The 144,179-nt window shown below is 47.6% G+C and overlaps 1 protein-coding gene across 1 annotated transcript; it reads right to left on the bottom strand.

Moving 5' to 3' along the window:
* Positions 1–54,850: 54,850 nt before the first annotated feature.
* LOC139229222 (death domain-containing protein 1-like) lies at positions 54,851–110,247 on the bottom strand. Its single transcript, XM_070860885.1, is given in 7 exon segments — positions 54,851–55,184; positions 85,226–85,390; positions 85,604–85,846; positions 92,233–92,344; positions 93,090–93,424; positions 104,651–104,764; positions 110,135–110,247. Coding segments are annotated over 7 exon segments (1,416 nt in total).
* Between the last annotated feature and the right edge of the window lie 33,932 nt (positions 110,248–144,179).

Raw genomic sequence — 144,179 nt, forward strand, 5'->3', positions numbered from 1 at the left:
TTTACTATCGAGCAGACCTGTAACCCAACCACCCTCAAACTACGAGAACCTAGCGATGTCTTAGAAGATGGCGTACATATGCCCAAAACACCTATATGATGAGATTTTACGATCAGCAGAATGAGGTGCGACAGTAGATGGGAACCTTGATCCCAGAGTGGAGACCCCGGGGCTCAGGAACCGGCACATCACATCACCAATTTCTGCATAAAAACCGGGTATACGTTGGCCTAGAATTATGTCTGTGAAAAATTTAGGCCAAATGGGGGATTGAAGGGTTGATAGGGTTAGTACGAAATTGCTGTGCTTGAGAAAGTCGACCCAGCATGTACTGAATGACAGGATGAGATAAGCAATTGTGAAAAGGTCACAAGACGCTGAGCAACATGGAAACCAACTTCCAGCTAGAAGGATGAGGTCAACCGCACATCAGACACTGGCCGAAGATAAGGAAGTGTGCCGAACAACAAACTGTAAAACTGCTGTATGGGGACTTTTGAAATGTCAGATGATCGGGACATGTGGAAGTAGTGACATGTGACCTCTGCATTTACGACTTTAAATATGCTGTATGTGTAACACCAAGTTGAGTTTGTGGCTGGTTGAGAAACCTACACAAAGCTCCCCTGGTACTTGTATTAATAAACTGTATGTGTTCTCTGCTCTCTAATTTTGGTCTCGGAGTCGATTTATTTCTGGCTCGGGGCTTTACCCCAACACTGACAGATTAGTAAAAGGGGAGGTACAACGAGACCTGGGTGTCATGGTACATCAGTCATTGAAGGTAGGCATGCAGGTACAGCAGGCAGTAAAGAAGGCAAATGGCATGTTGGCCTTCATAGCGAGGGGATTTGAGTATAGGAGCAGGGAGATCTTACTACAGTTGTAAAGGGCCTTGGTGAGGCCACACCTTGAGTATTGTGTGCAGTTTTGGTTTCCTAATCTGAGGGAGGACATTCTTGCTATTGAGGGAGTGCAGCGAAGTTTCACCAGACTGATTCCTGGGATGACAGGACTGACATATGAAGAAAGACTGGATCGACTAGGCTTATATTCATTGGAATTTAGAAGAATGAGAGGGGATCTCATAGAAACATGTAAAATTCTGATGGGATTGGACAGGAAGAATGTTTCCGATGTTGGGGAAGTCCAGAATCAGTGGTCACAGTCTAAGGATAAGGGGTAAACCATTTAGGACTGAGATGAGGAAAAACTTCTTCACTCAGAGAATTGTGAACCTGTGAAATTCTCTACCACAGAAAGTTGTTGAGGCCAGTTCGTTAGCTATAGTCAAAAGGGAGTTAGATGTTTCCCTTATGGCTAAAGGGATCAAGGGGTATGGAGAGAAAGCAGGAATGGGGTACTGAAGTTACATAATCAGCCATGATCATAATGAATGCTGGTGCAGACTCGAAGGGCCGAATGGCCTACTCCTGCACCTACTTTCTATGTTTCTATGTTTCTGTGAAGGGATCATATCACCAGTCAAATTTAATAAATAGGCCAGCCTCATTGTGCCATCACTTTTCAGCACAGAAACAGTCAGAATCCATGGGGAATACAAGGCTACGATCAACAGGGTTTCGAAACAAGATCAGTACTCGTTACCCAAGGCTGATGACTTGTTTGCAACGCTAGCCGGAGGGAAGTCGTTCACAAAACTGGACTTGACATCGGCCTATATGATGCAGGAGTTAGTCGAGACATCGAAGAAGCTTACGTGCATTAACACGTTTATTTATCACAGGTGCCCGTTTGGAATTCGCTCGGCTGCAGCAATATTCCAGAGGAATATAGAAAATCCTGATCGCCGATCGTGACTCCAAGGATCATCTGAACAACCTGGAAGAGGTTCTACTGCGTTTGGACAGAGTGGGACTCAGACTTAAGTGCTCGAAGTACATCTTCATGACACCGGAGGTTGAATTCCTCAGGAGGAAAATCACCGTTGATGGCATCAGACCTACTGACGTAAAAACCAAAGCCATCAAGAATGCACCCAAGTCACAGAACATGATGGAGCTGCATTCGTTCCTGGGTCTACTCAACTACTTTGGTAACTTCCTACCAAAATTGAGTACCTTACTTGAACCACTGCACATGCTATTGAGAAAAGGCAACAACTGCGTGTGAGACGCATTGCAAGACAGAGCTTTCGAAAAAGCCATCAATCTGCTTTGCTTGAACAAGCTGCTGGTACAGTATGACCAATGTAAACATTTAGTTTTGGCCTGTGACGCATCGTCATATGGAATTGGTTGCATGTTACAACAAGCCAATGAGTCGGGGAAACTTCAAGCCATCGTGTATGCTCCAAAAGTTTGTCTAAAGCTGAAAGAGCCTACAGTATGGTAGAAAAAGAAGCTTTAGCGTGTATATACAATGTTAAAAAGATGCATCAATGCTGTTTGGTCTGAGGTTCGAATTAGAGCCGCTCATTTCGATGTTTTCCAAGAGTAAAGGTATCAATACCAACACTTCAACCGGTATCCAAAGGTGGGCGCTGACATTATCTTCCGATGAAAGACCTGGCACAGACAATTGTGCCGATGCTTTGAGCCAGTTGCTGCTGCCCACACCAGAGGTGGAAATGCCACAACCGGCAGATTTAATGTTAATCATGGATGTCTTTGAGAGTGAAGGTACCCTTGTCACGGCTCAACAAGTTAAGACCTGAACTAGCCAGGTCCCGATATTATCAGTGGTAAAGGGTTGCATCCTCAAAGGGGATTGGTCTGCCATAACCAAGCAAATGTGGGAGGAGGCCAAACCGTACATTCATCCATTTGCTCCCAGCAAAGAGATTCAAGGTGTTCGGCGCCTTCCTGGATTCTTCTCCTCTACTTTGAGCAGTCTTAGGCCAGGGATTCCCAGGAGCCAATGGGGATGTTGCACTTTTTCAAGGAGGCTTTGAGGGTGTCCTTGAAGCATTTTCTCTGCCCACTTGGGTCTCGCTTTCTGTGTCGGAGCTCTGAGTAGAGCGCTTGTTTTGGGAGTCTAGTATTGGGCATGCGGACGATGTGGCCCGTCCATCGGAGCTGATCGAGCATGGGCAATGCTTCGATGCTAGCCTGAACGAGAACACTGACTTTGGTGCGTCTATCCTGGCAATGGATTTGTAGGATCTTGTGGATCTAACCCTCCTCCTTACCTTCAGGCCACTTCTGGTGAGGCAAGTGGCCCGACATTTGCAACCTTCAATGTGCAAGCTGCCTGTGGAAGTGCAACATGCGCCGGAAACGTGCCTGTAAAATATTAATGAAGCCTTTGGACTAATTTGGAGCCAGTCTCCGATTTCCCCATTGGGGTGTGCGCGACCTGTGCTTGAAAACCAGCTTAAATGAATTTATACCTCAATATGTTTTAATTAGATATGAAAAATGCACCCTGATCTAGATAAAATAACACAACTATCTTTGATACAGAAAGCAAATGCACTTTATGTTCTAAAAAACATTTGGGTTGATTTTCCGATCCAGCCTTCCCAGTGAGAAGCAGTGCTTGGAGGGAGTGCTAACCAGGAAATTATGAGTCCACATCGATCAATTTTCCATTGATCCATTTAAATGGATGGAAAATCAGGATTTGCGGGCCCACGGTTTTACAAACAATCCTTACAATGAATGCTGTTCATTACCAGGAGCCTCCCATTGGCAAATCAGCTACACAGTGTAATATAATTGCGAGACTTTGCCAGGAAAGTAATCAAGAATGAAATAATACTTTGCAACTGACTGTGCTCCGCCGACTAATAAAGAGTGGTCGAATTGGGAAAAGTTGTTCCATTCCCCAAATACTAATATCCCTCATCTGGATGAGCACACTGACCTGAGAAAGAGAAGAGAATGGCACAACAGCGGAGAGAGTGGGCTCGAAGAAATTCGGACACAGAAGCCGGAATTTAAATGGGAGGGGGGTCGGGAATGGGAGGGCTGGAAAGCAGTCGGGAAACCCGGAAGAATGTGTTTCCCACAGGCCCTATCGAATTTAACAACAGGGCTTGATTTGCATTTCAGACGTCTCTTTCCAGTCTGCAGTCAGCCAGATGGACAAGCTGGCTGGTTGTGGGTGAGTAAGCCTGCGGCACTAAGCCGCAGAGAGGAAGGAGCAAGAGATCGGGTGGAAGGCGGAAGAGAGAGGAGGATCGGGGCAGCGGGGGGTGGCGGGGGTAGAGAAGCGGATCAGACCGTAGAAGGATCAGGATGGGGGGGGGGGTGAGAGGATTGGGAAGGGGGGCGGGGGGGGGAAGCATCTTAGCCAACCGGAAGAGGATCAGCATAACGGGGGAGACATCAGGACCAGCCAGAGAACGATCAGTGGTGGGGCAGGGGGGAAAGCTTCAGAGCTAGCCAGAGGAGAATCGTGAGCAGGGGGAAGCATTGGGGCCGGCTGGAGGAGCATTGGTGGGGGAGCAGGGAGGAGAGGATCGGTGCTGGAGGAGCATCGGGGCTAGAGAGGGGAGTCCGTGAACACGATCGGATGGCTCGTGGGGAGGAATCAGAGATCTTATGGGGGTCTTCGATTGTAGGTGGTGGGTGAGGTAGGGACACTGAATCCAGGGACTTAACTCCGGGATCCAGCAGTCCTCGCCTTACTTTGGATGTCAGGTTCCCCAAGGCCTGTGAAATCCAACCAGCCAGAGTTAAATTTGTAATGTTGGTTAAATCTGAGGCAAGCCAACCTCATTATAATATTTAATAAGCGATCCGCTCATGGGAGGGGTTTGGCTGTAGGCCCCCTGTCCCGCCTCCATTAAAACCGGGACTGGGCGGATTGGGGTCAGGATTCAATTGTTTAACACTTTAATCTCCCACCCAATCCCAAACATCCGATTTTTGGGTTTAAAATTCCCCACACAGGCACCGTTTTACAACAGTGACTCATGGCCTTGGCTGAGAAAATCCTGGAAAACTTTCATTTGAATATTCTGCCACCCTGTGTCAGCTTTGAAGTATTACACATGAGCAACACATTATTATTGGCATGGAATTCCCGGCCTCCACGAGTCTGTACGGAGTGTGTATGGACCCGGAAGACATGGGAAAAGCTGGTTTTCAGCGCATGCGCATTGTCAAGCTCTCGGGAGCGAGGACATTTGCAAGGGCACAATTGCGATATTTATCTCTATCTTGCCCAGCAAATGTCCTCAAAACTCTTGTGCCTGATAAAAGCAGGCGCATAGCGTATTTTTACAGGCATAAGTGTTTCAAAACATTAAAAAAACATTAAATTAAAAAAACACATTTTATTGTTAAACACCCTGCCCGCTAAGGCGTAAGTTTATTTTTAACCCTAATTACAAAACTTTTTTAAAAATCGGAAAAATAATTTTTTTAATCGAAGACATTTATTAACTTTAATTTCAATTCATTTAAATTATGTGAGGTGTGTTTTTTAATTTTTATTACGGAGTTCTCATTGCTATTAATGAGAAGGCTGTGGAATACAGTATCTGATTGGCTGAGCAGTCACACGTCTCTGCACCTTCTGCATGGAAACCTGGAGGACGGGAGCACAGTCTGCAGCGCGGGAAGAGAAGACCTCCCCACCGGTATCCCTCGCTCCTCCGGGACCACCAGGTAATTTCGTAAAAATTCTCTGGTCGGACGCGTTCGTCCAAAAGAAGCCTCCGACCGGAATTTCAGGGCCAATTATGTTAAATGTCTCAAGTATTTCATGATGGTATCATTGGATTGCATAACTCCCCTCTTGCCATCAAAATTAATTGTCAAAGTAGTTTGAAATTTTCAATGTATTAGAATTTGACAACCCTAATTAAAAGTAAGACAGATTGCCCAATGTTTACATTTGGTTCATGTCAATCAACACTGAGTAGACGCACTGCAAAGGATCAGAAAAACATGATATTATCTTGAATAGTACCAGAAGGTCTGATTCAATGCTGACAACCTTTTTTCAGCCAGTAACGACCATTTAGGAAGCTAATTTTGCTTTCCCAAACCTCGAATGGGCTGATTTGCATGATTTAGGAATTTTGTCCTGCTGAGAATGTATACTTGATTAAATGTTATGGTAACCCAGATTTAAGAAGGATTCTAAGTTTTCTAAAATCAGAAGTGGCTGCTAACTTAAACTTTCAGCTTGGCTGTTACTCTAAAGTGTGGCAGAGCAAGTGCGAGAAAGCACCTCTGACCCCAGACAAATTTCTGGAGTTACTGTCATTTAAATAGCTTTTGGCAGGCTCTCTGGGCTCTTCCCAAGGCCTCCTTTTGGAACTGCCAGAGGTTGCCCGCAGCTGGCCTGGCCACCTACTAATGTAATGTGGGTGGTGACCTCTTGGCTGAGTACAAAGTGGCAAAATGTTTTGGATTTTTTTAAAAAGAAAATTGCCTTAGCCTATGTAATCAATTGCCCTCTGATCAACTAAGCAGCTTGCCGGCCAATTAATTTTTAGCTCTTCCCTCCCTCCTGTGCCACCCATAGCAATGCTAAACAACAGGAATGCCCAGCCTTGCTGAGGCACAAATGATGAGAAACATGTCAGTGATGTTTTTCCATCATTTATGTGTATATATAACACACCCGTATTTGGGCAAATGCTTTATGATACACTCATAACAAAGGATGAAACTGAGTTCTGTGAACAATGAGCAAGTGTGACCTTAGCTCCTTTAATAAGACTCCAGAGTGCAGGTACCTCGTGGGTGGCCCGCTTATATACTGTGCTCCCAAGGGATGCTGGATCCTTTGGGACTCCAACAGGTAGGCCCTCTGGTGGTAGTGTGATACAGGTTGCAAAGGTTAGATACATAACATCACTCCCTTGTAAAGTTAATAGTACACTTATTTACAAGGTGAAACGATCTGGGGCTTTTCGCTCCCTTGTCAATCGTCTCGGTACAAATGTGAGTGTGGGTGAGTTGGTTGGTTCTTCACTTGGCTGCTGGGCAGCCGGCCTTGCCGGGTTGCTGGGGATGGTGAGTTCGGCTTCGTGGTCAACCATGATGTCAGTTGCTACTTGTGTGCGTGTTGGAGGGTCAAAGTTGCTGGTGTTTTCTTCGGGTTGTTCGTAACTGTTGGTGAACCGCAATTTGATTTGGTCCAAATGCTTTCTGCACGTTAGTCCATAGGCCAATTTGACCTGAAACAACCTACTCCCCTCTTTGGCTATGACCATGCCAGCGAGCCATTTGGGACCATGTCTATAATTGAGAACAAACACAGGGTCATTGACCTCAATATCGCGTGACAAATTTGCGCGGTCATGGTACACACTTTGTTGATGCTGCCTGCCCTCGACATGATCATGGAGATCAGGGTGGACAAGAGAGAGCCTTATTTTGAGTGCCCTTTTCATGAGCAGCTCGGCTGGGGGAACCTCGGTGAGTGAGTGGGGTCTGCTGCGGTAACTGAGCAGCACTCGGGACGGTCGGGTCTGCAGGGAGCCTTCTGACATGCATTTCAAGCTTTGCTTGATGATCTGAACTGTCCGTTCTGCCTGGCCGTTGGATGCGGGCTTGAACGGGGCAGATGTGACGTGCTTGATCCCATGAATTCAGCACTGGTGAAACATGGCCCATTGTCACTGACTAGGACATTGGGCAGGCCATGTGTGGCAAACTGGCTTGTAGGCTTTCGATGGTGGCCGTGGACGTGCTCACAGACATTATTGCACATTTAATCCATTTTGAGTAAGCATCCACGACAACCAAGAACATTTTGCCTAGAAATGGGCCCACATAGTTGACGTGGATCCTCGACCACGGTTTGGAGGTCCACGACCACAAACTTAACGGTGCCTCTCTAGGTGCATTGCTCAGCTGAGAGCAAGTGTTGCACTGGCGCACGCATGAATCTAAATCGGATTCGATGCCGAGCCACCACACATGGGATCTGGGTAAGGCTTTCATCATTACGATGCCTGGGTGGGTGTTGTGCAGTTCACAAATGAACGTATCTCTGCCTTTCTTGGGCAAGACCACGCGATTACCCCACAACAAACAGTTCGCCTGCAGGGATATTTTGTCTTTGCGTCTGTGGAACGGCTTAATCGCCTCCTGCATCTCCGCTGGGATGCTGGACCAGCTCCCATGGCGGACACAGTTTTTTTACCAAGGACAGTAAAGGATCCTGGCTGGTCCAGGTCCTGATCTGGCGGGCCATAACGGGTGACTTTTCGTTTTCAAATGCATCCATCACCATGAGCAAGTCGGCAGGCTGTGCCATTTCCACCCTGGTGGGCAATGGTAGCCGACTGAGAGCATCGACGCAGTTCTCTGTGCCTGGTCTGTGGCAGATTATATAGTTGTATGTCGCCAGCATGAGCGCCCATCTTTGGATGCGGGCAGAGGCATTGGTGTTAATCCCTTTGCTCTCAGAGAACAGTGATATGAGCGGCTTGTGGTCAGTTTCAAGCTCAAACTTGAGGCCAAACAAGTACTGGTGCATTTTTTTTACACCGTAAAATCACGCCAGAGCCTCTTTTTTAGTTAAGGAGTCCCAGGAACGACCGCAGCTCCATCACATTCTGTGGTCTCAGCGCGTTCTTGATGGCCTTCGTCTTGGCATTGGTGGATCTGATGCCGTATGCTGCGATTCTTCTTCCCAAGAACTCGACCTCCAGCGCCAGGAAAACACACTTCGAGCGTTTCAACCTGAGTCCCACGTGATCCAACCGACTAAGAACCTCTTCCAGATTCTTCAAGTGCTCAATGGTGTCCCGACCTGTGACCAGTATGTCGTCCTGGAAAACCACGATGTGAGGAATCGACTTTAACAGGCTCTCCATGTTCCATTGGAAGATTGCCACGGCCGACCGAACCCGAACGGACATCTGTTATGGATGAACAGACCTTTGTGCGTGTTGATGCAGGTGAAGCCTTTCGAAGACTCCTCCAGCTCCTGCGTCATGTAGGCTGAGATCTGATCCAACTTGGTGAATGTCTTCCCTCCACCCAGGGTCGCAAAGAGGTCATCTGCCTTGGGTAGCGGGTACTGGTTCTGCAACGAGAAACGGTTATTCGTTACTTTATAGTCCCCACAAATTCTGAACGTGCCGTCCTCTTTAAGTACCGGGACAATCGGACTGGCCCACTCGTTGAATTCCACCGGCATGATGATGCCTTCTCGCTGCAGCCTGTCCAGCTCAATTCCCACTTTCTCACGCATTATATATGGTACCGCTCATGCCTTGTGGTGGATGGGTCGGGTACTGGGAACCAAACGGATCTGTACTTTCGCCCCCGAGAAGCTTCCAATGCCTGGCTCGAACAACGATGGAAATCTGCTCAGATCCTGGGCACATGAGGCGTCATCGACAGATGAAAGCGCTCGGATGTCGTCCCAGTTCTAGTGGATTTTTCCCAGCCAGTTTTTGCCAGTGTGGGGCCATCCGCTGGCACGATCCACAGCGGGAGTTTGTGTACTGCTCCATCATAGGAGACTTTGACTTCTGCACTGCCAATTACAGGGATTAGTTCCTTGGTGCAAATCCGTAGTTTGCTGTGAATGGGGCTGAGCTTGGGCCTATGTGTCTTGTTGCACCACAACCTGTCAAAGACCTTTTTACGCATTATGGACTGACTCGCACCAGTATCCAGTTCCATAGATACTGGAATTCCATTCAGTTCAACATTATTGGTGGACATTTCGTGGTGAATGTGTGTACCCCATACACCTCTGCCTCCTCGGTATCAGTCTCCAATTCAGCCTGATCCACAGTGGATTGATCTTCCTCTGCAACATGATGGTTTGCAGGGTTTGCAACTCGCCTGCACATTTGCTGGAGGTGTCTCATTGTTCTGCAACCGTTGCATGCGTAGTGCTTGAAGCAGCATTGATGGGGCCTATGATCACCTCCACAATGCCAACAAGGTGGTAACTGCCTCACATTAACAATTGATGGCAGACTCCGGGTCATCTGAGGTCGTGCAGCAGCAACGTATGTGCATTCTGCCATGTATATTCCTGCTCAAAAGCGACGTTACTTTGTGTACAATACTGGCCAAAACCTCTTTACTCTGCAAAATCTGCTTGGTGTTGTCGCTGGTGGACTTAAATGCCTGGGCTATCGTTATGGCTTTACTTAGATTTGGAGTTTCAACAGTCAACAGTTTGCGAAGGATTACCTCATGGCCAATGCCCAGTACAAAAAAGTCTCTTAGCATTTGTTCTAGGAATCCCTCAAATTCGCAATGTCCTGCAAGGCATCTCAGTTCGGCGACATAGCTCGCCACTTCCTGGCCCTCTGACCGTTGACACGTGTAGAACCGATATCTCGCCATCAAAACGCTTTCCTTAGGATTTAGATGCTCCCAGACCAGCGTGCACAATTCTTCATAGGATTTAGTTGTTGGTTTTATCGGAGCTAGAAGATTCTTCATGAGGCCATAGGTTGTTGTCCCACTGACAGTAAAGATCGTCATTCGTTTGACAGTGTTTTCATCCCCTTCCAGCTCTTTGGCCACAAAGTATTGGTCGAGTCTCTCCACGAAGGCCTCCCAGTCGTTCCCGTCTGAGAACTTTTCCAGGATACCAACTGTTCTTTGCATTTTCACGCGGTTGTTCGTTACCTCATCGCCAATTGATACACTCATAATAAAGGATGAAACTGAGTACTGTGTACAATGAGTAAGTGTGACCTTAGCTCCTTTAATACGACTCTGAGTGCAGGTACCTCATGGGTGGCCTGCTAATATACAGTGCTCCCAAGGCGATGCTGGGATCCCTTGGGACTCCAACAGGTAGGCCCTCTGGTGGTAGTGTGATACAGGTTACAAGGAGTTAAATACATAACACTTTATATACCCAACATCACTTCAAGGTGAAAATGCCAGAAGTGGCAGGAGTTTGCATGGAGCTGCCAGAGTGGCTCCCAAAGAATTTTCACCCCCCATTCCGCTTGAGTTATGCCTGGGAGCTGACATAACACAAGCAGAAATCTAGGCTGCTTTATCTTGATCCAGATGGTATGGACAATAAATGCCAGACCGGTGATGACCGGTTCAGCCTTGATCTAAATGAATGGCAGAACAAGCTCAAGGAGCTGAACAGCTTACTCATGTTCCTATATTCCTATGATCACCTCCCGAGACTAAAGAAAAAGAAAGATAGGATTTGGGATCTGCATCTTAAGTTATTTTGAGCTGGAAAGAGGGTAGGTGAGCAAAGTCCTACACCAATTAAAGATTAAAGGGTACTGAAGTTGAATGTTCAGCCATGAACTCATTGAATGGCGGTGCAGGCTAGAAGGGCCGAATGGCCTACTCCTGCACCTATTTTCTATGTTTCTATGTTTCTACAATAGGACTAATGTTCCAATTTTATGCTTCAGGAGTGGAATGTCTCACACTGGGAGCAGATATTGAAAAATTGGGCAATAATTAGTTACATTTAACTCCCTGGATTATTAAATTTTTGGTGTGGAGGGCAAAATTCTTCCATCTTTAAATGATTTGTTCACTTCAGATTTGTACAGGAATCTATAGCAAAATGCTAAAGACAGGAATTCTTTTCGAGTTCCTATTGTGCTCCATGATCTACATGAGGAAAAGGAGATGATGGCGGTACAGCAAATGTAGGTGCAAAGGTAGCTGAGGTGTTATATCTGTGCCTGTCACTGCCTCAGGACATGTAACCACAGAGCCATACTCTCACTACTGCCGATGTCAAAGGAGACGGGTCTTTGTCTCATCTACCTCACAGAGAGGATATCATTGAACTTTGCCATCTGCTGCAGGCTGATCTGTAGACAAATCCTAGTAGATAGAGGGCATTTCGCATTGCTGTGAAGGTTCCCACAGCATTCGGCTTTTATGCTACAGCATCCTTCCAAACTACCGCCACAGCAGCCATTTACAGCATTTCTCCAGGGTTTCTGCAGAAGTAAGACCAGGATGGCAAAGTTTGCTGGGGGCCACACATTCACCCACTTTCACTGTGGAAAGCAAATGTCATCTGGACAAGGCACAGAGGCGCGGTGCCCCAAAGGAGATCAGGAAGGTCGATGGTTCATCAATCAACTGTCATCTAAAGGAAGGCCCAATAGGATACAAAACTCTTGCTCATGTAGTTAAGGGATGCCACAGGCTAGTGCTTGCTGTTCATTCACAACCACCTCCACCTTCTCCTCCTCACTTGTGACTTCTGCTTCACCCATTTCTCCTGTTAGTTTGTTAAAAAGCATTTGCTTGGCTAGAACTGGAAAGGCATTCATTTTAAACTGTAGACTAAATTCAATAAAGACAGAGTTCAATAGAGGAAAATGTAATTGTTTTTCCTCATCTTTGATGTTTTCCAGAATTGATTTTACAACTCCTGCTGCACTGTGTAGATAATCAAAATACTCCAATTACATGAGGGCACATTTATTAATTTGACACAGTCCAGGCACCAGTAATAGAACAGATAGCTCAATGCTCAATGCTCAATAGTTAATGCTCAAAGCTGAAACAGAGCATGAGGCAGAATCTAATCAGCTTACATTATTCCTTTTTATATTTCTTCATAGTATGAATATATTTGTCTTAAATAATGTAGTTGATCAGTTTTCTTTCTTTAAATTTTGTTTGCTGTATAGTTGGATATAAAAAATTGCCATGATTTCTTTAAAAAAAGACTTGCATTTATATAGCGCCTTTCATGACCGCTGGATGCCCCAAATCGCTTTACAGCCAATGAAGTACTTTTTGAAGTGTAGTCACTGTTGTAATGAAGGAATTTACAATTTAAAAAATATAACAAAAGCATAATTGAGCTGCTTCAGCAAAGAGTTGTTTTACTTTCAGTATGGCAGAAGAGCATTACCTTCCTACAACTTCAGTAATGAACTGGAATTGAACCATTACATATCACTGCCTGAGCGTCCACAAGGCAATTATCCAGTCACAGGACAAAGACCTGACTTTTACAATTTTGAATATTTATTAGTTGTGGAAATAGGTTAATACAGTTGATAAAATTGGGAATTTGGTGCATTTTATGATATTTCTAAATATTTACAAAATTCTTATATGTCTGATTGAAATTTATGGGTGTAAAATAGGAACAGGGCATACCAATTTAGCAGTAGGACGGCCTGCGCCTAATCTGCGCAGGTGTTGGAAGACACCTAAAACAGGTATTCGGCCTCTTAAATATGCAAAGTATGGACTGAGTGCGTGTTCAAGGACCCCATTCAGCAATTAGCCACCAATCAGTGGAGCATGCATTGAACTCAGAGTGAGAAACACAGCTAATTGCAGAATTCAGCAAACAGTCAGCATTTAATCAATCTCTTTATGACTGCAGGCAAAGAAATCCCACCATAGAAAGGACAGCTTGTAAATTGGAGGGAGCTCAGCAGATTGCAAGCCCTTGACACATCTTGAGGAATTGACCCTGAGCATAGTGGGCTGGTATTCTATGATCCCCACTGGATCAGGATAAGCAGGTGGTATGCTATCCTTTGCTCCTGACTATAAAACTCTTACACATCCTTCATCTCCCGAAGGAAAAGTGGAATTTCCAGAAGAATGCCTATGCTTTTGCAATGGTGATGTTGCCTACTTCAGGCAAATTATCTTGAGCGATAGGAGAAAAAGACTTAAATTCAAACCAAAATAAAGATCCAATCTAAACCAACAATGAGACAACACTAGTGCAAAGCAAAGCAAGCAAAAAACACACGAAAAATAACTTCCAGAAATCACAGTAAAACATCAGCTTTAAGAGTATTTTCATTGGCTGTGGGCCTATGGAAGTGTGTCTTGCTCCATCTATTGGGCTCAATTTTCCCCCGTGATCTGTGCCATTTTTTTTGGCCTAAATTAAAATATCCAAGTTTCCCCAAAGATTGTGCACCAGTTAGTTACGATTTTTTTTAGGTTAGTTTTTTTTTGCATCAAACCTAATGTTTGCGCCAGTTTTTCACATTTATGCAAGTTTGGCCAACTTATATTTCTCCTAGGATGGCGTATGTGACCACTCCCAAAAAACCTTCTGGGCACTTAAGAAAAAGCAGCGCACATTAAAAAATCAGCACAGAAAGGCGCATTGTTTTTATGCAAAGTTTTGGAGGGAGTCAAGAACACATTAAATATGCATTGTGAAGCTTAATTTTTTTCAAACTTAAAACAGAGAAAATGGAAGCCTAATGCAATTCTTTAATTTTGGATTATTTTCAAAGTGCCATGCCACCACCAAACGTCTCCTCACCGGGCTTGAGGGTCGGAGCGTCGGCTGGCAGACTCACTCTCTCGCCCGGACACAGGGGCTCAGGGCTCGGCTTCAAAAGAAGCCGGTGGGTAGGGGTGTGCGGAAGCCAAACGGAAGACATGAGAAGCCTTACGCTATGCAGCAGCATCAAAAGAAGCCGGGGGGGGCTGGTGTTTGCCGAGCCCGTGTCCGGGCATGGGAACGTGGGGTCGTACTTTGGAAAAAAATCTAAAACTAAAAAATTGCATTAGACTTCATTGTCCCAAATGTCCTCATTTGAAAGCCGAGCTTCCTGTTCTAAGCAAGCCTATTGCGTATGCGCAGACCTGGGGGTAGTCCATACTAGGGCACTGACCTTCGGGAAGGAGACAACAAAGAAGCTTGTCCAGCTGTTTTGAGCTTCTTGCAAAGGTACAATTTAACTATGGGGCAATACTGACATTGCCATACCTCATGCAAGCCTTCTACATGATGGTGCTATGGAGGGGACGATTGATTTGACGTCATCGCATGAGGAACCTCAGAGCACGTAGGATGATATGCAGGAGGCCTTAACCATGTAAGGAATATGCAGACTGTTTCAGAAGGCTGCGTTTCCGCAAAGAATAGTAACCGAGATCTGTGAGTTAAGCAAAAGCAGACCTGCAACGTAGAAGCGTCAGGAGGACTGCTTTGTCAGTTGTACTTTCATTCTATTCATCTGAATCATTGCAGGCCACAACTGGGGATGTGTGTGCCATTTCTCAACGTGCAACACATATCTGCATTCAGCAGGTGACTGCTGCACTTTATGCCCGGAGGAATGACTACATAAAGTTCCCCATGACCAGCCAGGCAATGTGTGAAAGGGTTGTGGTCTTCTCCAGGATTGCCAGCTGCATTGATTGTATCTACATTGCCTTGCGAGCACCTTTGGAGGATTCCGAGATGTACGGGAAAAGAAAAGGTTTCCACTCCGTGAATATGCAGCTCGTCTGTGATGACATGCATCACATAATGTCATTTGATGCGAGATACCCTGGGAGCACCCATGATGCATTCATCCTATGCGACAGCGTTATATCTGCCATGTTTCAGCAGCAACCAACAGGGCAAAGCTGGCTGCTGGGAGACAAAGGGTACGGCCTTGCCACCTGGCTCATGACGCCCCCCATGTGTAACCCGGATGAATACAACATGTCACACATTGCGACGCGCAACATAATAGAGGCCCATTGGCATATTGAAACATCGTTTCCAATGCCTGGACCATTCCGGAAGCTACTTGCAATACTCCCCTGAGATTGTTGGTCAGTTCACTGTTGTGTGCTACATGCTGCACAACTTAGCCATCATGAGGCAGCAGCAGCTGGTAGTAGAAGACCCGCCTGAGGTGAGAGTGGCTGATGATGAGGGGGAACATGCAGATGATGAGGAGGAAGAGGAGGAGGAGCAGAAGGATGAGGCAGCCATGCAACTACCTGAACCTGGAGCATGACGGCGGAGGAGAGCGGGCCGTCATGCCCCTTTAACAATTGCTCGAGCTTTGCGCCAGCAGCTCATCCATAAACACTTTGCTGCCTGAAGGCTGAGCTGCAACTATTCCAAATGGACCATGTTTACTATTAGGACCTGTTCCGTAATGTTGTGTTGTGTTAATAGAACAAATAATGAAAATGATTCTTCTTTAGTTCAAAAAGTTATGTTAATAATGGAGCAAATAATAGAAATGATTTAGTTATAATTCAAAATATATTTTATTCAAAAGTTTAACATTTCTTTGTAATTAATTTAACTTTACTAAAAATATTCTTGTATCAAATTTTAAAGTTTTCAGTTAAGATCAATTACAAACTTTAAGATTACTTACAAACGTTTAAACTTGTAAATTTACATAACTTATAAAAAACTTTTAATTTGAGAACAGTTACAACAGTAACAACAATAATATCAACAACAACAGCAGCAAGCAAAGGTTGCACCCATCTCTCCTCCACCTTATTCTAAGACTGCCCGCTGTGTTTGTTCTTGATGACTCCACCCCTGCCCGCAGGCGGTGGCGCAGTGTTTCCCGGGTACCAAGCTTATTCTTTTGAACGTCTCGGGTAATGCGCACTTCTTGATGGGTGGGAGCAGGGGTGCAGGTGGTAATGTGGAAGGCCCGGCTTGGGCCTTTTCAGAGGCTGGTCTGGGGATTGGAGTGGGAGTGGCAGTAATTTTGTCAATTGGCACGGGGTTTGGGTGTGTTCCCTTATTACAGCAGCTAACTCCGACATTCCCTCCTTCATGTGCCCTGACAGTGTATCAGCTACCAGTGACATTCACTCCCTCATGTTCGCCAACAGTGTCTCAACTACCTGCGACATTCCCTCCCTCATGTTCACCAACAATGTATCAGCTACCTGCGACATTCCCCCCCTCATGTGCTCAGATAGTGTTCCCATTTCTCGTGAGAGTGTTGTTACTTTTTCCGACAATCCCGATACCTCATCACCCACCCCACTAACGGTATCTAAACATGATCGTGTAAGGTCAATGCTCTCCACACATTGCCATCATCTGAATCACATGTTAGATCCTGCACCTCAGGAGAGCACTGTCGAGCTCTCCTTCCCCTTCTCACCCTGCGTGTGGCTCACTGCATCCCACTGGGACCTGCAGCCTCGGACGGTGGGGCCCCGAGTGTGCCTCACTGCATCCCACTGGGACGCACAGCCTCAGAATGAGAGAAACCAAGGACTGTTCCAACACTCGTACCACTCAGGAAAGGGCCTGACACCTCAATGGGCAGAACATGCACATCTTCCAGAGTGAGTGCAGCAGTGGGGGCTTCAAGCATCACCTCCCCCTGCCTCTCCTCCTCACCCCCATGCTCTTGATCTGGAAGGTGGGATTGGAAGATGTTCTCCTCTTCAGGCTTGTCCGCGTCTGAATCATCTTCTGCATTAGCTTCAGCCAGGGTTGGCCTCAAGTTCTGCAAAATATAACAGAACAGACAAATGGTTACCAGCAGAGAAGGGGGCAGGGTGGGTGGCATGAGTAGGCTCACACAATGCAGGCAGCAGGCTGATTTGAAGGACCACGATAAATGATAGCACATTGCATCAACCAAAGCGTAGATGACAGGGACATCCCCATGAACCGAAGCATGCTTATCATTTAGCAAAGCCAGACTGTGGAATTTGAAGGATTTACCCTCTCCCTCAAGTGTGGGCCCAGCTTGTGCAGTAGTGATTGCTTTTCTCAAGGCAGGACCCATCAAAGCAGCGACCCTGTCTTCCAAGGGTGTCAGTGGGTGCAGATTTGTTAGGGCCTCCTCCTGTTCGAGTTCTTTTGCTTTTGTTGTGTGTCACTTTCCTCTGCAAAGAAGAAAATATAACTTTTTAGAGAGGGTGTAATTCTGCTTGGTGGGACATACAGTTGATTAAATGCAGGAAGAATGTTCCCGATGTTGGGGAAGTCCAGAACCAGGGGTCACAGTCTAAGGATAAGGAGTAAACCATTTAGGACCGAGATGAGGAGAAACTTCTTCACTCAGAGAATTGTGAACCTGTGGAATTCTCTACCACAGAAAGTTGTTGAGGCCAGTTCATTAAATATCTTCAAAAGGGAGATAGATGTGACCCTTACGGCCAAAGGGATCAAGTGGTATGGAAAGAAAGCAGGAATGGGTTACTGAAGTTGTATGATCAGCCATGATCATATTGAATGGTGGTGCAGGCTCAAAGGGCTGAATGGCCTACTCCTGCTCCTATTTTCTATGTTTCTATGGTCACATTTACAATTGCAATTCCATTGAATAAATGAAAATATTACTTACACTAACTACTTGACCAAGGCCTGCCACTTCTTTTTGCACTGGCCTCCAAACCTCGGGGTGGTCACTATTGCACAGTAATCTTCTGCAATTTGGTTCCAGCGTTTCTTCATTTCTTTTGGTGAAACTTTTATGTGATCTCTGCTGGTGTCCAGCTCATGCCATCTGGCCTCAATTACAGTAACAAGTGCTGTGAGAAATTCTTAGTCCGTGAGCTGCATTGCATCTTGTATTGGAGCTCCCATTTTTCCAATGAGAATTAAAGTTCTTACACACAACTGACTCTTTAAAAATGGCTGAATGCAGACCGGGAGCTGTACTGGGCATGCTCGCCCATAGCAGTCACGTCAAAAATGTCCTTATTTTTTCGCACATGTGCAGAAGGGGTGACCATCATTTTTTCGGTGCAGACATTAGGCTCCACCCCCCCTGAAGCTAAAGGACAGGCTGCGCAGCGCCAATGCCAAAAAAATAGAACAGGGAAACTTGCTAGTTATTTTTTTGGAGTAGTCCGGGCCAAAAAAAACACGTAACTCTTGCAATATGCCAAAAAATGGCATTGGGGAAAACTGAGCCCATTAAGAGGGCATCCTACTCGTGCGATGCATCGACATTCCAGGGACACCAATGGTATGGTTCAAATGAATAAAATTAAGACTCAAATGAGCCTTGCTCCATTGTACACGGCAAGTCTTGTGCCAATCAAAAATCCAGTGGGAAATCGATCATTTAAGATACAAATTAGACACAATGGGGCCGATTTTAACCCATCAGGTGGTCACAGGGCGAGCGATCCTGTTGCCTTCCTGTCTGTCCTGATATTAACCTGTTCTTTTTAGCAAGTGAGCAGGAGGCAGCCAGGTCCTGCTTTAAATATGCAGATCAAACTACGTTGACATCATCAGGCTCCGACTGCAATCTTAACCCGAAGCCTCGTGGCTTCCCTGTCAAGCCAAACCTTTTCGAAAGATTCGCCAGAGCCAGAATGTATTTTAATTTCTATTTTGTTTCCTTGTGGGTCAGGAGTAGGACTGTCCCTGCAGGCTCCACAAGGAAACCTGGGTGCGGGCAGGAGTGAGTCTTGCATCATTTAAATGAGATCCAGCCGTTAAAATCATCCGAGCTTCATTTTGATGACTTCTTATGGTTGCAAGACTCACCTTTGCCTCCCCATGGGGACCATTCCCACTCGGGTTAAAATCACGGTTTTTATCCCCGGTTTTCCACTCCCTCTATGCATCACTGTGCACAGGAACAGAATGTCAGGCTCCTCACCACTGACAACATTTGTTTTTTGCATTTACAGGCAACTCTCGATTATCCATACACGGATCCAACGGAAAACCATTGTAACGGGATTTAAAATTCTGTTGCTAACAAGTGAAAAAACAGCTCCAAATAATTTGGAAAAATCGCCGTCCAAACAATGTGCTCATTTGTATTTGCTTATTCTCTGTCTCAAACACACACACTCTCTCTTTCTCACCGTAAAAATCACCCTCCTCTGCCCTTGCTTTACTGGTGTGTGCACGGCCGCCGCTGACATTGGGAACGGGGGCAGGGCCAGCACGGGTTCCAGGCACAGAACCTGTACATGCATGCTGGTAATGTCCATCTTTTGTTACTGTTTGTAGCTGATTGTATTCGTTCATTCAAGTTTTAACTTATAAATGTAAACTTGCCCTAACGATTGTATTTATTCATTAAAGTTTTAACTTTAAAATGTAGACTCGCCCTAACGGAAAAATCGTTTACCCGGAATAGCCCAATTCCCAAGAGACCCGGATAATCGAGAGTTGCCTGTAATTAAAATTGCATTCAGAGAGGATTGTTCTTCAGATTTAATTAAACATTCCCGAAGTTTCTTTAGGGGTTTCATCTTAGTGTAAGTAACATGCCACGTGGTATGCTTTTTTAAGTATAGTTCATACTTGATGGTTCTGGACCCTGTAATACATTCTCATTAAATACTGTTGGGACTATTTAGAGTGCTTATATTCCTGAGTTTCCCGTTCTTTCGGTGTCTACCTCTTTGTTACTGAATGCCATCATTTATAATCTTCATGTCGGTTCTGCAGACCCACCCCTCATGTTGTAAACTCCTCAGTCTTCATATGAATCTCAAAGACGGTAGCCTCCCTGTTACTGTTAGGTCCTGCATCTCTAATTCAAGCATTGCCACAGCAAGTTCACACAGCGAATGGAAGTTACATGGAACTGTGAAGACTCTCATACAGTTACATCCACTAAAGTATGTAAGGCACTTGGGACACACTGATAGAAGGGCTCTAACTCAGACGTTCTCTAATCCCACAGGACAAGCTTGACCACAATCGCAGGGAGCAGATGCGGACTGCAGGAGGGGACTCTGACCTGCAGGTCCTGACTCCATTCGAGGAACGCGTCTCGGTCCTGATGGGCGTTCAAGTTGGTGCCATGGCGGTGGGTGAGACTGACCCCCTGGGGACAGTGATGGTATGTTGAGTTCCTTTGTAGCATCCGGCAGGACACTTAGGCCTGAGACGACTATCCTTCAGCTCTTTCCATGAGACTGGCATTCTACAATGCGTTTGCCGCTTCTAGTCCCCTCCCCTGCAGGTAACCACTCTTTTCTGGCTTTGTGCTTTCAGATGATGACTCAGACCGCCAGGACCTGCACGTCAGCCTTCCATTGCGGGTGATGGTGGAGAGGACGAGGAGGTGGAGGACACCTCTCTGAATGTGACAGAGAATCCAGCGTCTTCCTAGAGCGGGGCCAGCAGATTTTTGTCGGAAGGCGTGGTCGGAGAGATGGAGGTGCGTGATGCTCCAGGACCCAGTGGCCTGCAACAATGCCACTGGGGAGGGGAGATCAGGGGGCCAGCTCCCCGGTGGGTGAATGCATGCCTGAGTGATGCTCCGTAGCACTCTGACGATCAGGCCGACTTAGAGGATCTCACCGGACAGTCATTACAGATGCACGGCAATCCGCTGGGTATTTTGTTAAGAGTGCCCGAGAGCATCGATGCATTTGCTTTCTGTATGGTGGAAGCTGCCTCAACTATTGCATTTGTATCTCATCGAGCCAATCCTTGATAGATACCAACAGATGTTGGATGCTTCAAGTGACCATGGGGTCCCAGGCATGAGCTATGGCTGACATGGCAGTAGCCATTGAGCACCAGGCCAACGCTATGGTAGGCCTGCAGACTGTCATGTCATCAATGCGTGGTGGCATCAATCAACCCTGTGGTGTACTTCAGTCACAGTCTGCCCTAATGCAGAGCCAACTTGAATCCACGCAGGCACTGACCGCTGCCATCATGTCTGGGGCTCCATCAGTTGCACGGGGAACTAACATTGGCGAAGCACAGCAGCAATCTGTGCTCAGCCAGACAGCTCCAGATACTGAGGCTCTGCCCCGGGGGAGTAGCAGTGTAGCGGGCCTGTTGGAACATGATACCCTCTCTCAGGACGACATCATTCCACCCTTGCCCCATGCCACTCTCTGAATACCATCCACCATAAAGTGCTGTCGCCCATGCTGAGGTGATATAGTCTGCAGCAGAACCTTCCAGGAACCGAGGTGGTGCAGAAAGTACTGCTAGGCCATCAGCTGTGGCAGCGGTGCCAACACAGCAACCTTCTACCAGCCATACACCAGATACTGAGACCCCATTGAGGAGGAGCAGTAGTCCTGGGAGGGGGTAGAAGGGAAGGGGTGGGAAAGCACTGTGAAAGAGCCGCTAAAAATGTGTGCGCTAGTGGCTAGAAATGGTGACCTTTGCTCGAATGCGAACTCATGTAAATAGCTGCAGTTGGATGAGCCAATAAAGAATTGTGTCATGCTGCCCAGATATTCTGTCCTTGTTCCATGATGAAGTAATGTGAATAGTTGATGTGCATGTGAATAATAATGTTTCAAGGGGACTGGTTTCAATTATTGTTTGCTGTGGATGATGGCATCCTTTAGTGCTTCTTTACAGCACATTATGGTTTTTCTGTCAATTACAATTTCTTTCATTTGTCACAATCTTGTGTTGACATTTGCATGCATGGAGGCTTGGAGGGTGGGGCGCGATGTCTTCAGCAGATGGCCAGGTGAAGAGGCTGGCCAGGTGAGGCGGGGCCCGCAATGACATATGCGTACATTCGATGGCCCCTTGAACCATGGGGAAGCCCACTATCCTGGCGAAGTCACAGGAGCGCTTATCCACTTCTTCCCTGGATATGCCGAACTTGATGTAGTCAATTCGTTTGCTGTAGAGAGCGTCGGTCACTTTGCGAATGCAGTAATATACTGCAAACTGAGAGATGTTACATATATCGCCACAGGAGACTGGAAGGAGCCGGTAGCATAGAAGTTGAGTGTTGCTGTCACTTTCAATGCCACTGACCGCGAGGTCCTGGTGCCAGTGTCAGCTGCTAGGTATGTCTGGATTGGACATCACCGAGGACCAGGTCGATGATTGGAGCTTGGGCAGGTACAGCAGGAGTAGCAATGACGGGGCGAAGGAGCGGTGAGTGATTGTAAAGGGACATGGGATCGGGGCCCAGGAGAGGCGTGAGTTCAGGGCCCAGAAGAGGCAAGGACCCAGGAGCAGCACAGGCCAACCCACACTGCGATATGTGTGCACGCTAGGTCCATGCAGCAGAGCTGGTCTCCAGTCGCCTTGGTCAATCCTTGCCACTGGACCAAGACAAACCCATGTGGTGGCTGGTGTGCAACGGCCACCACATGTTAAAAAAATCCACGCAAAGGCATCTTCCACCCTCCAAGATTTAGTTCCGGACCTGGAATATTAGGTCCTTCATTGAAACAGCTGTGAACTTTTTAGCATGGAAGCAGGTCATCCTCGATTCAAGGGACAGCCTATGATGATGACAATGTCTGCAGAAGGTTGCAAAGCTCCATGACCACATTCTTGCGGAGCTTCAGCCTTCTTAAGCAATGCTCCTCAGACATGTCAAGATAAGAGTATTGCTTATGGTAAAGCCTGCCTCTGTATGGCCTTCTGCCCCACCGTCTGGGATGTCTCCTCTGAGGAGGATCCACAATTCGCCTCAGCTGTCTTTGCAGTCGGCGCCTTCCAAGTTGTCGCCGCAGGACGGTGTGGTGTGTGATCACTACCCCCATAACTTTGCAGAGGTCAGAGCGAAATGCAACTTTCACATTTTTCCGATATGGAACCCAACAACATGTCCAAGATACTAGTAGTCAATCTGACGAGTCAACAGCAGGACGATGCCAACACTCTACTGTCTTCTGCGCGAGCATCAAACGTAGCACTGACCGAGACCTCAGCGGCCCAGCTGCAACCCCCTTTAAATAACCCCCCGGGTTAGTTTATTTGCCTTGTGCAGTCCAAATTTTACAGGCGTCATGGACGCCAGCTGTTAAATGAGGTGGCAAAAGTGAATATGATGAAAAGGGAAATCATGTTTGACAAATTTGCTAGAGTTCTTTGAGAATGTAATGAGCAGGGTGGATAAGGTGGAACCGATGGATGTGATGTATTTGGATTTCCAGAAGGCATTCGATAAGGTACCACATCAAAGGTTACTGCACTAGATAAAAGTTCACGGCACTAGATAAAAGTTCACGGCATTGGGAGTAATATATTAGCATGGATTGAGGATTGACTAACTAACAGAAAACAGAGAGTTGGGATAAATGGGTCATTTTCCAGTTGGCAAACAGTAACTAGTGGTGTGCCGCAGGGATCGGTGTTGGGGCTTCAACTATTACAATCTATATTAATGACTTGGATGAAGGGATCGAGTGTAATGTAACCAAGTTTGATGATGACACAAAGATTGGTGGGAAAGCAAATTGTGAGGAGAACACAAAAAAATCTGCAAAAGGATATAGACAGGCTAAGTGAGTGGGCAAAAATGTGGCAGATGTAGTACAATATAAGAAAATGTGAGGTTATCCACTTTGGCAGAAAAAATAGAAAAGCAGATTATAATTTAAATGGAGAAAAATTGCAAAGTGCTCCAGTACAGGGGAACCTGGGGGGTCCTTGTGCATGAAACACAAAAAGTTAATATGCAGGTACAGCAAGTAATCAGGAAGGCAAATGGAATGTTGGCCTTTATTGCAAGGGGGATAGAGTATAAAAGCAGAGAAATCCTACTACACGTGTACAGGGTATTGGTGAGGCCACACCTGGAGTACCGCGTGCAGTTTTGGTCTCCGTATTTTAGAAAGGATATACTTGCATTGGAGGCTGTTCAGAGAAGGTTCACTAGGTTGATTCTGAAGATGAGGGGGTTGACTTGTGAAGATAGGTTGAGTCTACACTCATTGGAGTTCAGAAGAATGAGAGGTGATCTTTTCGAAACATATAAGATAATGAGAGGGCTGGACAAGATGGATGCAGAGAGTATATTTCCACTCATGGGGGAAACTAAAACTAGGGGCCATAGTCTCAGAATAAGGGGGACGCCCATTTAAAACTGAGATTAGGAGGAATTTCTTCTCTCAGAGGATTGTGAATTGGTGGAATTCATTGCCCCAGAGAGCTGTGGAGACTGGGTCTTTGAATATATTTAAGAAAGAGATAAACAGATTTTTGGAGCGATAAGGGAGTAAAGGGTTATGGGGAGCGGGCAGGGAAGTGGAACTGAGTCCTTGATCAGATTAGCCATGATCTTATTGAATGGCGGAGAAGGCTCGAGGGGTCAAATGGTCTATTCCTGCTCCTAGTTCTAGTGATCTTGTAAGAGCGCCAAGGAGTCGTTGCACGCATACTGACGTAATGATTTCCATGGTGTTAGCGGCAGTATGTTACATTTTAACACCTTAAAAAATTAACACCGAATTTTGCGGCAGGCATGAACAGCACCGAGCACCACTCCCAACCACCTAACTCAGCCGGTGCTAGCAACCCAATTTCGACCCCTAAATACTTTTAAAAAAATCAAACTATCACCAGAGTCTGCATGTTAGTTCACCAAAGCACATGTCCTACATTTAACAGTAATTCAATCCAGATGCTGATTAACACATTCCTAACTGACACCTTAGAGTTGTCATGCACAGCTAGACTGAGTATTACATATGATCCGCTGTGGAAGAAACATCAAAGACACAATTCTAGAGCAATAAACAATTTAGTTTGGTTTACATATAGTTCCTTTGGAACATTGCCCCATTTTCTTGAGTTCTAAAAAAGCTTTGTTACAAACCAGCTTTGTGCGACCATTTATCTAATATATTGTTTGCTTAATGCCAAGGATGCCAACTCAGGCAAGGCATCACTAATGAAGACCAGGATAAGTTTTCTGACTGTACAGTCTCAGCATGACTGTTTTGTGCAGACTCTGTTTTCAAATCCATTCATTTTAATGGATAGGAAATCATGGGCTGTACGCACATAAATGCGGGAGTTCGAGGAGCTAGCTGGTGCAGGGGCAGAAGGTAAACAAAGAAGTAAAAGGAAATCGAAGTGTGATGTCACAGCCAAGCGGGTAAGTGATTGGCTGGTGGATTTGTGAGTATTCAATATTTTTCTTCATTTTCTTATCAGTAGGAAACCTTTGGCATTGTTGCCAAATTAAGTTAATTGAGGGGTTAAGTCATGGCAGGAGAGCCCAGACTCGTGTCATGCTCCTCCTGTGCTATGTGGGAAATCAGGGATGCTACCTGTGTCCCTGACTACTATGTGTGCAGGAAGTGTGTCCAGCTGCAGCTCCTGACAGACTGCATTGCGACATTGGAGCTGCACATGGACTCACTTTGGAGCAACCGCGATGCTGAGGATGTTGTGAATAGCACATTTAGTGAATTGGTCACACCGCAGGTAAAGGTTACTCAGGCAGGTAGGGAATGGGTGACTATCAGGCAGAGCAGTGGAAGGAAGGTAGTGCAGGGGTCCCGCCTGCAGTCATCTCCCTCCAAAACAGATACACCATTTTGGGTACTGTTGGGGGAGATGACTCATCAGGGGAAGGCAGCAGCAGCCAAGTTCATGGCACCATGGGTGGCTCTGCTGCACAGGAGGGCAGGAAAAAGAGTGGGAGAGCTATAGTGAAAGGGGATTCTATTGTAAGGGGAACATATAGGCGTTTCTGCGCCCACAAGTGAGACTCCAGGATGGTATGTTGCCTTCCCATGCAAGGGTGTCTTGGAGCAGCTGCAGCGCATTCTAGAGGGAGAGGGGGAACAGCCAGCTGTCGTGGTGCATATAGGTACCAACGATATAGGTAAAAAAATGGGATGCGGTCCTACAAGCTGAATTTAGGGAGCTAGGAGTTAAATTAAAAAGTAGGACCTCAAAGGTAGTAATCTCAGGATTGCTACCAGTGCCATGTGCTCATCAGAGTAGGAATCACAGGATAGTTCAGATGAATGTGTGGCAGGAGGAATGGTGTAAGCAGGAGGGATTCATATTCCTGGGACATTGGAACCTGTTCAGAGGTAGGTGGGACCAGTACAAACTGGACGGTCTGCACCTGGACAGGACCGGAACCTCTGTCCTAGGATGGAGTGTTTGCTAGTACTGTTGGGGAGCAGTTAAACTAATATGGCAGGGCGATGGGAACCTATGCAGGGAGGCAGAGGGAAGTAAAAAGGGGGCAGAAGCAAAAGGTAGGAAGGAGAAAAGCAAGAGTGGAGGGCAGAGAAAATCAAGGGCAAAAATCAAAAAGGGCCACATGACAACATAATTCTAAAAGGACAAATAGTGTTAAAAAAACAAGTCTGAAGGCTCTGAGTCTCAATGCGAGGAGCATTTGTAATAAGGTGGATGAATTAACTGCGCTGATAGCTGTTAACGGATATGATGTAATTGGGATTACAGAGACATGGCTGGGAACTCAACATCCAGGGGTATTCAATATTCAGAAACGATAGACAGGAAGGAAAAGGATGTTGGGTAGTGTTAATGGTTAAAGTGGAGGTGAATGTAAAAGTAAGGAAGGACATTAGCTTGGATGATGTAGAATCTATATGGGTAGAGCTGTGAAACACCAAAGGGCAGAAAATGTTAGTGGGAGTTGTGTACAGACCACCAAACATTAGTAGGGAGGTTGGGGATGGCATCAAACAGGGACGCATGCAATAAGGGTGAGGCAGTTATCATGGGTGACTTTAACCTACATAATGATTGGGCTGATCAAACTGATAGCAATACTGTGGAGAAGGATTTCCCGGAGTGTATAGGGATGGTTTTCCAGACCAATATGTCGAGGAACCAACTAGAGAGCAGGCCATCCTAGACTGGGTCTTGTGTAACGAGAGAGGATTAATTAGCAATCTGGTCATGCTTGGCCTCTTGGGAAAGAGTGACCATAATATGGTAGAATTCTTTATTAAGGTGGAGAGTGAAACAGTTAATTCAGAGACCTAGGGCCCTGAACTGAAAGAAAGGAAACTTGGATGGTATGAGACGTTAATTGGCTAGGATAGACTGACGAATGATACTTAAACGGCTGATGGTGGATAGGCAATGGCAGACACTTAAAGATCAATGGATGAACTTCAACAATTGTACATCCTTGTCTGGCGTAAAAATAAAACGGGGAAGGTGGCTCAACCGTGGCTAGCAAGGGAAATTAGGGATAGTGTTAAATCCAAGGAAGAGGCATATAAATTGGCCAGAAAATGCAGCAAACCTGAGGACTGGGAGAAATTTAGAATTCAGGAGAGGTGGACAAAGAGTTTAATTAGGGGTGGGGAAATAGAGTATGAGAGTAAGCTTACAGGGAACATAAAAACTGACTGCAAAAGTTTCTATAGATATGTGAAGAGAACATGATTAGTGAAGACTAATTTAGGTCCCTTGCAGTCAGAATCAGGTGAATTTATAATGGGGAACAAGGAAATGGCAGACCAATTGAACAAATACTTTGGTTCTGGCTTCACTAAGGAAAACACAAATAACCTCCACAAAATACGAGGGGACCGAGGGTCTAGCGGGAAGGAGGAACTGAGGGAAATCCTTATTAGTCAGGAAATGGTGTTAGGGAAACTGATGGGACTGAAGGCTGATAAATCCCCAGGGCCTGATAGTCTGCATCCCAGAGTACTTAAGGAAATGGCCCCAGAAAAAGTAGATGCATTGGTGGTCATTTTCCAACATTCCACGGACTCTGGATCAGTACCTATGGATTGGAGGGTAGCTAATGTAACCCCACTTTTTAAAAAAGGAGGGAGAAAGAAAACGGGGAAATATAGACCTGAAATCGGTGGTGGGGAAAATGTTGGAATCAATTATTAAAGATGTAATAGCAATGCATTTGGAAAGCAGTGACAGGATCGGTCCAAGTCAGCATGGATTTATGAAAGGGAAACCATGCTTGACAAATCTTCTAGAATTTTTTGAGGATGTAACTAGTAGAGTGGATGAGGGAGAACCAGTGGATGTGGTGTATCTGGACTTTCAAAAGGCTTTTGACAAGGTCCCACACAAGAGATTAGTGTGCAAAATTAAGGCACATGGTTTTGGGGGTAATGTATTGACGTGGATATAGAACTGGTTGGCAGACAGGAAGCAAAGAGTGGGAATAAACGGATCCTTTTCAGAATGGCAGGCAGTGACTAGTGAGGTACCGCATGGTTCAGTGCTGGGACCCCAGCTATTTACAATATACAGTAATGATTTAGACGAAGGAATTGAATGTAATATCTCCAAGTTTGCAGATGACACTAAGCTGGGTGGCAGCATGAGCTGTGAGGAGGATGCTAAGAGGCTGCAGGGTGACCTGGACAGGTTAGCTGAATGGCAGATGCAGTATAATATGGATAAATATGAGGTTATCCACTTTGGTGGCAAAAACAGGAAGGCAGATTATTATCTGAATGGTGACAGATTAGTAAAAGGGGAGCTGCAACGAGACCTGTGTGTCATGGTACATCAGTCACTGAAGGTAGGCATGCAGGTACAGCAGGCAGTAAAGAAAGCAAATGGCATGCTGGCCTTCATAGTGAGAGGATTTGAGTATAGGAGCAGGGAGGTCCAATTGCAGTTGTACAGGGCCTTGGTGAGACCACACCTTGAGTATTGTGTGCAGTTTTGGTCTCCTAATCTGAGGAAGGATGTGCTTGCTATTGAGAGAGTGCAGCGAAGGTTCACCAGACTAACTCCCGGGATGGCAGGACTGACATATGAAGAAAGACTGGATCGGCTAGGCTTATATTCAACTGGAATTTTGAAGAATGAGAGGGGATCTCATAGAAACATAGAAAATTCTGATAGGAGTGGACAGGTTAGATGCAGCAAAAATGTTCCTGATGTTGGAGAAGTCCAGAACCAGGGGTCACAGTCCAAGGATAAGGGGTAAGCCATATAGGACCGAGATGAGGAGAAACTTTTTCACCCAGAGAGTGGTGAGCCTGTGGAATTCTCTACCACAGGAAGTTGTTGAGTCCAGTTCGTTGAATATATTCAAGAGGGAGTTAGATGTGGTCCTTATGGCTAAGGGGTTCAGGGGGTATGGACAGAAGGCGGAAGTGGGGTACTGAAATCGCATGATCAGCCATGATCATATTGAATGGCAGTGCAGGCTCGAAGGGCCGAATGGTCTGCTCCTGCACCTATTTTCTATGTTTCTATGTCTATGTTTCTATGTTATTGATATGCAGCCCTGGCAGCCGAGGCTCAGCATTGGGAGTGTGCAAGCAGAAAATTTACCTTGTAAAGGTTTCCTCGGGCCTCCCTGCTGTTTTCTCATCCAGACTCCTATTTTGACTATACGAGTCTGCAAAATCTTCTCTTCCGCATATTTTCAAATGTCGGGTAAGGATCTGTATTTTATCTGCAGATGTTGGCAGATTCTTTTGCCACATGTTGAGAAGTTTGAAAATCTGATCAGTTAAATCATCAGGGTTGGCCAGCCTGACCAGCTGAATGGCACTGCGTCGAATTCGAAAGGATGTCAAAGCAGTGTGGCATCTTCTTCAGAAAGTTCCGAAGCCACCCAGTAAAGCATATTCTCAGATGTTGTTTCTGTAAGTTCAAGAGTTCAGACACCATTAAAAATCAGGAGCATGTGCATAAATACTTATACCCTATTTGTATTAATTATCCAGGTTCCAGCTGTATCCTAAAGTTTGTGTTCCTTCTAGAATATTGATAGCTATTCTCATTGGCAAGTCAGCATTGCATCCACTTTAATTACATTGATACTTCACCATAATGCAAGTGCCATCCTGGCTTGACACTGAAATCACTTATATCTTGTAGTTAGCCCTGTGTAATTTTGAACTAAAGGTGCAAGAATATACTTTCTATCAGACCAAGGCTCAGCCAGGAAGCCAAAATTGATTTAACCTTGAAAGGCTAATGAACAGTAGTCAATACAAACAATGCATTTATACTAATTACAAACGTTATTATTCTCTAAATGACAAAGACACCTCTCCTTCATTTACTATCAACATAAAATTAATCCTTGACACTTGGCTGCCGCAGTCACTGATCTACCCAGTCTTTCTGCTTGCTTCCGACTGGTTAACTGACTGCAGGCAGCAAAGTATAAACCCACAATCAGAAGCTCCTGATCACAGATCTGCCCAACTAAGAATCACTGATCCTACACTTTCAGAGACCCAACTCACATCTTCACTGCAGATACAATTGTCGATCTAGACCACTACCCTCAAAATGACCCCAAATATCAATCATATGGATATATGAATTGCATGGAATGGCTTGATTCAATGATCTGCAGGCACCAGATCCACTGGCTGAGATTTTCCTTACCCAGGCAGGTCCTGGGCGGGTAACGTTGGGCTGGCTCCATCCCGCTCTGGAAAATGAATTTACGTTGATAAGGCTTGTAAGCACGTCCAGCGCGTTTCCAGGCCCAATTAGAGGAACCAGGACTGGTGATGTCATTCATGTCGTGTCATCAGCCAGTTTCCTTAAAGGGACCATGGCCACCTTACTTTTGACATTTGTGCTGTCAGTGTTCTTCAGCATTGAAGTGCTGCAAACACTGACAATCACTGCACAAAGGTGCAGGGCTGCACACAGGTTCTCCCATGACTCTCTCCATAAGAGACCTCCCCAGGAGACCAACACAGCCTGGTTGCACATTGCAGAGGAGGTCACAAGCAGGGATGTGGTCATGAGGACCTTGGTGCAGTGGCGCAAACCTTTCAATGATCTCATTAGATCAGGAAACATTAGTACAAAGTCACACTCACCTTCATCCTGCTGTGCCTCTCATCACCTCCCCATCTCTCTGCCTTCCCTCCACTACTCATGCACATCCTTACTCACACCAACTTACCTGCATCTCCAACAGTCCCTCTCTAGCTACATTATCACAGCCCCAATTCACTAGCCAGTCCTCACACTCATCCTCATCCTAATGCAATCATTCAACTAATAACACACAAGAGTAGGTACTTGGGTGTTTATGCAATGGTCATGTAAAGTTGCTGTTAATGTGCTGTCAAGCATTGAAACCTTTATTTTCAACACTTTGTATTCTTGGATAGGTATGTGTGCACCTTTGGAGGTGGCTTAGTGAGTTGCAGTGAATGGTGAGACAGAATGGTACCCCCTGCAGTGGCGATGTGTGTGAAAGGAATGGCTTTGGCATTGCAGCGATGCTTTATGGTGTTGGTGCTGGATGATGCCAACCTGGTGAACCAAATGGCAGCCATATGGGTGAACAGCATCATGTGAAGTAAATCTGGCCATGGTGAGGCCATCCCTTACCTCCCGGACAGCAATGTGCTCAGGTGCTGATGCCGTGTCCTGTGCAGCATAAAGTGATTGCGGAGAAGGTTGGTGTTGTTGGTAGTGCTGGTGTCGGGGCTGATTATGTTTGGAATCTAAGGACTAAGGTGAGACAGTATAAAGGGTACCCATGTTGATGGAGTAGATGGCAGGTGAAGAAGAGATGACAGAAGCATTCTGTCAACAGTGAGAGAGTTTTACCACTGATGTAAGAGTGGAAATTGGAAAGCCTGCAGAATCTGTGCTGGAAATGGACTGAGAAACAGCTTGTGGCTGAAGAAAATGATGATCTGTCAGATGGGAGCTTTTACTGTACATTTGAAGCTGTCAAGTAATTAGCTGGAGCAATGGCCGCTAAACTCTCGCCTCAGGTTGATAACCATGGTCCCCAAACAGTGTGGTTCCCATGGTCATGCAGTTAGTCAAAAGTGAAGTTTTTAAAAAAGCCTGTTAAGCATCTGTCAACTAGATGATAATGATTTTAATTGGGTCGCCCACTGCTGCCTGGCGGGTCTGCTCAGCGCTGACAGACGTGTTGCGGTGAGTTGACAGCGGGTTCTGGGCTCGCTGTCAAAATAATTATTTTCCCACCCGACCCGTCACCGATCCTGTCCACTGACACCCCGGAAAGTCTTGGCCATTGAAACCAGATGTCTGTTAAAAGCCTCAGCTCAAATCATCATAGGCAGACCCTCGAAATCTAGGAAGACTTGCTTCCACTCTAAGAGTGAGTTTTCAGGTGACTGTATAGTCCAATGCAGGAATTACAGTCTCTGTCACAGGTGGGACAGACAGTCATTGAAGGAAAGGGTGGGTGGGACTGGTTTGCCGAACCTTTTTTCCACTGCCTGCGCTTGTTTTCTGCATGCTCTCGGCGACGAGACGCGAAGTGCTCATCGCCCTCCCGGATGCACCTCCTCCGCTCAGGGCGGTCTTTGGCCAAGGACTCCCAGGTGTCGGTGGAGTTGTTGCACTTTATCAAGAAGGCTTTGATGGTGTCCTTGAAACATTTCCTCTGCCGACCTTTGGCTCGTTTGCCGTGTTGGAGTTCGAGTAGAGTGCTTGCTTTGGGAGTCTTGTGTCGGGCATGCAGACAATGTGACCGCAATCCCACAATCAAAACTTACCTTCCATATTGACCTCCCTGCTGCCAAGTCCCTCCAACTGGACTCGCGCTTCTTGCTCCCCACTGGCTGACTTAGCTGCTCCAACTGATCCCTGGTGATCTCAACGGCGGCGAGCCTCCGACCAGCTCCAACTACAGGTTTGGGCCCTCACTTCACTCCTCGCTCTTACGCATGAGCCTTCTCCCTTCAGACCTCCATCCCTCCGGTGACGTTCCGGCCTTCCTTCCATCGATGACATTCGGGCCTACATCCCTCTGGCGACGTCCTGGCCTTCTTCCGGCGACATTCTGGCTTTCAGTCCTCTGGCGACTTCCTGGCCTTCTGTCATGTATGTACATGCTGTTTGTAGACACCAGATGGTGTCATTGTTGGAGGCCACTGAGCAGCACGCACATGGTGCTGCTCTGGTATAAAAGGCCAGTCATTTTGTGAGTCAGCCACTTTGGGCCGAAAGAAAGCAGAGCTAAGGATGTACCTTGTTCAGTTAAACAGTACTCAGTTTGTACCTTTATTGCATACATAACATTTGGCGATGAGAATATAAGAACCTTTGTTTGCAAAATGAGCACGATTGGATTTTTAGAGCGATTCGTGGAGGGAGAAGATTGGACAGAATTTATGAGCCATTTGAACCAGTACTTCGTGGCCAACAAAATGAAGGGGGTCGACAATGCAGATTGGTGCCGGGCCGTGTTCCTCACTGTGTGCAGTTCAAAGATCTACGGTCTGATAAAGAATCTATTCATGCCTAGTGATCCAACAGAGCAAAGGTACGAGGAGTTGTGTACATTGGTACAGCAGCACCTCAAGCTAGACAATGGCATCATCATCTCGAGATACAGGTTTTATACACACGTTCGATCAGAGGGCCAGAGCGCGGCAGAATTAGTTGCCGATCTGAGACATCTAGCAGGACCGTGCAAGGTCGGGACAGTGTTGGCAGACATGCTGCGGGACTTCATGGTTAACAATATCAACCACGAGATGATCCTGTGCAAACTTCTGGCTGTGGAGGAGTTGGATTTAAAAAGAGCTATCCAGATCGCTCAATCATGTATGACGATTGTCAGGAGTCTAAAGCAAATGTCAGTGAAGAACGGAACCTCGGCAAGTACTGTAAATGCGATTGATTCGGCGTTCGGCAGAGCGGCAAATGGCAGGGCCTATCCGGCTGCATTTGCGAAACCTGTGGCTGCCCAAAGTTGGCCACTGGGAATGTATCCAACTTCTCCGTGTTGGCGTTGTGGGAGAAATCATTGGCACCAGCAGTGCCGATTTTAGAAATATAGTTGCAAAGACTGTCTGAGAGTGGGGCATCTCCAGCGCAAATGTCCGTAGATGAGCAAGCGAGCTGCAACATACCACATGAAGGATGAGAGTCAGACTAGCGCGGATCTGGATATGCAATCCGAGATGCCAGAGGAGGAAGTGTATGAACTGTTCTCTTTCATAACCAAGAACAAACCAGTTTGGATTAATATCATGTTTAACGGGATACCTGTATTGATGGAACTGGACACAGGGGCGAGTTAATCAATCATGAATGAGAGGGCATTTACTAAGCTGTGGGATACTAAGACTGTGAGGCCCAGGCTGAACCCTGTTAACGCCAAGCTGCGCACGTACACCAAAGAACTGAGAAATATAGAAACATAGAAAATAGGTTCAGAGGTAGGCATTCGGCCCCTCGAGCCTGCACGACCATTCAATAAGATCATGGCTGATCATTCACCTCAGTACCCCTTTCCTGCTTTCTCTCCATACCTCTTGATCCCTTTAGCCGTAAGGGCCATATCTAACACCCTCTTGAATATATCCAAAGAACTGACATCAACAACTCTCTGCAGTAGGGAATTCCATAGGTTAACAACATCTTGGTCCTAAATGGCTTACCCCTTATCCTAAGACTGTTAATCCTGGTTCTGGACTTCCCCAACATCGGGAACATTCTTCCTGCATCGAACCTGTCCAGTCCCGTCAGAATTTTATATGTTTCTATGAGATCCCCCATCATCCTTCTAAACTCCAGTGAATACGGGCCCAGTCGATCCTCATATGTTAGTCCTGCCATCCCGGGAATCAGTTTGGTGAACCTTCGCTGCACTCCCTCAATAGCAAGAATGTCCTTCCTCAGATTAGGAGATGAAAACTGAACACAATATTCCAGATGAGGCCTCACCAAAGCCCTGTACAACTGCAATAAGACCTCCCTGCTCCTATACTCAAATCCCCTAGCTATGAAGGCCAACATACCATTTTCCTTCTTCACTGCCTGCTGTACCTGCATGCCAACTTTCATTGACTGATGTACCATGACACCCAGGTGTCGTTGCACCTCCCTTTTTCCTAATCTACCGCCATTCAGATAAAATTCTGCCTTGGTGTTTTTGCCCCCAAAATGGATAACCTCACATTTATCCACATTATACTGCATCTGCCATGCATTTGCCCACTCACCTAATCCGTCCAAGTCACCCTGCAGCCTCTCAGTGTCCTCCTCACAGCTCACACCGTCCCCCAGCTTAGTGTCATCTGCAAACTTGGAGATATTACACTCAATTCATTAATCTAAATTATTAATGTATATTGTAAATAGCTGGGTCCCAGCACTGAGCTCTGCGGCACACCACTAGTTACTGCTTGCCATTCTGAAAAGGACTCATTTATCCCGACTCTCTGCTTCCTGTCTGTCAACCAGTTCTCTATCCATGTCAGTACATTAGCCCCAATAATTTTGCGCACCAATCTCTTGTGTGGGACCTTGTCAAAAGCCTTTTGTCATCGGAGGAAGATACATGAGCCCAAGTATTGAGCAAGTTCACCCCACTTTTCGAACCGGGTATCGGCAACTTCACGGGAGCCAAGGTGCAGATCCACATGGAGTCAGATGCAAGACCCATCCATCATAAAGCTAGGGGAGTGCCATATATGATGAGGGAGAATGTTGAAATTGAACTGGACAGACTCCAGCGTAAGGGATCATATCACCGGTCGAATTTAATGAATGGGCCAGCCCTATTGTTCCTGTGCTGAAAAGTGATGGCACAGTCAGAATCTGTTGAGACTACAAGGCTACGATCAACAGGGTCTCGAAACAAGATCAGTATCCATTACTGAAGGCTGATGACTTGTTTGCGACGCTAGCCGGAGGGAAATCATTCACAAAACTGGACTTGACGTCAGCCTATATAACGCAGGAGTTGGTCGAGACGTTGAAGAGACTTATGTGCATTAACACGCACAAAGGACTGTTTATTCACCACAGGTGCCCTTTCGAAATTCGCTCGGCTGCAGCAATATTCCAGAGAAATATGGAAATTCTACTGAAGTCCGTTCCCAGAACTGTTGTGTTCCAAGATGACATCCTGATCACTGGTCATGACGCCAAGGAACATCTGAACAACCTGGAAGAGGTTCTACTGCATTTGGACAGAGTGGGACTCAGACTTAAACGCTCGAAGTCCGTCTTCATGGCACCGGAGATTGAATTCCTCGGGTGGAAAATCGCCGCTGATGGCATCAGACCTACTGACGTGAAAACCAAAGCCATCAAGAATGCACCCAAGCCGCAGAACATGACGGAGTTGCATTCGTTTCTGGGTCTACTCAACTACTTTGGTAACTTCCTACCTAAATTGAGCACCTTACTTGAACCACTGCACATGCTATTGAGAAAAGGCAACAACTGGGTGTGGGGCGTATTGCAAGACAGAGCTTTCGAGAAAGCCACCAATCTGCTTTGCTCGAACAAGCTGCTGGTACATTATGACCCATGTAAACGTTTAGTTTTGGCCTGTGACGCATCGTCATATGGAATTGGTTGCGTGTTACAACAAGTCAATGAGTCGCGGAAACTTCAATCTGTCGCGTATGCATCCAAAAGTTTGTCTAAAGCAGAAAGAGCCTAGAGTATGGTAGAAAAAGAAGCTTTAGCATGTGTGCACAGTGTTAAAAAGTTGCATCAATACCTGTTCGGTCTAAGGTTCGAATTAGAGACTGATCACAAGCCGCTCATTTCGTTGTTTTCCGAGAGCAAAGGTATCAACACCAATACTTCATCCCGCATCCAATGGTGGGTGCTGACACTATCTGCCTATGATTGTGTCATTCACCACAGACCTGGCACAGAGAATTGTGCTGATGCTTTGAGCCGGTTGCCATTGCCCACATTGAAGGTGGAAACGCCACAACCGGCAGATTTAATGTTAATCATGGATGCTTTTAAGAGTGAAGGTACCCCTGTCAAGGCTCAACAAGTTAGACCTGGACCAGCCAGGACCCGATTTTATCGGTGGTAAAGGGTTGCATCCTCAAAGGGGATTGGTCTGCCATACCTAAGCAAATGTGCAAGGAGGCCAAACCGTATATTCGTCGCAAGGACGAACTGTCTATTCAAGCAGATTGTATATTGTGGGGCAATCGAGTTGTAATGCCTAAGAAAGGGAGAGAGAAGTTTGTGCGTGAGTTACACAGCAGACATCCTGGTATAGTGATGATGAAGGCCATCGCCAGGTCCCACGTATGGTGGCCAGGAATTGATTCTGAGCTGGAAGCATGCGTGCATCAGTGCAACACCTACATGCAGCTCAGCAAAGCACCAGCGGAATTGCTGCTGAGTCTGTGGTCGTGGCCATCCAAACCTTGGTCCAGGATCCATGTAGATTTTGCAGATCCCTTCCTGGGCAGGATGTTTTTAATGGTGGTGGATGCTTATTCGAAGTGGATAGAAGGCATAATCATGTCATCCAGTACGCCCATGGCAACGATAGAGAATCTCAATGTCATGTTCACGACACATGGTCTCCCTGACATAGTGGTGAGCGACAATGGGGCGTGCTTCAACAGTCAGGAGTTTGAAGAGTTTGTAAAACTTAACGGCATAAAACATGTAAGGTCAGCACCGTTCAATCCTGTGTCCAACGGGCAAGCAGAACGTGCAGTACAAATTATCAAGCAAAGCATGAGGAGAGTAACCCAAGGGTCACTGCAGACCCGCTTGTCCTGCATACTGCTGAGTTACAGGACAAGACCACACACACTCACAGGGATCTCGCCTGCTGGACTCATGATGAAAAGAGGCCTTAAGACCAAGTTATCTCTTGTGCACCTGGATTTAAGTAATCATGTTGAATACAGAAGACAGAGTCAACAAGGGTACCACAATCGCGCAACTGTGTCACGCGAGATTTCTGTTAATGATCCTGTATATGTGTTGAATTATGGTCAGGGTCCCAAATGGATCCCAAGGAGGGCAACAGAGTATTTATTATTAAGCTCAAGAATGGGCAAACTTGCAGGAAACACATGAATCAAACAAATCTGAGGCACACAGATGAGCCAGAGCGGTCGGACGAGGAAACCGTCGACAACCAACCAATCTACCAGCAGTCTTCAGTGGACTCAAGAGTCATCAGTGAACCCGGAATTTCCATCACGGACTTGTTCAATAAAAATGGACTTGCAATTCCTGACATGGCCACTGCCACTCCCAACAAGCCAGCCATCCAGCCACCAACCACAACAGATTCCGCATATTCACCCAAGACCGGAATCGAACTGAGACAGTCAACCCGGGAGCGTAAAGCACCGGACCGTCTCAACCTATGAAAGACTGTGATAAGATCTCAGAGCGGGGTATTGTCATGAATGTACATGCTCTTTGTATCCACCAGATGGTGTCATTGTTGGATGCCACTGAGCAGCACGCACATGGTGCTGCTCTGGTATAAAAGGCCAGGTATTTTGTGAGTCAGACACTTTGGGCTGAAATAAAGCAAAGTCAAGGTTGTACCTTGCTTAGTTAAACAATACTCAGTTTGAAACTTTATTGCATACATAACACCTTCCTTCCTCCAGCGACGTTCTGGTCTCCCCCTGGCCGCTGCCCCACTCAATGGCAGAGCCTCTGTCGAGCACGTGGTGAGCACAATGGCTGTGGTCTCTCTGACCTCTCCTTCCTTGAAGCGGACCTCTGACCATCCCAATCCTTGCCCTCAGGTCAAATTCCCTCTACTGACTCACTAGATTGTGTTCACAGGAGTTTACTCTCTGTCCCAACAGTCAAAAGTCCCCAAAAGCTGAAAAGCAGTCCAAATAAACTCATCAATAATTTACCTGAGAGCAGCTGATAATCCCTTTAAATATCACTAGAAATGGCGCCCTCCATACTATCCTCACGCACAATTTTTGTAACTGATTTAGAATTGGCAAAAAGGATACCAGAGTTGTTAAAAAGTCTAATTTCCAATATGAGTTAATAATGGGTGAGGATTCCATTTGTTTTTTAAAGTTACAGATTGTTTCCTTGGCTGGAGAGTCTCGAACCAGGGGCATAGTCTCAGGATAAGGGGTCGGCCATTTAAGACCGAGATTAGGAGGAATTTCTTCACTCAGATGGTTATGAATCTTTGAAATTTCCCATCCCAAAGGGCTGTGAATGCTCAGTCATTGAATTGCTCAGATCGATAGACTTTGGACTCTAAGGGAATCAAAGGGATATGGGGATCGGGGGGTAAAGTGGAGTTGAGGTCGAAGATAAGCCATGATCTTATTGAATGGCGGAGCAGATTTGGTGGGGAGGGAGCTGTATGGCCTACTCCTGATCCTAATGTAAAATTGTTCGTACTAATGATAGGTTAGGAACCAAGAGAAACCATTTTAAAATTAAGAAATAATGGCATATCTCGTGAGCTAATGACAAGTATTTAGTTACCTGATCATCACTATCTGCTGAAACCTTTCTGCAGCTTAGCTAATGCTGCATCACATTTTGTTTTCCAAACAGTGCTGTGAGCCCACACCAATATTTAGTGCCTTGGATAGAATCATTAAGATTGCCTATTTCCACCTCCATAACATCGCCTAATCCCACACCTGCCTCAGCTCATCTGCTGCTGAAACCCTCATCCATGCCTTTGTACCTCTAGACTTGATTGTTCCAAAGCACTCCTGGCGTGTCTCCCATGTTCCACCCTTCGTAAACTTATGGTCATCCAAAACTCTGCTGCCCATGTCTCAACTCACACCAAATCCTGTTCATTCATTACCCCTGTGCTCGCTGACCTACATTGGCTCCCGGTTAAGCAACACCTTGATTTTAAAATGTCCATCCTTATTTTCAAATTCCTCAATGGCCTTGTCCCTCCCTATCTCGATAATCTCCTCCAGCCCTACAACCCTCCTAAGTCCTCGCTCCTCCAGTTCTGGCCTCCTGCAGATACCAATTTTAATTACTGCACCATTAGTGGCTGTGCCTTCAGCTACCTGGGCCCTAAGGGCTAGAATTCCCTCCTTAAAACCCTTTGGCTCCCCTCCTCTCCTCCTGGAGGGCAGTGGTTATGAGCTGAAATTGTTGAACCCAATGTTGAGTCCCAAAGGCTGTAAAGTGTCTAATCGAAAGGTGAGGTGCTGTTCCTCGAGCTTATGTTGAGCTTTGTTAGAACAGTGTAGGAGGCTGAGGACAAAAAGATCAGAGTAGGAGTGGAGAGGATAATTAAAATGACAGGCGACCAGCAGGTCAGGGTCACACCTGCAGACTGAACGAATGTGTTCTGTAAAGCGGTCACCCAATTTGCAATTGTTCTCCCCAATGTAGAAGCGACTGTATTGTGAGCAGCAAATACAGTGTAGTAAATTGAAAAAAGTACAAGTACAAGGAAACCTGGGACTAGATTTAGAAGAAAAATGGACACTATTATCAGGTTAAGAAAATAAAATGTATGTTGTATTCGAGGAGTGGAAGGTTCGGTTGAATGGCATAGTGAAAATAACAGTGGAGCCTGACAATAGGTTGGGAAATAAAGGGAGTGGTTTAGATTATGGAAAGGGAAAAAGACAGCTGATTTTGTTTTCCTGGCTGAATTAGCCTGGTGGGAGAACCCACATGGACATTCCATCCTAATGTACTTAATACAACTGTTTTTACTATATAAAGTTTATTAATAATTCACAGAAACAATGGGCTGGAATTTGCAGTAGGTAATAATGGTGAACAAACAGGCTTTGCCATTATTATCCCTTTGTAACTGACCACAACTTCAGGATACATCTAAACGTGGAAATCCTGAAGTTGCGGTCAGTCATTCATTGCTCCAACATTGGCTGCACTTTGGACCCTGTCCCTGTTATGTCTTGCATAAAGAATCTGACCAAATACTGTGAGCTCAAAGTAACGTGTGACCGTAGTCCTTTATTCAGGTCTCCAGAGTGCCTCTCCAGCCTGTGAGGCCTCCTTATGTACAGGTGCTCCCAAGGGATTGTGGGATCCCTTGGGACTCCAGGGGATGAGCCATCTGGTGGTTAAACAAGGTAGTTACAGGTATACATATATAACAGTCCTTGTCTGTGAGAATTCTGCAATGTGATTGGTTGCTTGGACACCCTGTTGACATCACATTTTTGACCCACTATTGAGTGCTAAAATCACCTTTGCATCGAAAAAGGCAAACTTCTCGGCACAAAGATAGTGAGATGGCAGGATCCCTGCAGGAAGCTTTCTTCGGGGCCAGCGGCAAACAGCTTTGCTTCACTGTTGACCGCAAATTACGGGCCATTTTCTTTACCTTCATGACATTTCTCATATGCCATTACTTTTAGTGTACAACAGGATCTTGAAACAAAGACGCAGGTAATGTCATTAAGTTTAATAAGCAATAGGCTGGAATTTCCTCAGAGCTGAGCCTGCAATGCCGGCGGAGCGGAAGATGGCTCCGAGGAGATTTCCCGTCCAATAACTCTGTTCTTTTCCTTACCTGGTGAAGTAACTTTGTTCACAATTGTTGAGTGACTCAGAATCTTTTCTCTCTATAATAAAAACAGAGCATTAAAGAATAACAAGGACAAAAGACAAAATTAAGCAAAAGTGAAACTAAATTGCTGCAGAAATTGTGGCCCAGAAATCCAGGCCTCCCCGGGTCTGTACGGAGTTTCTACAGACCCGGGAAGGCATCTGAAAAGCCGGTTTTCAGCACACAATGCGCATGCACTGAAAACCGGCTTTTCCGATCTGTCAAGCTCTAGCTTGACAGATCACCCGCATCTCAGGAGTGGGGACATTTGCAAAAGAAAGATTGTGGTATTTACCCATATCTTGCCCAGCAAATGTCCTCAAAACTCTTGCGCCTGATAAAAGCAGGCTCATAGCCTACTTTTACAGGTGTCTTAAAACACATATAAAATATTAAAAAAAAATAAAAATACAGATTTTATTTTTTAAAACCCTGCTCACTACATTAAATTTATTTTAAGCCATAATTTTAAAAACTTTTTAAAAACTCGGAAATTTTATTTTCATTTAAGGTATTTATTAACTTTAATTTAAATTAATTTTAGTTATGTGAGGTGTGTTTTTTACGTTTTATTATGGTGTTTTTGTGTTTGGTTTTTTTTCCGCAATTAATAGCAATGAGAACTCGTAGAGACGGAGTTCTCATTGCTATTAATTGAGAATACTTTACCTGATTGGCTGAGCAGTCACACATGACGGCACCTTCTGCGTTGGAACCTGGAGGACGGGAGCGCGCTTCGCAGCATGGGAAAAGAAGGCATCCCCAACAAAATCTCACGCTCCCCCCCCGGTACCACCAGATACTTTCGGAAAAATTCTCTGGTCGGAGACAATTGCCCGCGGGAAGCCTTTGACTGGAATTTCAGGGCCATTCTTTGAAAAAAATTCTCCTACTCTTCCTTTCCTGAAGGCAATTTTCCTGTCATGAATGTTGCATCTATCTACGTTGCAACAGTCACTGCACTTCAAAAAATATCTTATTGGCTGTGAAGGGTATTGTGTGGCAATAAAAGGTGCTATACAAATGCAAGTACTTTTTTTTCTTCCTTTCTTTCTTTCATGCTTCTATCTGAGATGCTTGAAAGGAGTAGAGAAGGATTGCCATGCAGTTAGGCTGCCCATGCATTGTTATATGCATGCCCAAATCTGCAGACAGAAGTACCCAAGTCTAATTTTGGCCAAAAATGGGCACAGCTGGAGACACCAGCTCTGTAGGATGGTTGTGGCAGCAGATATGTGGAGGTCTGACTGTTTTGACAAGTGATTCTTCAGAGGCATCCCAATCACAGCATGTCATGCTTCACGTGGTACTGTATGAAAGAAGACGTGTCAGGCTGAAATTCATCCAATAAGGCCTGATTAGCTACACCCGTCCATGATGCCATCAATCATATTTGCAGGTAGCTTTGCACCTTCTCGGCAATAACAGAATTGTGTTTGCATGGTCCAGCTCAGCAGAAAGCTGGATGCAGAGCTGTGCCATATGGTGTCAGAATACATTCACCACAGGGCTGGTACAGGTCAACTGCAGCCTCAAGGCAGCCTCCAATTCTTCCCAGGCATGCTGCAACGGAGAATTATGGAAATCGTGTCATGGAGTGACCCAAAGGACGATGCTCTTCACAATAACCCTACGCAGCACCATTTCGACATCACTAACCCTCAAATAGGGGGTCAAATGCTGAGCTACACTGTTACTTGCATGTGGACTGATGCTGCCACTTTGGGTTTCCTTCATCTTTGTTTTTGCCGGTGAGTTTCCAATCCCCAGTCTCTTCTGCCTTGAAAAAAGCAACTAATAGGTGAGATGCCTTTCAAAAGGCTTTCAGATTTCTTGTTACCACATTGTGATACTTCCTGTGATTGTTTCCCTCCATTAAAATTTCACTTACAACAACAACATCTTTCATTTATATAGCACCTTTAACTTAGTAAAACTTCCCAAGGCATTTCACAAGAGTGTCCACCCCCATCACGAGTGTGGTTTCTACAGCTGCTGAGGATTAGAATCAGTTCTTAAGCATTTACATGTGCCTTACACCAGTAGGTGAAAATCAGGCCTGGTGATGCATGCTAAAAAATAAAAAAACTTGCATTAATACAGCACCTTTCACAGCCTCAGGATATACCAATGTGGTTCACAATCAAATGAATTGATTTTTGAAGTGTAGTCATTATTGTTTTATATGCAAATGCAGCAGCCAATTTGTGCAATGCAAGGTCCCGCATACAGCAATAAACATAGGAACATCGGAACAGGAGTAGGCCATTTAACCCCTCGAGCCTGTACCGCCATTCAATGAGATCATGGCTGATCTGTGACCTAACTCCATATACCTGCATTTGCCCCATATCCCTTATTATCTTTGGTTAACAAAAATCTATCAATCTCAGGTTTAAAATTAACAATTGACCCAGCATCAATTGCCATTTGTGGAAGAGAGTCCCAAACTTCTACCACCCTTTGCATGTAGAAATATTTCCTAATTTCACTCGTGAAAGGCCTGGCTCTAATTTTATTCAATGCCCCCGAGTCCTAAACTTCCCAACCAGTGGAAATAGTTTCTCTCCATCTATCCTATCAGTTCTCATTAATATTTTGAAAACTCTGATCAAATCACTACTTAACCTTCTAAATTTCAAAGAATGCAACCCTAAAATCAGCTAAAGCGAAAATCACTGAAATTAAGCAGATCGTGACATCAGTGAGTGTGCAACACTCACTTGACGCCCGATCTGCAAGTTTGGAGTTCACCGCTCCACTTATCGGCATGCCTTAAGTGCGACAAGCTGAGCAAGTGTTGACGAGCAGGAAGGATGCTCCAACAGTGGCATTTAAAGGGATCATCAGCAACAACTTGCACCTGACATGTTTGTTCAGTTTGATTTGCTCTCTGCAACTTTCTGCAACTCCAGCAGCTTTATTAACTTCATTCAAGGTTCTAAGACAACAGGGAGTGTTGTTGCAAGTGGAAGATGCCTTCATTCTTATTCGAAGACTTTTGCTTACAACACTTACTCTCAGTCATGGGGGCTGTACTGACAGTCCGCCTTGCAGTTGAGTATCTTCAGAAGGGGGAGCGGAGGCAGGGAAGAAGACAAGAAGATGCATGCAGAGGGAGGAGGAGAACCAGGAGGGCTCTCAACTGAAGGTCATACCTGTCATGTATCTTACATTATTATATATAACTGTATCCTAACATGCTATACATGACTGTAATAAGATATGACCTATAACCACCAGCATACCGTACCACCAGGGGTGCACTTGCAAGAGACAGGTATATAAGGACAGGTCTCAGGCAAGTGCAGCATTCCAGAGCTGTGAAATAAAGGTGCAGGTCCAGAGTGACCTTGACTTCACTATATGCCTCGAGTGAATCTGTACTGAGGGGACAAGACTTTACAGTGGCGACGGGTTACGGGATTACAGAATCCACAGAATGGCAAACAACGGATCAGATGAAAAGTACAATGCGGGAGACAATTGGGAGGACTTTATAGAAAGGCTCCAGCAAAGCTTTGTAACCAAAGACTGGTTAGGTGACGATAAGGCATACAAGAGAAGAGCCCATCTCTTGACCAGCTGTGGCTCGAAAACATACGCTTTAATGAAGGATCTGTTGGCACCCAAGAAACCAGCAAGCAGGTCGTTTCAAGAATTGAGCACACTGGTAAGAGATCACCTGAAGCCAGCGAGCAGCCTACACATGGCCAGACACAGATTCTACAACTACAGACGCTGTGTGGGCCAGAGCATACCCGACTTCGTGGCGGAACTTCGGAGGTTGGCTACTTTATGTGAGTTCTCCGATGAACTGAGGAGAGAAATGCTGAGAGACTTTTTCATTGAAGGATTAGACCACGCAGGCATATTCCGAAAGCTCACAGAGACAAAGAACCTGATCTTAGAGGCAGCAGCACTGGTTGCACAGACATTCTTGGCAGTGGAAGAAGAAACGAGATTGATTTACGATGCAGGTACGGCAACTAACGAAATAAGACAAAACCGGGAGAACAGGTTTTCGACAGCAGGCAGTGGCAACAGAAGCCATCAAGGGCCACAGGAACGGCCGTTCATACCTCATCAACCCACAATGCGAGCAATCAACTATAAACTGAGAGAAGCTCAAGAGAGATCAGCCAGACGCAGCTCATTCTTTGCAAACAGACTGTGCTGGAGGTGTGGGGGTGGGCACTCGTCAAGGAGATGTCGATTTCAGCAGGCTGTTTGCAGAAATTGTGAATATACAAGACATTTGGCCCGCATGTGCAAAAAAACGGCAGCTCGGCTGGTATACGAATCGGATGGGTCGAAAAGCGGACCAGAAGATGGTGGGGACAGTACCCGGGACACCGATGTACATTGGGTCAACACGATCAATGGCCGCTGCTCCTACAACAGGATGCCTCCTATAATGTTGAGGGTCCTACTCAATAGGATATCTGTCAACGTGGAGCTGGATACGGGAGCAAGTCAATCTCTCGTGGGCGCTCAACAATTTGGACAACTGTGGCCGCGTAAAAGAGACAGACCAAAACTCACAAGGGTCGACACCAAACTAAGGACCTATACCAAAGAAATCGTACCAGTCCTCGGCAGCGCCATGCTCTCTGTCACACACAAAGGGACAGTGAACTGACTTCCCCTGTGGATTGTCCCCGGAGACCCTCCAGCACTGCTGGGGAGAAGCTGGCTGGCAAAACTAAACTGGAAATGGGATGATGTCCATGCCATGTCATTAGAGGAATGGACCTCCTGCTCAACAGTTATAAAGTGATTTGGACATCTCTTTCAGCCAGGTGTGGGCACTTTCAAAGGGGCCAAAGTCAAAATCTACATCACACAGGATGCTACATCACAAGACCAGAGCTGTACCCTATGTGATGAGGGAAAAGATTGAACACGAACTAGACAGGCTTCTGCAGGAAGGCATTATATCACCTGTGGAATTTAGCGACTGGGCAAGTCCCATCGTCCCAGTCATGAAGTCTGATGGACCCGTACGAATCTGTGGGGACTACAAATCTACCATAAACAGAATCTCCCGACAGGACCAGTACCCGCTGCCCAGAGCAGAGGATTTATTTGCCACATTGGCTGGAGGTAAACTTATCTCAAAACTAGACCTCACATCTGCGTATATGATGCAAGAATTGACCGAGGAATCCAAGCTACTCACCACCATCAACACATATCGAGGCCTTTTCATGGACAATCGATGCCCATTCGGCATCAGGTCGGCAGCTGCCATATTCCAGCGCAACATGGAGAGTCTGCTCAAGTCCATCCCGGGGATGGTTGTATTTCAAGATGACATACTTATCACGGGCAGGGACACCGACTCCCATCTCCGTAATTTGGAGGAAGTACAAAAGCGGTTGGATCGGGTAGGCCTACGAGTCAAGAAATCCAAATGCCTGTTTCTCGCACCCGAGGTTGAATTTTTGGGCAGAAGGATTGCTGTTGATGGAATCCGCCCAACAGAGTCCAAAACAGAAGCAATTCGCCTGGCACCCAGGCCCCGGAATATCTCAGAACTGCGCACCTTTCTCGGGCTACTCAATTACTTTGGGAACTTTATGCAGAACTTAAGCACGCTGCTGGAGCCTCTCCACGTGCTACTCAGGAAGGGGTGCGATTGGTTTTGGGGGGATGCCCAGGAACGCACCTTCAATAAGGCACGCAACCTTCTGTGTTCCAACAGTGTTTTGACTTTCTTTGATCCAGGTAAAAAGCTAGTTCTCACATGCGATGCGTCAGCGTATGGGGTCGGGTGCGTTTTGCAACATGTCAATAGTGCGGGCAAATTACAACCCATAGCTTGTGCCTCCAGGTCACTTTCGCGGGCGGAGCGCGGGTACGGAATGGTAGAGAAGGAGGCGCTCGCATGCGTGTACGGTGTCAAAAAGATGCACCAATACCTTTCGGGGCCAAGTTCGCATTAGAAACCAACCACAAGCCCCTCATGTACCTCCTATCCGAGAGCAAGGTAATAAACGGCAACGCCTCGGCGCGAATTCAACGGTGGGCACTCATGCTGGCGTCCTACAACTATACCATAAGGCACAGACCAGGCACAGACAACTGTGCCGACGCGCTCAGCAGACTACCCCTGGTGACCACGGAAGGGTCTGATGAACAGGACTGTGAAATAGTCATGGCACTCAATGCCTTTGAGTCCACAGGTTCGCCCATGACGGCTCGACAAATCAGAGCCTGGACGGTCAGTGACCTCACGTTATCCTTAGTAAAAAGATGTGTCCTAACCGGTGACTGGGCAGAGGCTCGCGATGCCTGCTCCGAGGAATTAAAACCCTTTCACAGGCGCATGCATGAGCTATCACTACAAGCAGACTGCCTGATGTGGGGCAGCCGAGTAGTCATGCCTCTGTGAGGCAGAGAGGCATTTGTCCAGGAGCTCCACCGCGAGCACCCGGGGATCGTTCTCATGAAGGCCATAGCCAGATCCCACGTCTGGTGGCCTGGTATTGACGCGGACTTGGAGCACTGCGTCCAAAGTTGCACCATTTGTGCCCAACTCAGCAATACCCCCAGGGAGGCTCCACTGAGCCCCTGGCCCTGGCCTACCAAACTGTGGTCGCGGGTGCACGTAGACTATGCGGGCCCATTCATGGGCAAAATGTTCCTCGTAGTTGTAGATGCATTTTCAAAGTGGATTGAATGCATCATTTTAAACTCGAGCACAACCTCCACCAATTGGAGAGACTCGCAACCATGTTTGCAATGCATGGAATCCCTCACATATTGGTCAGTGACAATGGTCCATGCTTCACCAGCGCAGAATTCCAAGACTTTATAATTGACCACGGCTTAAATCACGTCAAGACGGCACCGTTCAAGCCGGCCTCCAACGGCCAGGTGGAGAGAGCAGTGCAAATCATTAAACAAAGCATGCTTAAAATCCAAGGTCCCATGCTGCAGGGTCGCCTGTCGCGACTCCTGCTGGCATAGAGATCTCATCCGCACTCATTGACTGGGATCCCCCCCGCGCAACTGTTGATGAAAAGGACTTTAAAAACAACGCTCTCATTAATCCTCCCAGACATGCATGAAATCGTTGAGGCAAAGCACCGTAAGCTGACTGAGTACCATGACAGAAATTCGAGGGGGAGATGGAATGAGATAGGGGACAAAGTGTTTGTACTAAACTATGACAGGGGTCCCAAATGGCTTGCAGGGACAGTAAGGGGCAAGGAAGGAAACAGGCTACTGGTAGTACAAATGGACAATGGCAAAACCTGCCGGAGGCATGTAGACCAAGTCAAAAGCAGATTTACCAACAACACTGCGGAACCAGAGGCAGACTACAATGTGGAACTCACACCACACCTGGTGGACAGACAGAGGGAACAACCTAAGGAAAGGGCAATCCTAACAGACAGCCCAAGCGAGTCAACAACAATCACACCAATCGAAACAGACAGCCCAGGCGAGATACCAGCAACCACACCCAAAGAAAAACAGACACCAAGGCAAACAACTGAACCACAACTCAGATGCTCCATGCGAGAGTGTAGACCACCTGAGAGACTGAACCTATAAAGACAATAAGACCTTGGGGGAGGGTGATGTCATATATCTTACATTATTATATATAACTGTATCCTAACATGCTATACATGACTGTAATAAGATATGACCTGTAACCACCAGCATACCTTACCACCAGGGTGCACGTGCAAGAGACAGGTAGAAAAGAACAGGTCTCAGGCAAGTGCAGCATTCCAGAGCTGTGAAATAAAGGTGCAGGTCCAGAGTGACCTTGACTTCACTACATGCCTCGTGTGAATCTGTACTAAGGGGACAGGACTTTACATTACCCACCTAAGGTCTTTAGAGAGCACTTCTCCGAACTCCAATTAAACAAGGAACAGTGTATTAGGAGGCTTCGCTTCACCAATGAGGTGGTCACAGAATTCTGCCACCTCCTGCAACCAGATCTGCAGCCTGAGTGCATGGTGAAACCGGCTCTGCCACTGATATTCAAAGTCACCGTGGCCCTCCATTTCTTCGCCAACAGATCCTTATAGTCTGCAGCAGGAGCATAGCTAACATCTCACAATATGCCATCCATCGCTGCAGCCAGGAGGTCACTGAGGACACTCTACACCAGGAGAAAGGGTTATGTTGTCTTCTGTTTCAGCAGAGAGAAGCAGGACAGGCATGCATTTGGCATTGTCAGGATAGCAGGCTTCCCCATGGTGCCATCATCATCATCATAGGGCAGTCCCTCGGAATTGAGGAAGACTTGCTTCCACTCCTAAAGTGAGTTCTTTGGTGGTTGAACAGTCCAATGCGAGAGCCACAGACCATGTCACAGGTGAGACAGACATTCGTCGGGGGAAGGGGGGAAGGTGGGACTGGTTTGCCGCACGCTCCTTCCGCTGCCTGCGCCTGACCTCTTCACACTCGCGGCATTGAGATTCGAAGAGCTCAATGCCCTTCCGGATGCACTTTCTCCACCAAGGGTGGTCTTCAGCCAGGGACTCCCAGGTGTCAGTGGTGGTGTCGCACTTTACCAGGGAGGCTTTGAGGATGTCCTTTTAATGCTTCCGCTGCCCACCTTTGGCTCATTTGCCGTAAAGGAGCTCCGCATAGAGTTGGAAAACAGTGACTAGTGGGGTGCCGCAGGGATCGGTGCTGGGTCCTCAACTATTTACAATCTATATTAATGAATTGGATGAAGAGACCGAGTGTAATATAGCCAAGTTTGCTGATGATCCAAAGATGGGTGGGAAAGCAAATTGTGAGGTGGACACAAAAAATCTGCAAAGGGATATAGATAGATTAAGTGAGTGTGCAAAAATTTGATAGATGGAGCATAATGTGGGAAAATGTGAGGTTATCCACTTTGGCAGAAATAATTGAAAAGCAAATTATAATTTAAATGGAGAAAAATTGCGAAGTGATGCAGTACAGAAGGACCTGGGCGTCCTTGTGCATGAAACACAAAAAATTAGTATGTAGCTAGAGCAAGTAATCAGAAAGGGAAATGGAATGCTGGCCTTTATCGCAAGGGGGATAGAGTATAAAGGCAGGGAAGTCCTGCTGCAACTGTATAGGGTATTGGTGAGGCCACACCTAGAGTACTGCGTTCAGTTTTGGTCTCCGTATTTAAGGAAGAATATTGTAAGGGGAGCTTGGGGTGTGAGTTCGAATCCACACTCCCCTTGAGTTCTGTCCGTGCGATTTATGAGGATGGGTGAGTAATGAGGCACCAGACACAGTGGGTAAGAGTACAAAATGGCTAATGTTGTTTATTTAGAATAGCAAACACAAAGATAGAGGGCATAGGAAGAGGTCATAAAATAGCAGTAATGGCAAAATCTCATTCAACAATTCGAAAAATTTCGCAACAGGGAAGGGGAAAACAAGAGGTTAAAACATTCCACTCACACACAACCACACCTCCCACTCCCACCCTTCCTACCAATTCCTATCCTAAATTGAGTCTGTGAGGGGGTTTGGGCTATACTCATAATCCTATCACTCCGGGGTTCTGTAGCACTTATTTCAGCTCGGGGTCCCTCTGGGGTGGGTTTTATGTTGTTCGGTTTTCCTCTTCGATGTTGCGTCGGTTTCTTCTATCTGCCTCTCAGTTATCGTCAGACTACAGCTGTGAATCCAGGTTATTGAACCAGGTGTCCAGGTCTGCACAGCCTGATGCTTTGGCTATTCTCACCCTGTCCAGTGTGTTCAGGGCTAACAGCAGCACCTGCTGCCACTTACTAACCAGGAGGTTGGCTCCTGGGTTTTTAGTCTCGACCAAAATCAAAGTTTGCAAAACTCTCTCAGCTCCTTTCCCCCCAGCAGCCAGCAGCCCTTTCAAGAACTGACCCCAAACTGTTTTTCTCCACAACTCCTGCAAGTCTTTTCCTCTCCACACCTTTCCTCTGCTGTGAACTCTGCCCACAATTCTTTTTGGCCCACAACTCCTTTTTCTGGTGGTTCTGTGTCCTATATTTGTATTCAATTCAGTTCTGGTCTTTTCGCGTTCAAACCCAGTGGGTGGTCCACTGTGTAAGTTTGGGCAGGGTGATAGCTTTGAATATTTAATCAGAAGATGTCACAGGTACACACAGGTGTGAGGACCAGGATATTGTTACGGGGCACATAGGTGCCTGACAGTCTGTGGGTCCTTTGTTATAGTCCTGGGAGTCAGTGGGCCATTCCTGTAGTGATTCATAGTTTTGATTCAGAGCTATTGTCCATATTAATTAGGTAGATAATGGCCCACATTCATAGTTTGATTTGGGGGGAAGTCATTTTCAAACTGGGCCGGGGAGTCCTTATTGGTTGAAGATTTCCCCGCTTCAGGCCCGATTCGACCCCTGATTGGCCTACCAGAATGCACTTTTCCTCCATTGGCCAGTGCTTCTGTCTCGCTTGTGAGCCAGACTCCACAATGTCTGTATCCGCCCACACGTTTTCCCAGCCTGCTTTTACTTGGCCAAAAATGTTCATTTAGTGTATGGAACGATCCCATGTTAGTTTTCTTGTCCTTACGGTGTTTCAAATGTGGCCGTGGATTTTCGAACCTTACAATTTTCTTGCATTGGAGGCTGTTCAGAGAAGGTTCACTAGCTTGATTCCGGGATGAGGGAATTGACTTATGAACATAGGTTGAGTACGTTGGGCATATACACATTGGAGTTCAGAAGAAGGAGAGGTGATCTTATCGAAACGTATAAGATTAGGCTTGACAAGGTGGATGCAGAGCGGATGTTTCCGCTGATAGGTGAGACTAGAACTAGAGGGCATGATCTTAGAATAAAGGGCCGCCCAATTAAAACTGAGATGAGGAGGAATTTCTTCTCTCAGTGGGTTGTGGATCTGTGGAATTTGCTGCCTCAGAGAGCTGTGGAAGCTGGGACATTGAATAAATTTAAGACAGAAATAGACATTCTTAAACGATAAGGGAATAAGGGGTATGTTCTTATGTTCTTATAAGCACTGTGGCTACAAGAGCAGCTCAGAGGCTGGTTATTCTGTGGAGAGTGACTCACCTTCTGACTCCCCAAAGCCTTTCCACTACTTACAAGGCAGGAGTGTGATGAAATACTCTTCACTTTCCTGGATGAATGCAGCTCCAATAACACTCAAGCAGCTCAATAACAAGAATGTCGCAAACCTGCGACCTCTACCACCTTGAAGGACAAGATCAACGGGTGCATGGGAGCACCATCACCTCCAAGTTCCCTTCCCAGTCACACACCATTCTAACTTGGAAATATATCGCTATTCCTTCATCGTCATTGGGTCAAAATCCTGGAACTCCCTCCCTAGCAGCACTATCAGAGTAGCATCATTGCAGCAGTTCAAGAAGCCAGCTCACCACCAACTTCTCAAGGGCAATAAATGCTGGCCTTGCCTGGAACGCCCACATCCTATCCACAACCATTAACATCCACTCCCTCCATCACAGGCGCACCATAGCTGCAGTGTATATCACCTTTAATTTGCACATCAGCATTTCGCCAAGGTTTCTTCAGCAGCACCTCCCAAACCCACGACCTCTACCATCTAGTGAGACAAGGGCAGCAGGTGAATGGGAGCATTGACGCAATTTTTCTATAACAATGAACAAGGCCAAGAAAGAGAACAGGATACAAAACATTGGTGGGAGTGTTTTACAGACCTGCTCCCTGCGATGCCTTCACTAAATAGTTTGTATGTGTGGATCTGAGAGGTCTATTAATAGAACAATGTGGTAATAATAACTTGTATATCGATTGGAAGCTAAGAAATAGCACGAGTAGAAAAGAGAACAGATTTATTGAAGGTAGTTCAGATAGTATGATAAAGCAATATGGCCCCGAAATTCCAATCGGTCCACCCTGCCAAAACTAGAGCAACAGAGCAGGCAACAGAGGATGGGGCAATTTGCATATTCAACGTAGATTCACCATTCCAATAAGGGGGTATCAACAGCGTCAGCAACTAAATCAAAGCTGTGTTGTGCCGCTCCAACAGAGGAAACAAGGCCCAGGAAGGGCTCAGCAAAAAGGTTCATTCTTTATATCTTCATCTCCCAATAGTCCCAGCAGGGTAGTTTTTGAAGCGAAGAATGCTTTCTGTGATCGATTACCTTTAACCTGAAGAATTTGGGGCCTTTTCTGAACCTCAGTGGAACTGATACCAGCTTTTAGCTGGCTTGTGTTTCACTGAGGCCTTAAAAGGGCATACTGGAGCAATTCTAGGAGGAGCAGGCAGAGTGGCAGGCAGAAGATTCATTCTTGCTCCATACCAGAATTTTTCATGAGGGTGGAATCTCAGTCAGCTTGAGCTCTGCCCCATTTTCTAGTTGCCTGGTTAGAAATCCTTAATTTTGATTGAAATTTTGGAGCCGATTTCTTCAACTTGACAAAGGGAGCATATTTGATGTAATTATGATAATTTATCAGAAATTTTTATCTATCTGCTAGGAATTGAATAGTTTGGAAATAGTGAGCAAGGCATGGTTGAACTCACTCACAGGCTTGAAGGAGAAAAAGAAGGGCTAGAATTTGATCGCAGATAAAGGTTTTGAGCGTAAACAAGGATAACTTTGAAGAGATGAGGAAGCGATTGGCTGCAGATTGCTAAAAAGCACAAAAATGCTTTTTCCGTTTCAAAGGACACCGTTTGAAATGTTAGCATGTCCTATTCTCTCTACAGATGCTGACTGACCTGCTGTGTTTTGTCAGCATTTTTGTTTCTGTTTGCATGACACTGGTAATCTATGGAGTAATAATAGAATCTACTTCAGAAGGTTACTAAAGCATTATAAATCAAGTACATCATACTGAACTGCAAAAGAAGTACATTCTGGGTGATGCAACCATGGTCTACAAAATGCTTAAGATTAGTACCAAAGAAAAGAACAAGGCTTATGTAAGAATAGAAAAATACAAGAATGAGGATTTATAAAGCAAAAAAAGGAGAGCAAGTAAATAATAAAGCCACTATATAAATAAAAGTTATTATTATTATTCAATCAAGTGTTAAATGGAGACTAAAAGAAAAAAAACTGAACTGTAGTCAAAATGTTACCCAATATTTTCTCCTTTTTGATGCTGACATATCCTGTTGTATCTGAAGTAAGGAGGAATCATCGTGGCAAAATGAAAATAAAACAAACGTACAAAATACCTTTTCTGCAGCATTGCTTTATTTTTACATGTGGAGAACGGGAGAGGTACTAGAATGCTGCCAGTATTTGTAAAACTGCTCCCAACATGAGATAGTGCATTCAGGAATGGAGGGAAGAAAGTTGGGAAAAATACATACATAAAGATAAAATAAATATTACATATCTGGAAACCTGGCAACCAGAATTATTAGTAATGCACCTAATAATTTAATATTGCCATAAAACTTGAGTATAAGCTGTTCACCCTCTCTCATTGGAAACTCATCAGATGGTTCTGGTGGGCCTCTGTATCCCTCTTCACGCAATTTAACCAATTCCCATTGCAAATCTTTGGAAGGAACCATCTGGACTATGATGTGGTAGAAATTGTCTCTTTTGTGATACATAATAACATTAACCATAGTGAATCGGATCGCTTCTTCCAGTTCATGTATGAAAGGAATCAAGTAGCTGCTATCCACTGAAGATGACAAGCGAAGGACAATAAATCTGTTTAAGAAAAAAATAAATAAAGTTTGCAAGACAGTACAGTATTACTAATTATACAACAGCAAATATTTTGATCCTCCTTATCACATAATATCATCCAGTTTCATAAGTGTCTTAAACCCTTTCTGACAGAAGTCATGATAAAGACTGTCATACCAGACCACAGCAGGTGCGACAGAATGCAAACTAATGGGAAACACAAATGCAACCTTACTGCTCTGTAATAAATATTTGCTGCAGTAAGTTACAGTCTGTAGAAAAACCTTTGTTGACCCCAGTCCCCATGTGTATTGGTTCTGTGGTGGATCCATTGATCAGGATCACGGCTTGCATGTCATCGTGAAGCAGGCAGAGGATAGTGACAAACATTTGAGGGCAGCCAAATTTGAAAAGGACACTCCATAATCCCTCACAGTTGACAGTGTGGAATGTCAAAGAAGGCCATGTACAGAGGTTGATGCTGTTCTTGGATTTGACACATGGTGAAGATTATGTCCATTGTGCTCCTTAGTGAGCAGAATCCGCATTGCGATGGGGAGAGATCTTCAGTCGCGGGGAGAAGGCGATTGAGGAGGATTCTTGCGATGACTTTTCCTGTGGCAGACAGCAGAGAAACTCCTCTGTAATTATCGTAATCGAACTTGCTACCTTTCTTGAAGATGGTCATGATTACGGCATCTCTGAGATCCCCTGGCATGCTATCCTCCTTCCAAATAAGAGAAATGAGTTAATGGATTCATGCCAATAGTACTACTCCGCCATGCTTTAGCACTTCGGCGGGAATTCCATCTGCTCCTGAGGCCTTGTTGTTCTTTAGTTGTCGGATGGCCTTTTTAATCTACTTGCTGCAATGTTCCTTCTCACCCTCAATAAGCTCCCTAGTGGAGTGGAGAACAAGTGAGAAATTGTTCAACCTCCGTCGCCTCCAGTCCAGATCCAAGGTCATCCCATCCTCTGACATTGAATTACAGAATGCAGACGATGCTTGCGTTTGCGCATACTCGGAGGTCAAACTCCAAACCATCGTCAACACCTTCACCGAAGCATATGAGATGATTGGCCATGCATGAAACATTCGTAAGATAAAGGTTCTCTACCAATCTGCCCCCATCACACAGTACTTCCCCCCGATTATCAAGATTCATGACGAAGCTTTGGACAATGTTGGGAGCCTACTGTCAACAAGGGCAGACATCAATGACGAAGTCCAATACCACCTCCAGTGCGCCAGTGCAGCCTTTGAACGCCTGATGATGGGAGTGTTTGAAGACCAGGATCTCAAACCCGACACCAAGCTCATGGTCTACAGAACAAAAGTATACCTGCCTCCTATATGCTTCAGAGACATGGACTATGCACAGCAGGCACCTCAAAGCACTGGAGAAGTACCACCAATGCTGCTTCCCCAAGATCCTGCAAATCCATTGGCAGGATAGACGCACCAACATCAGTGTTCTTGTTCAAGCCAATATCCCCAGCATCGAAGCATCGACCACGCTCGATCAGCTCCAATGGGCGGGCCACGTCATCCGCATGACCGATAATGGGGCTAGAACCTCCACTTATGGCATTATGGGCGTTATTTCCGGCGTGGGCGGTAAAAAAGGGTTTTCAGATCGCCGGCTTCTCACCCATTCTCAAAATATCTAGTTTACATTTTTGAAAATGGGCGCTACTGCAAGCGATATCAAATGGGCAGCAGCGTTAAATTTTTTTGACTTTCTGCAGTAAAGTGTGGCCATCCTTGGCAACGGCATGGCAATGCTTGATTCCCGCAATTCTGGAGGTCAAGGGTCACCATGACATGTGCAGAAGAGGAGACAGAGAGAGAGGGAGCTCAGAGAGACTGAAGGCGTGGCTGAGTGTGGTGTGGCTACTTTGGGAGGAAGGAGGGAACTTTAGAGCTTCACAGCAAGTAGACAAACAAAAAGTAGCTGTTACCAGCCAAATATTTGACCAAATTTGCCTTATAATGGAGGGAGAGGATGAGGCATCACAGCACGCTGTGGAGACTGACGCTGGAGAGAGCAGTGAGGTGGGTGAGGAGCACATTGGAGGCCGCAAAAGAGCCAAGAGATTCTCAGATGAGGCAAATGCCGCCCTCCTGCAGGAGATCAAGTTACGCTGGGGTGATTTGACACAGGGAGGGCATGGGAAGCCCAGCGCAAAGGTTCGCACTCGTGAGGAAGCACACCCGGGCAGCCACGGATGCATCTGCAGACCCTGAAGTGATGTCACATGAGTAAAGCTTACACCATTGAGTGATGTAAAGTCAATAGATGCAACACCCACTCATATCCGAACAATCATATCAGATAGATGATTTCTAAAATTGTCATAGAAATAATGATGGCCTAATGAAAATCATTGCAATGCAAATGTGTTGATTGGTCATGAAATGTGATATCTGTGATGATTTTGATAGCAGTGATGCTTTTGTCGTGCATATGCTGTGTATAGCGCTGGACTCATCTTGTGACCCTAGCACACCCCTCTCCTCTAATAACCTCATTTGTGTTTTGCAGCTCAGCCAGCAGCACGTCCCAAGGCAAGACCAGAGGCCAGAAGATGGGAGCGCGGGACCCGACTCTCCGGACGATCCTACACCTGGTGCTGAGGAGCTCCGATGCTTGGCCATCAGTCCGCTGGCTCTGTTCTCCACGGATGAGAGCGCGGACTTCGAGGAACCTAAAAATAAAACGGGGAATGTGGCTCAACCGTGGCTAACAAAGGAAATTAAGGATAGTATTAAATCCAAGGACGAGGCATATAAACTGGCCAGAAAAAGCAGCAAACCTGAGGACTGGCCGAAATTTAGAATTCAGCAGAGGAGGACAAAGGATTTAATTAGAAGGGGGGAAATAGAGTATGAGAGAAAGCTTGCTGGGAACATAAAACCTGACTGCAAAAGCTTCTATAGATATGTGAAGAGAAAAAGATTAGTGAAGACAAACGTAGGTCGTTTGCAGTCAGAATCAGGTGAATTTATAATGGAGAACAAAGAAATGGCAAACCAGTTAAACAAATACCATGGTTCTGTCTTCACTAAGGAAGACACAAATAACCTTCCGGAAATACTAAGAGACCGAGGGTCGAGTGAGAAGGAGGAACTGAAGGAAATCCTTATCAGGCGGGAAATTGTGTTCGGGAAATTAATGGAATTGAAAGCCGATAAATCCCCAGGGCCTGATAGTCTGCATCCAGAGTACTTAAGGAAGTAGCCCTAGAAAAAGCGGTTGCATTGGTGATCATTTTCCAACAGTCCATCGACTCTGGATCAGTTCCTATGGACTGAAGGGTAGCTAATGTAACACCACCTTTTAAGAAAGGAGGGAGAGAGAAAACGGGTAATTATAGACCGAGTTAGCCTGACATCAGTAGTGGGGAAAATGTTGGAATCAATTATTAAAGATGAAATAGCTGCACATTTGGAAAGCAGTGACGGGATCAGTCCAAGTCAGCATGGATTAATGAAAGGGAAATCATGCTTGCCAAATCTTCTAGAATTTTTTTGAGGATGTAACTGATAGAGTGGACAAGGGAGAACCAGTTGATGTGGTGTATTTGGACTTTCAAAAGGCTTTTGACAAGGTCCCACACAAGAGATTGGTATGCAAAATTAAAGCACATGGTATTGGGGGTAATGTGCTGACGTGGATAGAGAACTGTTTGGCAGACAGGAAGCAGAGAGTCGGGATAAACGGGTCCTTTTCAGAATGGCAGGCAGTGACTAGTGGGGTGCCGCAGGGCTCAGTGCTGGGACCCCAGCTCTTTACAATATACATCAATGATTTGGATGAGGGAATTGAGTGTAATATCTCCAAGTTTGCAGATGACACTAAGCTGAGTGGTGGTGTGAACTGTGAGGAGGATGCTAAAAGACTGCAGGGTGACTTAGACAGGTTAGGTGAGTGGGCAAACGAGTGGCAGATGCAGTATAATGTGGATAAATGTGAGGTTATCCACTTTGGTGGCAAAAACACGAAGGCAGAATATTATCTGAATGGCAGCAGATTAGGAAAAGAGGAGGTGCAACGAGACCTGGGTGTCATGGTACATCAGTCATTGAAAGTTGGCATGCAGGTACAGCAAGCTTGAAGAAGGCAAATGGTATGTTGGCCTTCATAGCGAGGGGATTTCAGTATAGGAGCAGGGAGGTCTTACTGCAGTTGTACAGGGCCTTAGCGAGACCTCATCTGGAATATTGTATTCAGTTTTGGTCTCCTAATCTGAGGAAGGATGTTCTTGCTATTGAGGGAGTGCAGTGAAGGTTCACCAGACTGATGCCCGGGATGGCAGGACTGACATATGAGGAGAGATTGGATCGACTGGGCGTGTAGTCACTGAAGTTTAGAAGGATGAGAGGGGATCTCATAGAAACATATAGAATTCTGATGGGACTGGACAGGTTAGATGTAGGAAGAATGTTCCCGATGTTGGGGAAGTCCAGAACCAGGGGACATAGTCTAAGGATATGGGGTAGGCCATTTAGGACTGAGATGAGGAGAAACTTCTTCACTCAGAGAGTTGTTAACCTGTGGAATTCCCTGCCGCAGATAGTCGTTGATGCCAGTTCATTGGATATACTCAAGAGGGAGTTAGATATGGCTCTTACGGTTAAAGGGCTCAAGGGGTATGGAGTGAAAGCAGGAAATGGGTACTGTGGTGAATGATCAGCCATGATTTTATTGAATGGTGGTGCAGACTCGAAGGGCTGAATGGCCTACTCCTGCACCTATTTTCTATCTTTCTATGTTTCTATGCCACGTTCCAGAAGCCATTCCACCCCAAGGCCATCTAGTGATCCTTCGGTCATTCCCACCTCCACTCTGGAGGTACCGGCCCCAAACACCTCGCCGCAGGGCACTCCATTTGTCCCCAGGACGGCGCCGACCCCGCGGAGGTCTCGTGGATGTGGCAGGTCTGTTCCACGATCTCCACATGAGAGCGGAGAGATGGTACAATTGTCCAGGAAGACTGTAGACATTGGTGAGTAGCTCATCGAAGCTTTGGGGACATATCCCGACACCTGGCCACCATTACCGAGTACATTCCGCGGATGGCGGAGGCCCTGGATGCGAAAGCCAGGAACACTGCTGGCACAGGCCTCCCAGTGTTCCCTGAGTGTAGCACTCCACCCCTAGGTTCGCACCACCACTGCGAACGACAGATGAGAGCAAGGACCAAGATCCTGCTTCTGCATCAGCAAATGTTGCTCCCTCGGCTCCCCCCCGCTCCCGTACCTGTGCAACCACCACATTTGCCTTCATCCCCCCCAACGAGGCATTGGCCAGGCACCATGGAGTGAGGAGGTGAAGGCATAGAGGTGGGGAGAAGAAGGAGAGGGGGCAGGAAAGTGAGGTGCATGTGCGCAGCTGATGGTTGTGTTATATCTCCATCTGGGTGTATGCAATTTTTTGCAATGTATGGGGGCTGCGGACCACCCTCTTGCTTTGCCTTTGTATTCTGTGTAGCTGGACTCATTGAACATTTGATTGATGTCAATGGTGGAGAAAGTGTGGTGTGGGTGGGGGTTGGGTGTTATCGCCTGTGATACTTATGATTTCTGACCAATGTTGGTATAAAACATTTTTTATTGAACATAACCTTGTTGCGCATTGTCTCAAATAGCTGGACCATTACACACTGGTGCTTCCTTAACATGAAAGGGTTAAATACATAAACTTTAACTGGCACCAAGGTGATGGACACCATTGATGTCTGAGCTGCACACACACAGCAATGTGTCAACATTGTCACTCACATCAACGCTCTTTCAGGCAAATTGTTCAGATATCAGCTCCTCATAAGAACATAAGAACATAAGAATTAGGAACAGGAGTAGGCCATCTAGCCCCTCGAGCCTGCTCCGCCATTTAACAAGATCATGGCTGATCTGGCCCTGGACTCAGCTCTACTTACCCGCCCGCTCCCCATAACCCTTAATTCCCTTATTGGTTAAAAATCTATCTATCTGCGACTTGCATACATTCAATGAGCTAGCCTCAACTGCTTCCTTGGGCAGAGAATTCCACAGATTCACAACCCTCTGGGAGAAGAAATTCCTTCTCAACTCGGTTTTAAATTGGCTCCCCTGTATTTTGAGGCTGTGCCACCTAGTTCTAGTCTCCCCGACCAGTGGAAACAACCTCTCTGCCTCTATCTTGTCTATCCCTTTCATTATTTTAAATGTTTCTGTAAGATCACCCCTCATCCTTCTGTACTCCAAAGAGTAAAGACCCAATCTACTCAATCTATCATCATAAGGTAACCCCCTCATCTCCGGAATCAGCCTCGTGAATCGTCTCTGTACCCCCTCCAAAGCTAGTATATCCTTCCTTAAGTAAGGTGACCAAAACTGCACGCAGTACTCCAAGTGCGGCCTCACCAATACCCTATACAGTTGCAGAAGGATCTCCCTGCTTTTGTACTCCATCCCTCTCGCAATGAAGGCCAACATTCCATTCGCCTTCCTGATTACCTGCTGCACCTGCAAACTAACTTTTTGGGTTTCATGCACAAGGATGATCTTTGGGCACCCTGTGCGGAGGGGAGCGGGTAGGTCCGAAGGCCTCCTCGTAGGACTGCTCCTGGGCACGGCCAAGGGTGCCATCAGCCGGTCCAGGCAGCGGGCGGTCGAGGGGGTCGTTCAACCTGACTGCCTGCCTCTCTTCCGCTCTTACATCCGGTCCAGGGTGTCCTTGGAGATGGAGCACGCGGTGTCCACCGGTACGCTCGCGGCCTTCCGCGAGAGGTGGGCACCGGAGGGACTGGAGTGCATCATCACGCCCGGCAACCAAATTTTAATTTGATTTCACGTTTTAAAGTTTAATTTGTTTTAATTGCCGGTGCTTTTAGTGTCCCCTTCCCTTTTATAGGGGGCACTGGGAAAATTGTGATTTTAGTGCCCAAAAAAAAACACAAAAAAAAAGGAAAAAAAGGGCCTTGTAAATGTCTGGTGTGTCACCCAGGTCGGGTGGCACGGTTTAATGTTTTTATGTTTTGTAGGTAGACTCTAAAAAAGAGTTTCATGCACAAGGACCAATTGTGGAGCAGTGGAGGCATGTCCTGCACAGTTGGAGCTGTGCTGCAGTGAGAGGAGCAGCTACCAATCTTAGCTCCTGCCTGGAAGGCCTGGAGAGCCCTGAGAACAGCCCAGGAAGAGAAGGAAGGAAGGGGCTTCACCACCAACTTTCACTCAGAGGGAGAGGAGGAAAAAGCAGAAAACTTTTACTAACTTTTACCATTTCTGCAAAGAGTTGGAGAGAGGGGGAAAGACCAACAACAACATCCAGTGTGGAAGGAGGGAGACTCTACCACTCTACAGGTGGGTGTATTGGTGCAGTCCCCAATAGACTTTGTTATATCGGTGGGGGGAGAAAAGAAGACCACTGAGGGCCGGAACATCGTGGGGGGTGTGTGTGTGTGGATAGTGTGTGTGGGGGCCTTGCTTATAACTAGGCCCCACACACAATTGAACCCTCCCCCCCATTGCCTAGCCTGGGGTAGCTGGAGCTACCAGGCTCAAGAATATTTACCAACTATTTAAACATCATTAGGAGTGTGTGCCTGGTGGCTCGAGCTGCCCCAGGTGAAGACATCTTCTCCCCTCACCCGAAGACCACCCCCAAAGACTATTTGTGTTTTGCCATCTGGGGATTGCACCCACCCACAGCTGCGAGGAGAGACCTGCCCTCGCAGCCTCCCTCTTTCCCGCACCCCCCTTTCTCTATCTCTCTCTCTCTGCCTCTCCCCTCTCTCTCTGAGACCCCTTCCTCCTAATTTAAAAAAAAAACCAAATAAAAAAACAACTGAGCAGAGGGAGCAAGGCCCCTCCCCAATTGCCAACGAGGGGAGAGGTGTGCCTCATTAAGAGCTCCTCTACTCAGTCTAATCAAACGAGGCCAATTAAGACCTTTGAGGCCTGTGACTTTGGGGTGGGTGAAGCCCTTAAAGGGACCCCGTGATGGCAACCCCATCCACGCCGGTGGCGGGGCCAGCGAGGACATATGCGCAGGTGGCAACCGCTTCCACGGCACCTCCTGCGCCACCCGCTGCCCTGCCACCTTTTACATTAATAACAAAGAAACACGGGGTCAAGAGCTACACTCACCCCACAATGAGCATTGAGGATTGCGTGCGGGCGATGGCTGGGATAGTCGGCCCCTCGGCCATTGTCGCAGCCTCCAAGATGTCTGGGAAGGCCGTGTTCTTCCTGAGGTCGGAGCGGGCGGTGTCCCTGGCCCTTGAAAAGGGGCTCACGGTGAGCGGGATGTTCCTGCCGGTGGACCCTCTCGAGGCCACCGCGCAGAGGGTCATCGTGTCAAACGTCCCGCCCTTTGTTCCCGCTGAGCTCCTCCTCCCTCACCTACACCAACTGGGGGAGGTAAGGTCGGGGATCAACCCCATACCAGCTCTTGACACTGCTGGCCGACGACGGCTCTCTCGTCTCGGATCCGGAGGGCGTCAACAACAGGGCCCGTGAATATTACGGGGCTCTGTTCTCTCCGGATCCGTCCAGCGAGGAAGCGCGTAGAGCTTTGTGGGAGGACCTGTCGAAGGTCAGCCCGGAGGGCGCCGAAAATCTGGAAGCTCCGCTAAGCCTGGCGGAGCTGACCGGTGCCCTTGACCGGCTCTCGAGGGGAAAATCCCCGGGGCTGGACGGGCTGACCGTGGAGTTCCACAGGGCGTTCTGGGATGTCCTGGGGAGCGACTACACGCGGGTCCTGGGGGAAAGTCTGGCGACCGGGGAGATGCCCCTCTCTTGGCGCAGGGCAGTCATCGTCCTGCTGCCTAAGAAGGGCGATCTCCGCCTCCGCTCTTTGTCCGGCTGGCGCGGGAGGAGACGACGGAGGGCTATTTTAATGTGGTGCACGAGGGGACTGCCTACCACGTCTTCTGGACGTCGGACGGCGTGCGGTGCCATGCCTGCAGAGAGGTGGGGCACATTCGCAAGAACTGCCCCGCCTCCAAGACCGCCAAACCACCGAAGGCGGCCAAGGCTGGCGCCGCCGCCACCCCTCCCCCTAGTTGCGTCCACGTGCCGGGAGCCGTAGGTGCGCGGGCATCGTCGGGGGCCTTTGTTTTCACGGCCTCCGGCGGGGGGGAGGGAGAGCGTCCGATCGAAAAGAAGGCGTGGAAGAAGACGAGACATCTAGAGGCGGGTCCCCTCAGTGCGCCAGAAAGTTTGACCACCGCGCTCAGCCCAACCCAGTCACTGGCGAGCGCGGGGTGCCCTGAGCCCGTGCCCGAGCCCTTGACCAATACCGCAGAGGGGCTCGGTCGAGGGCAAGATAAGGAAAAAGGGGGGGGCGGAGCGGGAGGCTTCGGCAGACATGGAGGTCTCCCTGCCTCCGCGCATCCCCGGAACAAAAGGAGGCACCGCCCCAATGAGGCGGAGGGGGAACAACATCCCTCCGCGGAGGAGGCGGTGCCCGCCGCGTGTCCCGCGTCCCCCACCAGCGCCCCCAAATTGCGCTGTAGGCGGGAGGAATCTGTCCCCGGGGAGGGTGAGGCAGGCGAGGCTGCCCAGCCGCTGCCTCCTGGGGATGGCGTGGAAGATCTGCCTGTCGTGGGGGACGTGGGGCCAGCGGAAGAATGCGTAGCCGCCGGGTCGAGCGTCCCGGGGACTGAGGCAGGCGGGGCCGAAAAGGCCGAACCTGAGCCCACCCAGCCAATACCCAACTTCCCCCGGGATTTGCTCGACTCGGCAGAAACTGAAAATGCCAATTTTATTGAATCCGTACACGCTGGGCTGGGGGGTGGCGGCGGGGAGGGAGAAGAACAACAACCCTCGCCCCCTACTGTGGAGCTGGGGGAATTGGAGGACCTGGAACATTACTTTGACCAGGTCTCTCCCTGTTCCCCGGTACCTGGGGCAGAGGGGGAACCCCTTCCGCTGTCGCTTCCCGACCCAGCACCAATTTTAAAAGAGCCCAGTGGGGACTCCTCTGCCGACGATCCTGGGGGTGGGATCGGGGCAGAGCCAGGGCCAGATGGAGCGGCCGGGCCGTTTGCCGTACCTCGTGCGGTCGACGGGCCGGCTGCTAGCGGCGACCTCCCGGAGGGGGACGGGGACTCGGTGGAGGACGCGGGTGAAGATCTCGAGTCCATCGCCAGTGAGGCGGTGGATCTGCTCGCGGCCGCCACTGAGACCCTCCTCATTCCCGTAGAGGAACTCCGGGACTTTTTGGTCCAGTGCCGGGGTCGCCGCGACCAAGCCCGTCTGGCCCTGGAAAGATGGTCCGAGCCGGGGCTGCTCGCCGCGTCCGTCCGCGCCGCCGCTAAAACCATGGCCGCGGGCGGGCCCTTATCAAAGGCTCAGGGCCTTGAGCTGCGCCGGCTCAAAAGGTTCCTCGCTGGGCTGCTGAAGGAGTGGAGGTCAACAAACGACTCCACTCCTCCCCCACAATAGGTTAGGTAGAGGTTGCACTATGCTCTAGTCATGAAGATAACCATAGCCAGCCTCAACATCAACGGCAGCAGAGAGGCACGTCGTAGATTTAACAATTTTTCGCTCCTGCGGGAGGGGAAATATGCGGTGTGCTTCCTGCAAGAAACCCACACCGTTCCGGGAGACGAAGCCACGTGGCTCCTGGAATGGCAAGGAGAGGTCCGCATGAGCCACCTCACCGCCTCTTCTCGTGGGGTGGCCATCTTGCTGGGCCCGCATTTTCAGCCGGAGATATTGGGGGTCGAGGAGCCCGTGCCAGGCCACTTGCTGCACGTAACGGTTCGCCTGGGGGACGTGCCGCTCCATCTCGTGAACGTGTACGCCCCTCAGCCCGGCCCGCAGCAAACGCGCTTCTTTGAAGAGGTGTCCGCACTTCTTGGCTCCGTCGACGTCGGCGACTGCATTGTCCTCGGGGGGGATTTTAACTGCACCCTCGAGGCGAGGGACTGCTCCGGTGCCCCGCAGTGCATGATGGCGATGGAGAAGCTGAGGGACCTGGTCGGGTCCTTCGACTTGGTGGACGTCTGGCGAAATCTCCACCCCGACTCCAGCGTCTTTACTTGGGTGAGGCCTGGAGTAGGATGGTCCAGAGTCGACCGCCTTTACGTGTCTCGGGCGTACGTTTCCTGCGTCCCGGCGGCCTCCATGCGGCCGGTGCCGTGTTCGGACCACCACCTGGTGTGGGCGGAGCTCGCTTCGCTCCGCGTGAGGACGGGGTCCGCGTACTGGCACTTTAACAACCGGCTGCTGGAGGACGTGCGGTTCCAGGACTCGTTCCGTCGATTCTGGTCCGACTGGAGAAGGAAGCAGGGGGGCTTCCCCTCCTTGAGGCTATGGTGGGACGTGGGCAAGGCTCACGTCCGCGTCTTCTGTCAAGAGTACCCGAGGGGGTCAACCAAGAGGCGGGCGGCCAGGGTCGGGCGCCTAGAAAAAGAGGTGCTCGACCTGGAATCCCGTCTCGGTCAAGTTGTCCAGGACCCGGCCCTGCGGACGGTGTACGAAGCGAAGAAGGCCGCGCTGAAGGACCTGCAGCTCGTCGGGTCCCGAGGCGCGTTCGTGAGGTCGCGGATCCGGTTCCTGCGGGATCTGGACCGCGGCTCTCCCTTCTTCTACTTGCAGGAAAAAAGGCAGAGTGTCCGTAAGCAGCTCTTGACACTGCTGGCCGACGACGGCTCTCTCGTCTCGGATCCGGAGGGCGTCAACAACAGGGCCCGTGAATATTACGGGGCTCTGTTCTCTCCGGATCCGTCCAGCGAGGAAGCGCGTAGAGTTTTGTGGGAGGACCTGTCGAAGGTCAGCACGGAGGGCGCCGAAAATCTGGAAGCTCCGCTAAGCCTGGCGGAGCTGACCGGTGCCCTCGACCGGCTCTTGAGGGGAAAATCCCCGGGGCTGGACGGGCTGACCGTGGAGTTCCACAGGGCGTTCTGGGATGTCCTGGGGGGCGACTACGCGCGGGTCCTGGGGGAAAGTCTGGCGACCGGGGAGATGCCCCTCTCTTGGCGCAGGGCAGTCATCGTCCTGCTGCCTAAGAAGGGCGATCTCCGCCTCCTTAAGAACTGGCGCCCGGTCTCCCTCCTCAGCACAGACTACAAAATCTTCGCCAGGGCGATGTCTGCTCGCCTTGGTGCCGTGCTGGACCACATGATCCACCCCAACCAGTCCTACACAGTCCCGGGCCGGACAATCCACGATAACATCCATCTGGTCTGGGACCTCATCCATTGTTCCCAGGAGGCTGGTCTGTCGGTCGCCTTCCTATCCCTCGACCAAGAGAAGGCGTTCGACAGGGTGGATCACGACTATCTGCTCGGAACTCTGCGCGCTTTCGGGTTCGGGACGCATTTCGTCGCCCGGATCCGACTTTTGTACGCCGCCGCGGAGTGTCTGATTAAGGTTAACGGGTCCTTGACGACGCCCCTTCGCTTTAGGAGAGGGGTGCGCCAGGGTTGCCCCATGTCCGGCCAGTTATACGCCGTTTGCGTGGAGCCTTTCCTGCGCCTCTTGCGGACGAGGTTGACGGGACTGGCTCTGCAAGGGCCGTGCGTGAAGGTCGTCCTCTCGGCTTACGCCGATGACGTGCTCCTCACGGTAGAGGATCCCGCTGACCTGCGGAGGATGCGTGAGTGCCAGGAGATTTACTCGGCCGCGTCCTCCGCCAGGATCAACTGGGAGAAATGTTCCGGACTCCTGGTGGGTCAGTGGCGGGTGGACTCCCTGCCAGAGGAGCTCAGGCCTTTTGCCTGGAGCACGACCCATCTCCTGTATCTGGGAGTCTACCTTAGCCCCGACGAGGGAGCCTGGCCGGCGAACTGGCAGGAGCTGGAGGCCAAGGTCGCCGCTCGCCTAGGGCGCTGGACAGGACTGCTCCGAGTGCTGTCCTACAGGGGTCGAGCGCTAGTCATAAACCAGCTGGTGGCCGCAATATTGTGGTACCGGCTGGTCACTTTGACCCCTCCCCCTTTGTTTGTCGCCAAGATACAGAAGAAGCTGGTGGACTTCTTCTGGAACAACAGGAAGCACTGGGTCTCTGCCGCGCTCTTGAGTCTCCCGCTTGAGGAGGGCGGTCAGTCGTTGGTGTATGTCAGCGCCCAGCTCGCGACTTTCCGTCTTCAGACCCTGCAGAGATACCTTTACGTCGAGCCCCCTCCTAGGTGGTGTGCTCTGGAGACGTATTTCTTCACCCAGCAGCGCAACCTCAATTACGACACGCAGCTCCTGTTTGTGAACTTGGGGGGTGTCAGGACCGCCCTCCGGGAGCTGCCTGCCTTTTACAAGGAACTCATCAGGATCTGGAACAAAGTCTCCACGGCTGGAGTGGCGGCCGTCCTGCAGGATCCGCTGCTCGGGAATCCGTACCTCCACGACCGAGGTTTTATGTGGCGGTCGGAAGAGAGGGCTGTGGCTGGTGAGGTGACCAGGGTCAGGGATCAGCTCGATGGCGGAGGAGCGGGCTGGATGGCGCCAGACACGCTGGCACGCCGCCTAAATTCTGCCAACGTCCGCCATGCGGCCGATGCCATCGAGTCGCTAAAAACAGCTCTGGGCCCTGACTCCGTTAGGTGCATCGAGGAGGCTCAAGCACGTGGGGAGATCCCGTCCGAACTGACCCCCGTCCGGACGGAATTCCTCATCGGCGCCAAACCCCGGAATCTCCCTCGGGGGCCGGCGCCTCACAACTTGAGCCGCCTTGGGGAAATCCCCTCCGTGCCTTTCAGTTCTGCGCGGAGGGGTTTCTTGTACGGGCTGCTCCTGCACACTCTCAACTTTGCCATCCTCGCCTGCCATCCGGACACGCCATGGCGTACCATCTTGCCGTCCGGAGGAGGCGGGGGTCCCCGATGGAGGGCACTCTACGCAGGGGTCCTCCCACTATTCGTCGGGGACTTGGCCTGGAGGGTGGTGCACGGAGCAGTGCCGTGCAACAAATTTTTAAGCCGGTTCACGGACTCCCAGGCCGCCTGCAATTTCTGCGGTCTGGAGGAGTCCGTGTTCCATGTTTTTATTGAGTGCACGAGGTTGCAGCCCCTGTTCCATTATTTGAAGGGGTTGCTCCTGAAATTCTGGCTGCACTTCAGTCCCACTCTCCTGATCTTTGGGCACCCTGTGCGGAGGGGAGCAGGTAGGTCCGAAGGCCTCCTCGTAGGACTGCTCCTGGGCACGGCCAAGGGTGCCATCAGCCGGTCCAGGCAGCGGGCGGTCGAGGGGGTCGTTCAACCTGACTGCCTGCCTCTCTTCCGCTCTTACATCCGGTCCAGGGTGTCCTTGGAGATGGAGCACGCGGTGTCCACCGGAACGCTCGCGGCCTTCCACGAGAGGTGGGCACCGGAGGGACTGGAGTGCATCATCACGCCCGGCAACCAAATTTTTATTTGATTTTACGTTTTAAATTTTAATTTGTTTTAATTGCCGGTGCTTTTAGTGTCCCCTTCCCTTTTATCGGGGGCACTGGGAAAATTGTGATTTTAGTGCCCAAAAAAATAAAGAAAAACACAAAAAAAAAACCAAAAAAAGGAAAAAAAAGGGCCTTGTAAATGTCTGGTGTTTCACCCAGGTCGGGTGGCACGGTTTAATGTTTTATGTTTTGCAGGCAGACTCTAAAAGAGTTTCATGCACAAGGATGATCTTTGGGCACCCTGTGCGGAGGGGAGCGGGTAGGTCCGAAGGCCTCCTCGTAGGACTGCTCCTGGGCACGGCCAAGGGTGCCATCAGCCGGTCCAGGCAGCGGGCGGTCGAGGGGGTCGTTCAACCTGACTGCCTGCCTCTCTTCCGCTCTTACATCCGGTCCAGGGTGTCCTTGGAGATGGAGCACGCGGTGTCCACCGGTACGCTCGCGGCCTTCCGCGAGAGGTGGGCACCGGAGGGACTGGAGTGCATCATCACGCCCGGCAGATAAATTTTAATTTGATTTTACGTTTTAAAGTTTAATTTGTTTTAATTGCCGGTGCTTTTAGTGTCCCATTCCCTTTTATAGGGGGCACTGGAAAATTGTGATTTTATTGCCCAAAAAAAACCACAAAAAAAACCCAAAAAAAGGTAAAAAAGGGCCTTGAAAATGTCTGGCGTGTCACCCAGGTCGGGTGGCACGGTTTAATGTTTTATGTTTTGTAGGTAGACTCTAAAAGAGTTTCATGCACAATGACCAATTGTGGAGCAGTGGAGGCGTGTCCTGCACAGTTGGAGCTGTGCTGCAGTGAGAGGAGCAGCTACCAACCTTAGCTCCTGCCTGGAGAGCCCTGAGAACAGCCCAGGAAGAGAAGGAAGGAAGGGGCTTCACCACCAACTTTCACCCAGAGGGAGAGGAGGAAAAAGCAGAAAACTTTTAACACTTTACCATTTCTACAAAGAGTTGGAGAGAGGGGGAAAGACCAACAACAACATCCAGTGTGGGAGGAGGGAGACTCTACCACTCTACAGGTGGGTGTATTGGTGCAGTCCCCAATCGACTTTGTTATATCGGTGGGGGGAGGAAAGAAGACCACTGAGGACCGGAACATCGCGGGGGGTGTGTGTGTGTGGAAGTGTGTGTGGGGGTCTTGCCCACAGCTCGGCCCCACACACAATTGAACACCCCTCCCCCATTGCCTAGCCTGGGATAGCTGGAGCTACCAGGCTCAAGAAAATTTACCACCTATTTAAACATCGTTTGGAGTGTGTGCCTGGTGGCTCTAGCTGCCCCAGGTGAAGACATCTTCTCCCCTCACCCGAAGACCACCCCAAAGACTATTTTGTGTTTTGCCATCTGGGGATTGCACCCACCCACAGCTGCGAGGGGAGACCTGCCCTCGCAGTTGCCCCCCCTTCCCACCCCCCTCTCTCTTTCTCTGTTACTCTCTGTTTCTCCCCTCTCTCTCTGAGACCCCTTCCTCCTAATTTAAAAAAAATATAAAACAATTAAGACAACTGAGCAGAGGGAGCAAGGCCCCTCCCCAATTGCCAACTAGGGGAGAGGTGTGCCTCGTTAAGAGCTCCTCTGCTCAGTCTAATCAAACGAGGCCAATTAAGACCTTTGAGGCCTGTGACTTTGGGGTGGGTGTAGCCCTTAAAGGGACCCCGTGATGGCGACCCCATCCATGCCGATGGCGGGGCTAGCGAGGACATATGCGCAGGCGGTGTCCACATCCACGGCACCTCCTGCGCCACCCGCTGCCCTGCCACCTTTTCAACTCATCACAAAAAAACACGGGGTCAAGAGCTACACTCACCCCACAATGAGCATCGAGGAGTGCGTGCGGGCGATGGCTGGGGTAGTCGGCCCCTCGGCCATTGTCGCAGCCTCCAAGATGTCTGGGAAGGCCGTGTTCTTCCTGGGGTCGGAGCGGGCGGTGTCCCTGGCCCTCGAAAAGGGGCTCACAGTGGGCGGGACGTTCCTGCCGGTGGACCCTCTCGAGGCCACCGCGCAGAGGGTCATCGTGTCAAACGTCCCGCCCTTTGTTCCCGCTGAGCTCCTCCTCCCTCACCTACACCAACTGGGGGAGGTAAGGTCGGGGATCAACCCCATACCGCTCGGCCTCAGGGAGAACAGCCTGCGCCACGTGTTCTCCTTCCGCCGCCAGCTCTTTGTCCGGCTGGCGCGGGAGGACACGACGGAAGGGCACTTTAATGTGGTGCACGAGGGGACTGCCTACCGCGTCTTCTGGACGTCGGACGGCGTGCGGTGCCATGCCTGTAGGGAGGTGGGGCATGTTCATAAGAACTGCCCCGCCTCCAAGGCTGCCAAACCACCGAAGGCGGCCAAGGCTGGCGCCGCCGCCACCCCTCCCCCTAGTTGCGTCCGCGTGCCGGGAGCCGTAAGTGCGCGGGCATCGTCGGGGGCCTTTGTTTTCACGGCCTCCGGCGGGGGGGAGGGAGAGTGTCTGACCGGAAAGAAGGCGCGGAACAAGGTGAAACATCTAGAGGCGGGTCCCCTCAGTGCGCCGGAAAGATTGACCACCGCGCTCGGCCCAACCCAGTCACCGGCGAGCGTGGGATGCCCTGAGCCCGTGCACGAGCCCTTGACCAATACCGCAGAGGGGCTCGGGCGAGGGCAAGAAAAGGAAAAGGAGGGGGCGGAGCGGGAGGCCTCGGCAGACATGGAGGTCTCCCTGCTTCAGCGCACCCCCAGCAACAAAAGGAGGCGCCGCTCCGATGAGGCGGAGGGGGAGCAACATCCCTCCGCGGAGGAGTCGGTGACCGCCGCGTGTCCCGCGTCCCCCACCAGCGCCAACAAGCAGCGCTGTAGGCGGGAGGAATCTGTCCCCGGGGAGGGTGAGACAGTCGAGGCTGCCCAGCCTCTGCCTCCCGGGGATGGCGTGGAAGATCTGCCTGTCGTGGGGGGCGTGGGGATCGTGGAGGAAAGCATTGCCGCCGGGCCGGGCGTCCCGGGGACTGAGGCGGGCGGGGCCGAAAAGGCCGAACCTGAGCCCGCCCAGCCAATACCCAACTTCCCCCGGGATTTGCTCGACCCGGCAGAAACCGAAATCAAGACATTTAATGACATTGTAAATGCTGGGCCGGGGGGTGGCAGCGGGGAGGGGGAGGAACACCCACCCTCGCCCCTTACTTTGGAGCTGGAGCACTTGGGGAGCCTGGGGATATCCTATGGCCGGGTCTCTCCTTGTTCCCCGGTTCCTGGGGCGGAGGGGGAACCCCTTCCGCTGTCATTTCCCGACCCAGCACCATTTTTAAATGAGCCCAGTGGGGACTCCTCTGCCGACGATCCTGGGGGTGGGATCGGGGCAGAGCCAGGGCCGGTTGGAGCGGCCGGGTCATTTGCCGTACCTTGTGCGGTCGATGGGCCGGCTGCTGGCGGCCACCTCCCGGAGGAGGACGGGGACTCGGTGGGGGACGCGGGAGAAGAACTAGAGACCACCGCCAGGGAGGCGGTGGATCTGCTCGCGGCCGCCGCTGAGACCCTCCTCATTCCTGCAAAGGAACTCCGGGACTTTTTGGCCCAGAGCCGGGGTCGCTGCGACCAAGCCTGACTGGCCCTGGAAAAATGGTCCGAGCCAGAGCTGATCAAGGGGTCCGTCCGCGCCGCCGGTAAAACCTTGGCCGAGGGCGGGCCCTTGACAAAGGAGCAACACCTTGAGCTGCGCGAGCTCGAGGAACTCCTCACTGGGCTGCGGAGGGAGCAGAGTTCAACAAAAGACTCCGCTCCCTCCCCCACAATAGGTTAAGGTAGAGGTTGCACGATTCTTTTGCCATGAAGATAACCATAGCCAGCCTCAACATCAACGGCGGCAGAGGGGCACGCCGTAGATTTGACAATTTTTTGCTCCTGCGGGAGGGGAAATATGCGGTGTGCTTCCTGCAAGAAACCCACACCGTTCCGGGAGACGAAGCCACGTGGCTCCTGGAATGGCAAGGAGAGGTCCGCATGAGCCACCTCACCGCCATTTCTAGTGGGGTGGCCATCTTGCTGGGCCTGCATTTTCAGCCGGAGATATTGGGGGTCGAGGAGCCCGTGACAGGCTGCTTGCTGCACATAACGGTTCGCCTGGGGGACGTGCCGCTCCATCTCGTGAACGTGTACGCCCCTCAGCCCGCCCCGCAGCAAACGCGCTTCTTTGAAGAGGTGTCCGCACTTCTTGGCTCCGTCGACGTCGGCGACTGCATTGTCCTCGGGGGGGATTTTAACTACACCCTCGAGGCGAGGGACCGCTCCGGTGCCCCACAGTGCATGACGGCGATGGAGAAGTTGAGGGACCTGGTCGGGTCCTTCGACTTGGTGGACGTCTGGCGAAATCTCCACCCCGACTCCAGCGCCTTTACTTGGGTGAGGCCTGGAGTAGGATGGTCCAGAGTCGACCGCCTTTACGTGTCTCGGGCGTACGTTTCCTGTGTCCCGGCGGCCTCCATGCGGCCGGTGCCGTGTTCGGACCACCACCTGGTGTGGGCGGAGCTCGCTTCGCTCCGCGCGAGGACGGAGTCCGCGTACTGGCACTTTAAAAACCGGCTGCTGGAGGACGTGCGGTTCCAGGACTCGTTCCTTCGATTCTGGTCCGATTGGAGAAGGAAGCAGGGGGGCTTCCCCTCCTAGAGGCTATGGTGGGACGTGGGCAAGGCTCACGTCCGCGTCTTCTGTCAAGAGTACGCGAGGGGGTCGACCAAGAGGCGGGCGGCCAGAGTCGGGCGCCTAGAAAAAGAGGTGCTCGACCTGGAATCCCATCTCGGTCAAGTCGTCCAGGACCCGGCCCTGCGGACGGTGTACGAAGCGAAGAAGGCCGCGCTGAAGGACCTGCAGCTCGTCGGGTCCCGAGGCGCGTTCGTGAGGTCGCGGATCCGGTTCCTGCGGGATCTGGACCGCGGCTCCCCCTTCTTCTACTCGCTGGAAAAAAGGCAGAGTGTCCGTAAGCAGCTCTTGACGCTGCTGGCCGACGACGGCTCTCTCGTCTCGGATCCGGAGGGCGTCAACAACAGGGCCCGTGAATATTACGGGGCTCTCTTCTCTCCGGATCCGTCCAGCGAGGAAGCGCGTAGAGTTTTGTGGGAGGACCTGCTGAAGGTCAGCCTGGAGGGCGCCGAAAATCTGGAAGCTCCGCTAAGCCTGGCGGAGCTGATCGGTGCCCTCGACCGGCTCTCGAGGGGAAAATCCCCAGGGCTGGACGGGCTGACCGTGGAGTTCCACAAGGCGTTCTGGGACGTCCTGGGAGGCGACTACGCGCGGGTCCTGGGGGAAAGTCTGGCGACCGGGGAGATGCCCCTCTCTTGGCGCAGGGCAATCATCGTCCTGCTGCCTAAGAAGGGCGATCTCCGCCTCCTTAAGAACTGGCGCCAGGTCTCCCTCCTCAGCACGGACTACAAAATCTTCGCCAGGGCGATGTCTGCTCGCCTTGGTGCCGTGCTGGACCACATGATCCAGCCCGACCAGTCCTACACGGTCCCGGGCCGGACAATCCACGATAACATCCATCTGGTCCGGGACCTCATCCGTTGTTCCCAGGAGGCTGGTCTGTCGGTCGCCTTCCTATCCCTCGACCAAGAGAAGGCGTTCGACAGGGTGGATCACGACTATCTGCTCGGAACTCTGCGCGCTTTCGGGTTCGGGACGCATTTCGTCGCCCGGATCCGACTTTTGTACGCCGCCGCGGAGTGTCTGATTAAGGTTAACGGGTCCTTGACGGCGCCCCTTCGCTTTCGGAGAGGGGTGCGCCAGGGATGCCCCATGTCCGGCCAGTTATACGCCGTTTGCGTGGAGCCTTTCCTGCGCCTCTTGCGAACGAGGTTGACGGGACTGGCTCTGCAAGGGCCGGGCGTGGAGGTCGTCCTCTCGGCTTACGCCGATGACGTGCCCCTCGCGGTAGAGGATCCCGCTGACCTGCGGAGGATGCGTGAGTGCCAGGAGATTTACTCGGCCGCGTCCTCCGCCAGGATCAACTGGGAGAAATGTTCCGGACTCCTGGTGGGTCAGTGGCGGGTGGACTCCCTGCCGGAGGAGCTCAGGCCTTTTGCCTGGAGCACGACCCATCTCCTCTATCTGGGAGTTTACCTTAGCCCCGACGAGGGAGCCTGGCCGGCGAACTGGCAGGAGCTGGAGGCCAAGGTCGCCGCTCGCCTAGGGCGCTGGACAGGACTGCTCCGAGTGCTGTCCTACAGGGGTTGAGCGCCAGTCATAAACCAGCTGGTGGCCGCAATGTTGTGGTACCGGCTGGTCACTTTGACCCCTCCCCCTGCGTTTGTCGCCAAGATACAGAAGAAGCTGGTGGACTTCTTCTGGAACAACAGGAAGCACTGGGTCTCTGCTGCGGTCTTGAGTCTCCCGCTTGAGGAGGGCGGTCAGTCGTTGGTGTGCGTCAATGCCCAGCTCGCGACTTTCCGTCTTCAGACCCTGCAGAGATACCTTTACGTCGAGCCCCCTCCTAGGTGGTGTGCTCTGGAGACGTATTTCTTCCGCCAGCAGCGCGACCTCAATTACGACACGCAGCTCCTGTTTGTGAACTTGGGGGGTGTCAGGACAGCCATCCGGGAGCTGCCTGTCTTTTACAAGGAACTCATCAGGGTCTGGAACAAAGTATCCACCAAGCGCAGCTCTCCGCCGGCTGGAGTGGCGGCCGTCCTGCAGGAGCTGCTGCTCGGGAATCCGTACCTCCACGACCGAGGTTTTATGTGGCGGTCGGAAGAGAGGGCTGTGGCTGGTGAGGTGACCAGGGTCAGGGACCTGCTCGATGGCGGAGGAGCGGGCTGGATGGCGCCAGACACGCTGGTGCGGCGCCTAAATTCTGCCAACGTCCGCCACGCGGCCGATGCCATCGAGTCGCTAAAAACAGCTCTGGGCCCTGACTCCGTTAGGTGCATCGAGGAGACTCAAGCACGTGGGGAGATCCCGTCCGAACTGACCCCCGTCCGGACGGAATTCCTCATTGGCGCCAAACCCCGGAACCTCCCTCGGGGGCCGGCGCCTCACAACTTGAGCCGCCTCGGGGAAATCCCCTCCGTGCCCTTCAGTTCCGCGCGGAGGGGTTTCCTGTACGGGCTGCTCCTGCACACTCTCAACTTTGCCATCCTCGCCTGCCGTCCGGACACGCCATGGCGTACCATCCTGCCGTCCGGAGGAGGCGGGGGTCCCCGATGGAGGGTATTCTACGCAGGGGTCCTCCCACTATTCATCGGGGACTTGGCCTGGAGGGTGGTGCACGGAGCAGTGCCGTGCAACAAATTTTTAAGCCGGTTCACGGACTCCCAGGCCGCCTGCAATTTCTGCGGTCTGGAGGAGTCCGTGTTCCATGTTTTTATGGAATGCACGAGGTTGCAGCCCCTGTTCCATTATATGAAGGGGCTGCTCCTGAAATTCTGGCTGCACTTCAGTCCCACTCTCCTGATCTTTGGGCATCCTGTGCGGAGGGGAGCGGGTAGGTCCGAAGGCCTCCTCGTAGGACTGCTCCTGGGCACGGCCAAGGGTGCCATCAGCCGGTCCAGGCAGCGGGCGGTCGAGGGGGTCGTTCAACCTGACTGCCTGCCTCTCTTCCGCTCTTACATCCGGTCCAGGGTGTCCTTGGAGATGGAGCACGCGGTGTCCACCGGTACACTCGGTCCTTCCGCGAGAGGTGGGCACTGGAGGGACTGGAGTGCATCATCACGCCCGGCAACCAAATTTTAATTTGATTTTACATTTTAAAGTTTAATTTGTTTTAATTGCTGGTGCTTTTAGTGTCCCCCTCCCCTTTTATAGGGGGCACTTGGAAAAATGTGATTTTAGCGCCCAAAAAAAACCCCCAAAAAAAAGAAAAACACAAAAAAAAACACAAAAAAGGCAAAAAAGGGCCTTGTAAATGTCTGCTGTGTCATCCAGGGCGGGTGGCATGGTTTAATGTTTTTTTATTTTACAGATAAACTCAAAAGAGTTTCATGCACAAGGACCAATTGTGGAGCAGTGGAGGCATGTCCTACACAGTTGGAGCTGTGCTGCAGTGAGAGGAGCAGCTACCAACCTTAGCTCCTGCCTGGAGAGCCCTGAGAACAGCCCAGGAAGAGAAGGAAGGAAGCGGCTTCACCACCAACTTTCACCCAGAGGGAGAGGAGGAAAAAGCAGAAAACTTTGAACAATTCTACCATTTCTACAAAGAGTTGGAGAGAGGGGGAAAGACCAACAACAACATCCAGTGTGGAAGGAGAGAGACTCTACCACTCTACAGGTGGGTGTATTGGTGCAGTCCCCAATAGACTTTGTTATATCGGTGGGGGGAGGAAAGAAGACCACTGAGGGCCGGAACATCGCGGGGGGTGTGTGTGTGTGGATAGTGTGTGTGGGGGTCTTGCCTACAGCTAGGCCCCACACACAATTGACCCCCCCCCCCATTGCCTAGCCTGGGATAGCTGGAGCTACCAGTCTCAAGAATATTTACCAACTATTTAAACATCGTTTGGAGTGTGTGCCTGGTGGCTCGAGCTGCCCCAGGTGAAGACATCTTCTCCCCTCACCCGAAGACCACCCCAAAGACTATTTGTGTTTTGCCATCTGGGGATTGCACCCACCCACAGCTGCGAGGGGAGACCTGCCCTCGCAGTTCCCCCCCCACTTCCCACCCCCCTCTCTCTTTCTCTGTTACTCTCTGTTTCTCCCATCTCTCTCTGAGACCCCTTCCTCCTAATTTAAAAAAAAATATAAAACAATTAAGACAACTGAGCAGAGGGAGCAAGGCCCCTCCCCAATTGCCAACTAGGGGAGAGGTGTGCCTCGTTAAGAGCTCCTCTGCTCAGTCTTATCAAACGAGGCCAATCAAGACCATTAAGGCCTGTGACTTTGGGGTGGGTGTAGCCCTTAAAGGGACCCTGTGATGGCGACCCCATCCACGCCGGTGGCAGGGCCAGCGAAGACATATGCGCAGGTGGCAACCGCTTCCACGGCACCTCCTGCGCCACCCGCTGCCCTGCCACCTTTTACATTAATAACAAAGATACACGGGATCAAGAGCTACACTCACCCCACAATGACCATCGAGGAGTGCGTGCGGGCGATGGCTGGGGTAGTCGGCCCATCGGCCATTGTCGCAGCCTCCAAGAAGGCCGTGTTCTTCCTGGGGTCGGAGCGGGCGGTGTCCCTGGCCCTCGAAAAGGGGCTCACGGTGGGCGGGACGTTCCTGCTGGTGGATCCTCTCGAGGCCACCGCGCAGAGGGTCATCATTTCAAACGTCCCGCCCTTTGTTCCCGCTGAGCTCCTCCTCCCTCACCTACACCAACTGGGGGAGGTAAGGTTGGGGATCAACCCCATACCGCTCGGCCTCAGGGAAAACAGCCTGCGCCACGTGTTCTCCTTCCGCCGCCAGCTCTTTGTCCGGCTGGAGCGGGAGGACACGACGGAAGGGCACTTTAATGTGGTGCACGAGGGGACTGCCTACCGCGTCTTCTGGACGTCGGACGGCGTGCGGTGCCATGCCTGTAGGGAGGTGGGGCATGTTCGCATTTCGTCGCCCGGATCCGACTTTTGTACGCCGCCACGGAGTGTCTGATTAAGGTTAACGGGTCCTTGACGGCGCCCCTTCGCTTTCGGAGAGGGGTGCGCCAGGGATGCCCCATGTCCGGCCAGTTATACGCCGTTTGCGTGGAGCCTTTCCTGCGCCTCTTGCGGACGAGGTTGACGGGACTGGCTCTGCAAGGGCCGGGCGTGGAGGTCGTCCTCTCGGCTTACGCCGATGACGTGCTCCTCATGGTAGAGGATCCCGCTGACCTGCGGAGGATGCGTGAGTGCCAGGAGATTTACTCGGCCGCGTCTCCGCCAGGATCAACTGGGAGAAATGTTCCGGACTCCTGGTGGGTCAGTGGTGGGTGGACTCCCTGCCGGAGGAGCTCAGGCCTTTTGCCTGGAGCACGACCCATCTCCTCTATCTGGGAGTCTACCTTAGCCCCGACGAGGGAGCCTGGCCGGCGAACTGGCAGGAGCTGGAGGCCAAGGTCGCCGCTCGCCTAGGGCGCTGGACAGGACTGCTCCGAGTGCTGTCCTACAGGGGTCGAGCGCGAGTCATAAACCAGCTGGTGGCCGCAATGTTGTGGTACCGGCTGGTCACTTTGACCCCTCCCCCTGCGTTTGTCGCCAAGATACAGAAGAAGCTGGTGGACTTCTTCTGGAACAACAGGAAGCACTGGGTCTCTGCTGCGGTCTTGAGTCTCCCGCTTGAGGAGGGCGGTCAGTCGTTGGTGTGCGTCAGCGCCCAGCTCGCGACTTTCCGTCTTCAGACCCTGCAGAGATACCTTTACGTTGAGCCCCCTCCTAGGTGGTGTGCTCTGGCGACGTATTTCTTCCGCCAGCAGCGCGACCTCAATTATGACACGCAGCTCCTGTTTGTGAACTTGGCGGGTGTCAGGACCACCCTCCGGGAGCTGCCTGTCTTTTACAAGGAACTCATCAGGGTCTGGAACAAAGTCTCCACCAAGCGCAGTTCTCCGCCGGCTGGAGTGGCGGCCGTCCTGCAGGAGCCGCTGCTCGGGAATCCGTACCTCCACGACCGAGGTTTTATGTGGCGGTCGGAAGAGAGGGCTGTGGCTGGTGAGGTGACCAGGGTCAGGGACCTGCTCGATGGCAGAGGAGCGGGCTGGATGGCGCCAGACACGCTGGCACGGCGCCTAAATTCTGCCAACGTCCGCCACGCGGCCGATGCCATCGAGTCGCTAAAAACAGCTCTGGGCCCTGACTCCGTTAGGGGCATCGAGGAGGCTCAAGCACGTGGGGAGATCCCGTCCGAACTGACCCCCGTCCGGACGGAATTCCTCATCAGCGCCAAACCCCAGAACCTCCCTCGGGGGCCGGCGCCTCACAACTTGAGCCGCCTTGGGGAAATCCCCTCCGTGCCTTTCAGTTCCGCGCGGAGGGGTTTCTTGTACGGGCTGCTCCTGCACACTCTCAACTTTGCCATCCTCGCCTGCCGTCCGGATACGCCATGGCGTACCATCTTGCCGTCCGGAGGAGGCGGGGGTCCCCGATGGAGGGCACTCTACGCAGGGGTCCTCCCACTATTCGTCGGGGACTTGGCCTGGAGGGTGGTGCACGGAGCAGTGCCGTGCAACAAATTTTTAAGCCGGTTCACGGACTCCCAGGCCGCCTGCAATTTCTGCGGTCTGGAGGAGTCCGTGTTCCATGTTTTTATTGAGTGCACGAGGTTGCAGCCTCTGTTCCATTATTTGAAGGGGCTGCTCCTGAAATTCTGGCTGCACTTCAGTCCCACTCTCCTGATCTTTGGGCACCCTGTGAGGAGGGGAGCGGGTAGGTCCGAAGGCCTCCTCATAGGACTGCTCCTGGGCACGGCCAAGGGTGCCATCAGCCGGTCCAGGCAGCGGGCGGTCGAGGGAGTCGTTCAACCTGACTGCCTGCCTCTCTTCCGCTCTTACATCCGGTCCAGGGTGTCCTTGGAGATGGAGCACGCGGTGTCCACCGGTACGCTCGCGGCCTTCCGCGAGAGGTGGGCACCGGAGCGACTGGAGTGCATCATCACGCCCGGCAACCAAATTTTAATTTGATTTCACGTTTTAAAGTTTAATTTGTTTTAATTGCCGGTGCTTTTAGTGTCCCCTTCCCTTTTATAGGGTGCACTGGGAAAATTGTGATTTTAGTGCCCAAAAAAAAAAAAGAAAAACACCAAAAAAAAACCAAAAAAAGGAAAAAAAAGGGCCTTGTAAATGTCTGGTGTTTCACCCAGGTCGGGTGGCACGGTTTAATGTTTTATGTTTTGTAGGTAGACTCTAAAAGAGTTTCATGCACAAGGACTCCCAGGTCCCTCTGCACCGCAGCATGTTGTAATTTCTCCCCATTCAAATAATATTCCGTTTTACTGTTTTTTTTCCCAAGGTGGATGACCTCACACTTTCCGACATTGTATTTCATCTGCCAAAACTTAGCCCATTTGCTTAACCTATCTAAATCTCTTTGCAGCCTTTCTGTGTCCTCTACACAACCCGCTTTCCCACTAATCTTTGTGTCATCTGCAAATTTTGTTACACTACACTCTGTCCGCTCTTCCAGGTCATCTATGTATATTGTAAACAGTTGTGGTCCCAGCACCGATCCCTGTGGCACACCACTAACCATCAATTTCCAACCCAAAAAGGAGCCATTTATCCCAACTCTGCTTTCTGTTCACCAGCCAATTCTCGATCCATGCTAATACATTTCCTCTGACTCCACGTACCTTTATCTTCTGCAGCAACCTTTTGTGTGGCACCTTATCGAATGCCTTTTGAAAATCTAAATACACCACATCCATCGGAACACCTCTATCCACCATGCTTGTTATATCCTCAAAGAATTCCAGTAAATTAGTTAAACATGATTTCCCCTTCATGAATCCATGCTGCGTCTGCTTGATTGCACTTTTCCTATCTAGATGTCTCGCTATTTCTTCCTTAATGATAGTTTCAAGCATTTTCCCCACTACAGATGTTAAACTAACCGGCCTATAGTTACCTGCCTTTTGTCTGCCCCCTTTTTTAAACAGAGGCGTTACATTAGCTGCTTTCCAATCCGCTGGTACCTCATGTAAATCATTACAGCTATGTAGCCACCAGGGGCCCTTTCCTGTGATCTGGAGGGGGTCGTGGGCATGGTTGCTTAGTCAGCCTGATTGTCTAGCCCTCGGTCAGCATCCAGCCCCTCGTCGTCCTCTTCCTTTCTCTCCTGAGATGGAGCATCAGTGCCTTCTGGCAATTCTTGGCCCCTCCTGATAGCCAGGTTGTGCAGAATTGCGCACACGACCACGAATTTACCTACTTGCTCAGGGCTGCATTGTAGCTTTCCTCCTGAGTGGTCAAGACGCCACAGTTATTGTTTGCTGGCCCTATTGCATTGAAAGTAAAATAGTGATTGATCAGAAGCAAATATTTCCTCACTAAAATACACCTGGAGTAAACCCCCAATAGTCCAGAGTCTGAAAATATGTCTGTTGAGATGTTGACTTCACCTGAGAAGAACTCCAGAGTCAATGCAAAATCCCCCGAAGTTGAAGCATCCATTTGAATGAAGTGACCTGCGATTTAAAAAATGGCAGCCACACCGTTGGCGTCGTTCAGAACAGTTCCACTTTTTCTGGGTGTTTTTTGGTGAGTGATATTGTGGGCGATATGTGTGTGAGGTGGTGAAAGTGACGGTGGGCGATCTCCTGGGCATTAGTTTTGCCAAATATGCTCCTTATGACTAGTATTATTGAATCTCGGCGTTAAATCTGTGTGGAAAGTAATGCTGGGCGATATTATGGCCGTTGATTTTGCCCATTCTGATGATTCCGCCCAAAATAAGTGGGCGGGCGATAATATTTTTTCCCGCCGTTAAGCACATGGGGAAAGTAATGCTCGGCGATAAGTTTCCTAAAAATGCCCGTCAGTTTCCATTTTGTGTCAAAATGGGCGATATATGGGCGTTAGACGTCATTTCAATGGTAAAATAGGCGTTAAGTGGGCGTTGAGCATGCAAAAAAAGTGGAGCTTCTGGCCCATAGTCTTTCTTTTTTCTTTCTCAGAGGATGGTGAGTTTTTGGAATTCTCTACCCCAGATGATTGTGGGGGCTCAGTCTTTGAGTATATTCAAGACAGAGATCGATATATTTTTATATATCAAGGGATATAGGGATAGTGCAGGAAAGTGGAGTTGAGGTAAAAGATCAGCTATGATCTTATTGACTGGTGGAATAGGCTTGAGGGGCCGAATGGTCATCTCCTGCACCTAATTCTTGTGTTCTTATGTTCTCAGATCTGGAAGAGCGAGTGCCGTGACTCATTAGGCAGCAGGTGGTGGGCGCTGTGGCCGTCGGCAACGTGGACCCCGTTGGTATCTTCATCCCTTCTCCTTGTTTCATCCCACTTCCCCTTTACATCAGAAGCCTTTATCACTTTTCAGCTCCTGGTACTGTCTGTATTCCTTGCTCCATTCCAGCCTGTCCCTGAGCCTCCCAATGAGAGTGAGGAAGGAGAAGAGGAGGAGGAGGAGCAAAGCACCGCATCATTGCATCTCTCACCCGCAGGCACCACCGCAGAGACTGGCACCAAGCGATTGTTAGAGACAAGTTTAGTAGAGGGGTCTGCACTGGGTGATGCACCGGGGATGCGTGGGCTTCAGCAAGGCCAAGGGGAAAGGGTACCTCGGGAGCCAGCTCCCCGGAGGGTGAGTTCACACGCGAGTTCTACTGCACAGGACTCAGATGAGGACCACGATGGGGAGGTGTTCATAAGAATGGTGATGGCCATGCACTCAGAGCTGATGGTCTGCTCAATGATGTTCCTGGTGGCAGCATGGCTCTCATTATATGAATGTTGGGCATGAGTGCTGGGGTTGCAGAGGGGAGTCATGAGCCAGGTGGACAGGAGATAGCCCTTGTGTCCAACCAGCCAGCCGCGAGCTTGATGTGGTGGCTGGATGAGAGCTGGCATGCCAGTCTTGCACAGGATGAATACATCGTGGCTGCTGTCAGGATAGCTGGCATTGATGGTGAGGATTCACCATGTGTGGTCGCACACCAACTGCACATTCAGTGAGTGGTCGACTTTGCGGTTACAGAATACTTCAGGATTGTTATGCGGTGCCCACAAAGCGACATGGGTGCAGTCAATGGCGCCCTGCACCATGGGGAAGCCCGCTATCCTGGCAAAGCCACATACACACCCGTACTGCTTCTCTCTGGTGATGGGGAATGAAATGTAGTCCCATCTCCTTCTCTACAGACCTCGCGAATGCAGCACTGGATGGCAAACTGGGTTAAGTTGCAGATGTCTCCTGTTGCACGCTGGAAGGATCCATTGACGTAGAAATTGATGGCGATGGTGAGCTTGACTGCCACTGAGAGCCGTCCTCACCCTGGTCTGAGGCTCCAGGTCTGGTTGGAGGAGGTGGCAGAGCTCTGTGACCAAGTCCTTGCTGAAGAACAGCCTTCGAACACACTGTTCCTCAGTGAAATTGATGTAGGAGAACTGCTGTCGGAATACGCTGGGAGGGTGAGACCTCCTGTTCACAGCCCTGGTGGTCCTTCTCCATCTGGCCACATTTAATATATTCTCTGTGCCTCAGTCACAGTAATGCTGGAGGGTGAGGTCCAGTACCAGCACAGCCGCCATGAAAGGATCCAAATGTTGGAGTTTCAAATGAAAGTCACAAATCTTTATGAGCCAGAACACTCCTTCCACTGCGAATCGCTCAAATTGGTCAAAAGGCCTTTTTGCCTATCACTAACAAGGAAGCATTATTGGCTGACTTTTTAAATTTGGTGGTATCCTACACAATCCTTGTCTTTGGTTTCCCAATTAAAATAATCCCTTTATATCAGGAAATCATTTCAATATCGTAATACTAGTCCAGGATGGTTGAGAATTCAAAAAAGCTGGTGATAATTAATAGTAGAAACAGAGAAAAGCTTCGAAGAAACCCCCCCAAAAATTGATCTGAACCTAAAGAGATAAGGCACGAATGAACAAAATCTGAACCAAAATCAGCAAATGACAGAAATGCAGAGCAGGTTAAGTAGAGTCTGAACATCACTGATGGTATTTTCACTAAATGTTCTGATTTAGGGTCACAAGCAAAATTTTAATCTTCAGTTAGCCTGTTGTGCATTTCTAGCATGTTAGATTTTTATTGGAGTCTTGTTTAATAATATTGTACATGCTCTGAGATCACAGTCAACCTCTAACAGTTTCATACCTGTCTAGATGTTCAGCAATTTCAAGTGCAACTAGCCCATTTTGCACATCTTTCACAGTTACATTGCCCCTCATCAGCCATCCCTCATCCTTGGATTTCAATCCTAACAGTTTTAAAGGTTTGTTGATTGTTTCTCCAAGTTTTTTTACAAGGGCACCCATTGACCTATAAATGGACAAGTGTCAGTGTAAATATATAAAATAGCATTGGGGGTATCAAATGTACTTTATTTTACAATTGCTAATATTATTTTGAAATATAAAAGCAATTTCATCAAAGTTCTATTTCTTTGGTCTGTTTCACAGCTGCATGATCGAGTATGTGGAAAGCTTTTGCAGCTGTTGATACCAGGGTATAGCAGTTAATCTCTCAATTTACCGAATTCGATGACTGCTGCTTCTCTGTACCATGGCCGTGGCTGCTCGAGCATGGTCTGTTTCATCAACTAATCGCTTCTTGTCTGGGTTTGGTGGGCAGGGCAGAGTGACAGTAATTGATTTCCGAAACTGCTGTGTTGATGGATGCTTGATATGAACAAGGGAGCTGGTAGAGATTATGGGATGATATATATCTTGTCTTGATTTCATTCCAGACAACAGTGTTGAATCAATTGGCTGAACCGATGAGAACAAATCGACAGTGCACAAGTAAATATTCTGGCACATTTTCAACCCTTTTTATTTCTGAGGCAGGAGAGGGCAGTTTCGGATCGATTTAACCCAATTAACACGGTGTGAAGTAGGTAGAACTAATCAGAAAAAATGTGTGGAGATCCATTAGACCAGATTTCCACTCATTTAGTGTCCCAGCCAATTTTTCAGTCAGGTGCTTTTTTGGATCAGAATCACCAACCAGTTCGCTGTTAATTATATTTGCCAGTCATTTCCAGGGGAGTTCTCCCTGTTTGTCACTAACGTAGGCAGTGAATCGCAGAAACCCTAGAGAGACCGCATAAGCAAAGTTATAGTGGAAGATCCTGGAAACTCCATGCAAATTCTACCCCATTAAGTTTTACACTTCAATGCCATTGATTAAACTTCCACATAATTTACTGTATTTATGTCTGTATGTTGTTTAGTCATCTGCCCAATCATATAAAATGGGTATCCAGGCTGCTGCATGTGGAAGTACAGTTAAGAAGCCCTATATTAAGATTTGTAATTGCATTTTGATGCTGTCTCTAAACATATGTACATTATCAGGTCTTCCCAACCACCAGCAAGGTAAGTGTGGGGGATGGGGGAGGTCCTGATCGTGGAGGGTGGATGTCCTGGGCTGGCAGCGTCCCAAAGTATTTTTGTGAAGCCCAGAGGAGGGCTCCTGCTCCTTCAAACACTACAAAAATAATTCCAAACTTATCTCGGGGGCCTCTTCAGCTCCAACGCCATGGAACTGTTCAGAGAGTGCACGGCGCATGATCTAACCGGTTTCTGACATAAAATGGCAATTGGGATGCTAGGACTCAGATTTGTACATTAAAAGGGGCCTACTGCCTGAGACAGATCGGCACATTCGGCTCCCAGCGGTAGGTCCCTTTCAAATTGTCACTGGCCTTTTCATCGGTTTTAACAGGCCGGTAAATCTATCCACCATATTTTGAGGCCATTACCGTCCAGTTATGATTGACCCTCTTGATCTCTCTGAGAGTGTTAGAAAGCAGACTGTGGCTGTCATTATGATACAGATTACTTGCGGGGTGAAATTGGTGTCTTTGCACCTCCCATTAGCCCCCGCAGTGATGACATCGACCTCTGCCATATTCGGCGGGAGTTTTGCGGAGATGCTACGGTGTTGCGCCCCAATCTCCTTCGCCCGGAGATCGTGACGTCATCGCTGTGCGCATCGCCCCGGTAGTGCCCCGGACTCTAAATTGCCTTCCACCCCCTGCAGCAGTGCCGGGCGAAAACACTGACATTTGCAGCAGGCGTGCATCAGGCGGCCGCTTCCGGATTGATGTTTAAAGGTGAGGTGGCCGAGGTAATTAAAAAAAAAACGTATCTTATTTTTCTTCCAGCTTTTTTCACAAGTTCAGGCTTGAGTGCTGGGCTGATCGTGCAGGATCATGGCTGCCGATGTGCAGAGCCTGCAGCGAAGACCCTTCTCTTTATGGGAGGGAAGGAGCCTGTCAATGTGGCAGTGCTGCACAGCCCAGTGCGTACACTGCTCCACTCACCGCCCTGCCTGCTGCCGATTGCACTCCAGGAAGGAAGTGGAGCACTTGCTTTAGCACTCCATTTCCTTCTTGGAGTGCAAACAGCAAATGTTTTTAAAGTTTGAAATTGTTAGTACCTGGCGCTAACTTTTCAAACTTTTAAAAGTTAGCGCCATAAACGAGGCGATAGTGAATTTCTCCCCCTTAGACTTTTAGGAAGTTTTTGATAATGTTCAACATGCAAGACTTCTAATTACACGGAAAGCCATGGAATTCCAGTTTAGGACATAGGACTGGATAAGAAACTAATTAAAAATAGAAAACATTGTGAGAGGTCAAAGGTTCGACTGGGACGAAGTATTGAGTAGTGCAATGAAAAGTAAGTTAAAAAATTCAGGAAACATATGAGAGTGTGATAAAGGTCTGGAATAATCTGCCAGGCAGGGTAGCACAGACAAAAGTATTTGGGGTTGATTAAAACAAGAATTCAATGTGAGGGTTAGATTACTAATGGGATAAAGTTCAACAGGATGAATGGCCTTTGTTCAACCCTGGTGCAAAAGGAGGAGGTACCTTGATTTGCATCCCAGGCTGATGCTCGTGCCACAAGATATGCATCTAAGGCTGAATTAAAAATATTTTAAAGACATTCTTCATTTTCTTCTTTGGTGGTACAGGCTGCAATATAAGCCTAAGCGCTCAGATGGTGCCCAAATATATTAATTGATAGCCTGTTCCCACCGGGATTACTGCTAATGATGATATGCCAGGTCTGTCTGAGGTCAGGGAGGTGGAAACTCCTGGCATTGAGCAGATGGAAGGTCCACCCCTCACGAAGCATGCAAAGTCCTTGACTTAAGGCCCGGACAGATGTATCTAACCAAGTTTCCAGCCCTTCCGGTGCAGTACCGCTGGAGTATTGGTGGTCGTATACTGAAAGGGCCACCGTTTTGGGCCCAATTACTTTAAGACTACTCTTAGAAAAATTTTAGTTGGTCTCTGAGTCTGTCTGGCTAGACTTTGGAAATATACAAAAAAGAGAAAACTTACCTAACTATCCACATTAAAAAGATGGCCATAAAATTCCAATCAGGACCAAGGTATAAGTGAGACAGTAAATTGGTGAACTGGAACAGATTAGTCCTTGATGAGGCCCAATAAAGGCTCAAAATGTAGTCTAGGTAAAGGTAATCAATGCCGTCCAGAATCGATTTGCTTCAAAAAATTCTCTACTGGGAGCGTAAGATTTTAAAATGTTACCTTTATGTTGCATTCTTCCTGGGGATCCTTTCTTGCATTGGATCAGCAAATGAAATCAAAGTACTGGAAGCTTTCAAGTATTCATCCAACAGCATGATTCACTGGGATAGATGTTTGTCTTATCACCTAGACAGCAATCTGGTGGAGCCAGATTATCCCTTGCCTGATTAGTATTCCATCAAAATAAATGGAATGAAGATCAAACAGGTTGTGTAAAGGGTGGGTGATCTGCTCTGTCACATTGCTGTCCAGATGATGAAAATAAAAATCTACTCACTATCTTCAGGAGAGAAGCAGAACAAAGAGGAGAAAAGTGGGAAGAAAAATGGCAATTGGATAATTCTTCCCTACCTTCGATTGAACCACCACAGGAGCACGGAATGATCCAGGGAGGTGGTTCAGTGTAATTCTTGAATCCAAGCTCAGCTTCAAGGCTAACCCTTTTCTCGGTACGGTAAATGTTTCTTTTCTCAAACAGGACAAAACTGAAAAGATACCAAGTTTATATATCTTAAGTATTACTTCATGGCCAATGCCAAGTACAAAGAAATCCCTGAGCATGTGCTCCAAGTGTCCTTCAAATTCGCAATGTCCTGCAAGGTGTCTTAGCTCGGCAATGTAGCTCAACACTTCCTGGCCTTCAGACTTCTTGGACGTGTAGAAATGATATCTCGGCATCAGAACGCTTTCCTTCGGGTTTAGATGCTCCCGGTCCAGTGTGCACAACTCATCTTACGACTTGTCTGTGGGTTTCGCTGGAGCGAGCAGGTTTTTCATGAGGCCATACGTTGGTTATAGTGGAAGATCCTGGAAACTCCATGCAAATTCTACCCCATTAAGTTTTACACTTCAATGCCATTGATTAAACTTCCACATAATTTACTGTATTTATGTCTGTATGTTGTTTAGTCATCTGCCCAATCATATAAAATGGGTATCCAGGCTGCTGCATGTGGAAGTACAGTTAAGAAGCCCTATATTAAGATTTGTAATTGCATTTTGATGCTGTCTCTAAACATATGTACATTATCAGGTCTTCCCAACCACCAGCAAGGTAAGTGTGGGGGATGGGGGAGGTCCTGATCGTGGAGGGTGGATGTCCTGGGCTGGCAGCGTCCCAAAGTATTTTTGTGAAGCCCAGAGGAGGGCTCCTGCTCCTTCAAACACTACAAAAATAATTCCAAACTTATCTCGGGGGCCTCTTCAGCTCCAACGCCATGGAACTGTTCAGAGAGTGCACGGCGCATGATCTAACCGGTTTCTGACATAAAATGGCAATTGGGATGCTAGGACTCAGATTTGTACATTAAAAGGGGCCTACTGCCTGAGACAGATCGGCACATTCGGCTCCCAGCGGTAGGTCCCTTTCAAATTGTCACTGGCCTTTTCATCGGTTTTAACAGGCCGGTAAATCTATCCACCATATTTTGAGGCCATTACCGTCCAGTTATGATTGACCCTCTTGATCTCTCTGAGAGTGTTAGAAAGCAGACTGTGGCTGTCATTATGATACAGATTACTTGCGGGGTGAAATTGGTGTCTTTGCACCTCCCATTAGCCCCCGCAGTGATGACATCGACCTCTGCCATATTCGGCGGGAGTTTTGCGGAGATGCTACGGTGTTGCGCCCCAATCTCCTTCGCCCGGAGATCGTGACGTCATCGCTGTGCGCATCGCCCCGGTAGTGCCCCGGACTCTAAATTGCCTTCCACCCCCTGCAGCAGTGCCGGGCGAAAACACTGACATTTGCAGCAGGCGTGCATCAGGCGGCCGCTTCCGGATTGATGTTTAAAGGTGAGGTGGCCGAGGTAATTAAAAAAAAAACGTATCTTATTTTTCTTCCAGCTTTTTTCACAAGTTCAGGCTTGAGTGCTGGGCTGATCGTGCAGGATCATGGCTGCCGATGTGCAGAGCCTGCAGCGAAGACCCTTCTCTTTATGGGAGGGAAGGAGCCTGTCAATGTGGCAGTGCTGCACAGCCCAGTGCGTACACTGCTCCACTCACCGCCCTGCCTGCTGCCGATTGCACTCCAGGAAGGAAGTGGAGCACTTGCTTTAGCACTCCATTTCCTTCTTGGAGTGCAAACAGCAAATGTTTTTAAAGTTTGAAATTGTTAGTACCTGGCGCTAACTTTTCAAACTTTTAAAAGTTAGCGCCATAAACGAGGCGATAGTGAATTTCTCCCCCTTAGACTTTTAGGAAGTTTTTGATAATGTTCAACATGCAAGACTTCTAATTACACGGAAAGCCATGGAATTCCAGTTTAGGACATAGGACTGGATAAGAAACTAATTAAAAATAGAAAACATTGTGAGAGGTCAAAGGTTCGACTGGGACGAAGTATTGAGTAGTGCAATGAAAAGTAAGTTAAAAAATTCAGGAAACATATGAGAGTGTGATAAAGGTCTGGAATAATCTGCCAGGCAGGGTAGCACAGACAAAAGTATTTGGGGTTGATTAAAACAAGAATTCAATGTGAGGGTTAGATTACTAATGGGATAAAGTTCAACAGGATGAATGGCCTTTGTTCAACCCTGGTGCAAAAGGAGGAGGTACCTTGATTTGCATCCCAGGCTGATGCTCGTGCCACAAGATATGCATCTAAGGCTGAATTAAAAATATTTTAAAGACATTCTTCATTTTCTTCTTTGGTGGTACAGGCTGCAATATAAGCCTAAGCGCTCAGATGGTGCCCAAATATATTAATTGATAGCCTGTTCCCACCGGGATTACTGCTAATGATGATATGCCAGGTCTGTCTGAGGTCAGGGAGGTGGAAACTCCTGGCATTGAGCAGATGGAAGGTCCACCCCTCACGAAGCATGCAAAGTCCTTGACTTAAGGCCCGGACAGATGTATCTAACCAAGTTTCCAGCCCTTCCGGTGCAGTACCGCTGGAGTATTGGTGGTCGTATACTGAAAGGGCCACCGTTTTGGGCCCAATTACTTTAAGACTACTCTTAGAAAAATTTTAGTTGGTCTCTGAGTCTGTCTGGCTAGACTTTGGAAATATACAAAAAAGAGAAAACTTACCTAACTATCCACATTAAAAAGATGGCCATAAAATTCCAATCAGGACCAAGGTATAAGTGAGACAGTAAATTGGTGAACTGGAACAGATTAGTCCTTGATGAGGCCCAATAAAGGCTCAAAATGTAGTCTAGGTAAAGGTAATCAATGCCGTCCAGAATCGATTTGCTTCAAAAAATTCTCTACTGGGAGCGTAAGATTTTAAAATGTTACCTTTATGTTGCATTCTTCCTGGGGATCCTTTCTTGCATTGGATCAGCAAATGAAATCAAAGTACTGGAAGCTTTCAAGTATTCATCCAACAGCATGATTCACTGGGATAGATGTTTGTCTTATCACCTAGACAGCAATCTGGTGGAGCCAGATTATCCCTTGCCTGATTAGTATTCCATCAAAATAAATGGAATGAAGATCAAACAGGTTGTGTAAAGGGTGGGTGATCTGCTCTGTCACATTGCTGTCCAGATGATGAAAATAAAAATCTACTCACTATCTTCAGGAGAGAAGCAGAACAAAGAGGAGAAAAGTGGGAAGAAAAATGGCAATTGGATAATTCTTCCCTACCTTCGATTGAACCACCACAGGAGCACGGAATGATCCAGGGAGGTGGTTCAGTGTAATTCTTGAATCCAAGCTCAGCTTCAAGGCTAACCCTTTTCTCGGTACGGTAAATGTTTCTTTTCTCAAACAGGACAAAACTGAAAAGATACCAAGTTTATATATCTTAAGTATTACTTCATGGCCAATGCCAAGTACAAAGAAATCCCTGAGCATGTGCTCCAAGTGTCCTTCAAATTCGCAATGTCCTGCAAGGTGTCTTAGCTCGGCAATGTAGCTCAACACTTCCTGGCCTTCAGACTTCTTGGACGTGTAGAAATGATATCTCGGCATCAGAACGCTTTCCTTCGGGTTTAGATGCTCCCGGTCCAGTGTGCACAACTCATCTTACGACTTGTCTGTGGGTTTCGCTGGAGCGAGCAGGTTTTTCATGAGGCCATACGTTGGTGCCCCGCAAACAGTGAGCAGGATAGCCCTTCATTTGGCAGTGTTCGCTTCTCCTTCCAGCTCGTTGGCTACACAGTATTGGTCGAGTCGCTCCACGAAGGTTTCTCAATCATCTCCCTCCAAAAATTTCTCCAGGATTCCCATGGTTCTCTGCATTGTTGCGTTGGGGTTCGCCATCTGTATCTCGTCACCAGTTGTTATGACTTGAATAAAGAGTCAAACTAGATACTGCAAGCTCAAAGCAAGATGTGACCATAGTCCTTTAGTACAGATCTCAGAATGCCTCTCCAGCCTGTGAGGCCTCCTTATATACAGGTGCTCCCAAGGCATTGTGGGATCCTATGGGACTCTAGGGGATAAGCCCTCTGGTGGTTAGACATGGTATTTACAGGTTTACATGCATAACAAACTGTTTACCAACCTTGTGTCCATCATACATTCCCTCTCAGGAGATAGAACTCATATAACTTGAATGTGATGTGGCATCTGACACCTTTACCATAATGTCACGATAATTCCCCCGGTAGCGTGCTGTGAACGGTATAGCAATACTAACAGGAAATTGAATCTTTATCCTGGAGTCTGCACACCGAATGTTGATCACGTTGTTAACCAGCTCTTCCCCATCACTTACAACCATTGAGCTCCTATCATTGATTACTCTGCACAACAGATTCTGGGCTATGATAAAAGGTGCTGTGACATAACATGCAATTTGAGGATTATCTTCATCATCCAATTCTGCAAGAAGTCTTAAAAGCAAACAGAAAGAGAAGCTAGTTATCCGATGTTCTGCTATTGTCTAAAATAATAGCTATGACTTTTCATCTTCTCTGGGGCTGACACGGCAAACTATATCATGTTTCTTAATTTGTTTAATTTTCAAAAAGCCTTCGATAATGTACCACAGTAGGCTCATGACAAAGTGGAGCCAGGGAACAAATTGCTGAATGGAAAGCAAATTGGCTAAAAAAAAATAGAAAGCAGAGAGTAGGGATAAAGGGTAGTTATTTTGATTGGAGGAAGGTAGAAAGCATTATTCCGATCAGTGCTAGGCCACTGTTATTCATAATTACATTAAGGTTTTGGATTTCAGAACAAGTAACTCAATATCAAAATTTGCAGATGGTACCAAACTGATGGTATAGCTAACACTGAGGAAGAATGCAACACAATATAAGAAGACATTAGAAAAATTACAGACAGAGCAGTTAAGTGGCAAATAAACTTAAACATGGATAAAGTAAGGTGATGCACTCTGGTAGTAAAGGTAGAGACATCACCTACACCTGAGAAAATAAGAAACTGAATGCGGTAGAAAAGCAAAGGGATCGAGGAATACAGATGAACAAATCATTAAAAGTAGCATCGCAGATTAGCAAAGCAATTACAGATGCTAACACAGAAACATAGAAAGTAGGTGCAGGAGTAGGCCATTCAGCCCTTCGAGCCTGCACCACCATGGCTGATCATGCAATTTCATGTCATGTATCTTACATTATTATATTTAACTGTATCCTAACATGCTATACATGACTGCAATAAGATATGACCTGTAACCACCAGCATACCTTACCACCAGGGGTGCACTTGCAAGAGACAGGTATATAAGGACAGGTCAGTCATGAAGCCTGATGGATCCGTACGAATCTGTGGGAACTACAAATCTACCATAAACAGAGTCTCCCGACAGGACCAGTACCCGTTGCCCAGAGCGCAGGACTTATTTGCCACATTGGCTGGAGAAAACTTTTCTCAAAATTAGACCTCACATCTGCGTATATGACGCAAGAATTGACCGAGAAATCCAAACTACTCACCGCCATCAACACACATTGAGGCCTTTTCATGTACAATCGATGCCCATTCGGCATCAGGTCGGCAGCTGCCATATTCCAGTGCAACATGGAGAGTCTGTTCGTCCATCCCGGGGTCGGTTGAATTTCAAGACGACATACTTATCACAGGCAGAGACACCGACTCCCATCTCCGTAATTTGGAGGAAGTACTAAAGCGTTTGGATCGGGTAGGCCTACGAGTCAAGAAATCCAACTGCCTGTTTCTCGCACCCGAGGTTGAATTTTTGGGCAGAAGGATTGCCGCTGATGGAATCCGCCCAACAGAGTCCAAAACAGAAACAATTCGCCTGGCACCCAGGCCCCGGAATGTCTCAGAACTGCACGCCTTTCTCTGGCTACTCAATTACTTTGGAAACTTTATGCAGAACTTAAGCATGCTGCTGGAGCCTCTCCATGAGCTACTCAGGAAGGGGTGCGATTGGTTTTGGGGGGACGCCCAGGAACGCGCCTTCAATAAGGCACGCAACCTTCTGTGTTCCAACAGTGTTTTGACTTTCTTTGATACAGGTAAAAAGCTAGTTCTCACATGCGATGCGTCAGCGTATGGGGTTGGGTGCATTTTGCAACATGTCAATAGTGCAGGCAAATTACAACCCGTGGCTTATGCCTCCAGGTCACTTTCGCGGGTGGAGCGCGGGTACGGAATGGTAGAGAAGGAGGCGCTCGCGTGCATGTACGGTGTCAAAAAGATGCACCAATAACTTTTCGGGGCCAAGTTCGCGTTAGAAACTGACCACAAGCCCCTTATGTCCCTCCGATCCGAGAGCAAGGCAATAAATACCAACGCCTCGGCGCGAATTCAACGGTGGGCACTCATGCTGGCGTCCTACGACTATACCATAAGGCACAGACCAGGCACAGACAACTGTGCCGACACGCTCAGCAGGATACTCCTGGCGACCACGGAAGGGTCTGACGAACAGGACTGTAAGATAGTCATGGCAATCAATGCCTTTGAGTCCACAGGTTCGCCCATGACGGCTCGACAAATCAGAGCCTGGACGACCAGCGACCCCACGTTACCCTGAGTAAAAAGATGTGTCCTAACCGGTGACTGGGCAGAGGCTCACGATGCCTGCCCCGAGGAATTAAAACTCTTTCACAGGCGCATGCATGAGCTATCACTACAAGCCTGATGTGGGGCAGCCGAGTAGTCATGCCTCTGCGAGGTAGAGAGGCATTTGTCCGTGAGCTCCACTGCGAGCACCCGGGGATCGTTCTCATGAAGGCCATAGCCAGATCCCACGTCTGGTGGCCTGGTATTGACACGGACTTGGAGCTCTGCGTCCGAAGGTGCACCATTTGTGCCCAACTCAGCAATGCCCCCAGGGAGGCTCCACTGAGCCCCTGGCCCTGGCCTACCAAACCGTGGTCACGGGTGCACATAGACTATGCGGGCCCATTCATGGGCAAAATGTTCCTCGTAGTTGTAGATGCATTTTCAAAGTGGATCGAATGCACCATTTCAAACTCGAGCACAACCTCCACCACTTGGAGAGCCTCGCAACCATGTTTGCAACGCACGGAATCCTGACATATTGGTCAGTGACAATGGTCCTTGCTTCACCAGCGCAGAATTCCAAGACTTTATAATTGACCACGGCATAAATCACGTCAAGACGGCACCGTTCAAGCCGGCCTCCAACGGCCAGGCGGAGAGAGCAGTGCAAATCATTAAACAAGGCATACTTAAAATCCAAGGTCCCACGCTGCAGGTTCGCCTGTCGCGACTGCTGCTGGCATACAGATCTCGTCCGCACTCATTGACTGGGATCCCCGTCGTGCAACTGTTGATGAAAAGGACTTTAAAAACAAGGCTCTCATTAATCCTCCCAGACATGCATGAAATCATTGAGGCAAAGCGCTGTAAACTGACTGAGTACCATGACAGAAATTCGAGGGGGAGATGGAATGAGATAGGGGACAAAGTGTTTGTACTAAACTATGGCAGGGGTCCCAAATGGCTTGCAGGGACAGTAACGGGCAAGGAAGGAAACAGGCTACTGGTAGTACAAATGGTGAATGGCAAAACCTGCCGACACATGCAGACCAAGTCAAAAGCAGATTTACCAACAACACTGCGGAACCAGAGGCACACTAAAATGTGGAACTCGCACCACACCTGCTGGACAGACAGAGGGAACAACCTGAGGAAAGGGCAATCCCAATAGACCAACCCAGGCGAGTCAACAACAATCACACCAATTGAAACAGACAGCCCAGGCGAGATACCAGCAACCACACCCAAAGAAAAACAGACACCAAGGCAAACAACTGAACCACAACTCAGACGCTCCACGCGAGAACGTAGACCACCTAAGAGACTGAACTTATAAAGACAATAAAACCTTGGGGGAGGGTAATGTCATGTATCTTACATTATAGAAAAATAGAAACATAGAAAATAGATGCAGGAGTAGGCCATTCAGCCCTTTTAGCCTGCACCGCCATTCAATGAGTTCATGGCTGAACATGCAACTTCAGTGCCCCATTCCTGCTTTCTCGCCATACCCCTTGATCCCCATAATAGTAAGGACTTCATCTAACTCCTTTTTGAATATATTTAGTGAATTGGCATCAACAACTTTCTGTGGTAGAGAATTCCACAGGTTTACTACTCTCTGGGTGAAGAAGTTTCTCCTCATCTTAGTCCTAACTGGCTTATCCCTTATCCTTAGACTGTGGCCCCTGGTTCTGGACTTCCCCAACATTGGGAACATTCTTCCTGCATCTAACCTGTCTAAACCCATCAGAATTTTAAACGTTTCTATGAGGTCACCTCTCATTCTTCTGAACTGGAGTGAATACAAGCCCAGTTGATCCAGTCTTTCTTGATATGTCAGTCCCGCCATCCCGGGAATCAGTCTGGTGAACCTTCGCTGCACTCCCTCAATAGCAAGAATGTCCTTCCTCAGGTTAGGAGACCAAAACTGTGCACAATACTCCAGGTGTGGCCTCACCAAGGCCCTGTACAACTGTAGCAACACCTCCCTGCCCCTGTACTCAAATCCCCTCGCTATGAAGGCCAACATGCCATTTGCTTTCTTAACCGCCTGTTGCAACTGCATGCCAACCTTCAATGACTGATTACCATGACACCCAGGTCTCGTTGCACCTCCCCTTTTCCTAATCTGTCACCATTCAGATAATAGTCTGTCTCTCTGTTTTTACCACCAAAGTGGATAACCTCACATTTATCCACATTATACTTCATCTGCCATGCATTTGCCCACTCACCTAACCTATCCAGTTCGCTCTGCAGCCTCATAGCATCCTCCTCGCAGCTCACACTGCCACCCAACTTAGTGTCATCCGCAAATTTGGAGATACTACATTTAATCCCCTCGTCTAAATCATTAATGTACAGTGTAAACAGCTGGGGCCCCAGCACAGAACCTTGCGATACCCCACTAGTCACTGCCTGCCATTCTGAAAAGTCCCCATTTACTCCTACTCTTTGCTTCCTGTCTGCCAACCAGTTCTCAATCCACGTCAGCACACTACCCCTAATCCCATGTGCTTTAACTTTGCACATTTATCTCTTGTGTGGGACCTTGTTGAAAGCCTTCTGAAAGTCCAAATATACCACATCAACTGGTTCGCCCTTGTCCACTCTACTGGAAACATCCTCAAAAAATTCCAGAAGATTTGTCAAGCATGATTTCCCTTTCACAAATCCATGCTGACTTGGACCTATCATATTACCTCTTTCCAAATGCACTGCTGTGACATCCTTAATAATTGATTCCATCATTTTACCCACTACCGATGTCAGGCTGACCGGTCTATAATTCCCTATTTTTTCTCTCCCTCCTTTTTTAAAAAGTGGGGTTACATTGGCTACCCTCCACTCGAGAGGAACTGATCCAGAGTCAATGGAATGTTGGAAAATGACTGTCAATGTATCCGCTATTTCCAAGGCCACCTCCTTAAGTACTCTGGGATGCAGTCCATCAGGCCCTGGGGATTTATCGGCCTTCAATCCCATCAATTTTCCCAACACAATTTCCCGACTAATAAGGATTTCCCTCAGCTCCTCCTCCTAACTAGACCCTCTGACCCCTTTTATATCCGGAAGGTTGTTTGTGTCCTCTTTAGTGAATATCGAACCAAAGTACTTGTTCAATTGGTGCGCCATTTCTTTGTTCCCCGTTATGACTTCCCCTGATTCTGACTGCAGGGGACCTACGTTTGTCTTTACTAACCTTTTTCTCTTTACATATCTATAGAAACTTTTGCAATCCGTCTTAATGCTCCCTGCAAGATTCTTCTCGTACTCCATTTTCCCTGCCCGAATCAAACGCTTTGTCCTCCTCTGCTGAGTTCTAAATTTCTCCCAGTCCCCGGGTTCGCTGCTATTTCTGGCCAATTTGTATACCACTTCATTGGCTTTAATACTATCCCTGATTTCCCTAGATAGCCACGGTTGAGCCACCTTCCCTTTTTTATTTTTACGCCAGACAGGAATGTGCAATTGTTGTAGTTCATCCATGCGGTCTCTAAATGTCTGCCATTGCCCATCCACAGTCAACCCCTTAAGTATCATTCGCCAATCTATCCTAGCCAATTCACGCCTCATACCTTCAAAGTTACCCTTCTTTAAGTTCTGGACCATGGTCTCTGAATTAACTGTTTCATTCTCCATCCTAATGCAGAATTCCACCATATTATGGTCACTCTTCCCCAAGGGGCCTCGCACAACGAGATTGCTAATTAATCCTCTCTCATTACACAACACCCAGTCTAAGATGGCCTTCCCCCCTAGTTGGTTCCTCGACATATTGGTCTAGAAAACCATCCCTTATGCACTCCAGGAAATCCTCCTCCACCGTATTGCTTCCAGTTTGGTTAGCCCAATCTATGTGCATATTAAAGTCACCCATTATAACTGCTGCACCCTTATTGCATGCACCCCTAATTTCCTGTTTGATGCCCTCCCCAACATCACTACTACTGTTTGGAGGTCTGTACACAACTCCCACTAACAATTTTTGCCCTTTGGTGTTCTGCAGCTCTAACCATATAGATTCCACATCATCCAAGCTAATGTCCTTCTTAACTATTGCATTAATCTCCTCCTTAAGCAGCAATGCTACCCCACCTCCTTTTCCTTTTATTCTATCCTTCCTGAATGTTGAATACCCCTGGATGTTGAGTTCCCAGTCCTGATCATCCTGGAGCCACGTCTCTGTAATCCCAATCACATCATATTTGTTAACATCTATTTGCACAGTTAATTCATCCACTTTATTACGGATACTCCTTGCATTAAGACACAAAGCCTTCAGGCTTGTTTTTTTAACACCCTTTTTCCTTTTAGAATTTTGCTATACAGTGGCCTTTTTTGTTCTTTGCCTTGGGTTTCTCTGCCCTCCACTTTTCCTCATCTCCTGTCTGTCGTTTGCTTTTGTTTCCTTTTTGTTTCCCTCTGTCTCCCTGCATTGGTTCCCATCCCCCTGCCATATTAGTTTAACTCCTCCCCAACAGCACTAGCAAACACTCCCCCTAGGACATTGATTCCGGTCTTACCCAGGTGCAGACCGTCCGGTTTGTTCTGGTCCCACCTCCCCCAGAACCGGTTCCAATGCCCTTGGAATTTGAATCCCTCCCTGCTGCACCACTGCTCAAGCCACGTATTCACCTGTGCTATCCTGCGATTCCTACTCTGACTAGCACATGGCACTGGTAGCAATCCCGAGATTACTACTTTTGAGGTCCTACTTTTTAATTCAGCTCCTAGCTCCTTAAATTTGTTTCGTAGGACCTCATCCCTTTTTTTACCTATGTCGTTGGTACCAATGTGCACCACGACAACTGGCTGTTCACCCCCCCTTTTTAGAATGTCCTGCACCCGCTCCGAGACATCCTTGACCCTTGCACCAGGGAGGCAACATACCATCCTGGAGTCTCGGTTGCAGCCGCAGAAACACCTATCCATTCCCCTTACAATTGAATCCCCTATCACTATCGCTCTCCCACTCTTTTTCCTGCCCTCCTGTGCAACAGAGCCAGCCACGGTGCCATGAACTTGGCTGCTGCTGCCCTCCCCTGATGAGTCATCCCCCTCAACAGTACTCAAAGCAGTGTATCTGTTTTGCATTATTATATATAACTATATCCTAACATGCTATACATGACTGTCATAAGATATGACCTGTAACCACCAGCATACCTTACCACCAGGGGTACACTTGCAAGAGACAGATATATGAGGACAGGTCTCAGGCAAGTGCAGCATTCCAGAGCTGTGAAATAAAGGTGCAGGTCCAGAGTGACCTTGACTTCACTACATGCCTCGTGTGAATCTGTACTGAGGGGACAGGACTTTACACTTCAGTACCGCATTCCTGCTTTCTCTCCATACCCCTTGATCCCTTTAGCTGTAAGGGCCACATCTAACTCCCTTTTGAATATATCTAACGAACTGGCCTCAACAACTTTCTGTGGTAGAGAATTCCACAGGTTCATAATCTCTGAGTGAAGAAGTTTCTCCTCATCGCGCTCCTAAATGGCCTCCCCCTTATCCTTAAACTGTGACCCCTGGTTTTGGACTTCCCCAATATCGGGAACATTCTTCCTGCATCTAACCTGTCCAATACTGTCAGAATTTTATACCCCTAGAAATAAATCTAGGATTGGGATTTATTTCTAGGGATTTAGAATTCAAAAATGGTGAAGTTAAGTTAAACTTGTATCGGACCCTGGTCAGGCTGCACTTACAGTACTGTGCACAGTTCTGGTCTCCACATTATCAGAAGCACTGAAGAAAATGCAAAACAGATTTACAAGGATGGGACCAGAGCTGAGAGATTACAGGTGTTGGGAAAGATTGAACACATTGGAGCTTTTTTCTTTGGAAAAGGGAAGACAAGGAGGTGACCTGATGGAGGTCTTTAACATTATGAATGAGTTGGACAGGGCAGATGTGGAGAGACCATTTCCACTTCCGGAAGAATCCCAAACTAGGGACCATGAATACAAGATAGTTACTAATAAATCCAATAAGGAAATAAGGAAAATTCTCTTTACTCAAAGAGTCGTGAGAATGTGGAACTCGCTACCACAGGAAGTCAAATAGCTTAGATGCTTTCAAATGGAAACTAGATGAGTAGATGGGTGAAAGGGAATAGAAAGATATGCTGAAAGGCTGAGATGATGCAGATAGAACGGGCGGAGACTCATGTGGAGTATAAACACTAGCACAGACTAGTTGGACTGAATGGCCTATTTCTGTGCTGTATATTCTATGTAATTCTATATAATGTAATTCAATATTTTATAAATTGTTAATAACTGTTGAGTAATGAAACATTAATAACTACCCCGCAGCCATACTGCAAATGGGGTGGTTTACAGGAACATTAATAAAAATACACAAATGTACTTGCCAAATAAACATTTACTTTTGGCCTGCACTTAACTATAAAGTCGTGTCAGTGGTTACAGTGGAAGTGCAGCCTGAATCTGGAGTCAGGGCCCAAATTAAAACTGGAGCAGAGGAGTGAAAGTCTTCAGAGGAGGTGATCTCCGTTCTCTTGACTTGGAGTCATTGTGAGTCTGAATCACATCCACAAGTTCAGCTGATACTAAACTTGTTCAGGTTCTCACACTGGCATTCCCACGAGTTGAATCTCCTAACATCCTTGACTGGCTAGAGTTACATGTCCTCCCATTAAATCAGCAGCAGTCACACACGATTGCTTTTCAAGCTTATTTCGATGTAGCTGCAACTCCATGTACAATGTTTCTACAATATGGCGATGTGAGAGAAGCTTCTGCAGGTGCGATTCATTTGCTGTGTGAGGATTTTCCAAATCATCATTTTGAAACAAATTCAGATTACTTGCACATTGTGTCAGGATACTAACCTTTATATATGGGTTGTGACCAGTATTAATGATCCGATTACGCTCCTATGAAAGGCGTTGAGGAATTTAAAGGTGCTATATAAATGCAAGTTGTTGTTGTTGATTTAAAAAGAAAATATTATTGCCAAATGGAGCTCCTTTAGACATAATGTAGTTTTTTTGCTGCACTCCTCCTACTGAAAATATCCAAATTACAAAGGAGTACTACGTATTCAGTAGTTTCAAAAGCCAGGAATTGGCAATTCTACTACAAAACAAAAACTTTACTCAGTAAATCAGGCTGAAGTTGCAGTGAGAAGTTAGTGTATACATTAATAAAATGGAGGTCTTTATTGTCATCCATATGCTCCTAACATGTACACTCCCTCTTGCATTTATATTAGAAAAACAATCGCTAATCTTAAATTGTACTGTAAAGCAAATACAGATCAAGTCATGAACAGATCTGGGGTAAACTACTTAATCCCAGAACTCTGCATCCCAAACTCAAAATAGATTTGTAGCAGAGATAAACTTTGAGGAACATGCAGGTCAAGAATTCATATTCTATTTGACCCCATATAAACTATATTGGTGAATCAATAAGATTTTGCCTCCCCTTCTTAGAAGGTAGGCTTACCTGTTTGCTGATAAATATTATACAGGTTGAACCTTCCTTATCCGGAACCCTCAGGAACTGACCTGTTCCGGATGGGGATTTTTCCAGATGAAGGATGGTCACGTTAAATTGGATGGTGCAGGTACTGAGCAAAGGGATATCGGAACTGGCTGGCTTGGGGCTGGGAATGCGGCAGAGAGATCATTGGGTGGCGGGGGTGCGGGGGGGGGGGGAAGGAGGCGGTTGATCGCAGGGTCAGGCCAGTGATTGCGGGAGTTGACAGCGAAAAAGGACTTCAATTTGTTCAATTTGTTCATGTCGGAGTTCTGCGCATGTGCCACCCGGTGGCCAGGAATGGTTCCGGACAAGGGGTGGTTCCGGACAAGGGAGTTCTGGATAAGGGAGGTTCAACCTGTCATAAGGAAGAAAGTGAAAGGAAAATGGCAAATGTTCTAAGTCAGAAATAATAAAGAAAGAAAATACCAGGAATACACAACAGAATAGTCAAAATGTTAAAAAATAAAATAAATATTGTGACTTTCATGACTTCAGGACGTCCCAAAGCACTTTTCAGCCAATTAAAGTGCAGTGCAGTCACTGTTGTAATGGGAACGCAGCAGCCAATTTGAACACAGCAAGCCCCCAAATAAAGCAATGTGATAATGACCTGGTAATCTGTTTTTTAGTGATGTAAGTTGAAGGATAAATATTGGCCAGGACTCCTCTGTGCTACTTCAAAATAGTGCCATGGGAACTTTTATGTTAACCTGAAAAGACAGATGGGTCCTCGGTTTAACATCATATCCGAAAGACGGCACCTCTAACAATGCAACAATCCCTCAATTCTGGACTGTCAGCCTAAATTTTGTGCTCAAGTCTGTGGAGTGGGACTTGACTCGATAACCTTCTGACTTAGAGGTGAGGCTGCTCCCATTGCTATCACAAACAGGAGAGAGAAATAAGAAACATGTGAGTAAAACATTAGAGCTGAAAGATAGGCTAGGGTGTGTGACCCAAATAAGCATTCTTTATACAAACACACAAGGACCGAAATTCACCCCCGCCAGAAACAGGTCGCACTTACCGTTTTTGTTGTGTTCTGGCCGCTGCAATGGATGCGGTGGCCCATCCAGCGAAATTCAGCTATCTTTCTCTTTTCTTTCCGAGCGGGGTGGAAGTCCGTTATAATGGAAGTGGAAGTGGCGGCAGGACAGAGTTTCAGTAAAAGGGGAGAGCCGCTGTGAACTCGCCGTTTATTTTCGTTAGGTCCACTGGGCCACCAGGGAGGGTTTCAGCCGGGCCAGTGGCCTGGCACCCAAGAGAGGGTGCCAAGCTGCCAGTTGGCGGCCAGGCCAAACCTGGAGGCATAATTATTGGGCCGACCTGGCAGTCGGACAAAAATAAAAATAAAATTACGTTACCAACAGTGCCACCTCCACTTTAAGGGCGGTGCTGCCGACCAATAAGCAGTGCATGGACAGAAAAAGCTGTCGGGGACACCGAACGGCAGCCATAAGACTTTTACAGCTGAATATCACTTCCAGGGTGGGACCTCTGATGACATACTTAGGAGGTTTCGGCAGCAGCAGGGCGGAAGTGGGGGGAGCGGGGCGGATCTTCATACTGCAGCAAAAAGCCCTGAGGTGAATTTACCGAGCGGCGGCCAGCTCGCTGCAAGTCGGCAGCCATTTGGCATCGCCCCATGGCCGCCATTTCAGCCGACCAGAGGTCTTATCGGGAGGCTGAATTTTGGCCCCACAGAGTGAACTGTAAGCACGAATCCAAATTGGAGGGTATGACATGGTAACCATTACTGAGACATGGCTGTAAGGCGGCCAGGACTGGGAACTAAATAGGTTATAAGGTTTACAGGAAAGATAGGGAAAATGTCAGAGGGGGAGGAGTAGCTTTAGTGATTAAGGATGAAATCATTTCAATGATAAGAGAGGATATAACGAGAGGTAAACAGACAGTGGAGACCTTATGGGTAGAATTAAGAAATAGGAAAGGATCTAAGACTGTAGTGGGAGTTGTGCAAAGGCCCCTGGTAGCAGCTGTGAAGTGCTAGACTGAAATGCAGAGATTAAACAAGCGTGTAGTAAAGGCAGAGTGGTTTTAATGGGGGCTTTTAACTTTCATATAGATTGGGATAAGCAGACTAGACCTGTCAGAAAGGTAGTGAATTTCTTGAGTGTGTCCGGGATAGTTTTCTACAACAATATGTCCTAGAAACAACAAGGAGACAGGCCACATTAGATTAAATAATGAGTAATGTGCCAGATTTAGTTAACAACTTAACTGTGCGTGAATATTGATCCAATAACAGGATCAAGTTCAACGTAGCGTTTGAAAGTCTGAGTCCACGACCAGATCAGCCATGATCTTATTGAATGGCGGAGCAGGCTCGAGGGGCTAGATGGCCTACTCCTGTTCCTAATTCTTATGTTCTTATGTTCTAAAGGGAGAAATATAAAACAGCTACTAAGATTCTAGAATTCAATAAGGCCAACTTCAGCAGAGATTGTCCACAAGTGGGCAAATCTATAAATGGGTACAACGACAGAAGATCAGTGGGGGTGATGTTCAAAAACAGAATGTAATGTGATACAGAACCAGTTTATTTCCCTGAGGAGCAAGAGCTCTGCTTGCCAAAGAAAAAAACAGCCATGGATGAGGTAAGGGACAGCATAAAACTAAAAGAAAAATCACAGATCGTGGTGAATGGGAAAGATGCAAATAACAGCAAAGGGTCACAAAACAGATATTAAGAGCTGCAAAAAGAAAGTTACAAAAAGGGAGTATGAAAAAAACTTGCAGGAGAAATTAAAATCAACACAAAGAATTTTTACAATTATATTAAAAAAAAGAGGGGAGTCAGTAGCAATGTTGGACCTTTGGAAACTAAAAGCGGTGATATTATCAATGATAATAAGGAAAAGGCGGACATGTTGCCGAATTACTTTGTGTCAGTATTTACAGTAGGGGAAGAAGATAGCATGCCGGAAATCCCAAGGAAACTAATATTGAATCAGGGATAGGGACTGAATAGAATTAGTGTTAGTAAAATATCAGCAACGAAGAAAATAATGACACTAAGGAGTGACAAATCCCGAGAACCAAATGGTTTCCATCCCAGGGTTTTAAAGGAAGTAGGTGAGCACATTGCAGATGCCCGAAATATAATCTTCAAAGTTCTCTCGATTCAGGAACTGTTCCTTTAGATTGGAAAAGTGGACAAGTCACTCCGCTATTTAAAAATGGCAAGCGAGGGAAACCAGGGAATTATAGACCAGTTAGCCAAACATCTGGTGTCAGGAAATTACTTGAGTCGATAAATAAGGATAGGGTAACTGAACACCTCAAAAATGTTCAATTGATCAGAGAGAGCCAGCATGGATTTGTGAAAGATAGGTCATGCCTGATAAACCTGATTGAATTTTTTGAAGAGGTGACAAGGACAAAGGAATGTCTATGGTTGTTATTTATATGGACATCCAGAAAGTATTTGATAAAGTCCCACATAAGAGATTGTTAACTAAGGTAGAAGCCCATGGAACTGAAGGTAAATAATTGACCTGGTTAGGAAATTGACAGAGCAGCAAGAGACAGAGAGTAGGGATAATGGGCTCAAAATTGGGCCACCCCTTTTTTCGGCACACTCACAGGAGATGCACCGCTTTTCTCCATTGAAAAGTGCTCCGAATAAATTGATCCCTACTTTGGATGCTGTCCGGCCTCTCCCGGGTCTTCGCGCAGCGTGGCCAGTCGGGTCGAGGGCAGAGCCAGCATCCCACACTGAAAACAATGCTGGGACGTCTGCACATGCATTTTGGAGTGTGCGCACATGCCCCCAGCCTCTCAGTGTGAGTGCTGTAGCGTGGGACCCGATCATCATCATCATCATACCGGCTGCTGGTGCGTCCTGCCCCATCCCAGGCTGAGTGACCTACCACACAGGCCGGCCCGCTGCCTTCCTGGTCTGAAGATGAAGGTAGGGTAGGACTTACTTACTTCTATTTTTTATTTGGATATTTTGAAAAAAATTATGTAAATATGTTTTGTCTCTTGTGAATAATGGTGACCATTTGTCAAGCCTATTTACCTGGTGCTATTGTGAAAGAAGAACATTAGTGATGGAGGAACACTGAGAGAATATCTTATTTATTGAAGTAGACTTTATTTTGATAATGTGGGCTCAATTTTGGCTCAGTATAATCATTGCAAACAAATAGTTGTTTAAATTAGTTGTGAGATTAGGGCAATTTAATTCAACTATCTTTTACTTCTTTTATTTTTGTAGTTTAAGCTTCCATGAATGCTTCTGTTGTATAGTAAATTAAGTTTGCGAAGTTTGTCATATGATGTCCTGTATAGCTGTTTGATCCTATTCACATTTCTTTAGTCAAGTCATTAAGTTCTGCCGGCCTCCGATGTACCTAACTGCGCTGATTTCTTAACTCTCCGCAAGGGTTTTCACAAGCAGCCACAAGTGGCCACATACGCTGGCCTAATTTAGTTTGGAGTAACTATTAGCTAGTCAAAAGTGGCCTAAATCGCCAAAACGGGCGTAGGTGGCTGATAATGCCCCCTTTGAAAAAAAAACTAAACTAAGAAAATCCTAACTAACTCACTTTCACTGGCGCAAATTGAATGTGCAAAATGTGGATTTTTAATATACTCCAGAAAAATCAAGTTGCTCCAAAAAAAGAGCAACTCCTGGCCAATTTTGAGCCCATTGGGAGGGTACTCTAATTGGCCTGCCAGTGCAGATTTGAAGGTGGGCCCGCTGTCAAAATGGCCCTGATTGACAGCGGGTCGGGATCTGGCTCTGAACCCGCCTCCGTCAGGTAATTAATATCATTAAAACTGAATTAAATGTTCGTTAAGATGCTTAAAAGCAGGCAATTATAAATTTAGCAAACTTTTGACAGCTTTGCCGTCCCTTAGGTTTCATGCCAGGTAAGTGGAGTCGGGTTCTCAGTGAGTCTCCATCGGTATTCCCTACTCTATTCCAGCAACATCGATGCCCTTCAAAAAATATCACCTTGGTCCTTAGGATCCCACCACGATCAGCCGCACATCAACATCACTAAACACACCAGCAGCACCAACAACAACACCAACCTTCTCTTCAATCACCTGATGCTGCACAGTACACAGGGCATCAGCACCCGACCACTTTGCTGCCCGGGAGGCCAGTCCTGAAAATAAAGATTTCAATGTTTGACAACACATCAACATTAATTATACATGAACATTGGCTAAAGGACCCAAGTGCCTACCCTTGTGTGTTGTTAGTTGACATGATCACACAAGGATGAGGGTGAGTGTGAGGGGTGGCTGTTGAGATGGGGATGTGATAATGAAGATAGAGAGAGAGAGAGAGGGATGGGTGGAGGTGCCAGCTAAGTTTGTGTGAGTAATGAAGTGCAGGGGTAGAGTAGGGAATACCGAGTGATGGGGATGTGATGAGTGGCACAGCAGGATGAGGTTGAGTGTGGCTTTGCAGTAACATTTTGTGATCTACTGAGATAATTGAAAGGTTTGCGCCACTGCAGCCAGGTCCTCCAGATGACATCCCTGCTTGTGCCCTCCTGTGCAATGTGAAACCAGGCTGTGTTGGTGTCCTGTGGAGGTCTCTTCTGTCCATTGGAATGGAAGAGAACCTCCTTGCATGCTGTGATTCCCTCTATAAGCATCTGAAGGGAGTCATGGGAGAGCCTGGGTGCAGCCATGCACCTTTGTGCAGTGTTTGTCAGTGTTTGCAGTAGCTCAATGCTACAAAAGACTGAAAGTTGAACTGTCAAAAAATATTTGGCATGGTCCCTTTAAGGATGCATCATCATGATGTCATCAGATGTGCTTCCAGTTAATTGGCTAGGAAACCCGCAGGATGGGCTTAACAAGCCCCAGCCATGGAAGATTGAAGGGAGAGGGCAGACTATACTTCGGAGTGGGTCTCCCATGCTGCACCAATGTCACCCGCATCAAACTCGCCTCTGTTGGTGAAATCCCGGTCGTGGTGTCCCGCAGGAATCTATGTTGGGGACTCAATTATTCACAGTATTTATGAACAACTTAGATCATGTCATTAAAATCATATATCCAAATTTGCTGATGACAGAAAGATAGAAGGCATTGTAGGCAATGAAGATGAAAGGATTAGTTTACAAAGGAATATCGATAGAGTATGTGAATGGGCAAAACTGTGGCAAATGGATTTCAATGCAGGCAAATGTGAGGTCATCCACTTTGGACCTAAAATGGATAGAACATGGTACTTTCTAAATGGTGAAAAGCTAAAAAAAACAGTGGATGTCCAAAGAGACTTGGGGGTCCAAGTACATAGATCATTAAAATGTCATGAACAGGTACAGAAAATAATCAAAAAGGCTAATGGAATGCTGGCCTTTATATATAGAGAACTAGAATACAAGAGGGTGGAAGTTATGCTGCAGCTATACAAAACCCTGGTGAGATCACACTTGGAGCACTGTGAGCAGTTCTGAGCACCACACTTTCGGAAGGATAAATTGGCCTTGGAGGGAGTGCAGCGTAGGTTTACCAGAATGATACCCAGACTTCAATAGTTAAATTATGAGGAGAGATTACAGAAATTAGGGCTGTATTTCCTAGAATTTAGAAAATTAGGGGCCTGAAATTGAAGAATTTACTGCCCACTGCCGCCAACTGCCGCCCACAGACGCCGACATTCCTCTTGTCGAACCGCCCAATGCCCCATTCAACATGGCCTGAAGCGGGTTGGAGCAGGCAGGAGGGAGAGCCGCCGGGAAGCGCCCACTGATGTCAGTGGACGGCCGAGTCGCTCAACTGAACTCCTGTCCGCTGAGCTACCATATTGATGTGAGCGGGAGTCGGCGACAAAACGGGGATGGACCGTTGGCTGGAGGCTGGTCTGTCCCCGACGGTAGATAGGAAGATGGGGAAAAAAGGTTCGTGCACTTTTTGCAATTTTTTTCTTTACAGGGACTTACCTGGATGGAGTCCCCTGAAGGTCTTCAGATGTTTTTTTTTATGCTTTTGCTTTTCAGCTCTTCTACCCTCCGTGGGCCCGACTCTCTCCTCGGCGGCACTTGGGCGGCAAGTGCCTTTGCTGCCAAAAATGAGAGCTCCCACCGGCTGCTGCCCAGATTGAAATCGTAAGTCGCTCGTTTGCTGTCCGCCGACCGTCGAGAGCGCTCTCCGATGAAAGTCCCGCCAAAAGTACTGTCAGGTACCTCGGCGGCCATCGGCAGTCCTTTGGGCAGCACTTGGGCGGGCGGAAGCCTTCATAAAACTCGGGCCTGATCGAAGTTTTCGAAATGTTATGGGGAATAGATAAGATAAATAGAGAGAAACTATATTCACTGGTTGGGGATTATAGGACTAGGGGGCATTGAATAAAAATGTGGGCCAGACCTTTCAGGCATGATTTTAGGAAACACTTCTACACACAAAGAGTGGTAGAAGTTTGGAACTCTCTTCCGCTAACAGAAATTGATAATGGGTCATAGAAACATAGAAACATAGAAAATAGGTGCAGGAGTAGGCCATTCGGCCCTTCTAGCCTGCACCGCCATTCAATGAGTTCATGGCTGAACATGCAACTTCAGTACCCCATTCCTGCTTTCTCGCCATACCCCTTGATCCCCCTAGTAGTAAGGACCTCATCTAACTCCTTTTTGAATATATTTAGTGAATTGGCCTCAACAACTTTCTGTGGTAGAGAATTCCACAGGTTCACCACTCTCTGGGTGAAGAAGTTCCTCCGCATCTCGGTCCTAAATGGCTTACCCTTTATCCTTAGACTGTGACCTCTGGTTCTGGACTTCCCCAACATTGGGAACATTCTTCCTGCATCTAACCCGTCTAACCCCGTCAGAATTTTAAATGTTTCTATGAGGTCCCCTCTCATTCTTCTGAACTCCAGTGAATACAAGCCCAGTTGATCCAATCTTTCTTGATAGGTCAGTCCCGCCATCCCGGGAATCAGTCTGGTGAACCTTCGCTGCACTCCCTCAATAGCAAGAATGTCCTTCCTCAGGTTAGGAGACCAAAACTGTACACAATACTCCAGGTGTGGCCTCACCAATGCCCTGTACAACTGTAGCAACACCTCCCTGCCCCTGTACTCAAATCCCCTTGCTATGAAGGCCAACATGCCATTTGCTTTCTTAACCGCCTGCTGCACCTGCATGCCAACCTTCAATGACTGATGTACCATGACACCCAGGTCTCTTTGCACCTCCCCTTTTCCTAATCTGTCACCATTCAGATAATAGTCTGTCTCTCTGTTTTTACCACCAAAGTGGATAACCTCACATTTATCCACATTATACTTCATCTGCCATGCATTTGCCCACTCACCTAACCTATCCAAGTCGCTCTGCAGCCTCACAGCATCCTCCTCGCAGCTCACACTGCCACCCAACTTAGTGTCATCCGCAAATTTGGAGATACTACATTTAATCCCCTCATCTAAATCATTAATGTACAGTGTAAACAGCTGGGGCCCCAGCACAGAACCTTGCGGTACCCCACTAGTCACTGCCTGCCATTCTGAAAAGTTTACCCATTTACTCCTACTCTTTGCTTCCTGTCTGACAACCAGTTCTCAATCCATGTCAGTACACTACCCCCAATCCCATGTGCTCTAACTTTGCACATCAATCTCTTGTGTGGGACCTTGTCGAACGCCTTCTGAAAGTCCAAATATACCACATCAACTGGTTCTCCCTTATCCACTCTACTGGAAACATCCTCAAAAAATTCCAGAAGATTTGTCAAGCATGATTTCCCTTTCACAAATCCATGCTGACTTGGACCTATCATGTCACCTCTTTCCAAATGCACTGCTATGACATCCTTAATAATTGATTCCATCATTTTACCCACTACCGATGTCAGGCTGACCGGTCTATAATTCCCTGTTTTCTCTCTCCCTCCTTTTTTAAAAAGTGGGGTTACATTGGCTACCCTCCACTCCATAGGAACTGATCCAGAATCAATGGAATGTTGGAAAATGACTGTCAACGCATCCACTATTTCCAAGGCCACCTCCTTAAGTACTCTGGGATGCAGTTCATCAGGCCCTGGGGATTTATCGGCCTTCAATCCCATCAATTTCCCCAACACAATTTCCCGGCTAATAAGGATTTCCCTCAGTTCCTCCTCCTTACTAGACCCCCCGACCCCTTTTATAACCGGAAGGTTGTTCGTGTCCTCCTTCGTGAATACCGAACCAAAGTACTTGTTCAATTGGTCCGCCATTTCTTTGTTCCCCGTTATGACTTCCCCTGATTCTGACTGCAGGCATTCTGAAGGCATTCGATATGGTGCCACATAAAAGATTACTGCACAAGATAAAAGTTCATGGGGTTGGGAGTAATATATTAGCATGGACAGAGGATTGGCTAACTAACAGAAAACAAAGAGTCGGGATAAATGGGTCATCTTCAGGTTGGCAAACTGTAATTAGTGGGGTGCCACAGGGATCAGTGTTGGCGCCTCAACTAGTTACAATCTATATTAATGACTTGGATGTAGGGATCGTGTGTAATGTAGCCAAATTTGCTGATGATACAAAGATAGGTGGGAAATCAAGTTGTGAGGAGGATGCAAAGAATCTGCAAAGGGATATAGATAGATTAAGTGAGTGGGCAACAATTTTGCAGCTAGAGTATAATGTGGGAAAATGTGAGGTTATCCACTTTGGTAGGAAAAATTAAAAAGCAAATTATAATTTAAATGGGGAGAGATTACAAAATGCTGAGATACAGAGGGATCTGGGGATCCTTGTACATGAAACACAAAAGGTTAGCATGCAAGTACAGAAGTGATTAGGAAGACAAATGGAATTGCAAGGGGGATGGAGTATAAAAATAGGGAAGTCCTGCTACAACTGTACAGGGTGTTGGTGAGACCACACCTGGAATACTGCGTAGAGTTTTGGTCTCCTTATTTAAGGAGGGATATACTTGCATTGGAAGCAATTCAGAGAAAGTTCACTCGGTTGATTCTTGAGATGAAGGGGTTGTCTTATGAAGAAAGGTTGAGCAAGTTGGGCCTATACTTTTTGGAGTTGAGCAGAATGAGAGGTGATCTTATTGAAACATATAAGATTCTGAGGGAGCTTGATAGGGTAGATGCAGAGAGGATGTTTCCCTTTGTGGGCAAAACTAGAACTAGGGGGCAAAATTTCAGAATAAGTGTTCGCCCATTTAAAATGGAAATGAGGAATTTTTTCTCTCAGGGTGTCATGAATCTTTTAAATTCTCTACCCCAGACAGCTGTGGACTCTGGGTCATTGAAGGTATTTAAGATGGAGATAGACAGATTTTTGAATGATAAGGAAGTCAAGGGATATGGGGAGCAGGCAGGGAAGTGGAGTTGATACGAAGATCAGACAAGCCATGATCTTATTGTATGGCAGAGCATGCTCAAGGGGCCAAATGGCCTAATCCTGCTCCTATTTCTCATGTTCTTATGTTCTTATGATGTCATCTGATGACACGTTATCAGCTGGTTTACTTAAAGGCTCCATGACCAAAAAGATTTTCACAGTTCTTCTGTCAGTGTTCTGCAGCATTGAACTGCTACAAACACTGACAAGTGCTGTACAGAGGTGCACGGCTGCACCCAGGCTCTCCCATCATTCCCTCCAGATGCTTCTGATGGAAGTCACAGCAAGGAGGGAGATGGTCCTCTTCCCTTCCAATGGGCGGAAGAGACCTCCCAAGAACACCAATGCATCCTGGTTGCACATTGCACAGGAGGGCACGCGCAGGGATGTTGTCAGGACCTGGCTGCAGTGACGCAAACCTTTCAATGATCTCGATAGATCACGGAATGTTACTGCAAAGCTACACTCAACCTCATCCTGATGTTGCACTCATCACATCCCCATCACTCTACCTTCCCTCCTCTACCCCTGCACATCCTTACTCACACCAACTTACCTTGCATCTCCATCCATCTTTCTCTTTTTCTATCAACATTATGACTTCCCCATTTCACAAGCCATCCCTAATACTCACCCTCAACCTTGTCCAATCATACCAATTAGTAACACACAAGGGTAGGCACTTGGGTCCTGTAGTCAATGTCCATGTCAAGTTTCTGTTACTGTTTTGTTAAATATTGAAATCTTTATTTTCAGCACTTTGTGTTCTTGGACAGATTTGTGGGCACCTTTAGAAATGGATTAGTGAGTTATAGTGAGTGGTGGGACATAAGGGTGCCCTCACAATAGTGATGAGTGTGAAAGGAATGGCTTAGGCAATGTGGGGATGCTTTATAGAGCTGGTGTGGTGTGGTACCTGGCGTATCATGTGGCAGTCAGGGTGTACAGCATCAGGTGAAGTAAATGTGGCCATGGTGAAGCCATCACTGGCCTCCCGGGCAGCAATGTGGTCGGGTGCTGATACCCTGTGTACTGTGCAGCATCAGGTGATTACGGAGAAGGTTGGTGTTGAAGTTGGTGATGCTGGTGTGTTTAGTGATGTTGGTGTTGGGGATGATCGTGGTGGGATTCTGAGGAGCAAGATGATTTTTTTTCAAGGGCACCAATAAGAACATAAGAACAAAAGAAATCGTAGCAGGAGTAGGCCATTTGGCCCCTTGAGCCTGCTCCGCCATTCAATAAGATCATGGCTGATCTGATCATGGACTCAGCTCCAGTTCCCTGCCCGCTCCCCATAGCCCTTTACTCCCTTATCGCTCAAAAATCTGTCTATCTCCGCCTTAAATATATTCAATGACCCAGCCTCCACAGCTCTCTGGAGCAGAGAATTCCACAGATTTACAACCCTCTGAGAGAAGAAATTCCTCCTCATCTCAGTTTTAAATGGGCGACCCCTTATTCTAAAACTATACCACCTAGTCCTAGATTCCTCCATGAGTGGAAATATCCTCTCTGCATCTACCTTGTCGAGCTCCCTCATTATCTTATATGTCTCAATAAATCACCTCTGAACTCCAATGAGTACAGGCCCAACCTGTTCAATCTTTCTTCATAAGTCAACTCCTTAATCTCAGGAATCAGCTGAGTGAACCTTCTCTGAACTGTCTCCAATGTAAGTATATCGCTCCTTAAATAAGGAGACCAAAACGGTACGCAGTACTACAGGAGTGGCCTCACCAATAACCTGTACAGTTGTAGCAGGACGTCTCTGCTTTTATACTACATCCCCCTTGTAGTAAAGGCCGACATTCCATCTGCTTTCCTGATTACTTGCTGTACCTAGAAACATAGAAACATAGAAAATAGGTGCAGGAGTAGGCCATTCAGCCCTTCGAGCCTGCACCACCATTCAATAAGATCATGGCTGATCATTCCCTCAGTACCCCTTTCCTGCTTTCTCTCCATACCCCTTGATCCCCTTAGCTGTAAGGGCCATATCTAATTCCCTCTTGAATATATCCAATGAACCGGCATCAACAACTCTCTGCGGCAGGGAATTCCACAGGTTAACAACTCTCTGAGTGAAGAAGTTTCTCCTCATCTCAGTCCTAAATGGCCTACCTCTTATCCTAAGACTGTGTCCCCTGATTCTGGACTTCCCCAACATTGGGAACATTCTACCCGCATCTAACCTGTCCCGTCCCGTCAGAATCTTATATGTTTCTATGAGATCCCCTCTCATCCTTCTAAACTCCAATGTATAAAGGCCCAATTGATCCAGTCTCTTCTTATATGTCAGTCCTGCCATCCCGGGAATCAGTCTGGTGAACCTTCGCTGCACTCCCTCAATAGCAAGAACGTCATTCCTCAGATAAGGAGACCAAAACTGAACACAATATTCTAGGTGAGGCCTCACCAAGGCCCTGTACAACTGCAGTAAGACCTCCCTGCTCCTATACTCAAATCCCCTTGCTATGAAGGCCAACATACCATTTGCCTTCTTCACCGCCTGCTGTACCTGTATGCCAACTTTCGATGACTGATGAACATTGACACCCAGGTCTCGTTGCACCTCCCCTTTTCCTAATCTGCCGCCATTCAGATAATATTCTGTCTTTGCGTTTTTGCCCCCAAAGTGGATAACCTCACATTTATCCACATTATACTGCAACTGCTATGCATTTGCCCACTCACCTAACCTGTCCAAGTCACCCTGCAGCCTCCTAGCGTCCCCCTCACAGGTCACACCGCCACCCAGTTTAGTGTCATCCGCAAACGTGGAGATATTACACTCAATTCCTTCATTCAAATCATTGATGTATATTGTAAAAAGCTGGGGTCCCAGCACTGAGCCCTACGGCACTCCACTAGTTCACTGCCTGCCATTCTGAAAAGGACCCGTTCATCCCGACTCTCTGCTTCCTGTCTGTCAGACAAAAGAAATGACAAAAAAAAAATTCCAAATCTCGCATATGTGCGGTGCATGGCCTCCAATGTTTCCCAATTCGAAAGACCTGCACCTACCACCGACTCCTGCTGCCGCCTGCTACTGACTGCCGATTCCTGCTGCCTGCTGCCCCCGCTGACAAAAGCAGGATGAAACTCTCGTCTGACTGATCCCAGTGGTAGCGGGCGGAAAAACTTGGGTAGCGCCGAAAAACGGGCAGACCTAAGGTTTCACCAAATCTGGGCCCCAAGTCTTGCTTTTATTTCATTATCTCCTTTAAGCTGTCTGGTTGCATCCTTTTCTTTATTTTACGAAGCTGCCTCCCATTGTCCTGTATATACTAACGCAGAAGCAGGATGCAGGAGAGTAACAATGGTGGACATTAGTGATACACTTAGGTTTTTATGACAATCTAATACTAGCCAACAAATTATCATGTTTATAGAATGTAATTTCAAAACTTGCCATTGAAGGGTTTGAACTCCCACTATCTGGGTTACTAGCCCAAGATGAATAAGCACAACAGTATCATCCCTTTCTTTGAGCATATTATCTATGTATTTCTGGTGCAAGAAGATAAAATTACTTGCAAAATTTGGTTGCAAATGGCTTTTTAAAGTGGCATCTGACCTCTGCCTTCCCTGGCTGTAAGTCATGGAGCCAATAAATGACAACCAGACTAATGCCTAAATGTGAAAGGAATTCTGTTTTTTTTTCTGTTGAACAAGAATCCATATACAAAAGTTAATACGGAAATCAATGCTGGGATGAAATTTCATTTAAAAAAACTTCAATGTCGTTAATAATTTGGCTTTATATTAAATTCAAATAAAAACAATTTGTAGTCTTTCCCAGTTTATATTCGTTACAATTTGAGCAGTTTCATATTGTGATTCTTGGGCACGAGCAACACGAGCTATTGTTCAAAATATGAAACCTCTCGTATTGCAACAATAATTATATAATGTCACTTGGGGCACAGAAATGGTAAAGGGAGGATGTGTCATTCTTCAACTTGAGTGCTTGATACTAACAAAGAGCAGGGAAAAGGACATCCTGCAACTTTATAATAAATGCCTCCTTTATTATCTTGAACAAAACCCATCTTCTGTTGTGCTTGTAACAGTACAGGCACAAGTCAATCTGTTAACATGTAATTTATTTTGTCTTCAAATCATTAGTTCAATTGAAATTTTTGCTTTTTAAAAATTATTCCTTTTTACGATATTGTACAAGAATGATTTAAGTCTCAGTTTTTTCCCCATTCTTTCTTTCATAACTCCATTCTTTGGATTTTCCCACTAATATAATACCTGCATACTAACTTTTTGTGTTTCATGCACAAGGACCCCAGGTTCCTCTGTACTGCAGCATTTTGTAATTTTTTTTCATTTAAATAATAATTAGTTTTTTTATTTTTTCTGCCAAAGTGGATAACCTCACACTTTCCCACATTATACTTCATCTGCCAAATTTTTGCCCACTCACTTTGCCTGTCTATATCCCTTTGCAGATTTTTTGTGTCCTCCTCACAACTTGTTTTCCTACTTATCTTTGTATCATCATTAATGATTTAGATGAAGGAATTTAGTGTAACATCTCCAAGTTTGCAGATGACATTAAGCTGGGTGGCGGTGTGAGCTGTGAGGAAGACGCTAAGAGGCTGCAGGGTGACTTGGACAGGTTAGGTGAATGGGCAAATGTATGGCAGATGCAATATAATGTGGATAATGTGAGGCTATCCACCGTGGGGGTAAAAACACGAAGGCAGAATATTACCGGAATGGCGACAGATTAGGAAAAGGGGAGGTTCAATGTGACCTGGGTGTCATGGTACATCAGTCATTGAAAGTTGGCATGCAGGTACAGCAGGCAGTGAAGAAGGCAAATGGTATGTTGGCCTTCATAACTAGGGGATTTCAGTATAAGAGCAGGGAGGTCTTACTGCAGTTGCACAGGGCCTTGGTGAGGCCTCACCTGGAATATTGTGTTCAGTTTTTGTCTCCTAATCTGAGGAAGGACGTTCTTGCTATTGAGGGAGTGCAGCGAAGGTTCACCAGAACTGATTCCCGGGATGGCAGGACTGACATATGAGGAGAGACTGGATCGACTGGGCCTGTATTCACTGGAGTTTAGAAGGATGAGAGGGGATCTCATCGAAACATATAAAATTCTGACGGGACTGGACAGGTTAGATGCAGGAAGAATGTTCCCAATGTTGGGGAAGTCCAGAACCAGAGGACACAGTTGAAGGATAAGGGGTAAGTCATTTGGAACTGAGATGAGAAGAAACTTCTTTACTCAGAGAGTTGTTAACCTTTGGAATTCCCTACCGCAGAGAGTTGTTGATGCCAGTTCATTGGATATATTCAAGAGGGAGTTGGATATGGCCCTTACGGCTCAAGGGGTATGGAGAGAAAGCAGGAAAGGGGTACTGAGGTGAATGATCAGCCATGATCTTATTGAATGGTGGTGCAGGCTCGAAGGGCCAAATGGCCTACTCCTGCACCTATTTTCTATGTTTCTATGTTTCTATGTTTCTATCAGCATTCTTGGCTACATTACACATGGTCCCTTCATCCAAATCATTAACATAGATTGTAAATAGTTGAGGCCCCAGCACAGAACCCTGTGGCACCCCACTAGTTACTGTTTGCCAACCAGAACATGACTCATTTATCCCGACTCTCTGATTTCTGTTAGTTAGCCAATCCTCTATCCATTCTAATATATTAACCCCAGCCCATGAACTTTCATCTTGTGCAGTAACTTTTTATGTGGCACCTTATCGAATGCCTTCTGGAAATCTAAATACACCACATCCACTGGTTTCCCCTTATCCACCCTGCTCATTATATCCTCAAAGAACTGCTGCTGGACTAGATGGCAGGTGAGGTTAAGATTACAGAAAAGATCTGTGAATGTTGAGAAAGGTTGCTTCAAGGAGGTGACAGTGAATAGAGAGTTCACTGTAAACACTTCAAAACTGCATACTTGTCAAATGTTTCTTCCAAATCATGAAAGCTTCAGCTTCTGACATTGGAAAGTGGACAGTTGTGAAATGGTAGCTGTTATACTACTTCTGCAGCTGTCAAATAGTGAAAGCAATGGTGAGTTACTGAAAACCCAACACATTTACCTGGCGTGTTGCCCGAGGGACAGTAAACCATTTGAAAGGTTGGTAAAATTGTAAATGCTTGCTTTTAATCCTCTTAAGTAGCATTCAACTAACTCCTAACTATCTTAATTAACTGGCCCGCTGCTTGCTGTTGGGTCTGCGATCCGCACGCAATCCTGACGGGTCAGAAACTGACACGGAGGCGGGTTTAGAGCGGGATCACGACCCGCTGTCAATCTTGGCCATTTTGACAGCGGGTGCCTCCAAACCCGCACTCACAGGGCTGGGAAGATTCCGGCCATGATGTGCAGGCAGAGCAATTAACTGCAGCAGGAAACCAGCCTATTAGACAAAAGGATTCTGGAGGTTGGTATCATGGATCGCAGGTATTTACAGCATCGAATAAGACCATTCAACCCGCCGTGCCTGTGCTGGCTCTATGAAATAGCAATTCTACTTTGTCCCACATCCCCGCTTTTTATCCATAACCCTGTAAGTTGCTCATCCTCAAGTAGCTGTCTAACTCCCTTTTAAAATTAGTTGTGGAATCCTCTTCCACCATCTTCTCAGGTAAAGTGTTCCAGACCCCGACAACTCTCTGAGTGAAAACATTTCTCTTCATCTCCCCTCTATACCTTTTTCCAATGATTTTGAATCGATGACCTCGAGTTATTGACCCACTCGCCAGAGGGAATATTTGGAATTTACAAATATGCAATTAAAAAAGTATATTGCAAATAGTTACTCTTAAACATGCATTTGCCTAGAGCTTTTAGCAGTAAATCTCATTTTGAAATTTTCGCCCATCTTAATTAAATGATAATGCTGAGATCTATGATAAAATGGAATGTTGTATTCATATTTATAGTAATATAGGCAAGCCAAAGGCTATGTGAGTCACTTTAACATCCAAGAATATTTTCATTAACTCTGCAGTGCCAATGAAATGTAATTGAACTGGATTTAATGGTTCTTACTCTCTTTGGGACCAGCCTCTTGGGTCTTCAGTTTTCACAGCTTCACCTGGACATTCAGTAATCTCATTTTTATCATTTAATTTGATCGTTTTTGTTTCATCAGCTCCACCAATTTCTGTCATGGCAGTGAGATGAATTTCCTCATTCCACCTTTATTACCAACTGACACAAATGTTATAGTTTTATCAGTGTCCTTGACTTCAGTACTGCAATCCATTTCTTTTATTGCTCTACACTGATCCTTCATTTCATCTGGCGTCTGCATTCCAGGCTGGTTCTTCACTACGTTTTGGCCAGGAGAGCACACATTTAACTTCTGAAAATGTTCATCTTTAATTCCTACAATGCTTTCTTTCTCACTTCCTTCATTTTCAACAGTTTGAAAATTGCTACAGCTAGAGACTTGAAGACTGCTCCCCTTTTCTGTTCCCAAGTAATGATTCTTATTCTCGGATATTAGATGATTATTTTTGGAATTACTGGGAGATGTTTGAAGACTTCCTTCTTCTTCCCTTCTTGCCTCTCCTCCTGAATTTCTCTTTTGCTGGAAAAGTTCTGAGTTGGATAATCCCAGACTTTGTTCCAAGGCACAGGAAGTTTGTATGTCCTCATTTATACGGCAGTTGATATTATACAGACTGTAAAATTTATGATAATATGGTTTAGAAAATTATTAGTCCTTCCCAGATAATTCAAATGAGCAGCACTTACTGTAAAAAGATAATTGTAAAAGCAAGAAATAATCAGACAATTAATGTTTGCTTCCTGTAATAAGAAAATAGAATCATATGATGGTGCAGCACAGAAGGAGGCCATTTAGCACGTTCAAGTCTGCGCCGGCTCTTTCGAAGTGCAATCCAGTTAGTCCCACTACCCTGCTCTTCCTCATATTCCTGCAATTTTTTCTCATTCAAATATTTATCCAATTCTGTTTTGAAGGCTTCTACTGAATCTGTATCCACCACCCTATCAGGCAGTGCATTCTCGATCCTAACCATTCGTTGCATAGTCGGTGAATTTCCATTTAGCTGCTCCCACTCCTTAGCTGTAACTTCGCTGGAAGAGCGGCGGAGCAGGACCAGCTCTGAGGAAACTCCTGGCCATACTTTCTTTTCGGAACAGGAAAAATCTATTATCCCTGATGATCCTATTCCATTTTCATCAATCATAACTCATCTGCAATCTCTCGATATAACTTTTCTCTGAAATATTTTGAATCTATTTATATTTTCAGCTCAGTCACCTTTCGGGTAACTAATTCCACAAGTCTATTATATAGAAACATAGAAACATAGAAAATAGGAGAAGGAGTAGGTAATTCGGACTTCGAGCCTGCACCAACATTCAATATGATCATGGCTGATCATGCAACTTCAGTATAGCATTCCTGCTTTCTCTCCATACATCTTGACCCCTTTAGCTGTAAGGGTCACATCTAACATCCTTTTGAATATATCTAACGAACTGGCCTCAACAACTTTCTGTGGTAGAGAATTCCACAGGTTCACAATTCTTTGAGTAAAGAAGCTTCTCCTCATCTCGGTCCTAAATGGCTTACCCCTTATCCTTAGACTGTGACCCCTGGTTCTGGACTTCCCCAACATCGGGAACATTCTTCCTGCATCTAACTTCTCCAATCTCGTCAGAATTTTATATGTTTCTATGAGATCCCCTCTCATTCTTCTAAATTCCAGTGAATATAAGCCTAGTCGATCCAGTCTTTCTTCATATGTCAGTCCTGCCATCCCGGGAATCAGTCTGGTGCACCTTCACTGCACTCCCTCAATAGCAAGCATGTCCTTCCTCAGATTAGGAGACCAAAACTGTACATAATATTCAAGGTGTGGCCTCACCAAGGTCCTGTACAACTGCAGTAAGACATACCTGCTCCTATACTCAAATCCTCTCGCTATGAAGGCCAACATGCCATTTGCCTTCTTCACCTTCTGCTGTACCTGCATGACAACTTTCAATGACTGATGTACCATGACACCCAGGTCACGTTGCAACTCCCCTTTTCCTAATCTGTCATCATTCAGATAATATTCTGCCTTCCTGTTTTTGCCACCAAAGTGGATAACCTCATATTTATCCACATTATACTGCATCTGCCATGAATTTGCCCACTCACTTAACCTGCCCAAGTCAACCTGCAGCATCTTAGCATCCTCCTCACAGATCACACTGCCACCCAGCTTAGTGCCATCTGCAAACTTGGAGATATGACATTCAATTCCTTCGTCTAAATAATGAATATATATTGTAAATAGCTGGGGTCCCAGCACTGAGCCCTGCGGCACACCAGTAGTCACTGCCTGCCATTCTGAAAAGGACTCGTTTATTCCTACTCTTTGCTTCCTGTCTGCCAACCAGTTCTCTATCCACGTCAATACATTACCCCCAATACCATGTGATTTAATTTTGCACACTAATCTCTTGTGTGGGACCTTGTCAAAAGCCTTTCGAAAGTCCAAATACATCACATCCACTGGTTCTCCCTTGTCCACTCTGCTAGTTACATGCTCAAAAAATTCTAGAAGATTTGTCAAGCATGATTTCCCTTTAATAAATCCATGCTGATTTGGACCGATCCTGTCACTGCTTTCCAAATGCGCTGCTATTACATCTTTAATAATTGATTCCAACATTTTCCCCACTACCGATGTCAGGCTAACCGGTCGAAAATTCCCTGTTTTCTCACTCCCTCCTTTTTTAAAAAGTGCAGTTACGTTAGCTACACTCCAATCCATAGGAACTGATCCAGAGTCTATAGAATGTTAGAAAATGACCGCCAATGCATCCATTATTTCTTGGGCCACTTCCTTAAGTACTCTGGGATGCAGATTATCAGGCCCTGGGGATGTATCGGCCTTCAATCCCATCAATTTCCCGAACACAATTTCCTGCCTAATAAGTATTTCCTTCAGTTCCTCCTTCTCGCTAGACCCTCGGTCCCCTCTTATTTTTGGGAGGTTATTCGTGTCTTCCTTCGTGAAGACAGAACCAAAGTATTTGTTCAATTGGTCTGCTATTTCCTTGTTCCCCATTATGAATTCACCTGATTCTGACTGTAAGGGACCTACATTAGTCTTCACTAATCTTTTTCTCTTCACATATCTATAGAAGCTTTTGCAGTCAGTTTTTATGTTCTCTGCAAGCTTACTCTCGTACTCTATTTTCGTCCTCCTAATTAAACCCTTAATCCTCCTCTGCTGGATTCTAAATTTCTCCCAGTCCTCAGGTTTGCTGCTTTTTCTGGCCAATTTATATGCCTCTGCCTTGGATTTAACATATCCCTAATTTCCCTGTTAGCCACGGTTGAGCCACCTTCCCCTTTTTAGTTTTACGCCAGACAGTGATGTCATTGATGTAGTTCATCCATGTGATCTTCAAATGTCTGCCATTGTCTATCCACCATCAGCCCTTTAAGTGTCATTCGCCAGTCTATCCTAGCCAATTCACATCCCATACCATCGATGTTACCTTTCTTTAAGTTCAGGACCCTGGTCTCTGAATTAACTGTGTTACTCTCCATCTTAATGAAGAATTCTACTATATTATGGTCACCCTTCCCCAAGGGGCCTCGCATGACAAAATTGCTAATTAATCCTCCTATTACACAAGACCTAGTCTAGGATGGCCTGCTCTCTAGTTGGTTCCTCGACATATTAGTCGAGAAAACCATCCCTTATACACTCCAGGAAACCCTTCTCCACAGTACTGCTACCGGTTTGGTTAGCCCAATCTCTATGTAGATTAAAGTCACCCATGGTAACTGCTGTACCTGTGGTGTATGGAGAAAGAGTCAGACTGAACACTCTGAGCTCAAAGTAATGTGTGACCTTAGTCTTTTATTGCAGGTCTCCAGAGTGCCTCTCCAACCTGTGAAGCAATCTTATATACCTATGCTCCCAAGGGATTATGAGATCCCTCGGGACTCTGGTGAATGAGCCCTCTGGTGGTTGTCCAGAGTAAATACAAGTCCAGATACATAACAACATTCCCCCCCAAAGTCAATAGTGCAACTGTTTACAATGTGAGTCGATCTGGGGCCCTTCTTGCCCTGGTTGATCGTCTTGGTGTGAAGGCTGGTGTTGTTGAGTGATTTGTTGGGCCCTCGCTGGGCTGCTGTGCAGCTGGCCTTGCTGGGCTGCCTGGTGTGTTGGGCCCTGCAGGACTGCTGTGGATGATGGGTTCTGCTTCGTGGTCAACCGTGGTGTCGTTTGCCACTGCTATGTATGTTGGGGGATCAAAAAAGGTAGGGTCCAATGTGGGTTGCTCAGGGTAGTCTGTGAATCTGAGTTTGATTTGGTCCAAGTGTTTCCAGTGAATGAGTCCATTTTAAAGTTTGACCCGAAACACCCTGCTCCCCTATTTGGCCACGACAGTGCTGGGAAGCCACTTGGGACCTTGCCCATCATTTAATACAAATACAGGATTATTGACTTCAATCTCGCGTGATACATTTGCGATATTAAGGTATGCACTTTGTTGAAGCCGCCTGCTTTCTACCTGTTCATGTCGATCAGGGTGAACTAACAAGAGTCTTGTCTTAAATGCACTTTTCATGAGCAGTTCAGCAGGTGGGATCCCAGTGAGTCAGTGTGGTCTCGTATGATAGCTCAGCAGGACTCGGGATAGGCGAGTCTGCAGTGAGCCTTCAGTTACCCTCTTCAAGCCTTGCTTGACGGTTTGCGCTGCTCGCTCTGCCTGACCATTGGACACTGGTTTAAATGGGGCAGATGTGATATGTTTGATCCCATTACGGGTCATGTATTCTTTGAACTCAGCACTGATAAAACATGGCCCATTGTCGCTCACCAGGACATCGGGTAAGCCATGTGTGGTAAACATGGCCCGCAGGCTTTCAGTGGTGGCAGCGAATGTGCTAGTCGACATTATCTCGCATTCAATCCACTTGGAATATGCATCAACAACCACAAGGAACATTTTACCCAAGAACAGGCCTGCATAGTCGATGTGTACCCTAGACCATGGTTTGGTGGGCCAAGACTATAAATGTAGCGCGCCTCCCTGGGTACATTGCTTAACTGCGAGCATGTATTACATCTGTGAACGCAGGACTCTAAGTCCACATCGATACCGGGCCACCACACATGGGATCTGGCTATCGCTTTCATCATTTCGATGCCTGGGTGGGTACTGTGGAGGTCATTGATGAAGTTGTCTCTGCCCTTCTTGGGGACCACTACTCAATTGCCCCACAGAAGGCAGTCTGTCTGTATAGACATTTCATCTTTGCTCTGCTGGAACAGCTTTATCTCTTCCTATATTTCCACTGGGACACTGGACCAGCTCCTGTGAAGCAAACAGCTTTTGACTAGCGATAATAAGGGGTCCTGGTTTGTCCAGGTTTTGATCTGCGGGCAGTGACGGGTGATTTCTCACTCTCAAATGCTTCCATAACCATGGCTAGATCTGCGGGCTGCACCATTTCCACCCCCGTGGTGGGCAATGGCAGCCGACTGAGTGTATCGGCGCAGTTTTCTGTGCCTGGCCTGTTGTATACGGCCAACGTGAGTGCCCATCTCTGCGGGCCGATGCATTGGTATTTATCCCTTTACGCTCGGAGAACAGGGGTATAAGTGGTTTATGGTCAGTTTCCAATTTGAATTTTAGCCCAAACAGATGTTGATGCATATTCTTAACCCCATAGACATACGCTAACGCTTCTTTCTTAATCATGCTGTAGACTCTCTCAGCCTTAGACAGACTCCAGGATGCATAAGTAACCAGTTGCAGTTTCCCGAAATCATTAGCTTGTTGCAATACACACCCGACGCCATATGACGACACATCACATGCTAGTACAAAACGCTTACATGGATCGTATAACATAAGCAACTTGTTCGAGCATAACAATTTTCTCACTTTTACAAAGGAATTTTCTTGGCTTTTGCACCAAACCTATTCATCCCCTTTTCGTAGTAAGACATGTAGTCGTTCCAACAGTGTGCTGAGACCCGATAAGAAGTTACCAAAGTAGTTCAGGAGTCCCAGAAACGACCGCAGCTCCGCCACATTCTGTGGCCTCGGTGCGTTCTCGATTGCCTCCATCTTCGAGTTGGTGGGCCTGATGTCGTCCGCCGCAATCCTCCTTCCCAGGAACTCCACTTCAGGCAGCAGGAAAACGCACTTCGAGCGTTTTAACCTGAGCCCCACGCAGTTGATTCGACTAAGAAACTCCGCCAGGTTCTGCAGATGCTCGACTGTGTTCCGACCTGTGACCAAGATGTCGTCCTGAAAGACCACGGTGTGCGGGATCGACTTCAGTAAGCTTTCCATGTTTCTCTGGAATATCGCCGCTGCCGATTGGATTCCAAGCGGGCATCTGTTTTAAACAAAAAGACCTTTGTGCGTGTTTATGCAGGTGAGGGCCTTCGATGATTCCTCCAGTTCCAGCTTCATATAGGCTGAATTCAGATCCAGCTTCGTGAACGTCTTTCCTCCTGCCAGCATTGCAAAGAGGTCATTGGCCTTTGGTAGTGGGTATTGGTCTGGTTTTCCAATCATCTCCCTCCGAGAATTTCTCCAGGATGCCCACTGTTCTCTGCCTCTTTGGGTTAGCTATCTGTATCTCGTCGCCAGTTGTTGTGTATGGAGAAAGAGTCAGACTGAACACTGTGAGCTCAAAGTAAAGTGTGACCTTAGTCTTTTATTGCAGGTCTCCAGAGTGCCTCTCCAACCTGTGATGCCTCCTTAAATACCTGTGCTCCCAAGGGATTATGGGATCCCTTGGGACTCCAGGGGATGAGCCCTCTGGTAAAGAGTAAATACAAGAGTACATATTAACACCACCCATTAGGCTCTTGATAGGCCTGAGCATAACTCGTGCTACCTGAGGCTTGAAACCTATACAAGACTAAGGTATTTGATCCTGGATTGTGTCAGGATGTCAGGTAAGCAAGATCCAAGACTCTGCTGAGAGCAAAGACATTTTTGGCCATTTATGTTGTCAGACCAGAGGGTCTGGGCACACTTCAGGTATAGCGGCTGCAGGTTTGTAATGTAGACTATAACTTCAGGCATGGTCGGATAGGGGTTCCACTCCACCTGTTTACAAATTGTTTTTATAAGCAATGATGAAAGAAAGAAGTCAATTTATAGTGCAGATGTGATTGTGTACAAATATCTGTCTGCAATGTCATTGGAAGAAAATGTTTTGAATAATGGGTGAATTTTTTTAATGCATTTGCATTATGGCAGAAATACATCTCCAAAAATCAAATTAAATTAAATGATCTAACATGGCGTTCCCATGTGCCATTTTTTCTGTTGAGACGTGCCATGAAGAAATAATACAGCGCATAATATTATTGGCTTAAAATCCTCCGAGTACTGCCAGAATATATTGAACCATGCTGCATTTTTTAATAAAATTAATCCTATCTTCAGTTCTTCAGTTTTCAATGCTGCATAGGAAATAGACGCAATTACTTCCACAGCCTCTTGCAAAATCATTCATTACTCCTCACCCCTCTTAAATTTTCAGCTTCTCTACTACATGGACTTCACATGGACTTTTTTCTCTCAAAGATTGAGACCATCCGATCAGCTGCCTCTGCTACTTCCCTTCCTTCCCCTCACCCACCGGGCCAAACTTCCTCTGAGGTTCCCCCCTGCCCTAGCCCTGAACTTGCATGTTTCTCCAGTTTCTCTCCAATCTCCGCCCTTGACCACTCCACACTCATCTTGTCCATGAGACCCACTTCCTGTTCCTTTGACCCTATTCCCACTAAACTGCTGACTACCTAACTTCCTTTTCTGGCTCCCATGTTAGCTGACATTGTTCACGGTTCTCTCTCCTCAGGTACTGTCTCCCTCTCTCTCAAATCTGCCGTCATCACAGCTCTCCTCAAAAAAACAACCGTCGACCCCTCCGTCCTTATAAACTACCACCCCATCTCCAACCTCCCTTTCCTGTCCAAAGTCATTGAACATGTTGTCGCCTCCCATCTTTCCAGGATCTCCATGTTTGAATCCCTTCAATCTGGTTCCCGCCCCTGCCACAGTACCGAAACGACTCTCATCAAAGTCACAAATGACATACTTTGTGACTGTGACAAAGGTAAACTATCCATCCTTGTCCTTCTCAACCTGTTTGCAGCCTTTGACACAGTTGAGCACTCCGCCCTCCTCCAATGCCTCTACACAGTTGTCCAGCTGGGTGGGACTGCACTCCCCTAGTTCCATTCTTATCTATCTGATCGTAGCCAGAAAATCACTTCCAATGATTTATCTTCTCACTCCCGCATCATTTCCTCTGGTGTCCCCCAAGGATCTATCCTTGGCACTCTCCTATTTGTCATCTATATGCTGCCCCTTGGCAACATCAGCTGAAAACTCAGTGCGAGTTTCCACATGTATGCTGAAGACGCCCAGCTCTACCTCATCACCACTTCTTTCGACCCCTCCATGGTCTCTAAATTGTCAGACTGCCATGAGCAGAAATTTTCTCCAATTAAATATTGGGAAGACCGAAGCCATTGTCTTTGGACCCCGCCACAAACTGTGTTCCCTAGCCACCGACTCCATCTCTCTCCCTAGCATCTGCCTGAGGCTGAACCAGACTGTTCGCAACCTAGGTGTCATATTTGACTCTGAAATAAGCTTCCGGCCACATAACTGCGGCATAACTAAAACCACCTATTTCCACCTCCGTAACATCGCCCATCTCCGCCCCTGCCTCAGCTCATCTGCTGCTGAAGCCCTCATCCATGTCTTTGTTACCTCTGGACTTGACTATTCCAAAGCACTCCTGGCTGGCCTCCCACATTCTACCCGACGTATACTTTAGGTCATCCAAAACTCAGCTGCCCATGTCCTAACTCGAACCAAGTCCCGTTCACCATCAACCCTGTGCTTGCTAACCTACATTGGCTCCCGGTTAACCAAAGCTTCGATTTCAAAATTCTCATCCTTTTTTACAAATCCCTCATGGCCTCACCCCTCCCTATCTTTGTAATTTCCTTCAGCCACACAACCCCCCGAGATGCCTGCACTCCACAAATTCTGCCCTCTTGAGCATCCTTGATTATAACTGCTCAACCATTAGTGGCTGTGCCTTCAGCTACCTGGGCACTAACCTCTGGAACTCCCTCCCTAAACCTCTCTGCCTCTCTGCCTCTCTTTCCTCTTTTAAGATGCTCCTTAAAACCTACCTCTTTGACCAAGCTTTTTGTAATCTGCCATAATTTCTTCTTACGTGGCTTGGTGTCAAATTTATTGTTTTGTCTTATAACACTCCTCTGAAGCACCTTGGGACATTTTACTACGTTAAAGGCGCTGTATTAATACAAGCTGTTGTTGTACATGGACAAAATCCTGCCCAATTTGTGATCTGTCTATCATGAGCCAGTTAAAAGAATTGTATAAAGTGATCAGAGAAAGTACATGCTCTATTATGTAGTTGCAGTGATTTAATTGAAACCAAAAAAAACCCTTTCAAATTAAATTAATTGATTTAATTTGGAATATGTCATTAAATTGAATCTTTTTTTACAAAAGCATTTTAATGTGAGATTCTGTCTCTTTTTCTGTGTGTTGACACTTTTCTTGAAAATAGCATTGAGCATTGTTCCTGCGACGATTACTACAAAAGTCAAAACCTGAACCCACAACCAATGATTAGTACCAGATAAACAATGCCATTCCTTAACACTGTGTACACGCTCAAACCAAGAAGATGCAAAAATTAAGTAAGCGGTGTTAACAAAATTTAATTTGGAAAGGTTAATTAAAACTTTTTTTTTTGCTCCTTAACAAGGAACTGTATCACTTTTAACAACAAAATCAAATGGATATCATGGGGTAGAAATTGCGGTCGGAGGCTTCCCGTGGACAGATACCTCCGACGTGCAAAAAATGTACGAACTTACCTGGCGGTCCAGGAGGTTCATAGATTCACAGTCCCGGGACTCTCCGGCTACCCACGGGTAGAGGCCCACGTATCCCAGAGGGGGAATGCAGACCGTAAGCGCCCCTGGGATCATGGGGGTCGGCCCAGCCAATAAAAGAAGGGAATCCCATTCTTATTTATGGGGATTTCCGTTTGTACAGAAACCCCATAAGTATGAATGGGAATCACTTACTAAATACACAAACACATAAAATAAATGTTTTTAAAAATTGCATATTTAAAATTAATTAAAATGCCATTTAATTAAATATTTTAAACAAAAGTCACATTTTTTGTTAAAAAAAATGTGTATGTTTTAACGGGGCTAAAAATAAACTTACCTTATGGGACACGTCGTAGGTCGCAAATTCATCTCCCATATATAACAGCCTGGAGTTTCCGTTAGGCTGTGCTGGTTTTTTCATTCCAATTTTCCCAGACCAGCGCAAAAGATCACAGACTTTTAAGTGCAAATTACTTTTAAGTACAAAAAACTGTGGAGGCTTTGAAAAAATTGAAAACGTCAAAACTGAGATTGATAGGTGTTAGTGTTAGTGTTTTATCAGAAGAATCACTCAACACTCAGAGTCGGTTCCAACGCCAATGCGGCCTTTATTAACGCCAGCGGGGAGGAAGCCTCAGGACTGGATCCAGGCACTTCACTCCACAGAACAAAGGGTTTCATGGATCTTTATATGTTTTACAACAGTTTACTACAGTTACATCATATAGATTATAAATTCAATTAGACCAATAGATGGAGTTAGTTTCTAAACATAAAGTGGTTCATGTGTTGCTAAGAGATGTGTTGCTAAGAGATGTGTTGCTCAGGGGTGTGTTGCTAGGAACGACTCATGTTCCAGGCTTCCCTTATCTTACTGTCCTTGGGTGCTGTCTTTGGTAGCCTCCTTATCTTAATCCTGTTACAGAGTCGTATTGTCCTTACTTCCACCAGAACATTTAGTCCTGAGGCCTGGCTGATTAAAGACACCTGCAGAATTTGCTTGTTATTCCTGTGTGTGGGAAACAACAATTATCAGTTTCCAGAAATGCGGTCTAATTCAGTTAACAGAAATCCCTTGAGGCTTCACTGGTAGCCATTTTATGATACAAGTTACATATAGTTCTAACCTTATACTACAGGTGCCGTTGCCCTAGGGTGCCTAATGCCTACAACAATAGGCTTTCCTTAGGCAAAGGTATTAATGGTTATGGAACCAAGGTGGGCAGATACAGTTAAAATATCCATGATCTAATTGAATGACGGAACAGGCTCAAAGGACTGAATGGCTTACTCATATTCCTGTGTTCCTTTCTATCGAACCCATTGCTCCTGATTCAAGATGCCATTCACAGCAGTGAGACTGCTTTCTCTAAAAAGCTTCAAGTGGGATTGGGAAACCCACTGTGGTACTAATGGAGCTGATGGAAAAAAAGTCAGCAGAAAACTAATTTTCACAAAGGCTCCTGAAAACTTTCATGGCAGCAGAAAACAAAACCAAAGGCCAAAATTTTAATCGGGAAGCAGGTTGGGACCGGCAGGGGGTGGGTGCAGATTGGAAGCGGCCGGCAAACCCAGAGGAACAGAATTCCCACAGGCCCTGTTGAATTTAAAGGCAGGGCCTAATTAGCATTTCAAAGGTCTGTTTCCCATAAACAGCCAGGCAGTTGGAGAGGCTGGCTGCTGTGGGCGGGTAGTCCTGCGACACTAGGTAGCAGAGAGCAGTGAGGGAGGGATCTAGTGGGGGCTGGGGGTGGTTGGGGGACCAGGGAGGATTGGAGGGTGGGGTGGAGTATGTATCTGGGCCGGAACTATTATGTCCAGAATAAAGTAATATGATTGAGTACTGTAGACATGAGTAAGTGTGACCTTAGTCTCTTTATTCCAACTCCAGAGTGTTGGTACAGCATGGGAGGCCTGCTTATATACAGTGCTTCCAAGGGATGCTGGGATCCCTTGGGACTCCAACAGATACACCCTCTGCTGGCGGTAGAATGCTGGTTACATAGGGTTGCATACATTACATCACTCCCTCCCAAAGTCAATATTTACAGGATGAGACGATCTGAGGCTTATCGCTCCCTAGTCGATCGTCTCGGTACAAATGCAGGTGTGGGTGAGTTGGTTGGTTCTTCACTGGGCTGCTGCACAGCTGGCCTTGCTGGGCTGCTGGGGATGATGAGTTCAGCTTCGTGGTTAACCGTGATGTCGTTTGCCACTTGTGTGTGTGTCGGAGGGTCGAAGTTGGTGATGTCCTCTTCAGGTTGCTCGTGGCTGTCTGTGAATCACAGTTTGATTTGATCCAAATGCTTTCTGCAAGTTAGTCCATTTGCGAGCTTGATCTGAAACACCCTACTCCCTTCTTTGGCTATGCCAGTGCCAGCAAGCCATTTGGGACCATGTCCATAGTTAAATACAAATACAGGGTCATTGACTTCAATATCGCGTGACAAATTTGCACGATCATGGTACATGCTTTGTTGATGCCGCCTGCCCTAGATGTGATCATGGAGATTAGGGTGGACGAGAAAAAGCCTTGTTTTGAGTGCCCTTTTCATGAGCAGCACAGCTGGGGGAACCCCGTTAAGCGAGTGGGGACTGATGCTGTAGCTGAGTAGGACTTGGGACAGGCGGGTCTGCAGGGAGCCTTCCGACACGAATTGCTTGATGGTTTGACTGCCCATTCTGCCTGGCCGTTGGATGCGGGCTTGAATGGGGCAGATGTGACCTGTTTGATCCCATTGCAGGGCATGAATTCCTTGAATTCAGCGCTGGTAAAGCACGGCCCATTGTCGCTGACAAGGACATTAGGCAGGCCGTGCGTGGCAAACATGGCTCGTAGGTTTTCGATGGTGGCAGTGGACATGCTTACGGACATTATTGCACACTCAATCCACTGAGAATAAGCATCCACAATACCCAAGAACATTTTGCCTAGAAACGGGCCAGCGAAATCAATGGAGATCTTAAACCACAGTTTGGAGGGCCATGACTACAAACTTAGCGTTGCCTCCCTGGGTGCATTGCTCAGTTGAGAGCAAGTGTTGCATTTGCACACGCAGGACTCCAAATCTGAGTCAATGCCAGGCCACCACACATGGGATCAGGCTAAAGCTTTCATCATTACCATACCTGGGTGGGCATTTCTTGGGCAAAACCACGCAATTACCCCACAAAAGACAGTCTGCCTGTATGGACATTTCGTCTTTACGCTGCTGGAACGGCTTGATCTCTTCATGCATCTCAGCTGGGACGCTGGACCAGCTCCCATGGAGGACACAGTTTTTTACAAGGGAAAGTAAAGGATCCTGGCTGGTCCAGGTCCTGATCTGGCAGGCTGTAATGGGTGACTATTCATTTTCAAATGCATCCATCACCAAGAGCAAGTCTGCAGGCTGTGCAATTTCCACCCCGGTGGTGAGCAATGGAAGCCGACTGAGAGCATCAGCGCAGTTCTCAATGCCTGGCCTGTGGGGAATTACATAATTATATGCAGACAGTGTGAGCGCCCATCTTTGAATGCGAGCAGGGGCATTGTATTGATACCTTTGCTCTCTGAGAATAGCAATATGAGCGGCTTATGGTCAGTTTCTAACTCGAACTTAAGCCCAAACAGATACTGATGCATTTTTTTTGCACCGTAAATGCATGCCAGAGCTTCTTTTTCAATTATGCTGCAGGCCCTTTCGGCCTTGGACAAACTCCTGGACGCATAAGCGGCCGGTTGCAATGTTCCCAATTCGTTTGCTTGTTGTAACACACACCCGATCCCGTACGAAGACGCATCGCAATCTAGCCTGGGTAGGAAATTACCAAATAATTGAATCCCAGGAACGACCGCAGCTCCGTCATGTTCTGTGGTCTCGGCACGTTCTTGATGGCCTCCATCTTGGGGTCGGTGGGTCTGATGCCATCTGCCGCGATTCTTCTCTGTAAGAACTCGACCTCTGGTGCCAGGAAAACACACTCAGCTTGGGCCTGTGTGCCTTGTTGCATCACAGTCTGTCGAAGGCCTTTTTGCTCATGTTAGACTGACTCGCACCTGTGCCCAATTCCATGGATACTGGAATTCCATTCAGTTCAACTTTTAACATGATCGGTGGACATTTCGTGGTGAAGGTGTGTACCCCGTAGACTTCTGCCTCCTCGGTTTGAGTCTCTAGTTCAGTTTGATCTGCCATGGATCGGTCTTCCTCTGCCATGTGATGGTTTGCAGAGTTTGCAGCTCACCTGCACTTTCACTGGAGGTGTCCCATTGTTCCACAGCCTTTGCATGCATAGTGTTTGAAGCGGCATTGATGGGCTCGATGATTACCTCCACTGCCTCACATTAACGCTTGATGGCAGACGCTGAGTCATCTGAGGTTGTGCAGCTGCAGGCGTGTACATTCTGCCATATGCATTCCTGCCTGAAAATGACGTTACTTTGTGTACAGTACTTGCTGAAACATCTTTATGCTGCAAAATGAGTTTGGTGTTATCGCTGGTGGACATAAATGCCTGGGCTATCATTGTGGCTTTGTTCAGGTTCAGTGTTTCAACAGTCAATAGTTTGCGAAGGATAACCTCATGGCCAATGCCAAGCACAAAAAAAGTCTCTTAGCATTTGCTCCAGGAATCCATCAAATTCGCAATACCCTGCAAGGTGCCTTAGTTCGGCAACATAGCTTGCCACTTCCTGGCCTTCAGACCGTTGACATGTGTAAAATCGATACCTTCGCATCAGAACGCTCTTCAGATATAGGTGCACAGTTCTTCATATGATTTGATTGTTGGTTTCACCAGAGCAAGAAGATTCTTCATGAGGCCATAGGTTGTTGCCCCACAGACAGTGAGGAGCATCGGCCTTCGTTTGGCAGCAGTCACAATCCCTTCCAGCTCATTGACCATGAAGTATTGGTGGAGTCTCTCCACGAAGGCCTCCCAATCGTCCCCTTCTGAGAATTTCTCCAGGATGCCAAAAGTTTTCTGCATTTTCGTGTGATGGTTCATTATCTCATCTCCAGTTGTTATGTCCAGAATAAAGTAATGTGACTGAGTACTGTAGTCATGAGTAAGCGTGATCTTAGGCTCTTTATTCTAACTCCAGAGTGTTGGTACAGCATGGGAGGCCTGCTTATATACAGTGCTCCTAAGGGATGCTGGGATCCCTTAGGACTCCAACAGATACACCCTCTGGTGGCGGTAGAATGCTGGTTACATAGGGTTGCATACATGACAGGAACATCGGGGAAGAGGGAAGCGTGGATCAGGGCTGGAGCATTGGTGGGGGGGGCGAGAGGAACGGGGCTAGCCTGAGGATCATGGATATGGTTGGGGAGTCTGGAAAGGCAATCAGAGGCCTCGTGGGGGGTCTCCAATTGTGGGGGGTGTGGGTGAGGTGGGACACAGGATCCAGGAGATAAGTGTAAAGGCATTTATCTCCTGGATCCAGCAGTCCCCACTATTCTTTATCTGGCGGGAAACCCGATCGACCAGAGTTAAATTTGAAATGCTGGTTAAATCTGAGACACGTCAGCCTCATTATAATATTTAAATGGGTGACCCACCACCTGGGAGCGGGTTGGCTGTCCACCCCCAATCCTGCCTCAGTTAAAACAATAGGTGGGCAGGTTGGAGGCAGGTTGGGGTCAGGATTCAGTTTTTTAACACTTTAGCCTCTCACCCAACCTCAGCCCACCCGTCTTTTGGGGTTAAAATTGTAGTGTATGAAATGATACAATGAACTCCGTACTGTGAGCCAGTGACTAGGTGTAACCTGGTCAGTCTTTAATGGCTTCCAGAAGTGAAGATACAAAGGTGAAGTTCAGGTTATGTACCGGGCCCAGCAGGAGTGTATCTATAACCCTAGGACCTCCAACGGTAGTGCCCCCTCTTGGTGGGCAGACCTTATTTACATACATTACATCATTCCTCCCCCCCGCTCCCCCCAATTCTCGGCACAAGTCTATATTACAAGTTCAGACGGTCCGGAGCCCTTCGCTCCCTGGTTGACCATCTCAGTACAATCCCAGTGCTTGCCGAGTCTCTCACAACTTGGGGCTGGGCGTTGACCACAGTGGGTTCTTCTGATGGCTGGACGTGCGTTGGTCGCCTAAGCTCGCGGTATCTTCCTCCAACTGTTCCGGTTCGTCAGTGTGTCTTAGCTTGATTTGATCAATGTGTTTCCTGCACATCTGCCCATTCTTGAGCTTAACCATATACACCCGGTTACCCTTCTTATCCGTAACATTGCCCAGGAGTCATTTTGGCCCTTGACGATAGTTAAGTACATACACTGGGTCGTTTACAGATATGTCATGTGACACTGTAGCACGGTCGTGATACCACTGCTGGCGTTGACGTCGGGTTCCAACATGATCGTTAAGGTCAGGATGGACGAGAGAGAGCCTGGTTTTGAGGCCTTTCTTCATCAATAGTTCCGCAGGCGGGACCCCGGTGAGCGTGTGTGGTCTTGTCCTGTAACTGAGCAGTATGCGTGACAGGGTGTCTGCAAGGAACCGTGAGTTACGCATTTCAGGCTCTGCTTGATGGTTTGAACTGCCCGCTCCGCTTGACCATTGGATGCGGGTTTGAATGGGGCTGACCTCACGTGTTTTATGACATTGCATTTCATGAACTCTTGAAACTCCAGGCTCGTGAAACACAGTCCATTGTCGCTGATAACGATGTCTGGCAGACCATGTGTGGCAAACATGGCTCACAGGTTCTCAATGGTGGCAGTGGAAGTGCTGGATGACATGATCACATAATATAACCATTTGGAGTATGCATCCACCACCTCAAAAATCATTTTACTGAGGAAGGGGCCCGCAAAGTCAATCTGGATTCTAGACCACGGTTTGGATGGCCATGACCACAGACTGAGCGGAGCTTCCTTTGGGCCATTGCTTAACTGCATGCAAGTGCTGCACTGATGCACGCATGACTCAAAGTCCGAGTCAATGCCAGGCCACCAAATATGAGACCTGGCGAAGGCCTTCAGCATGACAATACCAGGATGCGTACTATGTAACTCCCATACAAATCTCTTTCTTGGGCATTACAACACAATTACCCAACAGTAAACAGTCGGACTGGATGGAAAGCTCATCTTTGCGACGGCTATACGGTGTAGTTTCATCACCCATTTCCTTGGGGATGGTCGACCAGTCCCCGTTAAAAACACAGCGTTTTACAACCGATACGGTTGGATCCTGGCTGGTCCAAGTCTTAACTTGTTGAGCAGTGACAGGCGACCCTTCACTCTCAAAGGCATCCATGACCATGAGTAGCTCTACGGGCATTGGTGTTTCCTCCTCCGGTGTGGGCAACGGTAACCGGCTCAATGCATCAGCGCAATTGTCGGTGTCTGGTCTATGGCGAATTACATAATCATAGGCAGATAATGTCAGCGCCCACCTCTGGATGCAAGGCGACGCGTTGGTATTGTTAACTTTATGTTCCGAGAACAACGATATAAGCGGCTTGTGATCAGTTTCCAGCTCGAAGCGAAGCCCAAACAGGTACTGGTGCATTCTTTTACCCCATAAACACATGCTAAAGCCTCTTTCTCTACCATGCCATAGGCTCTTTCCACCTTGGACAGGCTTCGAGACATGTATGCAACTGGTTGTAGTTTGCCTGGCTTGCTGGAGTATGCAGCCGACCCATTAGGACGACGCATTACAGGTCAAAACTAGACGCTTGCATGGGTCATACAGTACCTGTAGCTTTTGGGAACACAACAGATTTCTAGCCTTCTCAAAGGCTCTGTCTTGAAGTTCACCCCACACCCAGACATCTCCTTTCCTGAGCAGCCTGTGCAAAGGCTCTAATACTGTGCTCAATTTGGGTAATAAGTTACCGAAGTAGTTAAGAAGACCCAGGAATGAACGCAGCTCCATCACATTTTGGGCCTGGGCACATTTTTGATGGCCTCTGTTTTCGGGTCTGTAGGCCTGATTCGGTCTGCAACAATCTTTCGTCCAAGGAATTCGACCTCTGGTGCCATGAAAACGCACTTCGAACGTTTCAGCCTGAGTCCCACTTTGTCCAGACGACACAGAACCTCTTCCAGATTGTGCAAGTGCTCGGCGGTGTGACTCGGATGTTGTTTTGGAATACCACGGTCCTGGGGACGGATTTCAACAGGCTCTCCATATTTCTCTGAAATATGGCTGCCGTCAAACGAATGCCAAAAGCGCACCTGTTGTAAATAAACAGTCCTTTGTGCGTGTTGATGCACGTAAGTTTCTTTGAGGATTCAACCAGTTCCTGTGTCATGTAGGCCGACGTTAGATCCAATTTGGTGAACGATTTTCCCCCGGCTAGTATTGCAAACATGTCATCAGCTTTCGGTAGTGGGTATTGATCTTGTTTCGAAACTCGGTTGATCGTGACCTTGTAGTCTCCACAAATCCTGACCGTGCCGTCGCTCTTTAATACCGGAATAATTGGGCTGGTCCATTTATTAAATTCGACCAGTGAGATGACCCCCTCACGTTGTAGCCTGTCCAATTTGAGCTCGACCTTTTCTCTCATCATGTGTGGGACTGACCTGGCTTTGTGATGGATGGGCCTTGCGGTCTGGGCCAAGGTGAATCTGCACCTTGGCTCTCTTGAAGCTGCCAATTCCCGGTTCAAACAGTGAGGGAAATTTGCTCAGCACTTGAGCACACAAATCATCATCCGCTGATGACAAAGCTTTGATATCGTACCATTTCCATTTTATTTTCTCGAGCCAACTCCTGCCTAATAACGATGGGCCATTGCCCGGGATAATCCCTAACAGTAGATCATGAACAGCTCCCTCGTACGACACTCTTACTGCTGCATTGCCGATCACTGGTATGAGCTCTTTGGTGTAGGTATGCAACTTCACATTTATCGGACTCAGCTTGGGTCTCTCTGCCTTGGTCTCCCACAGCTTTTCGAAAATCCCCTGGCTCATTATCGATTGACTCGCACCCGTGTCTAATTCCATGGATACCGGCATGCCGTTTAATTTTACCTCCATCATTATTGGTTGGCTCTTTGTTAGGAATGCACGTATGCTATACACTTCCTCCTCGGCGCTCTCAAATGCCTCGGGCTGCATCGCCAGATCCACGCTGAATTGATCATCGTCCACGTGGTGTGTCGCAGCTCGCTTGCTCTGCTGTGGACACGTCCGCTGAAGATGCCCTGTCTTCGCACACCCTCTGCAGACATACTGCCTGAAGCAGCACTGATGGGGTCGCTGATTGCCCCCGCAACGCCATCATGTTGAGCTCGGATTTGCGCCCAATTGCGGGCTTTGAGCAGCTCCCATTCTCGCATACGCAGTCGAGTAGGCCCTCGAAGGCAAACTTTGAGCGGCTCCCGCTCCTCACATAAGCAGTCGAGTAGGCCCTCGATGGCGAACTGTGAGCGGCTCCCGGTCTTGCAGACGCAGTCGAGTAGGCCCTGCCATGTGCAGCCCTGCCAGCCGTCGATACAATTTTGTGCACAGTACTTGCTGTTCTGTCGCGATATCTGCTTCGTGCTTTCCTGCGTGGACATGGAAGCCTGGGCGATGGTGATGATCTTGCTGAAGTCCTGCATCTCCCCAGCCAGTAGCTTACATAAGACCCGCTCGTGGTTGACCCTGATCATGAAAAAGTTCCGCAGCTTGTCTTCCAATGCAGGCCCAAATTTGCAAGGCCCTGCAAGACGTCACAGGTCGGCAACAAATGCCGCTACGTCCTGGCCTTCTGGACGAATGTGAATATAGAAGCAATATCTGGATATGAGGATTCCTTCCGTGGGTTTAAGGTGTTCCCGAACTAGAGCACACAGTTCTTTGTAATCCTTTTCTGTAGGAAGAGTGGGTGAGAGCAGATTCTTGATGAGTGCATAGATCGTGGGGCCACAGACGGTGAGAAGAACTGCCCTGCACTTCTCTGCATCCTTGTCTTTGTTTAGGTCGTTTGCCACGAAATACTGGTCAAGACGATCCATGAAATCTCATCAATCCTCTCCCTCATTGAATCTCTCGACAATTCCAACAGTACTCGATTGTGCTGTGCTTGCCATACTTTTGCGTGGGTTCGTATTTGCCTCGTCGCCAGTTTGGTGTATGAAATGATACGATGAACTCTGTACTGTGAGCCAGTGACTAGGTGCAACCTGGTCAGTCTTTAATGGCTTCCAGAAGTGAAGATATAAATGTGAAGTTCAGGTTATATACCGGGCCCAGCATGAGTGTACCTATGACCCGAGGATCTCTGATGGTAGTGCCCCCTGTTGGTGGGCAGATCTTATGTACATACATTACAAAAATTTCCTCCAAAAAGCCAAGAATCATCGTGCAGAAATGCCTTCAACACTGTTAATTGAATGTATTAACTATGGGCTGGACTTTCCCCTGACGATTGCTGGGCTATCACGCATCTTAACGCCCAAATAGGCAGGCTATTGCCCATTTTATCTTAAAAGTGGAAAGTTGTGCTGGAACATCGCTGAGATGATTGCCCACCGCAACTTTCAGCACATCGCCCACACATCGCCGGACTGATCGCTCACTGAGAAGATTTCTGGAGATCGCTGGAGAAAAGTTGCTCCCGACTGGCGCTGTTCGGCAGGACTCAGCAATATGGACGCCATTTTGAACTTCAGAGGAAGTGAAGAAGGGGCTTATCAGGAGAATTAATTTGTGAGTTATTTTATGGACCTTACTGACTCTTTGGCAATCATCCGTTCACATTTCTATTTATTGAGAACAAAATTTATCAATAGTGATGGGGTCTGTAACTGCTCTACCATTATTGGTGAATAATCACATGCTGCAGACTGAAGATGGGTTTATTGAAGAGCAGGTGCCCAATCAAAGAGATGGCAGACAGATGCGGAGGAGAAGACCTTACACCCAACGAACTTACAGGGAAAAGATTCATACCTGAACTTGTCTGATAACACATGCCTTAGGAGGCTGCGCTTCCGAAAGGAGGTCATCGGTGAAATATGCCAGCTAATTAAGAGAGATCTGCAGCCTGCCAGCACCATCAGGACCGTACTGCCCATTGAGGTAAAGGTTACTGCAGCACTTTCCTTCTACGCATTGGGCTCCTTTCAGGCCTCAGCTGGTGACATTTGTGGTATCTCTCAGCACGTCACACATTGCTCTATTCCACAGGTGAGTAAAGCCCTTTACGCTTGCAGGATGGACTTTATAAGCTTCCCTATGACCAGGGAGGCACAGTCCGGGAGGGCTTTGGGTTTCTCAAGAATAACAAACTTCACCAAGGTGCAGGGAGAAATAGACTGTATGCACATCGTCCTGAGAGCACCTTTACAGGATGCGGAGTTGTTTTGTAACCGAAAGGGATTCCACTCCTTGAATGTGCAGCTCGTTGTTGACCACAAGCAAATAATCATGGCAGTAAATGTTAATTTTCCAGGCAGCATCCATGATGCGCACATCTTGTGTGAGCGCAGTGTCTCTCACCTGTCTCTGACAGTCAGCCACAAGGTCACGGTTGGATACTGGGGGATAAAGGATATGACATTGCCAGCTGGCTGCGTAATCTCCAGATGGAAGTCAAGAAGCGCTACAATGAAAGTCATATAACTATACGCAATATCATCAAAAAGACAATTGGAGTGCTGTAGCAGCACTTCAGATGCCTGGATCACTCTGGAGGCAGCCTGCAATACCACCCTGACTAGGTCACTGAGTTTATTGCGGTGTGCTGCATGTGCATAACCTAGCTATAAGGAGAGGACAAGAATTGCCAGATGGGGCTGCCGGTCCACCTCAGGAGAGAGGAGGAGGAGGCGGAGGAGGATGATGAGGACCTGACAATCAGCCTGGCGATGAACCCATGCCCCCACGCTCCGCGCCCCCTCCCCCCTCCCCGGCAAGACTGGAAAAGCCCCGTGCGAGTTATGCAGCTGCAAAACTCTTGCGTCAGCAGCTCATAAATGAACGCTTTGCATGAACTTACATTGGTGACAATTACAGTTAAGGAAAGACAACAGTTGAAGTTGTGTTATGTTTCATCCTTGCCTGGCCTGGCCATTGTTTTCCAACAAGTGTATTCATGTTTTACCTTACCTTACGTTATTATAAGACACTGTACAACAATTGTAAAACGCAATAAAAAATTTTAATAATTGAACAATTTAACTATTTTTTTAAAACTGTAACACCTCCCCCCTCCTACCACACCCACAACAGTCACCCAACAATAAATTTTAAAAACAACAACAACACTAAGAACAATATAACAACAATAACAGCAGTAAAACACCCCCCTCCCTACCTGCTTCCCTCCAGATCCTGTACTCCCCCATGTCTTTGTTCCCCATCAACCCACCAAATGCCTGGAGGAGCTCGAGACTTATCGCGACATCTGTACATGTCCTCGTAGCGATCTGCCCATCTTAGCGCATGCCGACCTCGCTGACTCAACCTCCGTGGGGTCGGCATGGCACTATACGCCTTGGAGTCGCCTGTTGTAAGCCGCTTGGGCCCACTACTTCTTCTGTCGAAGATGACAACGAAGTGGTCGCAGGTACAACATCTTCAGGGATGCAAGGGGCATCCTCCTCCATTTCCATAACTTCCTCCTCCTCTGGCTCGGTGGTCTCCTCCTCCTCAGCACCAGTGCATGGGCAGATGTAGGTGCAGGTGTGACCTCCCTATGCGCCTCTGGAGCTGGGTGACCTGCAAAACACAATTGAGCTTATTGAGCTTATTAGAACAGAAGAGTACACATAATTCTTCGCTGCGCTGGCATACATAGGAAGAGCAGCACTACTACAATAAATGTGACCGAGAGACGTTATTTATTAATGCATCATGTGGTAGTACATATGGTAATACATCTATGTGGAATTCACTGCCCCATAGAGCTGTGGAGGCTGGATCAGTGACTATATTTGAGTCGGAGATAGACAGAATGATAAAGGAGTGAAGGTTTACGGGGAGCGGACAGGGAAGTGGAGCTGAGCCCTACATCAGATCAGCCATGATCTTATCAAATGGCGGAGCAGGCTCGAGGGACCAGATGGCCTGCTCCTGCTCCTATTTCTTATCTTTTTATGTTGTTAACCTGAGAATAGCACAGAAGTTGCATGCATAACATGACACCATTCGTATATTATAATGAAATGCTGTTTCATTACTTTGAATTAACACTGCTTTACACATTACTCACGTGACGCAAGGGAGGGTTCTGCAACACCGTGGGTGGTGGCCAAGCAACTGTGGGTCCCCACAAGCGCTGCTGTATGCTCCTTGAGGTCTGTCAGCAGCTGTAGCTGAGCAGGACCTCCTCCGGTGCACCTCTGCTCAGTTCTGTTGTTAGATATCTTCCTCTGCAAACGTGACAAGAGCATGGCATGAGCTAAGCTACTATCATGGAAAGACAACAGGTTCCAACGTTATATGCTCATGCGGTTTATATCCACAATTGATGCATGGTTACAGCATCAATGTTCAGATAAAATATTTCATAAGATTGTGTTTAGGATCTAATGCTTGACACAAAACATCTCAACGACAATCTCCATGAGGACCCCCGGGGGGGGGGGGGTGGGGGGGGGGGAGGTAATCAGGACCGGTCGGGAATGACAGGAGCTAATGTCCGAAAGTGTCCCAGGGCAGATAGTGAGCCAGGGCAGCTCTCCCCCAGTCCAGGCTGGCTCACTGTATAAGTGACAGCAGCCGGAGAGACTAACACAGTCTGGGTAAAGGTGACTGGACCCCTCATTGCTCAGTCGTGCCCCATCCATCAACGTAACCCAAAAGGAGACAGTGACAAATTTAGACAAAAAGAATTAAAAAGGGCTCAGGTTCCGAGCACTGCCCAGATC

The sequence above is a fragment of the Pristiophorus japonicus genome, chromosome 2, assembly GCF_044704955.1.
Source record: "Pristiophorus japonicus isolate sPriJap1 chromosome 2, sPriJap1.hap1, whole genome shotgun sequence".
Taxonomy (NCBI): Eukaryota; Metazoa; Chordata; class Chondrichthyes; family Pristiophoridae; genus Pristiophorus; species Pristiophorus japonicus.